General features: G+C 42.8%; 4 protein-coding genes across 4 annotated transcripts; 3 read left to right on the top strand and 1 right to left on the bottom strand.

Annotated features, from left to right (window-relative positions):
* Window positions 1–18,056: 18,056 nt before the first annotated feature.
* Window positions 18,057–25,239, top strand: LOC120066142 (mixed lineage kinase domain-like protein). Its single transcript, XM_039017283.1, is given in 11 exon segments — window positions 18,057–18,498; window positions 18,703–18,789; window positions 19,227–19,404; window positions 19,505–19,605; window positions 22,404–22,539; window positions 23,631–23,715; window positions 23,907–24,004; window positions 24,006–24,044; window positions 24,208–24,257; window positions 24,438–24,578; window positions 24,706–25,239. Coding segments are annotated over 11 exon segments (1,407 nt in total). The 3' UTR covers window positions 24,756–25,239.
* A 4,610-nt stretch (window positions 25,240–29,849) lies between these two features.
* LOC120066141 (E3 ubiquitin-protein ligase RFWD3-like) lies at window positions 29,850–48,243 on the top strand. Its single transcript, XM_039017282.1, has 13 exons — window positions 29,850–30,015; window positions 31,571–31,874; window positions 32,010–32,254; window positions 32,343–32,401; window positions 33,610–33,819; window positions 34,212–34,303; window positions 34,434–34,548; window positions 34,789–35,014; window positions 35,191–35,341; window positions 35,567–35,743; window positions 36,071–36,285; window positions 44,002–44,219; window positions 47,525–48,243. Exons 2-13 carry the CDS (start codon window positions 31,579–31,581, stop codon window positions 47,666–47,668), a joined length of 2,148 nt encoding a protein of 715 aa, XP_038873210.1. The 5' UTR covers window positions 29,850–30,015; window positions 31,571–31,578; the 3' UTR covers window positions 47,669–48,243.
* Window positions 48,244–48,763: 520 nt separating this feature from the next.
* LOC120066139 (Golgi apparatus protein 1-like) lies at window positions 48,764–99,061 on the top strand. The gene is made up of 25 exons (XM_039017281.1): window positions 48,764–49,132; window positions 65,312–65,341; window positions 65,550–65,636; window positions 66,585–66,800; window positions 72,284–72,487; window positions 72,754–72,825; window positions 80,199–80,385; window positions 81,794–82,008; window positions 82,240–82,361; window positions 82,508–82,609; window positions 82,908–83,061; window positions 85,211–85,348; window positions 85,596–85,682; window positions 85,795–85,857; window positions 86,452–86,565; window positions 88,648–88,736; window positions 88,830–89,040; window positions 89,223–89,360; window positions 89,806–89,929; window positions 90,357–90,499; window positions 90,613–90,714; window positions 90,828–90,935; window positions 91,042–91,162; window positions 91,356–91,462; window positions 98,057–99,061. Exons 1-25 carry the CDS (start codon window positions 48,809–48,811, stop codon window positions 98,222–98,224), a joined length of 3,426 nt encoding a protein of 1,141 aa, XP_038873209.1. The 5' UTR covers window positions 48,764–48,808; the 3' UTR covers window positions 98,225–99,061.
* A 4,214-nt stretch (window positions 99,062–103,275) lies between these two features.
* LOC120066592 (fibulin-7-like) lies at window positions 103,276–107,140 on the bottom strand. The gene is made up of 6 exons (XM_039018015.1): window positions 106,960–107,140; window positions 106,575–106,745; window positions 106,102–106,320; window positions 104,537–104,674; window positions 104,111–104,246; window positions 103,276–103,636 (listed from the first exon to the last, which is right to left on the bottom strand). Exons 1-6 carry the CDS (start codon window positions 107,138–107,140, stop codon window positions 103,276–103,278), a joined length of 1,206 nt encoding a protein of 401 aa, XP_038873943.1.
* Between the last annotated feature and the right edge of the window lie 12,818 nt (window positions 107,141–119,958).

The following is a 119,958-nucleotide window of genomic DNA, read 5'->3' as shown; positions in this document are numbered from 1 at the left end:
AGCTGATCAAAAGACATAAGAACTCCCTCCTCGTAACAATGTTCCAGAAGAGTGATCCCCTTATCAGACCATGGTCTAAAGTTACTATTCTGGAAAAACATAGGAATCAATCTATTGTTCCATAAAGGGGTTTTAGGGGAAAGGAATCCCCCTCGTCCGAACAGCTCACGCAGTTTGCACCATGCCAGGACAGAATGTATGATTAAAGGGTTGTCTGTGATGGTTTTTATAGATTTTCTGTCCCATTTGTAAAACAATTCTGCCCCAGTGTCATCATTTACCTCAAGCTTTTCAATCTTCAACCATGAGGGAGAGGGACCCTTGTCAAACCTCTGAGCCAGAAACCTAGACTGTGCTGCCCAGTAGTACATTCTAAAATTGGGGAGGTTTAAGCCCCCTTGACTGTAATCCAGGGTCAGTTTATCCAGGCCCACCCTAGGGGTTTTGCCGTGCCAGATAAACCGTCTGGTCAGCATGTCGAGAGAGGAAAAGAATGCTGCGGGAACAGGGATAGGGAGAGATTGAAACAGATATAGAAATCTGGGCAGGACATTCATTTGAATTACATTGATTCTACCCAGTAGAGTGAGAGGTAAGTCCATCCATTTACAAAGGTCACCCTCCACCTTTTACAACAAACTGGCCAGATTAAGTTTATAGAGGTTGTTCAGATTACCATCCACCATTACGCCCAAATATGTGAAGCCCATAGGCGACCATCTAAAAGGAAACTTGTGCTTGATGGTATGATGGTCAAAGACAGACAACGGTAAGATTTCGCTTTTATCAAAATTGACCTTATATCCAGAGAAAGAACTATAACACTGTAGTAGGTTCTGCAAGTGAGAGAGGGAGTGTTCTGGGTTTGTTAGAAATAAGATAAGGTCGTCCGCAAAGAGTGATAATTTATGGGTATGGGGGCCCACCTCAAAGCCATGTATGTCAGGGCACGTTCTAATAGCCTCAGCCAACGGTTCGATGGCGAGGGCAAAGAGGTGGGGGCTAATTGGGCAACCTTGTCTGTTCCCCCTATAGAGAGGGAAAGAGGAGGAAGTAATCCCATTGGTAGCAATCCTAGCTTTAGGAGATTTGTAGAGTGATTTTATCAAATTTACAAACACGGTACCTAAACCAAACTTTTCCAAGACGCGAAAGAGGTATGGCCATTCAACCCTATCAAAGGCCTATTCAGCGTCGAGGGAGACTGCGACACTAGGTATTTTGTTTTTGTTAGCAAGGTGAATTATATCAAAGAACCTTCTGAGATTATTGGAGGACAATCTATTAATTATGAAGCCAGTCTGATCTGGGTTGACCAACAGGGGAAGACATGACTCCAGTCTCTTAGATAGCATCTTGGTGACCAGTTTACAATCTGTGTTAAGGAGAGAGATTGGTCTATAGGAGGCGCACTTTAGCGGGTTTTTCCCTTTCTTGTGGATTACAGTAATCACTGCTTGAGAGAAAGACTCTGGAAAGCAGTTGTCTTCCCTGGCTTTTTTAAGTACCTCCATAAGGTAGGGGACCAACAGCTCCCTAAATTCTTTATAGAACTCTGGAGGGAAGCCATCCTCCCCAGGAGATTTATTAGAAGGTAAGGATTTAATGGCCTCCAACAATTCAGGAACTGAGAAGTTTTCACTCAGGCGCTCGCTGTCTTCCCCTGACAGGGATGGGAGGTTGAGAGAGGAGAGAAAGGAGTCGATCTCTGATAGATCATCGCTTGATTGGGAAGTGTAGAGGTCTTCATAGTATTTCTTAAAAGTATTATTAATTTCAGTAGGGTCGAAAGATATCTCATTAGTAAGTGTTTCTATAGCATTAATTGTCTTCTTACTTTCCTCTGCTTTCAGTTGCCATACCAATACTTTGTGAGCTTTCTCTCCAAGCTCATAATAACGCTGTTTTGATTTAGTGATGGCCCTCTCAGCTTGATATGTGTTCAGAATATTATATTTCATTTTTTTATTTACCAAAAGCCTGTATAGGTATTTAGTCGGGCCTCTTTGGTAGGTTTTCTCTAGCTCGGAGATTTCAGATTCAAGGGCACTCAGTTCTGCACCGTGTTTTCTCTTCAGCCCTTTAGTATAGGAAATGATCTGTCCCCGCACCAGCCCTCCGGTGGCAGCCCCCCGCACCAGGCTGTCTCTCTGTCTCCTCACTACAGGTGCTCCCGTCTGTCCAGCGCCACCTGAGTCTTCCATCTGTCCAGCGCCGCCAGGGTCTCCCGTCTGTCCAGCGCCGCCTGAGCTGCCCGTCTGTCCAGCGCCGCCTGAGCTGGCCGTCTGTCCAGCGCCGCCTGAGCTGCCCGTCTGTGAGCTCTGCGAGCTCTATAAATTGAAAACAAACGTTGTGAATAGACATTTATGGCTGAATATTTACTGCCCACGGTAAGGGCTGCTTGAGTCTCTTTTCGAAAGATTAACATAAATGAGGGGGAAAGCAGTGGGCCTAAACCCACTTATTTGCTTCGCCCAGTAGATATGGACTAAACCAAAATATACTCTCCTGTAAATGTAATAGAACTCACCCCGGAAAGATACGGTTAGTTGAAAATGTACAAATCAATTATAGCGACCGGAGGATATCAGCGGTTCAGCCCGGATAAGAGAAAACAAACAAACTGCATCTTATCCCCCAGAGAGACCGTCCTGGCTCAGACGTTGTTCAGTTCTTTGAGAAAAGTGTACACTTCTCCCGGTGTGTTGAAGAGATGGCTTCGGCCTTTGTACTGAACTTTCATCCGTGCAGGGTGGATGAGGTAGCCGGTGATGTTCTTCTCCTTCAGTGCTTTGGCGGCAGGTCTGAACTGCTTGCGACGTCTGGCGAGATCCACGCTCATATCCGGGAAAAGGCTGACCCTCTTGCAATCGATGGTGATGTCCCCGTTGGCTCTTGCGAGTTGCAGTATCTTCTCTCTGTCTTGGAAACGGAGGAACCTGATCAGGACGGCCCGTGGGGGCTCATCTGGCCGGGGTTTCGGCGCTGATGTTCTGTGGGCGCGTTCGATTTCCAGTGGCTTGGTGAAGTTGATTATGCCTAGGACATCCGGGATCCATTGAGTGAAGAAACGGACCGGGTCACGGCCCTCGCTGTCCTCTTTCAATCCCACCACACGGATATTACTACGTCTGCTCTGGTTCTCCATCTGATCTACCTTGTTTTTGAGGTAGGCATTGTCCTTTTGCAGTTGTATCAAGACCTGGTCATGTCGAGCGATGGTATCTTCAACTGTGCTTATGCGCAACTCTGCCTCAGTCGTTCTCAGTCGTCAATGGAAGAATGGAGTTCAGCCGATTTCTTATCAATTTTCATAGAAAGACCTTTGTTACCATCCTGAATTTCCCGGAGGAGAGTAGCCAGCATGTCAGTCTGGAACTGTCGTCTGAGTTATGAGGGCTAATGCTAATCTTGCTAGCTGTAGCGTTATCGTTATCTTGGGAATCAACAACGTTTTGGTCGTCCTTCTTGCCTCTCGGTCGGAGGTCCATGGCTCTTTGGGAAGGTAAGTATTTGACAATTTATCAGCCGATGTTCGAATATTGTTTCAACGTTGTTATTTAGGTAATAATAGAATAACTTTGAAGAGCTCGGTTTGTCAACGTCTGCTCAGCTCCACGGCATCACGTGCTCCATTATGAGACTTGTTAAATAGATCTTTACTCCTTAACTTATTTAGACTTGCTATAAGAAAGGAGTTGAATATTTATTGACTTGACACTTCAGCTTTTCATTTTTGAAAAACGTAATTCCACTTTGACATCATGGGGTATTGTGTGTAGGCCAGTGACAACAAAAATCTCAGTCTAATCCATTTTAAATTCAGGCTGTAACACAACTAATTGTGGAAAAGGTCAAGGGGTGTGAATACTTTCTGAAGGCACTGTATTCCATTCTCCCTGAGACACACTCGGAGAGGAGTTACGGCCAGGGTATGCCATTCAATTGCAACCCTGGAGCAATTAGGGTTAAGTGCCTTGCTCAAGGGCACATCAGTAGATGTATCCCCTTGTCAGCTCAAGGATTTGAACTAATGTCCCCGTTACTTGCCCAACATTATAATTGCTAGGTTACCTGCCACCCATATCTATATCGGAGGCTTAGCCTCATTGCGAACCAGGCTTCTGTGATAACAATGTGAATTTGGAGGCGTGGCAACGCAATACTAGCTGAGTCTCCGAGCCACACACCAGATCTTAATACTCTCTTGCCCTGTGATACTCCAGGGTTACTCAAGATAGCTTGCTGGAGAGAGGAGGTGGGTTGAGACTATTGGGTTATTAGTTGTTATTAGAGGATGATGGCACTGTACTGTATGACTGGAAATCAAGAGGGGAAGGGGTATGTATCTTCATCAACAGAAAATGGAGTGCTGACTGTAGCGCAGTGGAAGTCTTGACCCATTGTTCACCCATTTTGAAATACCTGATGGTCAAATGTCGACCCTTCTACCTCCTGAGAGAGTTTTCATCTGTTATCGTGACTGCTGGCACTTAACTGTACGAGGCTATAAACAAGCAGGAAACCATGCACCCGGAGGCAGCTTTCCTTGTTGCCAGTGATTTCAATTCCACGTCATTAAGACATGTAATGCCCAATTTCCATCAACACGTCTCCTTCACCACTAGGGGCGATAAAGTCCTAAGCCCCTCTTACTCTACCCACAAGCAAGCATACAAGGCTGTCCCTCGTCCCGCTTCTGCAAATCAGATCATGTCTATATCTATACTCCTGCTTCCTGTCTAAAAGCAGAAGCTCAAACAGGAAGTAGCCGTGACGGGCTCCGTTGAGAAATGGTCCTCCGTATCGGAGGCTATGCTACAAGACTGCTTTTCTAGCACTGACTGGAATATGTTCCAGGACTCCGCCGATAGCATCGATGAGCTAACCACCTCCGTCACCGGCTTCATTAGGAAATGCATCGGCGACATTGTCCCCACAGTGCAGGTTTGCTGCTTCCCCAATCAAAAGCCCTGGATTAACACTGAGGTTGGCGCTAAGCTAAATTGCAGGGCTACCGCAAACAGGACTATCGCCGCCAACCCCGAGGATACGGCTGAGGACACAAACAAGTACAAGGAGTTCCGCTACGACCTTTGCGGAGCCATCAAGCAAGGAAAAGGACAATCTAGGAACAAAGTGGAATCTTATTACACGGGCTGCGACGCAAGTGACAGTCCATTATGGATTACAAAGGAAGATCCAGTCGTGATCTGCCCAACGATGCCCCTCTACCAGATGAACTCAATGCTTTTTATGTATGCTTTGACAAAAACAATACCGAGCCGTGCACAAGGGCAACCGTTGACCCAGGGGACTGGGTGATCTTGCCCTCCGAGGCTGACGTGAGTAAGGTTTTTAACCTTTCACGTGTGAGTTCCAAATATCTCTAACGGTCGCCCCAGCATGAGTTGTGATTGTTACTCAACAGGACAGTTTACCCGCGCTGCCCTCCAACCAAGGCATGCTGCCTGTTAGCCTATAGATAGTTATGTTTCAACTTGTTAGAATTCTTTTTGAAATTGACAAGTTTTATTTTCTAACAGTTTGAATTGAGTTGTTCCGCTTCCACTTGAATTCACATAAAAGTTGTCCATTTCACTTTTGCAGAAAAAAGGTTCTCTCTTCAGCGAGAACCCAAACACTTCCCCAGTGTTTCCCCAGATCCAGTATGCAGGCATTTGCACATCTCCAGTCAGAACAGAACTTACACAAACTTTTCCGCACTGGCACATTTTCCGGCTAGCGCCCGCATTGCCTTCATTATTGTTTTTCTTACTAATAATAACTTTGGACGTGTACATTCCTATCAAAGTAAGTGCCTTATTATGTTATCATTAGTTTCTGTATATCATGGTGTCGTTTTTACTGTAGCCACCCCTATATACAATATGTACAGAGGATAATGTATATACTGTTTTGTTTTATTTATGTTTTAAAGTACGGGGGACAAATCATACATTCAGATTTTTGCATAGTTTGTAATGGACACATATGATGTGTGTGAAATACTTTTTGAAAGGTTGTACTGATTATAATGAGCTAATGCTAAGCTAAATGCCAGCTATGTGTGGCGCCATGTTTGTTCACATCATACAATGCATTCATGTTGTCACGTAAACGTCTGTCAGACCAAAGGTGTTATAACAAAACAAGGTGAACGGATGGTTCACTTGACTGACTTAGATTGTAACTATTGTTACACCCGGGGTGCCAGTTCCAGAAAGTACATTTTTTATTGATAAATCCCACATCATAGTAATATTTCCTGCATCATATCCCCCCCCACAATACCTTTCCCCTCCTCTACCCCCCCAGGGACTTGAAATCCCCCACAAATGAAATGACCCACCCCTAAAATGGTTTCTCCAAATCTGGCAACACTGTTTAGCTTTCGCACTACGGTTAGGCTAGGCAGTAGGCTTGCATTTGGGGTGATTGGTCAACTGTAAACGACTTGTCAAGTCGTGTGCTCCGGCTCATGTATACACTGTAACAGGGAGGGTGCTAAGCTGACATATGTAATTATTTTAAGGGGGTCATACTATGGATAATTTAGCTATTTGATTTGGAATTTTAAGAACCCTTTAGGTATAAAAAAAACATATAAAAAATGATTTGATAAAATATAGATTTTGGCCTTTACTACTAAAGCTCACAAAAACGCATTAATAACACATTCATAAATAGCAAAAAACACAGTCAAAAAATAAAAATAAATAAATCACAGTCAAAAAATACAAAAAAACTCAAGAAATATATATATATATATATATACAGTTGAAGTCAGAAGTTTACATACACTTAGGTTGGAGTCTTTAACTCGTTTTTCAATCACTCCACAAATTTCTTGTTAAGAAACTATAGTTTTGGCAAGTCGGTTAGGATATTTTTTCATCAATTGTTTACAGACAGATTATTTCACTTATAATTCACTGTATCACAATTCCAGTGGGTCAGAAGTTTACATACACTAAGTTGATTGTGCCTTTAAACAGCTTGGAAATTCCAGAAAATGTCATTGCTTTAGAAGCTTCTGATAGGCTAATTGACATCATTCGAGTCAATTGGAGGTGTATCTGTGGGTGTATTTCAAGGCCTACCTTCAAACTCAGTGCCTCTTTGCTTGACATCATGGAATAATCAAAAGAAATCAGCCAAGACCTCAGAAAAAAATTGTAGACCTCCACAAGTCTGGTTGATCCTTGGGAGCAATTTCCAAACGCCTGAAGGTACCACCTTTCTATCTGTACAAACAATAGTACGCAAGTATAAACACCATGGGACCACGCAGCCGTCATACCGCTCAGGAAAGAGTTCTGTCTCCTGGAGAGTACTTTGGTGCGAAAAGTGCAAATCAGTCCCAGAACAACAGCAAAGGACCTTGTGAAGATGCTGGAGGAAACAGGTACAAAAGTATCTATATCCACGGAAAAACGAGTCCTATATCGACATAACCTGAAAGGCCGCTCAGCAAGGAAGAAGCCACTGCTCCAAAACCGCCCAAAAAAACAGACTATGGTTTGCAACTGCACATGGGGACAAAGATCATACTTTTTGGAGAAATGTCCTCTGGTCTGATAAACAAAAGTCGAACTGTTTGGTCATGATGACCATCGTTATGTTTGGAGGAAAAAGGGGGAGGCTTGCAAGCCGAAGAACACCATCCCAACTGTGAAGCACGGGGGTGGCAGCATCATGTTGTGGGGGTGCTTTGCTGCAGGAGGGACTGGTGCACTTCACAAAATAGATGGCATCATGAGGGTGGAAAATTATGTGGTTATATTGAAGCAACATCTCAAGACATCAGTCAGGAAGTTAAAGCTTGGTCGCAAATGTGTCTTCCAAATGGACAATGACCCCAAGCATACTTCCAAAGTTGTGGCAAAATGGCTTAAGGACAACAAAGTCAAGGTATTGGAGTGGCCATCACAAAGCCCTGACCTCAATCCTATAGAAAATTTGTGAGCTGAACTGAAAATGTGTGTGCGAGCGAGGAGGCCAACAAACCTGACTCAGTTACACCAGCTCTGTCAGGAGGAATGGGCCAAAATTCACCCATCTTATTGTGGGAAGCTTGTGGAAGGCTACCTGAAATGTTTGACCCAAGTTAAACAATTTCAAGGCAATGCTACCAAATACTAATTGAGTGTATGTAAACTTCTGACCCACTGAGAATGTGATGAAAGAAATAAAAGCTGAAATAAATCATTCTCTCTGTTATTATTCTGAAATTTCACATTCTTAAAATAAAGTGGTGATCCTAACTGACCTAAAATGGAATTCTTACGAGGATTAAATGTCAGGAATTGTGAATAACTGAGTTTAAATGTATTTGGCTAAGGTGTATGTAAACCTCCGACTTCAAATGTATGTGTGTATATATATATATATATATATACATAAATCAGACCTCAGGATAAGACCCCGATGCAGACAGTTTGAAATAACAAATGTTTATTTACGAAACGGGGCAGGCAAACGACAGGTCAAGGGCAGGCAGAGGTCAGTAATCCAGGGAAGAGTCCGTAAGGTACAGGACGGCAGGCAGGGTCAGGGTCATGGCAGGGGTCAGTAATCCAGGGCAGTGTCAAGAGGTACAGAATGGCAGGCCTGATCACCCATGACAATGAGACAATCTAGAGGGAGGTGGTCAGTGACCTGATTGTGGACTACAGCGCCGCTTCCCAATCAGAAGGTTCAAAAGATTTGGCATGGTTCCTCAAATCCTCAAAGTTATACAGCTGCACCACTGAGAGCATCTTATTATTCTTTTTTTGTCTTATTTATTGTTTGTTTCACAATAAAAAATATTTTGCATCTTCAAAGTGGTAGGCATATTGTGTAAATCAAATTATACAAACTTCCCAAAAATTCATTTTAATTCTAGGTTGCAATGCAACAAAATAGGAAAAATGCCAAGGGGGGTGAATACTTTCGCAAGCCACTGTAAGTACTGTCACCTTCCCACTGCACGCTCAGTGCCATTTTTGACATATTTCATAACTTTTGATTGATTGGACAAAATATATTTATTTAAACATTTGGTCATTTGGGGTCCCTTGTTTAAGCAAGTAGGTACATGGCATGCTATACCGCATTTTAGCAGGCAATCACTATTGTTAAGAAAGAAATTAGATAAGCAGACCTGAACTGAAATAAACCGAGAAAGTGCACAGCTGTAGCCTATTGTAAGTTGTAGTGGTGTTGTAGGAGGAGCTCAAGACAAACCAGTGTCAGTGAACATAAAGGGTGTGGTCTCCTTTAAGTTTCAAAGGTCATTGAAGTCTCTGCACCAACAACAACAGTCTCTCAAGGTATGTTTAATTTCAAACTTACAATAGATTTTAGGTTGAACAGAGAACAGTAACTGCTTGTGTTGCATGTGATCTTTTCTGTAGCTGAACTGTTATACTAACTGTACTTAAAAGTTCAAATGAACTGTATCCTAAAGCCTGCTTCCTGCTGTTGAGAGCAATGCATTTTGTTCAAATCAATCCTCATATATCCATGAGCAAGGCCTCCAAATTTGGGCCATCGGGCTCAGTTGGGGTGACGATGTCTCATAGTGATTTTGGGAAATGCGTTATAGCATTGCAGCAATATGGTAGTGTGGTGGAAAAAACACTTGTAAGACATTCCAGTCTCAATATGCACGGGAAAACCAATTCAACTCGCTCTTAGTTCTCACATACATTTTATATAGACCCAGGATGGGTGGGGTGTTTCACATGCCATTCGTATGAGTCAGGAACTTCTGCTTATCCCTAGTTAGCAGTCCCATAGGCAACAGACAAATCATGCCAAGGACACACGATTGAGAGCATAGCAGAGAACAGAGCAATCTTACATAAATTAAGAGGAAAAGGATGATCGGTCCCTTCTTCAGGCCATTTAAGATACCAAATTAAATGTTCCTCTTCCACAGTTGCTTTCTCTGTGTTACCACTCATCCCTCTATCCCATACATTTTTCCCCATAGGGATTTTACCCTATGACAAACGATGTCAGTATACAACAAGTTATTACTCACCCGTTAATCATAACTTTTCACACACACAGCTAGAACAGGGTTTTAGAGATATTTTTAGATATAGGACCAAAGCAGGATCCACGCATTAACCCCACAGAAGCCTTTTTCCAATATGGCTGCCGAACAACTCTGTTCTCATCTGACCATACCAGCATGAAATATTATTGTAGTATGCCCAGTAATATCTTAAAATGTACATAGTGATGTAGAATACACAACCAAATGAGTCCAGTGTACCAGATATAAAGATGTTAAATCATTCACAGAAATGTGGTAAGAATGTGTCCTGTCAGAATCAAAGCTGTCAGAATCTGTGTTTTCTGAGTATGCTTTGATCCTTTTTTGCTATATTTAATCTTCAATCATTTAAAATGTATTTATACATGTAAATAGTAATGAATGTGCGCTGATTAAAATGATATAAAATGTTATCCTATTAACTGTTTTAATTTTGAGGACTATAAACCTGCCCTGTACATTCCATTACAATGTTCTCAAATCCAATGTTGGACCTGTTATCAGGTTTTAGGTATGACCCAGATGCAGACAGTGTCAAAGAAACAAAAGTTTATTTCTAGTACAGGGGCAGGCAAACGACAGGTCAAAGACAGGCAGAGGTCAGTAATCCAGAGAGGGTGTAAAAGGTCCAGAATGGCAGGCAGTCTCAGGGTCAGTGCAGGCAAAATGGTCAAAACCGGGAAGGACTAGAAAACAGGAGCAAGAACAGACAGGAGCAGCGGAACAAACGCTGGTAAGTTTCACAAAACAAAACGAACTGGTAACAGACAAACAGAGAACACAGGTATAAATACACAGGGGATAATGGGGAAGATGGGCGACAGCTGGAGGTGGGTGGAGACAAACACAGGTGAAACAGATCAGGGTGTGACACCTGTTGAGACCACTTATATTAATCTATATTTTTGGCATTCTAGTAACAGACCAATCTGCTATGGTCCCATAGTAAGAATACATCTTCATTTAGAATAGCTATGTGTAATGGTTTGCTGCTCTCATCATCAAGATATTAGGTTAAAATGTATTGGTATTCCTATGGAATGCTGCAAGTTTTTAATCCTGTTTTATGAAATTTGAATAGGATAATGGGATAAAGTTGTATAGGTTATAAGATAACTTTGTACTGTATATAATTTTAATAATCTTATATCCACGAATACTCACATCTACATATCCATTTTACATGTTTGAAGATTAAATATAGCAATTATTGATCATGTCATCTTCAGAAGTCAGTGATTCTGACAACTTTTTGGGCACATTCTTACCAAAATTCTGTGAATTATTTAAAATATTTGTATACACGCCCCCTCCGTATTTATCTGGACAGTGAAGCTAAAACTTTTAAGCTAAAACTTTTAATTTGGCTCTATACTTCAGCATTTTGGATTAGAGATCAAATGTTTCATATCTGTTTTACCGTTTAGAAATTAAAGCACTTTGTATCTAGCCCCCCCCCACCCACCAATTTGAAGGTCTTGTAAGTATTTGCACAAGTAAAGTGTTCATGTGTATACGAGATAATAGAGTATTTCAGGTGTACTGTACTGGTTGAGTAACTCTGCACATCTCGTAATGGTGTTACAGTATGAGATACTCAACACCAATGTATTACTGAGACTGACCTCCCAAGGACCTTTATATTTGATTTTATTTCACTTTTATTTAACTAGGCAAGTCAGTTGAACAAATTATAGGCGAGTCAGTTGAACAAAGTATTATTTACAATGACGGCATTCTCTATGGACTTACCTTTCACCATTACTACATTAGTTAACAGTTTACTACAGCAGTCACCAAGTTGACACAGATTCTCAATCTCACCCATGTGAAGGTGGATGTAGCGGATAAAATACATCTCTAAAAAAGGTATCGTACCATAGAGTATGAAGGTCATCAAACTTGTTTCTGCAAGTGGTATGCAATTACCATTGATATGAGTGGGTCTATATCAGCATACATTTAAATGTGAAGATTTACAGTATCTTATATAGGGTCCCGCATTAAATGACGTACAGCTTATAAAGGCTTCATAAAGCCTTCGTAAAACGCTATATAAATGTGTTAAAAATCATCTAGAACCATATGTCATGCTTTATAAAGGTTATTTAATGTGGCATAACTCAATCAAATGTATTTATAAAGCCCTTTTTACATCAGCAGATGCCACAATGTTCTTATGCAGAAACCCAGCCTAAAACCCCAAACAGCAAGCAATGCAGATGTAGAAGCACGTGGCTAGGAAAAACTCCCTAGGAAGAAACCTAGAGAGGAACCAGGCTCTGAGGGGTAGCCAGTCCTCTTCTGGCTGTGCCGGGTGTAGATTATAAGAGTACATGGCCATTAAGGCCAGATTAATAATCCCAGCGGTTGTAGAGGGTGCAACAGGTCAGCAGCACGACCGGTGAACTGGGGACGGTCAGGAGTGATCAGGCCAGGTCGTCCTGAGGTATGGTCCTAGGGCTCAGGTCCTCCGGGAGGGGAGGGAGAGGGAATTAGAGGGAGCATAGTTAAATTCACACAGGACACCAGATAAAACAGGAGAATTATACCAGATAAAACCCTAACCCCCTGGTACATAGACTAGAGCAGCATAAATACTGGAGGCTGAGACAGGAGGGGTCGGGGGACACTGTGGCACGATCTGACGATACCACGGACATGGCCAACCAGACAGGATATAACCCCACCCACTGTGCCAAAGCACAGCCCCCACACCACTAGAGAGATATCAACAGACCACCAACTTACTACCCTGAGACAAGACTGAGTATAGCCCACGAAGATCTCCTCCACCGCATGAGCCTGGGCAAGACAGAACAGGAAGATCACATCAGTGACTCAACCAACTCAAGTTGAGTATAGCGCAAAAAAAGTCTAGCACAACATGACACACCCCTCCTAGGGACCGCATGGAAGAGCACAAGTAAGCCAGTGTGCCTCAGCCCCCGTAATAGAGTCAGAGGCAGAGAATCCCAGTGGAGAGAGGGGAGCCAGCCAGGCAGAGACAGCAAGGGCGGTTCGTCATTCCAGTGCCTTGCCGTTCACCTTCGCACCCCTGGGCCAGACTACACTCAATTATAGGACCTACTGAAAATATGAGTCTTCAGTAAAGACTTAAAAATCGAGACAGAGTCTGCATCTTTCACATGGATATGCAGACCATTCCATTAAAATGGAGCTCTATAGGAGAAAGCCCTGCCTCCCGTTGTTTGCTTCAAAATTCTATGGACGGAGGCCTGGGTCTTGTGACCGCAGTGTATGTGTAGGTATGTACAGCAGGACCAAATCGGAGAGATAGATAGGAGCAAGTCCATGTAACGCTGTAGATTTTAGGGCTGACCCCATTTAGTCGATTGGGCGACTGTTTAGTCATAGACTGTTGGACAACCGAGATTTCTTTAGTGGAGCAGTAGCTATATATGTGTTTATATATATATATATATATGTATGTGTGTGTGTGTGTGTGTGTGTGTGTGTGTATATATATATATAATTATATACATACAGTTGAAGTCAGAAGTTTACATACACCTTAGCCAAATACATTTAAACTCAGTTTTTCACAATTCCTGACATTTAATTCGAGAAACAATTTCCTGTCTTAGGTCAGTTAGGATCACCACTTTATTTTAAGAATGTGAAATGTCAGAATAATAGGAGAGAATAATTTATTTCAGATTTAACTTCCTGACTGATGTCTTGAGATGTTGCTTCAATATATCCACATAATTTCCCTCCCTCATGATGCCATCTATTTTGTGAAGTGCACCAGTCCCTCTTGCAGCAAAGCACCCCCACAACATGTTGCTGCCACCCCCGTGCTTCACGGTTGGGATGGTGTTCTTCGGCTTGCAAGCCTCCCCCTTTTCCCTCCAAACATAATGATGGTCATCATGGCCAAACAGTTCTAATTTTGTTTCATCAGACCAGAGGACATTTCTCCAAAAGTACGATCTTTGTCCCCATGTGTAGTAACAAACCGTAGTCTGGCTTTTTTATGGCGGTTTTGGGGCAGTGGCTTCTTCCTTGCTGAGCGGCCTTTCAGGTTATGTCGATGTAGGACTCATTTTACTGTGGACATAGATACTTTTGTAACTTTGCTGTTGTTCTGGGATTGATTTGCACTTCTCGCCCCAAAGTACGTTCATCTCTAGGAGACAGAACGCGTCTCCTTCCTGAGGGGAATGGCAGCTGCGTGGTCCCATGGTGTTTATACTTGCGTACTACTGTTTGTACAGATGAACGTGGTACCTTCAGGCATTTGGAAATTGCTCCCAAGGATGAACCAGACTTGTGGAGGTCTACAATTTTTTTTCTGAGGTCTTGGCTGATTCCTTTTGATTTTCCCTTGATGTCAAGCAAAGAGGCACTGAGTTTGAAGGTAGGCCTTGAAATACATCCACAGGTACACCTCCAATTGACTAAAATGATGTAAATTAGCCTAACAGATGCTTCTAAAGCCATGACATAATTTTCTGGAATTTCCAAGCTGTTTAAATGCACAGTCAACTTAGTGTATGTAAACTTCTGACCCATTGGAATTGTGATACAGTGAATTATAAGTGAAATAATCTGTCTGTTAACAATTGTTTGAAAAATTACTTGTGTCATGTACAAAGTAGATGTCCTAACTGACTTGCCAAAACGATGGTTTGTTAACAAGAAATTTGTGGAGTGGTTGAAAAACTAGTTTTAATTACTCCAACCTAAGTTAATGTAAACGTCCGACTTCAACTGTATACTTAATTCAAAATAAATGCCTCATCCTATTTTAGATTCCTCGCACAGGGCGTCATAAATGTTGTGTCTTTACTATCATTAACAGAAGTTGTGTTTAAAGCTAACATCTGGAATTGTTTTACGATGGTCATACCAAGGATCACTTAACTATTTGATTTTGATATTTAGGACCCCTTATTAAAGTATCCCCCCCAACATTCCCCAAAAATGTCAACGTCTGTAAAATACCTGTTTTCAACATCAGGAAAATAAGTATTTTCAACTTTCATTCAGAATGGGAAATGAACCTGATTTCAACATCCGTAAAATACGTATTTTTCAACGTCCGAAAAACGATGCCAATGTATTTTAACCATACATAAAATACATTTTCACCTTTCATTCAGAACCTAAAATTAACCTAACTTCATCGTCTGGAAAATACATATTTTAGACGTATTTTCAATGTCATTTTGCTTACTAGTACTATACTATTTTTGTGGTGGGCGTAATTTTTTGGTCTCGCCTATGATCGGTCCTGCCTATTGTGCCCTATTCGGACAGGATTCGTTTAACTGTGGGAGGTCGGATAATGTAATTATGTGCACTCGCACAAAACATCACATCTGTAATTTTAGTCCGGTCTGAAACTGCCATGTCAGTAATTTGTACATGTCAGGAGAGTAACAATTCCAGCCAGAATAACCTACTGTTGTATTGGCGAACTCCAATGTATTCTGATAATAGACCCATGCGAATCGACATCCCTCTGTTTTGAGAGAATTGTCTGAGTTTGACAGGTGATGCTCGCGGTTTGGGCAAGAAAACAATAACTGATTCGATACATTGAACTAAGTGATGCGCATAAGCTATATATGAATAGCCTACATTAAAAAAATATGAATAGCCTACATGTTAAATAAAGGTTAAATAAAAAATAAGCAAAAAAACATGTAGCCTATCAAGTTTCACAGTAAATGCTTTTGTTTATGTTTTGTGTGTATGAATTGAATATTGCCAAATGCATCAGTAAGCCTATTTAATGCAACTCTTGATGTTAATAGATTGAAAATCAGATGCATACAACTGACCTAAATGTTTGGAAATGATAAGTTAACTTTCTAATTTATAACTTTAAAATGCATCTTAAAAGTGCAATTGCACAGTTTAGCTCACATCTGAAGCCTGGTGGGAATTTAGGACGTACTGTGGATCGCTAAAATATCCTAATGATTATGAACAAAACACTTCTTCAATTGAAATATTATGGTGACACCATAGGAAATATGGTTTGGTATGGTTTAGAAACTTTTGATTGAACATGATTTGGAAAGACACACACCTGCCTATATAAGGTCCCACAATTGACAGTGCATGTCAGAGCAATAACCAAGCCATGAGGTCGAAGGAATTGTCCATGGAACTCAGAGATATTTTAACCTTTATTTAACTAGGCAAGTCAGTTAAGAACTAATTCTGATTTACAATGATGGCCTACCCCCGACAAAACCCTAACCCCGGACGACGCTGGCCAATTGTGCCCCGACCTATGGGACTCCCAATCACGGCCGGTTGTGATACAGCTTGGAATCGAACCAGGGTCTGTTGTGATGCCTCTAGCACTGAGATGCAGTGCCTTAGACCGCTGCACCACTCGGGAGATCTGTGTCGATTCACAGATCTGGGGAAGGGTATCAAAACATTTCTGCAACATTGAAGGTCCCCAAGAACACAGTGGCCTCCATTCTTAAATGGAAAAGGTTTGGAACCACCAAGACTCTTCCTAGAGTTAGATGGAAAAAGTTTGGAACCACCAAGACTCTTCCTAGAGCTGGCCGCCCGGCCAAACTGAGCAATCGGGGGAGAAGGGCCTTAGTCAGGGAGGTGGGGATATTTTTCAGCGGCAGGTACTGGGAGATTAGTCAGGATCGAGGCAAAGATGAATGGAGCAAAGTACAGAGAGATCCTTGAAGAAAACCTTCTCCAGAGCGCTCAGAACCTCAGACTGGGGTGAAGGTTCACCTTCCAACAGGACAACTACCTTAAGCATACAGCCAAGACAACACAGGAGTGGCTCTGGACAAGTCTCTGAATGTCCTTGAGTGGCTCAGCCAGAGCCCGGACTTGAACCCGATCGAACATCTCTGGAGAGACCTGAAAATAGCTGTGCAGCGACGCTCCCCATCCAACCTGACAGAGCTTGAGAGGATCTGCAGAGAAGAATGGGAGAAACTCCCCAAATACAGGTGTGCCAAGCTTGTAGCATCATACCCAAGAAGACTTGATGCTGTACTCGCTGCCAAAGTTACGGAGTAAAGGGTCTGAATACTTATGTAAATGTGATATGTTTTTTAACTTTAATCAAATCTACAAACATTTCTAAAAAACCTGTTTTTGCTTTGTCATTATGGGTATTGTGTATAGATTGATAAGGGGGAAAAAACGATTTAATACATTTTAGAATAAGGCTGTAACGTAACAACATGTGGAAAAAGTCACAGGGTCTGAATACTTTCTGAATGCACTGTATGGGGGATACAACAATCCCAGCTCTGCAGATTTTGCTGCGAAGAGACAGAATCGTTAGATCATTTGTTTTGGTACTGTCCATATGTAGCTTGTTTTTGGTCGCAGGTTCAGAAATGGCTGAAGATTTGTTTACCTGGCGCTAACTCTGCAAATAGCACTGCTGGATGTTTTGAAAAGTCATAGTCAATTGATCAATAAAATAATAATACTCTTAGCAAAAATGTTTATCTTTAATTTACAATATGTAGAAACTATGAGAATAGAAAGGTTCAGACATTTTGTGAAACGTCACAGCTCAGTTGAGAAATATATGGCAAATAACTGGATAGTGTTCAGAGATAGATGGGAGGGATTGATGGTAGCTGAAAGATGGGACTAAAAACAAACAAAAGATAACTAATGTCAAATGTACTGTGTCCGTAAAATGTATATAGTATGTATAAGCTGGATGTAGAAGCCTAAGTGTTGTTGTCCATTAGTTTACTCCAATTTGGGGAGGGGAGGTAGGGTTAAGGGAAATTATTCAAGGAAAATATATATTTATAAAAAGTATATATGTATATATATTGGAAATGATGCAGACAATTACATTGATAGAAGCCACAATCTTTTTGCAATATTAAAGATGATCTAACCCCTAAAAAAATCCCCAAAAATGTATACTGTAGCTAGAGACATTCTCAGACCTATGTTTGGGGGGGAAACTTGTCTAATGCATTTCTAAACCTTTGTCTCTTCTCCTCTCTCCCCAGCCATGGACATCATAAAGCCCATCTTGGGCATAGCGAAGAAGCTCTATTCCTTATGTGCTGAAGTGAAAGCCAATAAAAAGCGCTGTCAGCGTTTGGCCCAGCGCGTAAAAGCCTTGGCAGATACGGTGAGTATGGTAAAGGGGCTGGGGGAAGACCCTGCCCCTGTGGAGAACAGCCTGCATGAGCTCAAACTCACCCTGGAAAATGCCCAGGACATGGTTGAGAAATACGCTAGCGCCAAATACATGAACCGCGTCTTGAAGGCCTACAAGCAGGGAGAAGAGTTTGAGAGTTTGACCATGCGCCTGTACGATTCAGCTCAGGTGCTGTCGCTAGCCCTGCAGGTGGATCACAGAGAGCAGCTACAGCAGAGATTCAATGAGGAGACGCGATGGAGAGAGGATAAGGCGGACAGGGAGATCGATCATCTGGAGCTGCAGAAATGTAAGACGCTTCTACCATGCACTTTTTAGTGCAAGGTCTTAATCATGTAGCCACCCTATATATGTGTACTTTGGTCACTGCCAGGAGGTCTGGGCTGTTTTATGGCCAGTCACTGATCCTGCCGACTACACCATATGTAGCAGTGTGTGTGGCTTGACTGGGGGCAATTTCAAGCAGGTGACATTGTGCATATTTATCCCACAGTGCTACATGAGAAAGTGGAAGAAGTGCAAGGGAAAGTGGACTCCACCCAAGAAGATGTAAAAGACATCAAAGCCATTTTGGAATCCTGTAAGTAAGCCTCTATAGATTAATGTCCAAATGAATGAAACTAAGATTGTTTCATCTTCATTTGTTTACTAGCAGTACTACTTAATTTGGAATCTGAGCAACTATTGTTTCTCATCTCTCGTTGACCTTGACCAGCGTCTGATGATAAAGGAGACTGTGTGTCTGTTTGCGTTTTTGTTCCTTTGTGGTTTTACCCTTCCCCATTTTTGTTTGATACTACAAGCACTCAAGTTTCACTCATACAAACTCATGCAAACTACAAAACACAGCATAGTTTACATCCTACACCAGGAAAGCACTCCATGGTCTCACTGTATTTTGCATGATGGTGTGTTTTCCTGTTGGACCTTTAGTTATGTGATATTGATTTGTTATGTTCCTAAGTCCCTGTATGACTTGCTATCTCATTGACTTTGTTGTGTGTTTCCCATTGACAGTAAAGAAGCCGAGAATTTTAGATCAAGACATAAGAGAGATCAAGCCAGAGGAGCTGATCTACAACCTGCCCAAAGAGCCCTTCATTAAAAATGACAATTCAGAGATATTCAAAGGAGAGTACAACAAATTCACAGTGGCCATCAAAAGATACACCTACTCAAGTAGCACAAGCCTGAGGTATGTAGCATAGCATACAAGACATCTCAGAGAGTTCTTGTAATATCAGCTTCGGTGCTGAACATCTATTTATTTAATGGGTTATGTTTGTCCCACACAGTCAGGTGAGAAGCGTCTTTAAAAAGGAAGTGGAGACTATGAAACGCTTTGAGTCACCAAACATCCTGCGAATGTTTGGGATCTGTGTCCAGGAAGAGAGCGGTGAGTGAGCTTCTTTTTGCAGTATGTGAAATACTGTAGTTGCTGAACAAATAGGAGACTGGATACAATCAGAATCATCTTTATTCACCATGTACACCCAGAATTTGATTTTGTGAAATGGTGCTGCCACAGTAAACAGAATAAACAAGCAGAATATAGATGAAGAATTTACATGAATCCACATACAGTCTGTACACTATGAACAGCAACAAAAAAAATGAATAATTGTGCATGGTATGGATGTATAAACAAATGTACAGTCCATGATGTGCAATGGAGTGGAACTACATATGCAGTCAGTCAGTGGCAGAGGGAAAATTGGCAACCGCATATGTGCAAGAATGTGCATAGCGAAGTACAGTTACTGTATAATGAGCAAAGTAATCAGGACATGATATCAAATCAAATCAAACTTTATTTGTCACCTGTGCCGAATACAACATGTGTAGACCTTACCGTGAAATGCTTACTTACAGGCCCCTAACCAGCAGTGCAGTTCAAGAAAGAGTTAAGAAAATATTTACCAAATAAAATAAAGTAAAAAATAAAATAAATAGTAACACAATAAAATAACAATACAATGACTATATACAGGGGGTACCGGTACCGAGTCAATGCGATGGGGTACAGGTTAGTCAAGGTAATTTGTACATGTAGTTAGGGGTGAAGTGACTATGAATAGATAATAAACAGCGAGTAGCCGCAGTGTAAAAAACAAATGGAGGGGGGGGTGTCAATGTAAATAATCCGGTGGCCATTTGATTAATTGTTCAGCAGTCTTATGGCTTGGGGGTAGAAGCTGTTAAGGAGCCTTTTGGTCCTAGACTTGGTGCTCCGGTACCGCTTGCCGTGCGCTATCAGAGAAAACAGTCTATAACTTGGGTGACTGGAGTCTGACAATTTTTTGGGCTTTCCTCTGACACGGCTTAGTATATAGGTCTTAGATAGCAGGAAGCTTGGCCCCAGTGATGTATTGGGCTGTACGCAGTACCCTCTGAAGCGCTTTATGGTCAAATGCCAAGCAGTTAACATAGCAGGTGGTGATGCAACCGGTCAGGACACTCTCGATGGTGCAGCTGTATAACTTTTTGAGGATTTTGGGATCCATGCCAAATCTTTTTAGTCTCCTGAGGGGGAAAAGGTGTTGTCGTGCCCTCTTCAAGACTGTCTTGGTGTGTTTGGACCATGATAGTTCCTTGGTAATGTGGACACCAAGGAACATGAAACGCTCGACCCGCTCCACTACAGCCCCGTCGATGTTAAATGGGGACCTGTTCAGCCCACAATTTCCTGTAGTCCACGATCGGCCCATGACGCTTTGTTTGTTTGATGTGGTACGATTGTTCGTCTGAGGGCATAGCGGGATTTCTTATAAGCGTCCGGATTAGTGTTCCGCTCCTTGAAAGCAGCAGCTCTAGCCTTTAGCTCGACGCGGATGTTGCCTGTAATCCATGGCTTCTGGTTTGGATATGTACGTACGGTCACTGTGGGGACGACATCATCAATGCACTTATTTATGAAGCCAAGGACTGAGATTGTATACTCCTCAATGCCATGGATGAATCCCGGGAACATATTGGATGAATTCAGGAACATATTCCTATCTGTGCCAGTCTGTGCTAGCAAAACAGTCCTGTAGCGTACCATCTGCGTCATCTGACCACTTCCGTATTGAGCGAGTCACTGGTACTTCCTGCTTTAGTTTTTTCTTGTAAGCAGGAATCAGGAGGATAGAATTATGGTCAGATTTGCCAAATGGAGGGTGGGGGAGAGCTTTGTATGCATCTCTGTGTGTGGAGTAAAGGTGGTCTGAGTTTCTTTCCTCTGGTTGCACATGTGACATACTGGTAGAAATGAGGTAAAACGGATTTAAGTTTGCCAGCATTAATGTCCCTGGCCACTATGAGCGCCGTTTCTGGATAAGCATTTTGTTGTTTGATTATGGCCTACAGCTGGTTGAGTGCGGTCTTAGTGCCAGCATCTGTTTGTGGTGGTAAATAAGACGGCTACGAATAATATAGATGAGAACTCTCTTGGTAGATAGTGTTGTCTACAGCTTATCATAAGGTACTCTACCTCAGGCAAGCAATACCTCAAGACTTCTTTAATATTAGACATCGCGCACCAGCTGTTATTGACAAATAGACACACACCCCCACCCCTCTTCTTACCAAACGTAGCTTCTCTGGCCTGCCGGTGCATGGAAAATCCCAACAGCTCTATATTATCCATGTCGTCGTTCAGCCACGACTCGGTGAAACATAAGTTATTACAGTTTTTAATGTCCCGTTTGTAGTATAATCTTGATAGTAGGTCATCCATTTTATTTTCCAATGATTGCACGTTGAACAATAGAACAGATGGCAGTGGGAGTTCTCACTCGCCTACGAGTTCTCAGAAGGCAACCCGACCTCCGCCCCCTTTTTCTCCTTCTTTTCTTCAAATAAATGACGGGGATTTGGGCCTGTTCCCAAGAAGGCAGTATATCCTTCGCGTCGGACTAGTTTAAGAAAAAATATTCTTCCAGTTTGAGGTAGGTAATCGCTGTTATGATGTCCAGAAGTTATTTGAGGGTCATAAAAGATGGTGGCAGCAACATTATGTACAAAATAAGTACACAAATAAGTTACAAATAACGCAAAAAAACTAACCAAATAGCACAGTTGGTTGGGAGCATGTAAAACTTCAGCCATCCCCTCCAGCGCCATTTACCAAAGCAAAATGTGATTTCAGAATATGATGATGATGTGCCCTTGTTGCATTTAATAATCCTCTTCTCTACCGTGGTTGTATCGCAGGACCCAATCCAAACTACCTCATTGTCATGGAGTTTTGTGAGAAGGGCAGTCTGAGAGAGGTGCTGGATTCCCAAAGGAAGCTGCCCTGGGACAGAAAGGCTCGCATGAGTCTGGATGCAGCACAGGGCCTCTACAGGTAACAGGTTGATGTTTATTGTCATGAGTCTGGATGCAGCACGGGGCCTCTACAGGTAACAGGTTGATGTTTATTGTCATGAGTCTGGATGCAGCTCGGGGCCTCTACAGGTAACAGGTTGATGTTTATTGTCATGAGTCTGGATGCAGCACAGGGCCTCTACAGGTAGAAGATTGATGTTTATTGTCATGAGTCTGGATGCAGCACAGGGCCTCTACAGGTAGCAGGTTGATGTTTATTGTCATGAGTCTGGACGCAGCACGGGGCCTCTACAGGTAACAGGTTGATGTTTATTGTCATGAGTCTGGACGCAGCACGGGGCCTCTACAGGTAACAGGTTGATGTTTATTGTCATGAGTCTGGATGCAGCACAGGGCCTCTACAGGTAACAGGTTGATGTTTATTGTCATGAGTCTGGATGCAGCACGGGGCCTCTACAGGTAACAGGTTGATGTTTATTGTCATGAGTCTGGATGCAGCACAGGGCCTCTACAGGTATACCACCATAGAAATGAATGTCTTTACCCTGTGCCCTACACAAGTAGACCAGTCACAACACCTATTGCACATGACACAAAGAGCACCACCTCTATCATATTGTTGCCATAAATGTGTTAAGTCGATACAATAAAGAATCGATCTATAGTCTAATCTTTTATTTGAATAATGTCTCTGTCGGGTACCTTCCCTTTCTAATCTCTACCCTTCTACCTCTCCAAAAGTAGAAAGTCATGTGTCCTGTACACACATGAAAGGGCTTCACCAGAGCGGTGGAAAGCAACGCCAATAGCTGGCTAATAAAGTCGCACTTCTAATAGCCATGCCATGGCCAAGTGTCACAGGTAACACGGCAGGTACAATTTGGCCATATTCGAAAGAGGAACGTTAAATACCTGTTCATGTGTCTACAATCCACCTACTAAAACTTCTGTCCACCATTATTAGTATGTGCTGCTTCTTCTTCACTAAAACAATAGGTACACTGGATCTGTGCCTTGTACCTCTGTCACTAAAGTTCACAGCACTAGAAAGTGTACCCTAATCACATTGAGCTACCCTGTCAAGACTAGCTAATATCTCTATCACTATAGATTGCACCAGTCGGAGGAAAAGTTCAAAGTGCATGGATGCATCAACAGCAGCAAGTTCCTGGTAGATGCCGGGTACAGAGTGAAGGTATGAGGTTCAATGCAGTCCTCTACACATCCATGTGTGTTGGCACCACTAAGTGATAGACCCAGAAAGTAAGGCCACTGCTAAATAGAGGCAGAGGTTGTTTTGAAGATGTGTAGTTGATGTTCCGTGTTTACAGTGTTGCAGTACTCTATCGCAATGTAATTGTTTTGGGGTCTGCTGTGTGTGGACAGCTGGCAGGTTTTGAGCTGGCCCAAACAGAGACGTCGTTGAAGAGGACTAAGGACAGGAAGAGGAGCTCCTTATGCTACAGCTCCCCTCAGCAGCTTGAGTGTCAACCATCCCTACAACAAAGCTTGTGAGATGTACAGGTCTGCTTCCAATCAGACTTACAACACACTCTCCACTTTTGTAAATTAATGAATGTCAAAATCACAGAAATGATTTTGTATGTTCAAATGTTCTCTGTTGGTGTAATGCAGGCCCTAAGTATACTGCCAGTTCACTCTGTTTGAATTGTTGTGTTCGTTGCAGTTTTGGCATTGTCCTTTGGGAGATTGCAACCTGCAAGATTCCCTTCAAAGGTGTGTCAACTCCATTAATTTAAAGGCTGTGTGTAACAAACACTATCAGCAATAACAGTGATACTGTATATCTGAAAATAGCATGGTTGGGTTTTCTCTCTCTCTATAAGCATGCAGTAGTTGCTCTGTCATATTTAGAAATGTATCATTCAATGTCTGTTCTCTTGTCCTTCTGATCAGACTGCTCACACAAAGAGGTGTATCAGAGGGTGTGTACAGAAAAATATACTGAACCTTTTCTTGAAGACTGCCCTCAACAGTTGGGAGAACTGATCAACGACTGTCGCTCCTACGACAGCTTCTACAGGCCGACAGCGGGCGGTAATGCAACACAACTAAATGGCATATGATGAATGTGCAGGAACATACATTTCTTTCAGCTGTTCCATATGGATTCCTATTTGTCCTCTCAGTTATTGTTTCCTAATCAAGTTTCTCTGTTCCACAGTGTTGGTTGACAAACTGCGCAATGTGGTGGAGCAGTTAGAGGAGGACTAACAAACACAGAGGTTCATCTCCATCTCCAGAGTTCTCAGAAACATGGCCGGAGAAGAGAAAAACCATGAACCGCTATCATCCCCACTCCCCAGGTCAAAGGAAGACCAACCAACCCCTTGCCAAAACCTTTGTTTCTGGCAAACCTTTGGCCAATTTGTTGCAAATTTGCAGCAAACTCATATTTTCAAATGCAAATTAGTTTTTGGGCAAACTGTTGCTGTAAATTTTTCACGCAACGCGTGAACTTCTGGCAAAGAATCTTGGGAAACTTGTGGTGAACATTCTATTGTTTGCTGCAAATTTGCTGCAAACTTAATATGAATATGCGAAATTGGATCAGGTTTTTGGTTGCCGCATGTTGACACTGAAATGTTGTATCTACATAAAACAAGTCACATAACTTAAAATGAACTTACTTCAGAGAAAAAACAACATACTAAATGTAGTAAATATGCTAAACATGTATTCAGTGTCTTAACAGATACAAATAAATCCAACTTGAAATCATTAGCATGGTAATGACGAAAAGAGCAAAGACTGGACATTTCCCAAATAAATACCTTCAATTAATTACATATCTTTACATCTGTACCTCTGTCTCTCCCCCTTTGGGTGTGTGGGTGTGGGGTGTCTTTGAAACCACCTGTTTCACCTTTACCCCTTAGAGAGAGTTCTCAGCTATCCATATTTAATGGTAGGCTAATTTAGGGGGTCCCAGGTGGGGGGGGGGGGGGGGGGGCGGAGCTGTCCGAGTGGATGTCTCAGTCAATAATTTTTTAATCCAGAGGCCTCACACTCCTCTTTGAAAGGGTCATTGTACTCTTTAAGATGGGCTCTTAACTTATGACATAGTAAACAGTTAATTTTACCCCCTTAAAACCTTTCTGGACTACCCATCCCGGATCCGGGATCATTCTCATCCGAAACGCTGACTAGCATAGCCTAGCCTAGCGCCACAGGGAATATAATATAATATAATTTCATGAAATCACAAGTCCAATACAGCAAATGAAAGATAAACATCTTGTGAATCCAGCCAACATGTCCGATTTTTTAAATGTTTTACAGCGAAAACACAACATATATTTATGTTAGCTCACCACAATAGCCCAACACACAACGCCATTTTTTCACCGCAAAGATAGCTTTCACAAAACCCACAAATAGAGATAAAATGAATCACTAACCTTTGAACAACTTCATCAGATGACAGTCTTATGACATCATGTTATACAATACATTTATGTTTTGTTTGAAAATTTGCATATTTATAGCTACAAATCGTGGTTTTACATTGGCGACATGGTCAGAAGTGGCTCCAAAATGTTCGGAGAAATTTTAGAGAGTCACGTAATCTAACAGAAAAACTCATCATAAACTTTGCTGAAAAATACATGTTGTACATATAATTAAAGATACACTGGTTCTTAATGCAACCGCTGTGTTAGATTTAAAAAAATAACTTTAGTAAAAAGCACAGCATGCAATAATCTGAGACAGCGCTAAGCCATTCTCCGCTATGTTGGAGTCAACAGAGTCAACAAAAATACGAAATAACATCATAAATATTCCCTTACCTTTGATGAACTTTCATCAGAATGCAGTGCCAGGAATCCTAGTTCCACAATAAATCGTTGTTTTGTTTTAGAATGTCCATTTCTTCTGTCAAATTAGCAACTTTGGCTAGCATGTGTAGCTCAGGTGTCCATGAAGATTTGACGCAATGAACGAAAATTTCAAAAAGTTATAATAAAAGTCGAATAAACTGGTCAAACTCAGTTGAGAATCCATTTTTAGGATGTTTTTCTCATATATATCCAATAACGTCCCAGACGGAGCATTTCTTCGTGTCTACCTAACGCATTGCAGACAAAGATATGACATACCCAAGTGCGTAGCAAAATACTGCCAATATGGCTGACCTGTCACTCCAAAGACTCTAATCCGGTCCCACATAAGGCTAGACACTTCATTCCACGTTCTACTGCCTGTTGACATCTAGTGGAAGGCGTATGAAGTGCATACAGATCCATAAATACAAGGCAATTGAATAGGCGATGCCTTTCACAGAGACCCATTTTCACTTCCTGTTTGGAAGTTTGCCTGCCAAATTAGTTCTGTTTTACTCACAGATATAATTCAAACAGTTTTAGAAACTTCAGAGTGTTTTCTATCCAATAGTAATATAATATGCATATCATATGATCTAGGACAGAGTACGAGGCCGTTTAAATTGGGCACAATTTTATCCAAAAGTGAAAAGGGCGCCCCCTATTTCCAAGAGGTTTTAATAACCTTTTACTGCAGTGGGCTAAATCAGGGGCACACAGAATGTTTCTTGGTAGTCTTAAACAAATTTACTGTGAAACAAAAGGACACACCTCACACACAGGGTTATGGACTTAAAAAAGAAGACATCAGTAACATGTCAGATATAGTTGAAATGTATTCATTTTTGAGTGTGTATCCCAATATGACACCTTAAATACATCACAGAAGACTGAAATGTAGAAAAATGCATATTGTGTTTATTGAGCTGTACACTGATGCTCAGTTGGTCAATATTCCCCTCCAGTGATTCCCCAACAACTTGTCAACATGGGCCCCAACATGAGCAGATATCTTACACCAATCTATCTTTATAGACATTTATCCATAACAAGGCCTAAGCGGCCAATATATTGTCCAAAAATCTCTCCAAAATGTCAAGTTTTTTTCCCACCCCTTTTTTTCTCCCCAATTTCATGGTATCCAATTGGTAGTAGTTACAGTCTCGTCTCATCGCTGCAACTCCCGTACGGACTCGGGAGAGGTGAAGGTCGAGAGCCATGCGTCCTCCGAAACACAACCCAACCAAGCCGCACTGCTTCTTGACACAATGCCCATCCAAACCGGAAGCCAGCCGCACCAATGTATCGGAGGAAACACCGTACACCTGGCGACCGTGTCAGCGTGCACTGCGCCTGGCCCGCAACAGGAGTCGCTAGTGCGCGATGAGACAAGGATATCCCTGCCGGCCAAACCCTCCCTAACCCGGGCGACGCTGGGCCAATTTTGCGCCGCCCCATGGCCTCCCGGTCACGGTCGGCTGCGACAGAGCCTGGACTCGAACCCAGAATCTCAAGTGGCAGCCCGGTTCAGACATTGTCTCTTCCCTGCATGATATCCCGCTCCATCCAGATTTCATATGTTTTCTTTTCCAGGTTAGATCAACCTTCTTGCCTTTAGGCCCAGGTTCTGTCTTGAGGTTAGAATGGCCCATCGACGTAAATGTTCACGATGTTGGAAAATATTTTCCACTTGTTTCATCATGTCAAGGACTTCATGATAATCTCCCCACCTGAAGCTAAAGACAGACACAAAATAGTTGACCCCTGTGCAGGCTTTTGAAAATACATACAAACTAACTGATTTGGTTGCATTTGAACTACTGAATTCGGCACAACCTAAAATTGTCACTTTGGAATCTGGACTATATGCCACTGACGAGATTCTTATGGCTTTCAAATCAAATCACCTCTTCCAATGCGTACCCCAGCAGGGTTGTTCCACTCAGGGCCTGTTTGATCTGACATAGAGCAAGTCTTACCTTAAGCCATTCTTTCATCTGCAACGCAAGAGAAAAACTCCCCTGTTTTTGGTTGGAAAAGGGTGATGAGGCAGCTGTTTGAAAATCTTCACCGTTGAATCAAGCACACCATTAAAACAATCAGGGGCATCACAAAGAATGGCTTCGATGGTTTTGTCATTGTGTTCATGACACGAAGTACACAATACACCGACAATTGGTCAAGGAGCCATGTTTTATTTCTTTCTTCTTTAGAGTCTTCTGTGGTTTAGTTCTCTTGAGGTTTCTTGTCGCTTGTAGTGTTCACAGATCTTACTTATACTCCGGCTGACCTACCCCGGAAATTACTGTTTCATATACAATTTCCCTAAAAAGCAGAGCCATAAGTTCACTACAACATTTCCATACTCTTTCAAATGTTCAAACACATTCCACAGGTCAACAAGGTCACTATACATCAATCACCATGACAGCTTTAGTGCAAACACATGCTTTACTTCAAAGGAACAGCTGCACTATCAGATTACAGAAACACTCACTCGATAGCGTGAGAACATCCGGACAGGATGTACATATATGGGCATAACCACGTGACACATAAAAGAGGTCATCAATCACTTTCGGACACATGCCGAATACTGTCCGAATAAAGTAAGGAAAGTGATGTTAGGATATAATAAAGTTAACCTGTATGAGCTTTTGTGCTGAATACATTATGTTGTTACAGATGTCAAGCTTATGGGCATGTGGCAGCAGTGTGTAGGAGGGAGGTTCCTAGGTGTGAGAAGTGTGCAGAAGGGCATGGGACAAGGGAATGTGTAGCATTGGGGAAAGTAGTGGTATGTGGTAATTGTAAGGGTGCCCATGGGGCTGGGGATCAGAAATGTCCCGTGCGAGAGAGGCAGGTTGAGGTTTCCAGGGTTAGAGTAGTGAAGAAAGTAGAGGAAGATGGGTCAAGGGTGAGTAGTAGATCTTTAACAGTACAAAAAAAAGTGTGATTCACATCAATGCGCTGTGTAGATATCAATAATAAATGATATCCGTATCGCCGCAAGACTACACCACAGCTGGATAATCTTTGGATGCCGACAGCAGTCACACAATTGGAAGACATAGTTTAGACTGAAAGCCTACAAAAGCCTATTCCTACTCTTTTTCTGCAATCCATCAAACCCATTTGGTGTGTCATCATAGTGGTCTCTGACTTGTGGTCAGACTCGCTCAAGTGGAACAAACTTAAACTTGTGCCTTTTTTCAATGTTGATTTGAATGTCATTGAGAAAACCGAGAAGTATCAAATATTTTTTTCCCACAAACATCCTTTCTGAATTTAAAAGTAATCCTCAAAGTAATCATCTAGTTTTTTAAAAAGTATCTGTAATCTGATTACAATAATTTGGGTCGATTAAATTTGTTTCCCTATCACATATGGCCTTTCTTTTTACCTTGTTTTGGTTTTTCAACCCGTCCAGTTGGTGGCGGCAATACAATTTTTGGGGTTGTTGTCCGCCATATAACCCACAGAAGAAAAAAAAGACAATGGGGATAGCAAAGAAACTATGACTGCGATCAGATTATTACACCAAATGTTTTACTGTTCAAGTTAAAAGCAATGTAGTTGAACTATTTTCATGGTAACCCACGAAGTTTTACACTGGCAAGGATAGTTTTGGTCACACGCAATATTTCAAGGTAAGAAGTAGATGTGAGATGCTACACTGCCCATGCAACTAATTTAAACAGGGATATTGATGTTGTAGTTTCAATGAGCAAGGCAAAAGCCTGATATGGACAGTGATGGTGCAGAGATGGCAGGAGCAGTGGAATAGAGATACTAAGGGCAGACATGTATTTATTTTAGGTACAGAGAAGTCGGGGAGGACGAGAGGATGTGACAGAAGAGGCTATTTTTTTTACAAGATTACGGGTGGGACACAGTCGGTTGATTAAGACTTTACATGTGATAGGAAAGTGTGATTATTGCCAGAAAGCAGAGACCGTGGCGCATATATAGCTACAGTGTGGGCAGTATCAGAGGGAAAGAGAGAGGCTGAGGTATAATGAGAGATCAGGGGACACAGCAAATTAAATAGTATATTGTAGAACGTAATTAGATATAGTCTCATATGTTATATTTTTTTAAGAGCAACTAGGCTGGCAGGTAGGATTTAGTTTCTCCCTGTCTCTGGCCCACACTCCAGTACAGTATGTGTTGGTAATGTAATGCACTATGGATTCCAACCGCCGATAAACCCTAACGTTACATAAGAAAAAGCAATGGATGGTTTAGTTATACAAATATTTGTCAACACTGCCAGCAGCAGAGACTGATCTGCGGTGAGCTAGCTAACGTTATCATTCTAGCTAATTTAGGCTATTTCCAAAAAAGTATATAGTTATGAAAACCATGTGGTAACGTTATTTCATTGATCACGTTCGAGACTGTCACCAAATAATCAAGTTGTTAATGTACTTCAGCTAGCTGCTTCAAGTAGCTAACGTTACTGTAGCTAGCTAGCAGAGCGGCCTTTGCTTTGGCTTCTGCCAATGTAAACTTCGTTCACCATGGAGTTGACTTCAGCTAGTCTCTCAATGTAACGTTGGCTACTTGCCAGTTCCAAAACCTGCATCCGTAATCCTGTTCCGAGTCTTGTTTCGCACAGCCTGTGTAGCTAGCAGCCGGCTATGGCACGGTAACTAGCTATATAGTTCGCTACGTAGTTAGCAATGGCACGTGGCTAGCTAACTAACGTTATAATTGTTAGCTAATTAGCTACCAGTTAGCTATGTCTATTGTCACCTAACTTTTACCTTAAAACGGCCAATCTGCAGTTTAACAATAACAAAGCGAATCCCCGCCACTGTTTTGGTAAAAAGTAATCACGCTCAAATTCATAGACCGAGTTATGGATGTTTTAACCTTGTTATGAGGCTATGACGTTTCTTTACAAACATTGGAGTAAAACATCCTTATATTTTGGGTTCTGATGGGGTACGGCAGTTAAACTAAGCCATGAGGCATTTATAGCAAAAGTTAGCATTGCATGCAAGTTACATAACCTGATTTTTGTTGTCACCCTTTGTGGCTTCAGTCAGAATTGGTTCACTGTACTCACGTTTGCTTGCAATTAAAACCTTTGGCTACGCTAGTGTCTGAGAACACTGAAGTCAAGAGGGAAATCATTTGTAAACATCTCAGGTTATCCTGCCTATTGAAGGCAATTAATTTTTAGCCCCCCACCCATAGGTTGTGAGATGGAGGTGATGGAGGCGATGGAGGTGGACTTGCAGCTGGGGGGCCCCAGTAGGGAACCAGAGCCAGATGTTGTGGCAGACCAGGTAGATCTCCCTATTGTCATCCCTGACTCTGGCAGTGAAACAGAGGACGAGGCAGACGCAGCTCCCTGTGACCCACCACGGCTCCCGAACACCTGGGCGTTCAGTCAGAACAGAGCCAGAGTGGAGGGTCAAGTTGGATCCAGGATCAGAAGGGAGGGTCATATTGAGCCCAGGGTCACCACAGCAGCCACCCTGAGGCAGCGGAGATCCAGGTAGTTATGGTTGGACTGGATTCCCTGTAAACTGTGTATCCATACTGGAGACATAATTGTATGCTTCATTGAGAACCTATTTCACCCCATGTTATACCCATTGATTGTACCTGTATTGTTTCTGTGTGGTTAAAGGCCAGGCCTCAGGGAGCACTACTCCACCCAGACCGCTGCTCGTGCTAGCAGCTTCCTGGATTTCCTGCTGCGAGTCCCTGCAGCCAACCAGGCCGAGGGCGACTCTGGAAGTACGACAGAGCTGAGCGAGTCGGAGGATGAGGCAGATCCCCTGGGGCCAGCAGCAGACCCTCCCAATTCGGCCGTTCCCTCCAGCCCTCGTCCAAACCCTCCAGTTACGCCACCCGAAGGCCTTTATTCTTCAGGTAAACCAAGCTCAAGTCTGATCAATACATAGCCATTTTCCACTGTAACCAATAAAGAGTTAATCTCACCATGCCATCCTGTGTATAGATTCTAATGCAACCACAGAGGCTGCGAGGACTGTGACTGGAAATCAAGTGAATCCTGAGGTAAGACCACATTCATTGCCAGTGATAGGCCTACACTTTTTCAGGACCCTGTCTTTGAAAGATAATTTGTAAAAATCCAAATAACTTCACAGATCTTCATTGTAAAGGGTTTAAACACTGTTTCCATGCTTGTTCAATGAACCATAAACAATTAATGACCATGCACCTGTGGAACGGTCGTTAAGACACTAACAGCTTACAGACGGTAGGCAATTAAGGTCACAGTTATGAAAACTAAGGACACTAAAGAGGCCTTTCTACACCAAAAGAAAGATGCCCAGGGTCCCTGCTCATCTGTGTGAACGTGCCTTAGGCATGCTGCAAGGAGGCGTGAGGACTGCAGATGTGGCCAGGGCAATAAATTGCAATGTCTGTACTGTGAGACGCCTAAGACAGTGCAACAGGGAGACAGGATGGACAGCTGATCGTCCTCGCAGTGGCAGACCACGTGTAACAACACCTGCACAGGATCGGTACATCCGAACATCACACCTGCGGGACAGGTACAGGATGGCAACAACAACTGCCCGAGTTACACCAGGAATGCACAATCCCTCCATCAGTGCTCAGACTGTCCGCAATAGGCTGAGAGGCTGAACTGAGGGCTTGTAGGACTGTTGTAAGGCAGGTCCTCACCAGACATCGCCGGCAACAACGTCGCCTATGGGCACAAACCCACCGTCGCTGGACCACTGCTCTTCACTGACGAGTCGCGGTTTTGTCTCACCAGGGGTGATGGTCGGATTCGCGTTTATCGTCGAAGGAATGAGCATTAAACCGAGGCCTGTACTCTGGAGCAGGAGTACATGATCCTCCAGCATGACAATGCCACCAGCCATACTGCTCGTTCTGTGTGTGATTTCCTGCAAGACTGGAATGTCAGTGTTCTTCCATGACCAGCGAAGAGCCCGGATCTCAATCCTATTGAGCACGTCTGGGACCTGTTGGATCGGAGGTTGAGGGCTAGGGCCGTTCCCCCCAGAAATGTCCGGGAACTTGCAGGTGCCTTGGTGGAAGAGTGGGGTAACATCTCACCGCAAGAACTGGCTAATCTGGTACAGTCCATGAGGAGGAGATGCACTGCAGTACTAATGCAGCTGGTGATGATTAGCTCGTTAGTGCAGTTTCTCTAGTAGCATTGTGTGCCATTTTAATGTATTCCCATGCACTGTCAGAAATGTCATGCATCATCTCTCTGTCCCCTCTAGGTTGTATCAGACCCACTAGCCTCCAGTGCACCGGCCCTTCGATTGTCCCAGGGGGATGAGGGGGAAGGGGAGACCTGCTCCATCTGCTTTGAGCCCTGGACCACGTCAGGGGAGCATCAGCTGGCCACCCTGCGCTGCGGACATCTCTTTGGCTACACCTGCATCGACCGCTGGGTGAAGGGCCAGGGCCAGGGAGCCAAGTGTCCCCAGGTCAGTGTCTTCATGTCTGTCTGTCAGCCTTGGTATGTCTGGGGGGAGAGGACTGGAATTGCTCCTGGTTCCACTATGAACAGGAAAATTAAAAAGGTCTGCACTCGAAAGAAAGGAAAATCTATTCCATCCTAAGGGGGAAAAAACGAGCTCCTACTTCCACTGTAGTGACTGGCACCAGGTGGAATCTGTGCTGGAGGCGCAGCTTCCTCAAGCATTCAAAAATGAGTCAAAACTTAAGAAATCCCCTCTGAATTACTTAAATCAGAGAAAATACCGCCATAAAATATTACCCCCAAAAAACAATTGACTTAATACGCAGACAGTGACGTGAAGGCGTCACATCAGACTCCGTCTGGCTCTTGTAATGATCTTCTGCTGTATGTCTGCAGTGCAACAAGAAGGCCAAGCGCACCGATATCGTCCTCCTGTACGCGCGCAACCTGAGGGCTCTGGACAACACCGAGCAGGAGAGTATGAAGAGGTGAAGTAGCTGCTCACGTCTTTAGTTTTTTTTCCTGAACTGCTGATATTGGCATGAATCTGACCTGATTCACTACTGTAGGGAGGGAGCTGTTGAGAGTGAGTGTGTCTGAATGTGTTGTTGTGTGCAGGTCACTGGAGCAAGAGCATTCACTGCGTAGAAAGGCTGATCTGGAGTCAGCGCAGTGCCGACTACAACTGCAGGTGATGACAGACGAATGTGGGAAATTGCATAAGCAGCTACAGGTACTTTATTCCCATTGCTTTACCGGTCATCCCCCAGTCTCCCATCCATTTATCAGGTGGACTAGAATACCGAGCCCTAATCATTGAGATTAATCTACCCCTAAATCCACTATGATGATTGTATGCTGACTTTCAATGTTTTTCTGATCACATACTGTATCTGCTATTCTTGACTTGACTTCCATTTGTATTGAACAGTGCAGGTGGGTCACTTTTTTTTCTTCCTTCTACCTCTGTCAGGAGCTGAAGACGCTGATGGCCCAGCCTGGCTGTGGGCCCTCACAGAGCTCAGGGGCTTCTCTCTCTGGGCCCTTTCAGAGACAGGACAGTACCCAGGGGGGCCACTATGTCTTCTCCAAGGCCGTGCTGGTGTCCCAGGTGGGGGGATGCAGGGTGCTGTCCTACTGTGAACCCCTCAGCTGCCTGCTGGCCTCTCAGCCCTCCCCACACACTACCCTGGTGCCCGGTAAGACCTTTGATAAGCTTTGATACGCTTTCAGTACAAAATAGCTGTGAACGTTTGTTTTTTTGCACAGATTGTATAGATGTGAAAATATCAAAGGGAAGTATTTGCTACCTCTTGTAATAATTTCTCTACCTTTGCTCTCTCTTCCCCCTCCTCCCTCTGTGTCTACCTGCCAGGCTGCGGTGTGAAGAAGGTGAGCACGGTGAATCTGAAGGCCTGCCAGTACATTCCCATCCATGTTAAACAGATCAGAGGCCTAGCCTTCAACAGACAGGCCGACAGTCTCCTGCTCTCCGCTGCCCTGGACAACACCATAAAACTCACCAGGTAACCAGATAGTCTGTGTCCAAGCAGAGAGATTTATCAGGACAGTGTGTTCCAGAATGGAGTTGACTTCATAGCCCCAGGCTCTTATGGAGAAGAGCATTGAACTTTTCTGAGTTGCAAGAACCATTCAGACCTAATATTGATAACTAAACCCTTGATGGTTAATTAGGACAGTATTTTCCCTTCTAAATCTAATATCCTAACTGTATCATTATTCTCCTGCAGTCTAATGACCAACACAGTGGTGCAGACCTACAACACAGGTAAACCAGTGTGGAGCTGCTGCTGGTGCCTGGACAACAACAACTATGTGTACGCTGGTCTCAGTAACGGCTCCGTGCTGGTGTATGACACCAGGGACACCAGCACACATGTCCAGGAGCTACAGCCGCTACGTTCCAGGTCAGTCTGACAGCCAGGCCAGGGGGCAAAGGTTATCTAGTCTGTATGCGACACCACAGTTTGAACTACACCTGTCAATATAACCTAGGTAGGGCCCAGAGTTTTACCTTCTTCACAACAGGATCTGACCAGGTACATTTCTGGGCTTAGATTTTGTATTTTATTTGTTTTGTTATTCATTTTCAAAGATGGTGGAATGAATATTAATTTATATGGTGTGTGTGTGAAATGTAATTCACATAGTGTATTATAATATGTTATACAACTTTAGAATGCAGTGTGATTTTAAAACCACAGGCACCAACCATGACCTCTGGCTTCTCCCAGGTGTCCCGTGGCATCCCTGTCCTATGTGCCTCGCGCCGCCTCCAGCTCGTTCCCATGTGGTGGCCTCATCGCAGGCTCTCTGGATGGGGGCTGCTTCTGGGAGCAAGTAGACGGGACCACCTACAGACCCCACATGTTGCCCCTGGAGACAGGAGGCTGCACAGACATCCAGGTGCAGCCAGAGAGCAGACACTGTTTGGTCACCTACAGACCAGGTGAGACTATACCATCCTGGGGAGGACTATGAGGGGCAATGAAGGGCCTAAATAAGTGTGTGTGTCTATACACTACCGTTCAAAAGTTTGGGGTCACTTAGAAATGTCCTTGTTTTTGGAAGAAAAGCAAATTATACATTTTTTTGTCCATTTTAAAATAACATCAAATTGATCAGAAATACTGTGTAGACATTAATGTTGTAAATGACTATTGCAGCTGATTTTCTATGGAATATCTACATAGGAGTACAGAGGCGCATTATCAGCAACCATCACTCCTGTTTTCCAATGGCACGTTGTGTTAGCTAATCCAAGTTTATCATTTTAAAAGGCTAATTGATCATTAGAAAAACCTTTGGCAATTATGTTAGCACAGCTGAACACTGTTGTCCTGATAAAAGAAGCAAAATAACTGCCCTTCTTTAGACTAGTTGAGTATCTGGATCATCAGAATTTGTGAGTTCGATTACAGGCTCAAAATGGCCAGAAACAAAGATCTTTCTTCTGAAACTCGTCAGTCTATTCTTGTTCTGAGAAATTAAGGCTATTCCATGCGAGAAATTGCCAAGAAACTGAAGATCTCGTACAACGCTGTGTACTACTCCCTTCATAGAACAGCGCAAACTTGCTCTAACCAGAATAGAAAGAGGAGTGGGAGGCCCTTGTGCATAACTGAGCAGGAGGACAAGTACATTGTTTCTCAAACTAGACACTAGACTCCTCACAAGTCCTCAACTGGCAGGTTCATGAAATAGTACCCGCAAAATACCAGTCTCAACGTCAACAGTGAAGAGGTGACTCTGGGATGCTGGCCATCTAGGCAGAGTGCGAAGAAAAAGCCATATCTCAGACTGGCCAATAAAAATAAAAGATTAAGATGGGCAAACACACACTAGACAGAGGAACTCTGCCTAGAAGGCCAGCATCCTGGAGTCGCCTCTTCACTGTTGATGTTGAAGCTGGTGTTTTGCAGGTACTATTTAATGAAGCTGTCGGTTGAGGACTTGAGGCATCTGTTTCTCAAACTAAACACTAATGTGCTTGTCATCTTGCTCAGTTGTGCACCGGGGCCCCCCACTCTTTTTATTCTGGTTTGCGCAGTTCTGTGAAGGGAGTAGTACACAGCGTTGTATGAGATCTTCAGTTTCTTGGCAATTTCTCGCATGGAATAGCCTTCATTTCTCAGAACAAGAATAGACTGACGAGTTTCAGAAGAAAAATCTTTGTTTCTGGCCATTTTTAGCCTGTAATCAAAGCCACAAATGCTGATGCTCCAGATACTCAAGTAGTCTAAGTCCAGTTTATTGCTTCTTTTATCAGAACAACAGTTTTCAGCTGTGCCAACAAAATTGCTGAAGGGTTTTCTAATGATCAATTAGCCTTTTAAAATTATGAACTTGGATTAGCTAACACAACGTGCTATTGGAAAACAGGAGTAACGATTGCTGATAATGGGCCTCTGTACACCTATGTAGATATTCCATAAAAATACATCTGCCTTTTCCAACTACAATAGTCATTTTCAACATTAACAATGTCGACATTGTATTTCTGATCAATTTTATATTATTTTAATGGACAAAACATTTGCTTTTTTTTCAAAAACCAGGAAATTTCTAAGTGACCCCAAAATTTGAATGGTGGTGTGATATATATATATATTTATTTTTTTACCAGGAAAAGCCCATTGAGACCCAGAGTCTTTTTCTTTCAAGGGATACCTGGCCAAGAAGGCAGCAACAATTAATACATTACATAATTAAAACATACAACATGATCCAGCCTAAAAAAAGCATTTACACTCCTCCGTAACAGTCTCCCATCAATATTTTAAATTCATTCAGTGGCACTAACATATCTAGATGAAGCATGGATTGTAGACTATTCCATGCCTCTGGTGCACAAGAAGAGAAGGCAGTCTTGCCTAATACTGTGAATGTCCTGGGGATTTAAGTAGTAACCACCTAGCAGACCGGGTATTGTAACTGCTGGTGGTGTAGGAGACCAGACTACAGAGGTAAAGAGGGAGTTTAACCAAACGGGCTTTGTAGATGAACACATACAAATGTGTCTTTCTGTGCATATAAACTGATGTCCGACCTACCATTTGGTGAAAGGTGCAATGGTGGGTGAGTGACTTGGCATTTGTAATAAAGTGCAAAGATGCATGATAAAAAGTGTCCAGTCTCTGTAAGACAGTGGAGGCTGCATGCATATACAACAAGTCACCATAATCAATTACAGAGAGAAAAGTGGCCTGATCAAGATTATTTCTATCCATAAGCGGGAAGCAAACCTTATTACAAAAATAAAAACTCAATTTAAGCTTTGTCACAAGATTATCCACATGAACTTTAAAGGACAACTTGTCATCAACCAAATACCTAAGTGTTTGTAGATGACACTTTTCCAGTGGTTAAGGCACCAGATGTGACAATGCTAACCTTCTCTGGCAGAGTTCTAGCTCTGGTAAAGGTCATGATTTTAGTTTTTTGTACATTCAAGATCAGTTTGAGAACATTGAGAGGCCTGCAGTGACTAAAAAGCAGTCTGGAGTTCTTCAACAGCCTGAACCAGAGAAGGAGCACATTAATATATGACTGTATCATCTGCATATTTGCTGCCCCTTCACTGAGACCAATGTTTCTGAGTCTAGCTAGCAACAATTCATGGTCAACTGAATCAAAGGCCTTTGATAAATCCACAAACAGAGTTATAGAAAGATTATTTCACTTATAATTCACTATCACAATTCCAGTGGGTCAGAAGTTTACATGCACTAAGTTGACTGTGCCTTTTAAACAGCTTGGAAAATTCCAGAAAATTATGTCATGGCTTTAGAAGCTTCTGACAGGCTAATTGACTTTTTTTTTTTACCCCCTTTTCTCCCCAATTTTCGTGGTATCCAATCGCTAGTAATTACTATCTTGTCTCGTCGCTACAACTCCCGTACGGGCTCGGGAGAGACGAAGGTCGAAAGCCATGCGTCCTCCGAAGCACAACCCAACCAAGCCGCACTGCTTCTTAACACAGCGCGCCTCCAACCCGGAAGCCAGCCGCACCAATGTGTCGGAGGAAACACCGTGCACCTGGCCCCCTCGGTTAGCGCGCACTGCGCCCGGCCCGCCACAGGAGTCGCTGGAGCGCGATGAGAAAAGGATATCCCTACCGGCCTAACCCGGACGACGCCAGGCCAATTGTGCGTCGCCCCACGGACCTCCCGGACGCGGCCGGCTGCGACAGAGCCTGGGCGCGAACCCAGAGACTCTGGTGGCACAGCTAGCGCTGCGATGCAGTGCCCTAGACCACTGCGCCACCCGGGAGGCCCTAATTGACATAATTTGAGTCAATTGGTGGTGTACCTGTGGATGTATTTCAAGGCCTACCTTCAAACTCAGTGCCTCTTTGCTTGACATCATAGGAAAATCAAAAGAAATCAGCGAAGACCTCAGAAAACAAATTGTAGACCTCCACAAGTCTGGTTCATCCTTGGGAGCAATTTACAAATGCCTGAAGGTACCACGTTCATCTGTACAAACAGTAGTACGCAAGTATAAACACCATGGGACCACACAGCCATCATACTGCTCAGGAAGGAGATGCGTTCTGTCTCCTAGAGATGAATGTACTTTGGTGTGAAAAGTGCAAATCAATCCCAGAACAACAGCAAAGGACCTTGTGAAGATGCTGGAGGAAACAGGTACAAAAGTATCTATATCCACAGTAAAACGAGTCCAATATCGACATAACCTGAAAGGCCGCTCATTAAGGAAGAAGCCACTGCTCCAATCACGCCATAAAAAAGCCAGACTACGGTTTTCAACTGCACATGGGGACAAAGATTGTACTTTTTGGAGAAATGTCCTCAGGTCTGATGAAAGAAAAATAGAACTGTTTGGCCATAATGACCATTATGTTTGGAGGAAAAAGGGGGAAGCTTGCAAGCTGAAGAACACCATCCCAACCGTGAAGCACGGGAGTGGCAGCATCATGTTGTGGGGGTGCTTTTTCTGCAGGAGGGACTGGTGAACTTCACAAAATAGATGGCATCATGAGGAAGGGAATTTATGTGGATATATTGGATATATTGAAGCAACACCTCAAGACACCAGTTAGGAAGTTAAAACTTGGTCGCAAATGGGTCTTCCAAATGGACAATAATCCCCAAGCATACTTCCAAAGTTGTGGCAAAATGGCTTAAGGACAATAGTCAAGGTATTGGAGTGGCCATCACAAAGCCCTGACCTCAATCCTATAGAACATTTGTGGCCAGAACTGAAAGTGTGTGCGTGCAAGGTGGCCTACTAACCTGACTCAGTTACACCAGCATTGTCAGGAGGAATGGGACAAAATTCACAGAACTTATTGTGGGGAGCTTGTGGAAGGCTACCTGAAATGTTTGACCCAAGTTAAGCAATGCTACCAAATACTAATTGAGTGTATGAAAACTTCTGTATGAAATGTAATGAAAGAAATATAAGCTGAAAAAAGACATTTTCTCTTATTCTGACATTTCACATTCTTAAAATAAAGTGGTGATACTAACTGACCTAAGACAGGGCATTTTTGCTTGGATTAAATGTCAGGAATTGTGAAACTGAGTTTAAACGTATTTGGCTAAGGTGTATGTAAACTTCCGACTTCAACTGTATATATTTCTCTTTCTAATTAATTCTGCCAAGTTATCTGAAAACCAGGTATTGTACCTTCCACTGATTCTAAATTTCTTCACAGGGGCATGCTTATCACAAATGGACACAAATTTCATATAAAAATAGTCCCAGGCATTGTCAACATCAGGAATCAGACATACTCTGTCAATATGATGGTACAGATCATGTAAGAATGCTTGCTCATCAAACTGTCTGAAATGTCTTTGAAAAATATAACGGGGTTTGGCTTTGGTAATTTTTTTCGTATTTCTAACACAAGCAATTGCACAGTGATCACTGACATCATTTCAGAATATCCCAGTCGATGTGTATTTGTGAGGGGTATTCGTTAGAATAATGTCCAATGATTTGTTAGGTGCTCTGGGATTTGGTCTTTTTGGCACATTAATTAATTGAGCGAGATTCAGGGAGTCACACAGTTCTTTAAAAGAGTCCAATACATATGTAAGCATGTCCCAGTTCAAATCTCTTAAAATAATAAATTCAGTGTCATTTAGCTTGTGCAGAACATCAGAAAGAGAGTTAAGCTGCTTCTCCCGAAGCCGAGGGCGGTCTGTAGCAGCAGACTACAGTGATGTGGGAGTCCTTATATACTTTAACCGCAAGCAATTCAAAAGGTTTGTCTTTGGAAATCGAGAGAATTTCAGAGGTGTTAAAATGAGATTTAACATAAATTGAAACCCCTCTTCTTTTACTCATCCGATCAGCTCTAAAAACGTGTACCCATCAGTAGAAATCAAGTTATTTTACACAGGGGGGGGGGGGGGGGTCAAAATCAAAAGGAACAGTCCTTATCTGGTGTGGCCACCAGCTGCATTAAGTACAGCAGTGCATCTCCTCCTCATGGACTGCACCAGACTTTCCAGTTCTTGTTGTGATGTGTTACCCCACTTTTCCACCAAGGCACCTGCAAGTTCCCGGACATTTCTGGGGGGAATGGCCCTAGCCCTCACCCTCTGATCCAACAGGTACCAGATGTGCTCAATGGGATTGAGATCCGGGCTCTTCGCTGGCCATGGCAGAACACTGACATTCCTGTCTTGCAGGAAATCATGCACAGAACGAGCAGTATGGCTGGTGGCATTGTCATGCTGGAGGGTCATGTCAGGATGAGCCTGCAGGAAGGGTACCACATGAGGGAGGAGGATGTCTTCCCTGTAATGCACAGCGTTGATTGCCTGCAATGACATCAAGCTAGGTACTATGATGCTGTGACACACCGCTCCAGACCATGATGAACCCTCCACCTCCAAATCAACCCTGCTCCAGAATACAGGCCTCGGTGTAACGCTCAATCCTTCGATGATAAACGCGAATCTGACCATCACCTCTGGTGAGACAAAACCGCTGCCTTACAACAGGCCTACAAGCCCTCAGTCCAGCCTCGCTCAGCCTATCGCACACAGTCTGAGCACTGATGGAGGGATTGTGTGTTCCTTGTGTAACTCGGGCAGTTGTTGTTTCCATCCTGTACCTGTCCCGCAGGTGTGATGTTCGGATGTACCGATCCTGTGCAGGTGTTGTTACACGTGGTCTGCCATTGCGAGGACGATCAGCTGTCCGTCCTGTCTCCCTGTAGTGCTGTCTTAGGCGTCTCACAGTACGGACATTGCAATTTATTGCCCTGGCCACATCTGCAGTCCTCATGCCTCATTGTAGCATGCCTAAGGCACGTTCACGCAGATGAGCAGGGACCCTGGGCATCTTTCTTTTGGTGTTTTTCAGAGTCAGAAGAAAGTCCTCTTTAGTGTCCTTAGTTTTTATAACTGTGACCTTAATGTAATGACCGTTCCACAGGTGCATGTTCATTAATTGTTTATGGTTCATTGAACAAGCATGGAAAACCGTGTTTAAACCCCTTACAATGAAGATCTGTGAAGTATATGGAGTATATGGATTTGTTTTACTAATTGTCTTTGAAAGACAGGGTCCTGAAAAAGGGACGTTTCTTTTTTTGCTTCGTTTGTCTCACTCACTACCGGTCAAAAGTTTTAGAACACTTACTCATTCAAGGGTTTTTCTTTATTTTTCTACAAAGCATAAAAAAGTAAAAATATCAAGACTATGAAATAACACATGGAATTATCTGGTAACCAAAAAAGTGTGTGAGATTTTCATATAGCCACCCTTTGCCTTGATGACAGCTTTGCACACTCTTGGCATTCTCTCAATCAGCTTCACCTGGAATGCTTTTCCAACAATCTTGAAGGAAGATGAGTTCATTAGAGTTACAAGCCTCAGAAATTGTAGCCCAAATAAATGCTTCAGAGTTCAGTTAAGACACATCTCAACATCAACTGTTCAGTGGAGGCTGTGTGTATCAGTAAGGACACCAATAAGAAGGAGAGACTTGCTTGGGCCAAGAAACACGAGTAATGGACATTAGACCGGTGGAAATCTTTCCACCGGTCTAATGTCCATTTTTGTCCAAATTTGAGATTTTGGGTTCCAACCACCGCGTCTTTGAGACGCAGAGTAGCGATCATCATAGATGATCGCATAGTGAAGGAAAAGCAGCCAACAAGTGCTCAGCATATGTGGGAACTCCTTCAAGACTGTTGGAAAAGCATTCCAGGTGAAGCTGGTTGAGTGAATGCCAAGAGTGTGCAAAGCTGTCATCAAGGCAAGGGGTGGCTACTTTGAAGAATCTCAAATATAAAATTCCTATATTTTTTGGGGGTTACTACATGATTCCGTATGTTACTTCATAGTTTTAATGTCTTTCACTATTATTCTACAATGAAGAAAATAGTAAAAATAAAAACCCTTGAATGAGTAGGTGTTCAAACTTTAGACTGGTACTGTATATGTAATAAGATGTATAGGCATATTTGTCTGCTTAGTACTTAGTACTGGGTCTTTGTTGTCCTGGCATCTCTCTGTTTGCTGGATTAATTCTAATATCCCAAAGCAGGTGTTTTGTTTTAGCTTGTGCTGGGCTGTAACAAAAGCCTGTACTCCCCATTAGCTCTCCAGGACCAGGGTAGGTGACCACTAGCGCTCGTATTTAGACTGACAGTCTCTGTGTTTTGATCCCGTCCAGGGCGCTCCAAGCCATCGCTGCGCTGTGTTCTGATGGAGCTGAACAGGACTCCCCAGCAGGACGCGGCTCAGGAACCCTCGTGTTCCTGCTACCCAGTCCAGACATTCAGTGCTGGCTCCTCCTGCAAGCTGCTCACCAAGAATGCCGTGTTCAGAAGCCCGGCCGGGGAGGGCTCCACTCTGGTGTGTGCCGGGGACGAGGCCACCAACTCCACCATGGTGAGCCACTGGCATGGTTGCAATTTTGTGTGTGTATTTTTACTTTATTCAGTTAATATGGTTGAGATTCATCATTATCCCAAAAAATTTAAACTTTGACTGCATTTACACATGACCCCTCAGTCCCAATATCTCTGCCCCAGTCTGATCCTCACAAGATGATGTGCTTATTGTTCAGAAGTGTCTCTCTGAGAAGATTGGGAGTAGTTAGTGGGAATCTATACTGTCTGAGAATTATTTTGGTTTGCTAATGCCCAAGTTTGACCAATATGATGGGACATGCTGTATGCTTTATCTGTTTATATGCATGGCTTTGAGGATAATAATTATACCAAAAGCAACTATACATATGTTTATTCCATAGTCTAAGTATGATTTAAGTTTGTATTGACTTGCTCAGTAAATTTGGATAGAATCTGCAACCATCCATCCTTTTTGTCTGCTTGTACTTTTTACCACTTAAAAATGCCATTACAGTTTCAATTTCTCTGGCCCAGAAAGTCTGAATCTTACGAGGTAATATTCTCCTGGGTCAATGGGGTCTCCTGCAGTTTTCTGAGAGGGTCTACATCATCTGAGATTGGTCTTAAGTGGCGCTACAGACCACAACTGTAACTGAACACATCTGAATGTTCAATTACAGGAAACTAATATAAATGCAACATGCAACAATTTCTACGATTTTTATTTTTTAGGTCATTTATTTTTATTTTTAACTCTGTCAATTTAAATAAATGCATTAGGCCTTAATCTATGGATTTCACATGACTGGGAGTACAGATATGCATCTGTTGGTCACATATACTTAAAAAAAACTAAAGGGTAGGGTCGTGGATCAGAACCAGTTAGTATCTGGTTTGACCACCATTTGGTTCATGCAGTGTGACACATGTCCTTCGCATAGAGTTGATCAGGCTTTTGATTGTGGCCTTTAATGTTGTCCCACTCCTCTTCAATGGCTGTGTGAAGTTGCTGGATTTGGTTTGAACTGGAACACGCTATTGATCCAGAGCATCTCCAAACATGCTCAATGGGTGTCATGTCTGGTGAGTATGCAGGCCATTGAAGAACTGGGACATTTTCAGCTTCCAGGAATTATGTATAGATCCTGGGGCCATGCTGAAACATGAGTTGATGGCTGCGGATGAATGGCACAACAATGGGCCTCAGGATCTCGTCACAGTATCTCTGTCTGTTGTCCGTAGCTTGTGCCTGCCCATACCATAACCCCACCGCCACCATGGTGCACTCTGTTCACAATGTTGACATCAAACTGCTCGCCTGCACGACGCCATACACCTGGTCCGCGGTTGTGAGAAAGGTTGGACGTACTGCCAAATTCTCTAAAACGACGTTGGAAGTGGCTTATGATAGAGAAATTATCTTAAAATTATTTGGCAACAGCTCTGATGGACATTCCTGCAGTCACCATGAAAATTGCACTCTACCTCAACTTGAAACATCTGTGGTATTGTTTTAGTTCCAAAACTACATTTTAGTGGCATGTTATTGTCCCCAGTACAAGGTGCGTGCACCTGTGTAATGAACATGCTGTTTAATTAGCTTCCTGATATGCCACACCTGTCAGGTGGATTGATTATCTTGGTAAAGGAGAAATGCTCACTAACAGACGTAAACAAATTTGTGCACAACATTGGAGAGATGTTTGTTGTGTGTTTGTAAAATGTTGGCTATTTGTTATTTCATGGCCAAAAGTATGTGGACGCTTGCTCGCGGAACATCTCAATCCGAAATCATTGGCATTAATATGGAGTTGGTCCCCCCTTTGCTGCTATAATTGCCTCCACTCTTCTGGGAAGGCTTTCCACTAGATGTTGGAACATTGCTGCAGGACTTAATTCCATTCAGCCACGAGTATTAGTTAGGTCAGGGCAGGCACTGATGTTGGGCGATTAGGCCTGGCTCACAGTTGGCATTCCAATTCATCCCAAAGGTGTTTGATAAGGTTGAGGTCAGACCTCTGCAGGCCAGTCAAGTTCTTCCATACTGAGCTCGACAAACCCTTTCTGTATGGACCTTGCTTTGTGCACGTGGGCATTATCATGTTGAAACAGGAAAGGGCCTTCCCCAAACTGTTGCCACAAAGTTGGAAGCACAGAATCATCTAGATTGTCATAGTCTTAAACTCTACATCATACAAAGGGGCCTAGCCCGAACCATGAAAATCAGCCCCAGACCATTATTTCTCCACCACCAAACTCCACATGCATTCAAACCCAGATTTGTCCTTTGGACTGCCAGATGGTGAAGTGCGATTCATCACTCCAGAGAATGTGTTTCTACTGCCCCAGATTCCAATGGCGGTGAGCTTTACACCACTCCAGCCGACGCTTGGAATTGCGCATGGTGATCTTAGGCTTGAGTGCGGCTGCACGGCCATGGAAACCCATTACAAGAAGCGCCCGACGAACAGTTATTTTGCTGACGTTGCTTCCAGAGGCAGTTTGGAACACAGTAGTGAGTGTTGCATCTCAGGGCAGACTATTTTTACGCTTCAGCACTTGGTGGTCCCATTCTGTGAGCTTGTGTGGCCTACCACTTAGCGTTTGAGCAGTTGTTGCTTCTAGACTCTTCCACTTCACAGTAACAGCACTTATAGTTCACCGGGGCAGCTCTAGCAGGGCAGAAGTTTGATGAACTGAGTTGTTGGAAAGGTGACATCCTATGATGGTATCACGTTGAAAGTCACTGAGCTCATCAGTAAGGCTATTCTACTGCAAATGTTTGTCTATGGAGATTGCATGGCTATGTGCTCTTTTTTTTTATATATACCTGTCTGCAACGGGTGTGGCTGAAATATCCGAATCCACTAATTTGAAGGCGTCTCCACATGCTTTTGTGTATTAATGCATTGAGTCTGTTTGATCATCTACTCCGTTTTAGTTAATTTCAGGATATTTTCCCTAAATCTATTACCATTTCCATTATGACCATTTTAACCATATTTGACCTTTGACCACTTAAATCAATTTTACGTGATATCTGGCCTTTGTATTACCCCATTGTTTGATCTAGGATGGATGACAGCCTGCAACAACAAAAACAAGCACTTTTTCCAGGTTGGCTGGTTTATTATTAGAAGTTAGGCTCAGTTGAACTTTACTCCACTGTTGATATTGATTCTTCCCAAATGGTTCAACTGTTTTGTGGTTGAAAGAAATCCATAATAGTGAGAGGCTTGACTCTCTGGTTTGAGGCATTTGGGGGATAAGTTTTATTTCATTCAAACGTCTCGAGCTTCACATTGAGCCATTGTTTCTAATCATGGTATCTTTTTTCCCCAGGTGTGGGATGCAGGGAGTGGAACCCTGATTCAGAAGTTGTCTGCTGACCTCCCAGTGTTGGACATCTGCCCGTTTGAGGTGAACCAGGGCAGTTACCTGGCCTCTCTCACTGAGAAGATGCTCAAAATTTACAAGTGGGAATGAGGAGGAATTATGGAGGACACCACCAGCATAGAACATGTATGAGTAGCACGGCTGCTGCACTGTATAAATGGAATCCATTTAGTACAGCCTTTTCTTACCCAAAGTCACTACAGATAAACTTTTATTGGGTTTGCATTGCAGTAGCGGGACTGGAGAGCCATCACACTGCTGCAGTGTTATGAAGGAACTGATAACTGGAGTGCCTGTACAGATACACTACTGCCCTAAATGTTTACATTAAGAATCACAGAAAAACATATCAAAAAATTATTTTGCTTTCTTGTTTTTTGATGCATGTGACGATCAGTTAGTGTTGTCAGTTAACCATGCTGCCGACAAATTTTTCAATGTTGTGTTCCATCTCTGGTTTTAGAGACGGATCCATGAATAAAAATCAGGACATCAATGGCTTGTTACATTTCCTGGATTCTGATTGGCACAACTGATCAGCAAGCTGCATTAAAAATATTATTTAAAAAAATCTTTCTGGATGTTTCATTTTTTATTAACTTATTTTATTTCCAGAGGAAATTGTGTATATTTTATAACAAATGTTTGTGTATGATTTGTAATGTAATAAAATATAAATCATTGGTTATTTTTCATCTTGACTTGTGATTGTGAATCTTCAGTTTCAATGTTTAACGTTATTTTCATAAACCATTTTTTTTCACTAAATAAGATGTTTTCAACCATGTCTGTATTCTGTATAGAACTATATTTTAGAGGTCAGTAATCAATCAGTTTATATTTTCATAGGTAAAATATCCGTAACAGTACAGGGGTTTGTCAAAAACAAAAGAGCTGACAGGAGTGGGATAATAGAAACAAAAGTACTAGATTATCCCATAGTTGGCTAATGAAAATGTATTAGTGGTTTAGATTCCGAACTATATTCAACTGTGTTTATTCATTGCAAGTAAAATGCTGATTGATGGTGATCCATTGTCTTTGAAGGCATTACAGAGAAACAGTAACGAAGCGGACCGTATCTGTTTCCGCAATTCGAGATTCACTCTAGAAAATGTAGATCTATGACTGAGATTGCCAACAACGCACACGCAGACGTATGCAAGAAAACGTCCCATCACTGTAGTCGTAATTTGCAGCTAGCAATCCTAGCTAGCTAGTTATCCGAAGATGGCGGCTTGTAGACGTGTTCCTCGTCTCCTGCTTTTGATGTCTATCCTTTTGTATGTGCATCCCATTCGAGAGGATAAATATCAGATCAATGGAGTCGCCAAGCCTCCAGTTAGTGTTGTTATCCCGGCTCAAAATCCAGGCGGAGTACCGGCTGCTGTAAACGGAGCTCCAGTACTCGCGGCCCTGCCACTTCGTAGACGCATTAGCGGCTGGAAGCTGGCGGAAGAGGGGGCTTGTCGGGAGGACTTGACAAGGCTTTGTCCGAAACATTCCTGGAACAATAACCTGGCTGTGCTTGAGTGCCTCCAGGATAGGAAAGAGGTATGTTGGATTGTGGGCGATATTGTGGCCCGACCAAAACTTGGGTGTGCCTTGGCTTGGCTTTACTCAAGGTAGCATATAACGTTATCCAGTTAACGTTAGCTAGCTAACTACTAGCTGACGCTAGCTATTAGTTGGCTACTTAGCGAGCATTTACTATCTCGCTGGTTGTGTTGCAAAAAGATGATATAGAAGTGATTGCAATGGATTATTCAATATGCTTTAAGAGCTTCATCATTCGACAAGTATAGCCACTGAAATAGTGCCACTTTTTTTTACCAGCCATTTAGGACCATGGTAACGTTATTAAAGTCATAAGTTTAGCAAACTAGCTAGGCAGCTACTGTAACGTTAATACCTACAGATGTGCCACGCTAACTATGTTGACCTTTGTTAAACTAGCAATGGCTAGCTTGATCTTCTAATGATCTGTTGTGAGTCATGTCCATTCCTGGTCTAACACATTTGTCATCCTATATGTACATTTCGCCAGCAATGTCCTGTTCAGAGTAAGGATAGGAGATTGTTAGATCTTAAGTGTAGATCCAGTGACCTTTTTTAAGCTTCCAGCCAATGGTTATGGTTAGGCTTGGGACAGGGAAAGTCAATCACTACAGTAATATGTGGTGAGGGGCCAGTCTATCCTAATCAGGTGTTTGCAGCCTGAGTCTCAAGGCAATGGTCCTGTTAGCTCAAGGGGCTAGTACCAGCAGTGGTCTGAGAGTAATCAGCTTTTTGGTTTGTTTTCCTTGATTGTTAGACTAGACTAGAGTATATCTACAGAATTAGTATCTATTGTTTACTTTGTCAATTCACAGAGTAGGGAGGAGGCCATGGCAGTGTGACTTTACTTTCAGGACTCATGGCTTGGTTCGTTTAATTCTGAGTTTTGAAGGTCCTCTTGAGTTCTGTGTTGTTGAAAAAGCTTTTCTGGTGGAATTTGAAGCATTTTGGCAATGTTTCTCAGGTTGAAGAGTTTCATGGCTATTTATAGTCTCAATATAGCTAAACATGCATTGTAAGCTTATAGTTTTGTTTTAAAGAAAAATCCCCAAATGATATTATTGGTCCTTTAATGAAATAGCTTTTCATTCATTCTGACAACTGCTGTTTTGTTTACAGCAAATAGGCCTAAACGTTGACGTCTAGCCTTAATCACTGTAGGAAATGTGTTGATGACATTTCATTTCACACTATAGTTTTGTGCAGAGCGAGGTTAATTCTAGTTCTGCTACCTTGGCTCTCAGCCCATGGCTCTTCTTTGAGTGTGAATTAAGTGGACAGATATTTTCCTCTCAGCTTGATAAAACCTAAAAAAACTGGTCCATTCTCAAATTCACAGAAGCTCAAAATAGGCACCTGTGCAGGCGTGCACTGCTTTCATGGTTTCTGAGGTCAAAACAAAATTGGCTAGATAATTGTTGAAATGGTTACTTCACTCTACCACGGCCCCTGAGTGCCATGGAGAATACACTGAGCGCAGATTCATGATCGTCATACTTGCACCATTACTACCAAAAAAGGATTTTTACCCAAAATATTTTACTTGTGCTCCTACATTTTTCAACTTCCACTACATGACCAAATGTATGTGGACATCTGCTCGTCGAACAACTCAATCCAAAATCATAGGCATTAATATAGAGTTGCCCCCCCCCCCCCCCCCTGCTGCTATAACAGCCTCCTCTCTTCTGTGAATGCTTTCCACTAGATGTTGGAATATTTCTGCCGGGACTTGGTTCCATTCAGCGAACACAGCATTGAGGTCGGGCACTGATTTTGAGTGATTAGGCCTGGATCGCAATGGGCGTTCCAATTCATCCCAAAGATGTTCGATGGGGTTGAGGTCAGGGCTCCATGCAGGCCAATCAAGTTCTTCCACACCGATCTCGACAAACATTTTTGTTTGGACCTCGCTTTGTGCACGGGGGCATTGTCATGCTGAAACAGGAAAGGGCCTTCCCCAAACTGGTGCCACAAAGTTGGAAGCACAGAATCAATCATCTAGAATGTCATTGTATGCTGTAGCATTAATATTTCCCTTCACTTGAACGAAGGGGGCTAGCCCAAACTATGAAAAACAGCTCCAGACCATTATTCCTCCTCCACCAAACTTTACAGTTGGCACTAAGCATTCAAGCAGGTAGCGTTTTCTTGGCATCTGCCAAACCCAGATTTGTCCGTTGGACTGCAAGATGAAGTGTGATTGATCACTCCAGAGAATGCGTTTCCACTGTTCCAGAGTCCAATGACCGCAAGCTTTACACCATTACAGCCGACGCTTGGCATTGCGCATGGTGATCTTAGGCTTGTGTGCAGCTGCTCGGCCATGGAAACCCATTTCAGTAAGCTCCCGACGAACAGTTCTTGTGCTGACGTTGCTTCGAGGCAGTTTTGAACTCAGTAGTGCGTGTTGAAACCAAGGACAGACAATTTTTACATGCTTCAGCACTCGGCGGTTCCGTTCTGTGAGCTTGTGTGGCCTACCACTTCGCGGCTGAGCCATTGTTGCTCCTAGACGCTTCCACTTCACAATAACAGCACTTAGTTTGACCGGGGCAGCGCTAGCAGGGCAGAAATTTGACTTGTTGGAAAGGTGGCATCCTATGATGGTGCCACGTTGAAAGTCACTGAGCTCTTCAGTAAGGCCATTCTACTGCCAATGTTTGTCTATGGAGATTGCATGGCTGTGTGCTCAATTTTATATACCTGTCAGCAACGGCTGTGGCTGAAATAGCAGAATCCACAAATTTGAAGGGTTGTCCACATGCTTTTGTTTATATATATTAGAGGTCGACCGATTTAGATTTTAACGTAGATACCGATTATGCGAGGACCAAAAAAAGCCGATACCGATTAATCGGCCAATTTTTTTTCTATTTTTTCCCCCTTCAATTTAATTTAACGACCAAACAATCAACCAGTCGACTAATTGGGGTCAGCCCTAATCTGGGGACAAGCCCTTATATACTAATCGGACAGCATCAAATGTTCTAAAACACCAGCCAGAGAGGCTTGTAGGAAGTCAAAACAAAAAGGTTGTGACTTTATGGAAAGCTGTTTTAACATATAAAAATTATATTAATATATCAATAATTATCTATATCAATAATTCCCACAAAATTATATAGATAATTGACGTTTCCATATGTAGTAGGAAGCTAAGTGTGACTGAAAAAGTGCCTCAGGCATTGAAAAATATATTGTTTAAAAAACACTAATTGAAAGTAAGGGGATATCGGTGAACAAATGCCATGGTCAAGGGCAAGGCCACGACGGCGCCAGTGCAATGAGTGGAGTTACCTCAGATGTTCAAAAGCGCATATCAGACCGAGAGCCTAATGCTTCTTAAGTAGTTCATTATAAGTTTTAGTTTAGAAAACAATCTCTCACCGCAGAAGCGACAGTTACAGGGATGGTAAAAACAGCTTGATTGCCGTAGCAACATCAGGGAAACTGGACAGAAGGAAGGGGTGCTTCAAATACAGCAGTTCTGCAATGTCTTTAATTGAGCCTCTCATTCTCCTTAATTGCCAGCCTCAACATGTTACAGAAGGAGATTAACTGTATAGGAAGCTCTGGGTACAGATCGTCTTGATAGTAGATAGACAATAAATTGGCAGACGCAAACAGACTCATCTTTAGCCGAAAACAGACCTTGAACAAAAAAAGTGGTTAGTGATTTAGTTCATACTGTTGAAACGTTGTTTGAGTTGTGTGTTCGCAGTCCCTTCTCTCTGGTATACTGGCATGCATCATTCAAGACTACGTTTAAATTGTGTGCAGCACAATGGACATATAATGCACAATGTCTCAGGAAAGGCTCTCCGGATTGGCAAATCAGCATAGAAAACAAAAATCGGGCCTATAACCTGGACTGACAGTGCGTGGTGAAAACATTTTCACACAAAAATACAGGGCAACAAAGTCGCATACACTAGCTACTATAGGCCTCTACTTAGAAAAAAAGAGAAGCACAGACACACAGAAAGAAAGAGAAAAGAGAGAGAGAAGCAGCAATGAGGACTTCAGGAGACCAGGCGAGTCTCAAGTTTGAATTTATCCTCAAGCAGACTTATTCCCCCTCATTGTTAGGTTATATGAAAACGTTTATAAATGGCAGCTAAATACAGTATATAGCTTACACACTGAGTGTACAAAATATTAAGAACACTTGCTCTTTCCATGACAGACTGACCAGGTGACTCCAAGTGACTGCCATGATCCCTTTATCCTGTCCCTAGTTAAATCCACTTCAATCAATGTAGATGAAGGGGAGGAGACAGGATAAAGGATTGTTAAGCCTTGAGACAATTGAGACATGGATTGTGTGAGTGCCCTTCAGAGGGTGAATGGGCAAGATAAGAGACAAGTGAACAGGGTATGGCAGTCCATCAAATCTTACTGAAATGCATCAATTCGTTCCCCTAATCCAGCTGAATCGCACCCAATAGTTTCAAAATATAACGTATCGTTAATGTATCGTATCGGAGCACAAGTATCTAGATGCGTATCGAATCCTTCATGAAAGGAGAGATGCACAAATATGAGAAATATATATAACTAGTGACCATCAACCCGCACGACCTTGAATGTCACAATTAGAACACTGGAAATCATGTGTATTACAGAAAGGGGAAGTATATAAGTACGCTAAACATTGTGACTCATTCAAAACTGAATACGAACTTCAAATGTATTGATCTTAGTTCTCTATTACATGGGCAGGGCTAAGCTGACCTTTGTTACAAGGAGCACGTACACCGAGTATACATAACATTAAGAACCTGCTCTTTCCATGACATAGATGGACCAGGTGAATCCAGGTGAAAGCTATGATCCCTTACTGATGTCACTTGTTAAATCCACTTCAATCAGTGTAGATGAAGGGGAGGAGAAAGGTTAAATATAGACTTTTAAGCCTTAAGACATTGATTGTGTGTGTGCCATTCGGATTGTGAATGGTCAAGACAAAAGATTTAGGTGCCTTTGAACGGGGTATGGTAGTAGGTGCCAGGTGCACCGGTTTGTGTCATGAACTACAGCGCTGCTGGGTTTCTCACGCTCAAGTTTCCCGTGTGTATCAAGAATGGTCCACCACCCAAAGGACATCCAGCCAACTTGACAACTGTGGGAAGCATGGGAGTCAACGTGGACCAGCAACCCTGTGGAACGCTTTCGACTAGGGATGCAGGATATAAATCGTTGAACATATCGGATTGGCCAATATTAGATAAAAATGCCAACATCGGTATCGGCCCGATGTCTAGTTTAACGCCCATTTTAAATACCGATGTCAAAGCTACTGTGCATACCTATATAACATAGGTACATGACGTAATGACGGCACGTGTAATTTTGCGCTACACGTGCAACACAGCATTCCTAACCTAGCCCACAATGTCTGCTGTGTGGATCGAGCAGTCAACAAGTCGAGCAGTCATTTGAAAGAGTAAGAACATTTCAGCGAGACAACTCAAAGGTGAAATCCATTAAAGCCAAGATAAGGGAATTCCTTGCCCTTGACAATCAACCATTCTCTGTCATGGGTCATGTTGGCTTTCGCCGACTGGTCGAGCACCGGTACACACTACCAAATGTACTATTTTTCAGATGTTTCCCTACAGGAGTTACACAGTAATAGCGTCACTGATATTAGATTCACAACATACACACTATGGATGCCGTTTGTGTCTTTGCGTGTCAAAAAAGATACAGTAGCACTCTCAAAGCTGTACAAATAAGTCTGCAAATAAGCAAACACCGGCTACGAACGACGTGTTTACAATACCGCGTTGGTAATAAAGCATAATTTGTTTGACCGCAACTTCTGGGGTAGCTAGCTTTAGCTTGGTACCTAGCTAGCACTAATGCAACCAGCCTGAAAACAACGACCAGTAGAAACTGCAGTCATTTTCTTTATTCTTAGAAAATAATTTAGGAATCCTTAAGTGTTAGCTGGGTTGCCACTTGTTGTCCACCTATTGAAATTGAACTTCAGTTTATGAAAACAATAGCTAGCCAGCTACTTAACCCTGTTACCCAAAGCTAACGTTATAAGCAGCCAGCTAGCTTCATCTGGCTAGTGAGGCTCAATGGGACCGGGTTATGTGCTGTGAAGCTAGCCACAATAAGGATTAGGCACAATAGTGGAATTTGCCTTCAAAAAAAAAAAAATGTAATTGACAGTGATACAAATGAATACAAATAGTAGAATAATGCCATACTTTTTTTTTTGAAGGCTATCCTCAAAGTCCACTATTGTGGCCAATCCTTATTGTGGCTAGCTTCACATAGATGGGTCCGACCACCATTAATCAAATAAGAACTGTCTTATAAAATCAGGGTTATTTTAGATGATGACACCTAGCTATATAGTTAGCTAGCTAACTATAGCTACAGAAACAGATGTTTTGCTATGTTTATGGGGAAGAACATTGTTCGCATCCATGAGCTAGCTAGCTTTTTTTATGACCAGCACTGTAGGTGCAAGAGACAACTTTACCAGCATCATAGTATACGTGTCGAAGAATTGTTGTGATATATGAAATACGAGTGATAGTGTAATCAATGTGTAATAGCTACGCAAAATAAATATGAACGCGTTAAATTATGACGTGCCGTCATATTCAGGTCCTGATTGGTCAAACAGTGTTATTTGACACGACAAACAGTGTTATTTGACACGCAAAGACCCAAACGGCGTTCCATAGAAATCCTGGTTGAGAATGAAACAACTGAAAAATGAACAACGAAACAGCACAGCAAGTAAGTGAAAGAAATAGGTTTTGATTATGTTTTACTGGTAATGGGGACATACGTAAATGCCAACAAAATAAATCTTTGGTCAGTATGGTGTGTGTAACCTATATTTAACTAGGCAAGTCAGTTAAGAACTAATTGTTATTTACAATGACAGCCCGGATGACGCTGGGCCAATTGTGCTCCACCCTATGGACTCCCAATCACGGCCGGATGTGACACAGCCTGGATTCGAACCAGGGACTGTAGTGAAGCCTCTTGCACTGAGATGCAGTGCCTTAGACCGCTGCGTCCATGTTTGTGTGTGTGTGTGTGAACTATTTAACTGTACTAGAATGGCGCTCATTTTTAAAAATTACATCGGTATGTTTTTTAGCAAGGAAAACATCGGTATCAGCCAAAAATGTCATATCGGTGCATCACTACTTTCGACACCTTGTAGAGTCCACGGCCAGAAATTTTTTATATATATATATGAGGTTGACTGATTTAATCGGAATGGACGATTAATTAGGGCCGATTTCAAGTTTTCATAATCGGTAATCTGCATTTTTGGACACCGATCATGGCCGATTACATTGCACTCCACGAGGAGACTGCGTGGCAGGCTGACTACCTGTTATGCGAATGCAGCAAGGAGCCAAGGTTAGGTGCTAGCTAGCATTAAACATATCTTATAAAAAACAATCAATCTTAACATAATCACTTGTTAAACTAGTAATATCATCAACCATGTGTAGTTATCTAGCTTGTCCTGCGTTGCATATAATCGATGCGGTGCCTGTTAATTTATCATTGAATCATAGCCTACTTCGCCAAACTGGTGATTTAACAAGCGCATTCGCGAAAAAAGCACTGTCGTTGCACCAATGTGTACCTAACCATAAACATCAACGCCTTTCTTAAAATCAATACACAAGTATATATTTTTAAACCTGCATATTTAGTTAATATTGCCTGCTAACATGAATTTCTTTTAACTAGGGAAATTGTGTCACTTCTCTTGCGTTCTGTGCAAGCAGAGTCAGGGTATATGCAGCAGTTTGGGCCGCCTGGCTCATTGCGAACTGTGTAAAGACCATTTCTTCCTAACAAAGACCGTAATTAATTTTCCAGATTTGTACATGATTATGACATAACATTGAAGGTTGTGCAATATTTATACTTATGGATGCCACCCGTTAGATAAAATACGTAACGGTTCCATATTTCACTGAAAGAATAAATGTTTTGCTTTGGAAATGATAGTTTCCGGATTTGACCATATTAATGACCTAAGGCTCGTATTTCTGTGTATTATTATATTATAATTAAGTCTGACTGAGTGGTGGTAGGCAGCAGCAGGCTCGTAAGCATTAATTCAAACAGCACTTTCCTGTGTTTGCCAGCAGCTCTTCGCTGTGCTTTAAGCATTGCGCTGTTTGACTTCAAACCTATCAACTCCCGAGATTTGGCTGGCAATACTATAGTGCTTATAAGAACGTCCAATAGTCGAAGGTATATGAAATACAAATGGTATAGAGAGAAATAGTCCTATAATAACTACAACCTAAAACTTCTTCATATGTTCTGTTCTGAGCAAGGAACTTAAACGTTAGCTTTTTTACATGGCACATATTGCACTTTTCCTTTCTTCTCCAACACTGTGCTTTTGTGTTATTTAAACCAAATTGAACATGTTTCATTATTTATTTGAGACTAAATAGATTTTTATTGATGTATTATATTAAGTTGAAATAAAAGTGTTTATTCAGTATTGTTGTAATTGTCATTATTACAAATATATATAAATATAGGCCGATTTAAGCAGGATCTGCTTTTTTTTGGTCCTCCAATAATCGGTATCGGTGTTGAAAAATCATAATCTGTCGACCTCTAGTTTCTTTGCAGCAATTCAACTATGAAGGCCTGATTCACAGTCTCTTCTGAACAGCTGATGTGTCTGTTACTTGAGCTCTGAAGCATTTATTTTGGCTGGTTACTCTAATGAACTTGTTCTCTGCAGCAGAGTTAACTCTGGGTCTTCCATTCCTGTGGCTGTCCTCATGAGAGCCAGTTTCATCATAGTGCTTGATGGTTTTGCGATTGCACTTGAAGAAACTTTCAAAGGTCTTGAAATGTTCCGTATTGACTGACCTTCATGTCTTAAAGTAATGATGGGCTGTCGTTTCTCTTTGCTTATTTGAGCTGTTCTTGCCATATGGACTTGGTCTTTTACCAACTAGGGTTATCTTCTGTATATCCCCCCCAACCTAGTCACAACACAACTGATTGACTCAAATGCATTAAGAAGGAAAGAAATTCTACAAATTTAACTTTTAACAAGGCACACCTAGTTGAAATGCATTCCAGGTGACTACCTCATGAAGCTGGTTGAGAGAATGCCAAGAGTGTGCAAAGCTGTCATGAAGTTAAAGGGTGGCTATTTTAAGAATCTCAAATATAAAATATATTTTGATTTGTTTGACACTTATTTTGGTTACTACATGATTCCATATGTGTCATTTCATAGTTTTAATGTCTTCACTATTATTCTACAACACTCTGACATCTAGGCTTCTTGCCGATCCCGGTATCCGATATTTTCCAGGTCAAAAAAAACGATACAGATAAAAAAATTATGGCCTCTTTTAAGCATTCTAGTACAGTTAAATTGTTGAAAAACACACACACACACTGACCAAAAAGTTATTTTGTTGCCACTTGCTGACTTGCTATGCTGTTTCGTTGTTCATTTGTTCAGTCTCAACCAGAATTTCATCATACATGTCAAGCAGTGAAGTTTCATCTCTGTCTGTCCCTGGCGCCTCTTCCTCGGTAGGCATTGTCACTGTGTCCGTTTCCGTCTTGTCCAGCTGTGTCTGTAACATTTCACGTTTCACGTTCATGCATCGAAGTAGCGGTCCTTGTACCTAGCATCGAGCATGTCTGAATCGCCGTGTCCCCAGCCAGCCCAACCACTCACTGGACCCATATGATCACTTGGCTACGCATGCTTCTCTTTAATATCAATATGCCTCGTCCATTACTGTCCTGGTTAGTGAGTACTGTCTTATTTCACTGTACAGCCTCTAGCCCTGCTCAATATGCGTTAACCAACCATGTTGTTCCACCTCCTACATATGCGATGACATCACCTGGTTTAAACGTCTCTAGAGAATATATCTCTCTCATCATTACTCAATGCCTAGGTTTATCGCCAATGTACTTACATCCTACCTTACCTTTGTCTGTACACTATGCCTATCGAGCCCAGAAACCTGCTCCTTTTACTCTCTGTTCCGAACGTGCTAGACGGCCAGTTCGTATAGCCTTTAGCCGTACCCTTATCCTACTTCTCCTCTGTTCCTCTGGTGATGTAGAGGTTAATCCAGGTCCTGCAGTGCCTAGCTCCACTCTCACTCCCCAGGTGCTCTCATTTGTTGACTTCTGTAACTGTAAAAGCCTTGGTTTCATGCATGTTAACATTAGAAGCTTACTCCCTAAGTTTGTTTTACTCACTGCTTTAGTGCACACTCTGCCAACCCGGATGTCTTAGCCGTGTCTGAATCCTGGCTTAGGAAAACCACCAAAAACCCTGAAATCTCCATCCCTAACTATAACATTTTCCACCAAGATAGAACTGCCAAAGGGGGCGGTGTTGCAATCTACTGCAGAGATAGCCTGCAGAGTTCTGTCTTACTATCCAGGTCTGTACCCAAACAATTCGAGCTTCTACTTCTAAAAATTCAGCTTTCCAGAATCAAGTCTCTCACTGTTGCCACTTGCAATAGACCACCCTCTGCCCCCAGCTGTGCCCTCGACACCATATGTGAATTGATTGTCCCCCATCTATCTTCTGAGCTCGTGCTACTAGGTGACCTAAACTGGGACATGTTTAACACCCCAGCCATCCTACAATCTAAGCTTGATACCCTCATTCTCACACAAATTATCAATGAACCTACCAGGTCAACCCCAAATCCGTAAACACGGGCACCCTCATAGATATCATCCTAACTAACTCGCCCTCCAAATAGACCTCTGCTGTTTTCAATCAAGATCTCAACGATCACTGCCTCATTGCCTGCATCCGTAATGGGTCTGTGATCAAATGACCACCTCATCACTGTCAAACGCTCCCTAAACCACTTCTGTGAGCAGGCCTTTCTAATCGACCTGGCCGGGGTATCCTGGAATGACATTGACCTCATCCCGTCAGATGATGCCTGGTTATTCTTTAAAAGTGCCTTCCTCACCATCTTAAATAATCATGCCCCGTTAAAAAAATGTTGAACTAGGAATAGATATAGTCCTTGGTTCACTCCAGACCTGTCTGCCCTTGACCAGCACAAACATCCTATGGTGTTCTGCATTAGCATCGAATAGCCCCCGTGATATGCAACTTTTCAGGGAAGTTAAGAAGAAATATACACAGGCAGTTAGGAAAGCTAAGGCTAGCTTTTTCAAACAGAAATTTGCATCCTGTAGTACAAACTCAAAAAAGTTCTGGGACACTGTAAAGTCCATGGAGAATAAGAGCACCTCCTCCCAGCTGCCTACTGCTCTGAGGCTAGGAAACGCTGTTACCACCGATAAATCCACTATAATTGAGAATTTCAATAAGCATTTCTCTACGGCTGGCCATGCTTTCCACCTGGCTACCCCTACCCCGGTCAACTGCCCGGCACCCCCCACAGCAACTCACCCAAGCCCCAACCATTTCTCCCTCACCCAAATCCAGATAGCTGATGTTCTGAAAGAGCGTCAAAATCTGGACCCCTACAAATCAGCCAGGCTAGACAATCTGGACCCTTTCTTTCTAAAATTATCTGCCGAAATTGTTGCAACCCCTATTACTAGCCTGTTCAACCTCTCTTTCGTATCGTCTGAGATTCCCAAAGATTGGAAAGCTGCTGCGGTCATCCCCCTCTTCAAAGGGGGTGACACTCTAGACCCAAACTGCTACAGACCTATATCTGTCCTACCCTGTCTTTCTAAGGTCTTCGAAAGCCATGTTATCAAAGATTTTACCAACCATTTAGAATCCCACAGTCCCAGTGCACCTCAGCCACGCTCAAGGTCCGAAACGATATCATAACTGCCATCGATAAGAGGCATTACTGTGCAGCCGTATTCATCGACCTGGCCAAGGCTTTCGACTCTGTCAATCACCACATTCTTATTGGCAGACTCGACAGCCTTGGTTTCTCAAATGATTGCCTCGCCTGGTTTACCAACTACTTTTCTGATGGAGTTCAGTGTGTCAAATCGGAGGGCCTGTTGTCCGGACCTCTGGCAGTCTCTATGGGGGTGCCACAGGGTTCAATTCTCTGGCCGACTCTCTTCTCTGTATACATCAATGATGTCGCTCTTGCTGCTGGTGATTCTCTGATCCACCTCTACGCAGACGACACCATTCTGTATACTTCTGGCCCCTCTTTGGACACTGTGTTAACTAACCTCCAGACGAGCTTCAATGCCATACAACTCTCCTTCCATGGCCTCCAACTGCTCTTAAATGCAAGTAAAACTAAATGCATGCTATTCAATCAATCACTGCCCGCACCTGCCCGCCCGTCCGCTACTCTGGACGGCTTTGACTTAGAATACGTGGACAACTACAAATACCTAGGTGTCTGGTTAGACTGTAAACTCTCCTTCCAGACTCACATTAAGCATTTCCAATCCAAAATTAAATCTACAATCAGCTTCCTATTTCGCAACAAAGCATCCTTCACTCATGCTGCCAAACATACCCTCGTAAAACTGACCATCCTACCGATCCTTGACTTCGGCGATGTCATCTATAAAATAGCCTCCAACACTCTACTCAACAAATTGGATTCAGTCTATCAGTTCCATCCGTTTTGTCACCAAAGCCCCATATACTACTCACCACTGCGACCTGTACACTCTCGTTGGTTGGCCCTCGCTTCATACTCGTCGCCAAACCCACTGGCTACAGGTTATCTACAAGTCTCTGCAAGGTAAAGCCCCGCCTTATATCAGCTCACTGATCACCATAGCAGCACCCACTCATAGCACGCGCTCCAGCAGGTATATCTCACTGGTCACCCCCAAAGCCAATTCCTCCTTTGGTCGCCTTTCCTTCCAGTTTTCTGCCAATGACTGGAACGAACTGCAAAAATCACTGAAGCTGGAGACTCATATCTCCCTCACTAGCTTTATGCACCAGCTGTCAGAGCAGCTCACAGATCACTGCACCTGTACATAGCCCATCTGTAAACAGCCCATCTATCTACCTCATCCCCATGCTGTATTTATTTATTTATCTTGCTCCTTTGCACCCCAGTATCTCTACTTGCACATTCATCTTCTGCACATCTACCATTCCAGTGTTAAATTGCCATATTGTAATTACTTCGCCACCATGGCCTATTTATTGCCTTAACTCCCTTATCTTACCTCATTTGCACTCACTGTATATAGACTTTTTTTTTTTCTACTTTATTATTGACTGTATGTTTTGTTTATTCCATGTGTAACTCTGTGTTGTTGTATGTGTCGATTTGCTATGCTTTATCTTGGCCAGGTCGCATTTGCAAATTTGGAGTTAGGTGTGTGTTCATGTTCTCAAATGCCATTGAAATGGCCGCAGCGGTATGAGAACCAGCACATTCTTGAGCATGCAATAAGGCTTTCATCAGTACGAAATCTTCGTCGACCCACTGTGCTGTCAGATTCAGCATGCTCATGGGGCTGACATCGCTGGTCCAAATGTCAGTTGTGAAGCTAATAGCAGTGACCCCCATAGCAAGTAGCTCATGGATGTGCGTTTCAACAATACTATGTAACTCCGTTAGGGCAACATCTGAAAAATAGCACCTACTTGGTGGTGTGTACCTGGGCTCGAGGTGCTCGACCAGTCGGCGATAGCCAACATCATCCACGGCAGAGAACGGTTGATTGTCAAGGGCAATGAATTCCACTATCTTGGCGTTGTTGGATTTCGCCTTTGAGTTGTCTCGTTGAAATTTTCCTACTCTTTCAAATGACTGCTCGACTTGAATTTGTTTAGTTGTTGGAAGTGTGCGCTTATTTTCTGCTTTTGCTCTGTGTAGTGTTCTATTTTTCATGGCGTCATTACGTCATCTACCTACGTTATATATAGGTATGCACGTCAGCTTTAACATCGGTTTTACATATCAACATTAAACTACACATCGGGCCAATGCAGATGTTGGTATTTTTAGCTAATATCGGCCGATACCGATATATCGTGCATCCCTAGTCTCAGCCACTGCCTGTCACCAAGGCAGTACCCCAAGGCTCGATTCTAGGCCCCATGCCCCAAAACAAAATATGTGACTCACCACCTGGATTTGGTCTTAGGGAGCAAAAATGTAAATTGTGTTTTTTTTATTTTTTACATTGGATAAAAGTAGAGACTCAGAGCTACAAAATGGAATATCATACACTACAGTTGAGGAACAATGGGAATGTAATTATGCTTTGAAAGTTGATACTTGTACAACTCACTTTTGAGAAAATGGCCTTTGAATGTTTTGGTGTCTAGTGAAGAGCTCTTCTTTGTCTACACCCATTCAGCATCGTTCACACACTCTTAAGCTTTAGCCCCACCCATCTCGTTTCGCTCTCGGAGCGTTCAGAGCGCACACTTGGTCGCTCTGGCCGATGATTTGTTTACCTATGGATAACATGAAAACAGCCTAACCAGCTCTGCTGGCAACAATTTCATTATGCTTTCTTGCAGACGTTTACTGACACCGGCCATATTCAATGGGTGTTGTACACTTTAGCTTAAGACATGTAGCTGGCTAGGTATACAATTAACCTAGCTTGGTAAACAATGTGTAAGATCACACACGTAATGTTAGCTAACGAGCCAGCCAAACAACAACGAACACAGTGCCAAATCATGTCGTAACTAACCTGCTTGAATATGCTGGGAGCTAACCAACCAGGTTCAATGTTAGGAGCCTAATGTTAGCTAGGTAACTAGAAAAGCGAACGCCTCTGGGATATGAATAATAGCGCCAGCCAGCTAATGTTAGCTAGTTCAAGTTCTTGGCTCTTTCCAGAACAGCTACCTTGAGCTTGCTACCAGTAACTTGACCACTATTGGCCTGGGCCTGTCACCTGGGCCAGTGGTGGATTTTCCAGTCCTGTGGGTGCGCTCCACCACAATCTTCCTGTGCCCCATCTTCAGTGTCTCTCTAAGTATTTCCCTCACTTTGTCTTCAGACTCTGTACCGGTCTCGTGGAGATTCTGCAATTCTGTAATTGCATTTCAAAACAATAAACCAAGCTCTCTCTAAATGCACACGCTTCAATGGGGCAGAAGGCAGTGTGTTGTGATTTCTGGATGGCCAGATGGCTAGAAACAATGACAAGAAGCTGCCATGTTGGTGAAACGTATGTGGCTTGTTTCAGCTAGTTTTAGGCGATCATGTTCTTCTTGTTTGAGGTGCTTTGACTGATGTCGTGTCTATGCTAATATGGCTAAAAGTTGATAGCTAGCTGACCAACAACAGTAACAATGTATTTGAGATGTGCAAATTGATTTATGTATCCAATAAACAAAATATAGTTTACATGCGTTCAACAATCTAAGCCAACATCGTCTGTTTTGCCCTATTTGTAGCTAAACAACCAACCCGTCTGTGACGTAGTATGCAATTCTCAGAGACCACTTTTGGCTCGTGAGCTTTACTTTTTAAACTACTGGCTGAAATTATACAAAGGTTCAGCAGTGCATCTTTAATTGAGATGTTTGCCTGTTGGTCCCACACGACACTGACCATAGCTTTGCTTAGTGACTTTCCCCCAAGATTTATGTCCTTAGTCCTAATGTGACAGACCTTTTTGTAGATTGGAATTAAGCGGCACAGAATCTCTGGGTGCATTGGTAAAGGGGGTAATATGGTCTTTTTATGATGTAGCCTAGGTGTCAGTATGGATACACAGAGTGCCCTGGCTGCTCATCGATCCTATCCATAAAACAGTGTGGGTTAGTGGAGCTGGGCGATATAGACACAAATCCATATCATGATAAATTGACTGAATTCTAACGATGAAATTAAACGATACGTTTATAACAGGGTTATTCAACCGGGGGTCTGCCGGAACTCTACTGCAGGTGGTCTGTGAAAATATAAATAAAATAAGTGTAAAGAGAAGGAAGAATGCTGGGCAGTGATCAATTAAGACACTAAAATAAATACATCCTTTCAATGTTATGAATAGCAACAACATTGAAAATAGGAGAATATCTTCTTTCTAATGATGTCCACTGTATGTCTCAACCCCTAATATTGAGCAAATTACACTCTGTAGAGCCAATTACACAGTATCTGACATAGGCTTTGAAAAAGCAGCAGCGAAAAGGCTGCAAATTATATTCTTTATGGTTACGATGATCGTTTGACTGTCTTCTCTCTTATTTCTCTCCAGGAAACAGAGATTGCTGCTGACTGCAACCATGTAAGTGTTCTGAACTCTCTCACATCATTAAACCATCCTTTCAGTATGTGTAACTGAATGTGAGTCATAATTTTAATACAGCGTTGTTAGCAGGTCTGACCACAAGAGGGTGCTATCACGCCCCTGCTTGAAATTCCCCACACACGGTTGCTTTTAACTCCTAGGCTTTTCTTTGAGCTATCAATAGACATGTTTAATCTCTCCCCAGCTCCTTTGGAACTACAAACTGAACCTGACGACCGACCCCAAGTTTGAGTCTGTGGCTGTGGAGGTGTGCAAGACCACCATCACCGATGTAAGTTGGCTGGCTAGCTTGCTTTATGGCTCTGACTATAGGTCCCTCATGCTACTAGTGTCACTGTTCCTGGCTCCGAGCAACACACAGCATTTTTAATTGGTAGAGCACCTAGTAGCAACACACACCACTTTGAATACCCTTAAGTAGGCCTAAAGCACCCATGCCCTTAGCTGGAAATTGGGGGGCCGCCTCTAATCATTTTTTCCTTACATTTCGTTAATTATGAATTCGTTTTGACTTAATCCCTATGTTCACAGGACTTTGATGTCCAAACTAATATCCCTTTCAAACCAAGACGAAAACCTGCCAACTTTTTGTCGACTGAAAGGTATTGCCGGCAAACAAATCCTGTACTTTTATTTCTGCCAACCAACCTAGTCATGATTGCGGTAATGTATTTAAAGTTCTCGCCAACCCCGCAGTATAAATGTCCCCTTTCATCTTACCGGCTTTGGCAGGCATTAAATCATGAACATTCTATTGTTGTTGTTCGACTTGTCGTTGTTATTATGAAAAAGTAACACACAAACGGCAGTCTGCATGCCCCAGACTGGTCCAAATAGCAACGTTACCCGCTCTATTTTTTTGCATCCAAAGAACTCATCCGTTTAAAAATCTATTTAGGATATGTCAATCTAGCAAGCCAGGCAACTTTCTAGAGAATGTTTTGGTTTGTTGCTACTTTTTTAGATAGCCAGCTATCTATCTAGGAACCAAAGTGTTGGTCAGAGTTTCCCAGGGGACCCTTATTACATTAGAAAAATCGAAGCCACTTGCAATATGGATATTGCACATGTCAATATTGTAATTTCGATAAAAATTGGAGTAATTGTGGAGCCCTACAACATACCGTGAGTCCTATGTGAATTAGGTATAATATAAGTAATACAAATATTGTGACCATGAGAAACACAATCTGTAATTTTCTTTTCCTCCTTCCTTCAGATAAAAGAATGTGCAGCGGAGGAGAGAGGGAAGGGCTACCTGGTGTCCTGCCTGGTGGATCACCGCGGTAACATCACAGAGTACCAGTGCAACCAGTACATCATCAAGATGACCAGCATTGTGTTCAGTGACTACCGCCTCATCTGTGGCTTCATGGACAAATGTCGCGAGGATATCAACACCCTGCACTGTGGCAGCATCTCCACCGGCGAGAAGGTAATAGGCTGGCTCTAGCCTTCATACACACCAGTGTCTTTGCACATTTTCAAGACCAGTACAATTTGCAGTAACCTGTAAAATCTAAGAAGATCTATAAAAACAACAAGCCAGTCTTTTTTTATTTATTTTTTATTATTTTTTATATATCAGGAATTGGTCAAGATGCTTTTTTGGAATAGCTGCTCAAGCTTTGGATTTGTATGAATCTGTCTCTGTGCTATATGTAGAGGTAACACAAAAACAGACAGGTGCAGGATATGCCCATTTTGTTTGTGCTGGTTTCTAATTTGTTGGTTTGGTTTTCAGTTTTTTTTTTGACACGTGTTTAAACATGACATGACTACATGAGGTTTGGGCATAGGGTGGTCAGGTTTGAATTACTGCCTTCACTGTGCTACTTTGAGCTCCAGTGTTAGGCTCTGGCCAGGAGACTAGCCTATTTGCTCTTCCTACAGTTGCATACTTACCTACAGTGGGTATTATAAGTATTCACCCCCCTTGGATTTCTTCACATTTTGTTATAAAGTGGGATTACGATGCATTTAATTGATATTATATGTCAAGTATTTACACAAAATAAACTGCAGTCAGATTGGGGGGAAAAATCTAAAATTTCTCAAAGTAATAAAAAAAAAAATATATACTATACCTTGATTATAGTTGAAGTCAGAAGTTTACATACACTAAGGTTGGAGTCATTAAAACTAGTTTGTCAACCACTCCACAAATGACTTGTTAGAAAACTATAGTTTGGGAAAGTCGGTTAGGACATCTACTTTGTGCATGACACAAGTACTTTTTCCAACAATTGCTTACAGACAGATTATTTCACTTATAACTCACTGTATCACAATTCCAGTGGGTCAGAAGTTTACATACACTAAATTGACTGTGCCTTTAAACCGCTTGGAAAATTCCAGAAAATTATGTCATGGCTTTAGAAGCTTCTGATAGGCCAATTGACATCATTTGAATCAATTGGAGGTGTACCTGTGGATGTATTTCAAGGCCTACCTTCAAACTCAGTGTCTCTTTGCTTGACATCATGGGAAAATCAAAAGAAATCAGCCAAGACCTCAGAAAAAAATTGTAGACCTCCACAAGTCTGGTTGGTCGTTGGGAGCAATTTCCAAACGCCTGAAGGTACCACGTTCATCTGTACAAACAATAGTACGCAAGTATAAACACCATGGGATAACGCAGCCGTCATACCGCTCAGGAAGGCGACGCGTTCTGTCTCCTAGAGATGAACGTACTTTGGTGTGAAAATTGCAAATCAATCACAGAACAACAGCAAAGGACCTTGTGAAGATGCTGGAGGAAACGTGTACAAAAGTATTTATATCCACAGTAAAACAAGTCCTATATCGATGTAACCTGAAAGGCCGCTCAGCAAGGAAGAAGCCACTGCTCCAAAACCACCATTAAAAAGCCAGACTACGGGTTTGCAATTGCACATGGTGACAAAGATTGTACTTTTTGGAGAAAGGTCCTCTGGTCTGATGAAACAAAAATAGAACTGTTTGGCCATAATGACCATTGTTATGTTTGGAGGAAAAATGAGGAGGCTTGCAAACCGAAGAACACCATCCCAACTGTGAAGCACGGGGGTGGCAGCATCATGTTGTGGGGGTGCTGTGCTGCAGGAGGGACTGGTGCACTTCACAAAATAGATGGCATCATGAGAATGACAATTATGTGGATATATTGAAGCGACATCTCAAGACATCAGTCAGGAAGTTGAAGCTTGGTCGCAAATAGGTCTTCCAAATGGACAATGACACCAAGCATACTTCCAAAGTTGTGGCAAAATGGCTTAAGGACAACAAAGTCAAGCTATTGGAATGGCCATCACAAAGCCCTAACCTCAATCACGTAGAAAATTTGTGGGCAGAACTGAAAAGGAGTGTGCGAGCAAGGAGGTCTGTCGTTGCACCAATGTACCATACCATAAACATCAATGCCTTTCTTAAAATCAATACACAAGTATATTTTTTAAACATACATATTTAGTTAAAGAAATTCATGTTAGCAGGCAATATTAACTAGGGAAATTGTCACTTATCTTGCTTTCTGTGCAAGCAGAGTCAGGGTATATGCAACAGTTTGGGCCGCCTGGCTCGTTGCGAACTGTGTGAAGAGCATTTCTTCCTAACGAAGACCGTAATTAATTTTCCATAATTATGACATAACATTGAAAGTTGTGCAATGTAACAGCAGTATTTATACTTATGGATGCCACCCGTTAGATAAAATACGGAACGGTTCCGTATTTCACTGAAAGAATAAAAGTTTGGTTTTCGCAGTTATAGTTTCTGGATTTGACCATATTAATGACCTAAGGCTCGTATTTCTATGTATTATTATATTATAATTAAGTCTACTATTTGATAGAGCAGTCTGACTGAGCAGTAGTAGGCAGCAGCAGGGTCGTAAGGATTCATTCAAACTGCACTTTCCTGCGTTTGCCAGCAGCTCTTCACAATGCTTCAAGCACAGCGCTGTCTATGACTTCAAGCCTATCAACTCCCGAGATTAGGCTGGCAATACTATAGTGCCTATAAGAACGTCCAATAGTCAAAGGTATATGAAATACAAATGGTATAGAGAGAAATGGTCCTATAATTCCTATAATAACTACAACCTAAAACTTCTTAACTGGGAATATTGAAGACTCATGTTAAAAGGAACCACCAGCTTTCATATGTTCTGAGCAAGGAACTTAAACGTTAGCTTTTTACATGGCACATATTGCACTTTTCCTTTCTTCTCCAACACTGTTTTTGTGTTATTTAAACCAAATTGAACATGTTTCATTATTTATTTGAAACTAAATAGATTTTTATTGATGTATTATATTAAGTTGAAATAAGTGTTTATTCAGTATTGTTGTAATTGTCATTATTACAAATATATATATATATATATATATAAAAAATCGGCCGATTTAACCTTTCTAGGACACAGGTTCCGCTAGCGGAACCCCTGACAACATTCCGCTGAAAAGGCAGCGCGGGAAATTCAAAAATATTTTTTTGAAATATGTAACTTTCACACATTAACAAGTCCAATACAGCAAATTAAAGATAAACATCTTGTTAATCTACCCATCGTGTCCGATTTAAAAAATAATAAAAAAAATAAAAAAATAAAAATGCTTTACAGCGAAAACACAACATATGATTATGTTAGATCACCGCCAAGTCCAAAAAACACACGGCCATTTTCCCAGCCAAAGATAGGAGTCACAAAAAGCAGAAATAGAGATAAAATTAATCACTAACCTTTGATGATCTTCATCAGATGACACTCATAGGACATCATGTTACACAATACATGTATGTTTTGTTCGATAATGTACATATTTATATCCAAAAATCTCAGTTTACATTGGCGCCATGTTCAGAAATGCCTCCAAAATATCCGGAGAAATTGCAGAGAGCCACATCAAATAACAGAAATCCTCATCATAAACTTTGATGAAAGATACATGTTTTACATAGAATTAAAGATACACTTGTTCTTAATGCAACCGCTGTGTCAGATTTCAAAAAAACTTTACGGAAAAAGCAAACCATGCAATAATCTGAGACGGCGCTCAGATAGAAATAACATTTCTCCGCCATGTTGGAGTCAACAGAAATACAAAATTACATGATAAATATTCCCTTTGATGGTCTTCATCAGAATGCACTCCCAGGAATCCTAGTTCCACAATAAATTGTTGTTTTGTTTGATAATGTCCATTATTTATGTCCAAGTAGCTACTTTTGTTAGCACTTTTAGTACGCATATCCAAAACGCTTGTGCAGGTCCAGGCGAACTTTGGACGAAAACTTCAAAAAGTTATATTACAGGTCGAATAAACTTGTCAAACTAAGTATAGAATCAATCTTTAGGATGTTGTTATCATAAATATTCAATAACGTTCCAACCGGAGAATTCCTTTGTGTCTATAGAAGTAATGGAACGCAAGGCGATATCATGTGTAATGCGCGTGACCAGGACCTGGCACTCTGCCAGACCACTGACTCAAACAGCTCCCATCCGGCTCAACATCACAGTAGAAGCTTTATTCAACGTTCTACAGACTGTTGACATCTAGTGGAAGGTGTAGGAAGTGCAAACAGATCCATATCCCACTGGGATTTCAATAGGCGATGAGTTGAAAATCGTCCAGCCTCAGAATTCTCACTTCCTGTTTGGATTTTTTCTCAGGTTTTTGCCTGCCATATGAGTTCTGTTATACACACAGACATCATTCAAACAGTTTTAGAAACTTCAGAGTGTTTTATATCCAATAGTAACAATAATATGCATATATTAGCATCTGGGACAGAGTAGGAGGCAGGTCACTCTGGGCACGCTATTCATCCAAAGTGAAAATGCTGTCCCCTATCCCTAAAAAGTTAATAGTTTTTTTTTGTTTTTTTTTTGGGTCCTCCAGTTATTGGTATTGCATGGCTAACCTTTAACGAGCTAAACCGCTGTTCTAAGCGAGAAGGGTGGTCATTCAAAAATCATGTATTATAGTCCATGTAATTTGTGATTTGTTAAGCAAAATTTGACTCCTGAACTAATTTAGGCTTGCCTAAACAAAGGGGGTAAATACTTATGCAACAAATATTTGTTATTTAATTTTTTATTCAAATGAAAACATTTCTATAATTCTGTTTTCACTTTGGCATTATGTAGTATTTTGTGTAGAAAATCACAAATATTTATCAATCCCACTTTGTAAAAATCCAAGGGGTGGTGATTACTTATGATATCCACTGTACCTCCTATCCACGCGTCCTACACTCCATGTTAACAAATATACAGTACCAGTCAAAAGTTTGGACACACCTACTCATTCCAAGGTTTTTATTTTTTTAACTATTTTCTACATTGTAGAATAATAGTGAAGACAAACTATGGAATGAGTAGGTATGGAATCATGTAGTAAGCAAAAAAGTGTTGAACAAATCTAAATATATTTTAGACTTTAGATTCTTTAAAGTAGCCACCCTTTGCCTTGATGACAGCTTTGCACACTCTTGCCAAACCTCTTGACTGGTACTGTATTTTTAATCCTGGCTTCCTCTAATGAATTATTAATTTGTACAAGATGATTAATGACCATGCCCTTGGAAATCAAATCCCGGTCTTCAGGGCAACACAACAGCAATAACTCCTCACACTGAATTACATTTTTATTTTTATTTTTTTTGAATATTTAGCTTCTCTATATTTACTAGCATCTGTCCTCCCCTCCCCTCTGGCTCTTTGTATGTTTTTGTGGTTGTGTGTTATATTAAATCGCACACACAAATCATTTGAAAGGAATCATTTTATAACTGATTCAAGCGCTGCTCTGAGAGCTAACAGTTCTTCAGGCCTCACACAGAGATGCATCATCAGCACACAAAGGCCCATCAGTGTTTTAGCCAACTTGAACCTATCCACTCGCTCTCTCCCCATGTACCCATGTTCCTAAGGACGTGCACTCCCAAGGCGAGGTGATAGCGTGCCTGGAGAAGGGTCTGGTCAAGGAGGCAGAGGAGCAGCCCGGGGCCCACGCCATCGGGGCCAACTGTAAGAAGGCCATCATGCGCGTGGCCGAACTTTCCTCAGACGACTTCCACCTGGACCGATACCTATACTTCTCCTGTCGGGAGGACCGTGAGCGCTTCTGTGAAAACGTGAGTACCTTGTCTCCCTCCTTCCCTCCCTCCCTCTCTCTCTCTCCCTCCTTCCCTCCTTCCTCCTTCCCTCTCTCTCGTTCCTTCTCTTATTCCCTCAAGTCTTTCATTTAATAAGAGGCATAATATTAAGATTCAGAAGAGTCAGATGCGTTCATACTTTTATCAGAGTTGAACCCTCAACTCACTGAAAAGGTGTTTTTGTCACTTTGTGAATGTGAAAAATAATTGCTAATTGAATCAATTCCATTGTCTTTGATTTCTAGACTCCAGCTGGAGAGGGCAGAGTTTACAAGTGTCTCTTCAACCACAAATTTGAGGAGGCCATGTCTGAAAAGGTACTACTTCTGCTGTTTAGCCTGATTGAAATTTCCCAATGGAGAGTCATTACCAAAATATTAATATCAATCGTCTGCTACTTGTCATTTGTCCATATGAATAATGCTCTGATTGCAAGGCATTTTGTCAGCATGGTTGGCTAAAGTATAATCGAGAGAAAATAGTTAAATGGTGATGCTGTCCTTCCCCTATGTTCATTTAGCTGCTAAATCAGGACCACCACTCCCCAAAATATATTTGACAATATAATTTTTGGGATGGTAAAACTTTTCAGTGTAAACTTAAACCTGCAATATGTAACTTTTTGGGCTACTCGGAACAAATTCACATAGAAATGTGAGTTATAGATCTGTCATTCTCATTTGAAAGAAAGTCTAAGAAGTGGTAGATCTGTTCTATGTGCTCTCTTTCTATGCTTCTCATTCTTGAGTTTACTTTTTGCGTCTTTTACTTTCGGTAGAAAACAGTAGAAAATACAATATTTTTAGTTATTGAAAAAATACACTATATTCAAAAGTATATGCACACCTCTTTAAATTAGTGGATTCTGCTATTTCAGCCACACCCGTTACTGACAGATGTATAAAATCGAGCACACAGCCAAGCAATCTCCATAGACAAACATTGGCAGTAGAGTGGCCTTACTGAAGAGCTCCGTTACTTTCAATGTGGCACCGTCATAGGATGCCACCTTTCCAACATCAGTTCGTAACATTTCTGCCCTGCTGGAGCTGCCCCGGTCAACTGTAAGGGCTGTTATTGTGAAGTCGAAACATCTAGGATCAACAACGGCTCAGCCGCGAAGTGGTAGGCCACACAAGCTCACAGAACGGGACCACTGAGTGCTGAAACGCATAGCGCGTAAAAATCGTCTGTCCTTGGTTGCAACTGCCTCTGGAAGCAACTTCAGCCCAAGAACTGTTAGTCGGGAGCTTCAGGAAATGGGTTTCCATGGTCGAACAGCTGCACGCAAGCCTAAGATCACCATGCGCAATGCCAAGTGTCGGCTGGAGTGGTGTAAAGCTCACCGCCATTGGCCTCTGGGGAGCAGTGGAAACGCGTTCTCTGGAGTGATGAATTACACTTCACCATCTGGTAGTCCGACGGACGAATCTGGGTTTGGCGGATGCCAGGAGAGCGCTACCTGCCCCAATTCATTGTGCCAACTGTAAAGTCTGGTGGAGGTGGAATAATGGTTTGGGGCTGTTTTTCATCATTCAGGCTAGGAGCCCTTAGTTCCAGTAAAGGGAAATCTTAATGCTATAGCATACAGTGACGTTCTAGATGATTCTGTGCTTCGAACTTTGTTACAGCAGTTTGGGGAAGGCCCTTTCCTGTTTCAACATGACAATGCCCCCATGCACAAAGCAAGGTCCATACAACAATGGTTTGTCAAGATCGGTGTGGAAGAACTTGACTGGCCTGCACGGAGCACTGACCTCAAGCCCATCGAACACCTTTGGGATGAATTGGAACGCTGACTGAGAGCCAGGCATAATCGCCCAACATCAGTGCCCAACCTCGCTAATGCTCTTGTGGCTGAATGAACTAACAACCACCAGAATAAAAAGTAGACGGAGAGTCTAAAGCCCACAAAATGTCATCCATTGATTTTGTTATGTTTGAATCACTCTGATTGATTGTGTAAAAACACGATATGAGCCATAGCAAAACAGGGCTTGACATTAACTTTTTTTGTCACTTGTCCTTTGGACAAGTAGGACAAAATGTTAAATGTAAAATGTTTTCTTCTCCAAAAGTTCAAGTCACTTGTCCCCAAATACTGGTCTGTTTAACACCCTTTTTACATTGTTGTACGAACTATTTTACAAAATACAATGCATTACTAACTTTTTTACCATAGTGAATCAGACATTAATGGAGGCTACACTCTACCTATTGGCTTCTTTGCATATTCAAGCCTGTCTCAAAATACAACACTGCCCCTTTAATCCTCTCCTGGAGGATAGTTGGTCACCCTTGGTAGCCTTTAAAATGTTGCAACATGACAATTATTACCAAATACTTTTTGTCTTAATAAAATAATTCCCTTCGGGGCTCAAAATTAAGGGCGTCCCGTCATCTTTGGGACAATAAATATTTCTAGGACAGTTTAAAACAGACGCTCGGAAAGTTCTGGGACGACAGATCCAAAATTCATACAACCACTGCACATAATACATTTTTTTTTTTTTAAGCAATGAGGCTGATGCAGCAGATCAGACCGTTTTTAGTTGTATTTCTTCATATTATAAGGTCAACAATGTGCATGGCTGTAGGCTACGCAGGAATGTTCCAAAATACAATTAGTGAGAACACTGATCTCAAAAGTGCATTGCACGCGCCTGTGGTTTCATATGACAGAGATGAAAATATATACACTGCTCAAAAAAATAAAGGGAACACTAAAATAACACATCCTAGATCTGAATGAATGAAATATTCTTATTAAATACTTTTTTCTTTACATAGTTGAATGTGCTGACAACAAAATCACACAAAAATGATCAATGGAAATCAAATTTATCAACCCATGGAGGTCTGGATTTGGAGTCAGACTCAAAATTAAAGTGGAAAACCACACTACATGCTGATCCAACTTTGATGTAATCTCCTTAAAACAAGTCAAAATGAGGCTCAGTAGTGTGTGTGGCCTCCACGTGCCTGTATGACCTCCCTACAACGCCTGGGCATGCTCCTGATGAGGTGGCGGATGGTCTCCTGAGGGATCTCCTCCCAGACCTGGACTAAAGCATCCGCCAACTCCTGGACAGTCTGCGGTGCAACGTGGCGTTGGTGGATGGAGCGAGACATGATGTCCCAGATGTGCTCAATTGGATTCAGGTCTGGGGAACGGGCGGGCCAGTCCATAGCATCAATGCCTTCCTCTTGCAGGAACTGCTGACACACTCCAGCCACATGAGGTCTAGCACTGTCTTGCATTAGGAGGAACCCAGGGCCAACCGCACCAGCATATGGTCTCACAAGGGGTCTGAGGATCTCATCTCGGTACCTAATGGCAGTCAGGCTACCTCTGGCGAGCACATGGAGGGCTGTGCGGCCCCCCAAAGAAATGCCACCCCACACCATGACTGACCCACCGCCAAACCAGTCATGCTGGAGGATGTTGCAGGCAGCAGAACGTTCTCCACGGCGTCTCCAGAATCTGTCACGTCTGTCACGTGCTCAGTGTGAACCTGCTTTCATCTGTGAAGAGCACAGGGCGCCAGTGGCGAATTTGCCAATCTTGGTGTTCTCTGGCAAATGCCAAACGTCCTGCACGGTGTTGGGCTGTAAGCACAACCCCCACCTGTGGACGTCGGGCCCTCATACCACCCTCATGGCGTCTGTTTCTGACCGTTTGAGCAGACACATGCACATTTGTGGCCTGCTGGAGGTCATTTTGCAGGGCTCTGGCAGTGCTCCACCTGCTCCTCCTTGCACAAAGGCGGAGGTAGCGGTCCTGCTGCTGGGTTGTTGCCCTCCTACGGCCTCCTCCACGTCTCCTGATGTACTGGCCTGTCTCCTGGTAGCGCCTCCATGCTCTGGACACTACGCTGACAGACACAGCAAACCTTCTTGCCACAGCTCGCATTGATGTGCCATCCTGGATGAGCTGCACTACCTGAGCCACTTGTGTGGGTTGTAGACTCCGTCTCATGCTACCACTAGAGTGAAAGCACCGCCAGCATTCAAAAGTGACCAAAACATCAGCCAGGAAGCATAGGAACTGAGAAGTGGTCTGTGGTCACCACCTGCAGAACCACTCCTTTATTGGGGGTGTCTTGCTAATTGCCTATAATTTCCACCTTTTGTCTATTCCATTTGCACAACAGCATGTGAAATTTATTGTCAATCAGTGTTGCTTCCCAAGTGGACAGTTTGATGTCACAGAAGTGTGATTGACTTGGAGTTACATTGTGTTGTTTAAGTGTTCCCTTTATTTTTTTGAGCAGTGTATTTGTTTAGCACTTTTGAAATGTACAACGTCAGAAATCAGAACATGGGCCGTTCTTAGTGTTCTCCCGATATACCAAGTCAGAACAGTAGGATAAATAAAGGGGGCATATAAGCAGACAATGAAATCTCTTACAATATTCAATGATGACATTTCTCTAAAACAGATTATAGGCTACATGTGCACCACCAAGTGCAAGTGAAATTAATAGACCAAATTATTAGGGTGAGGCACATGGGCGACTAACATCTTACTACACAACATAGTATTTATTTTTTAGCTACAGTATACATATCTCGCTGGCATATCATTTATACAGCAGCATACAATACCTTTTTTGTACTCACTTGAACAGTAAGGTGGCGCCGCGGTCCTTTGTGGGCAAATATTGTCATCAAAGTCTGGCATTCTCTGGACTTATGGTGCTGTCAACACAACTGGGAACTCAGGGAAAAAAAACAAGGTCGAATCATAATGACGTCATAGATTTTTCAGGTTGTACCTCCCATTCGTTCTATTCTGGTTAGATCCAGTTTGCGCTGTTCTGTGAAGGGAGTAGTACACAGCGTTGTACTGGATCTTCAGTTTCTTGGCAATTTTCTCGCATGGAATAGCCTTTATTTCTCAGAACAAGAATAGACTGACGAGTTTCAGAAGAAAGTTATTTGTTTCTGGCCATTTTGAGCCTGTAATCGAACCCACAAATGCTGATACTCAACTAGTCGAAAGAAGGACAGTTTTATTGCTTCTTTAATTAGCACAACAGTTTTCAGCTGTGCTAACTTAATTGCAAAAGGGTTTTCTGATGATCAATTATCCTTTTAAAATTATAAACTTGGATTAGCTAACACAACGTGCTGTTGGAACACAGGAGTGATGGTTGCTGATAATGGGCCTCTGTACGCCTATGTAGATATTCCATAAAAAATCAGCCGTTTCCAGCTACATCATTTACAACATTAACAATGTCTACACTGTATTTCTGATCAATTCAATGTTATTTTAATGGACCAAAAATGTGCATTTCTTTCAAAAACAAGGACATTTCTAAGTGACCCCAAACTTTTGAACGGTAGTGTATATATTTTTACATTGCTTGCAAACGGATATGTGACATGTATTAATGCCAAAATTACATGTATAACAGGCAAGCACCAATTTTTTTTATTTAAATTTTTTATTTTTTATTGCAAAAAAGGTGGCGCTCAAAACAGGTGGGGCTCTGAATGACGGGTCGCCACTGGCCTGTGTGGTGCGCAACAGGCACTGTCCTTCACGCTCCGGTCTTGTGACGATTTGATCTGAATGAACCGTGCGAGTATGTCGAAAGAATCAAGCCTTTAGACCCCTTCAAACTCAACTCTGGACCATGAAGCCAGTTCCACTGCTTGCTTCATTGTTCCCCTCTAATCAGGGACTGATTCAGACCTGGGGCACCAGCTGTATGCAATTAATTATCAGGTAGAACCGGACATCGTAGGGCAATAGTTGAATACCCCTGCTTTAGACGTTAAATGTTAATTATTCTTTATTATATTTGTCAAAATGACTTGTTAAGCCTATATTTATGTAGGTAAATAAAAAGTGTCATTAAAGTTTGGCTACATTTTCTGCCACTTCCCTCGTCAGCATCGATTTGGACACAAAGCTATAGCCAATAGCATATGCATATCACCTACACTTTGACATGTAGGCTTTTTTATTTATATACATGAAAAATGTATTTGAATATTATTCCAATGTTGGCCTTGATCCATCTGAGTAATTGTTTGAAATGTATTCTGAACAAAAATATATAAACGCAACATGTAAAGTGTTGGTCCCAGGTTTCATGAGCTGAAATGAAAGATCCCAGAAATGTTCCATATGCACAAAAATATAATTTCTCAAATTTTGTGCACAAATTTGTTTACATCCATGTTAATGAGCATTTCTCCTTATCCAAGATAATCCATCCACCTGACAGGTGTGGCATATCAAGAAGCTGATTAAAACTCATTATCATTACACTGGTGCAGCTTGTGCTGGTGAAAATAAGTGTGCAATTTTGACACACAACACAATGCCACAGATGTTTTGAGGGAGCGTGCAATGCTGACTGCAGGAACGTCCACAAGAGATGTTGCCAGAGAATAGAATTAGCATTTCTCTACCATAAGCCAGCTTAGAGAATTTTTGAGAATTTAGCAGTATGTCCATCCAGCCTCACAACCACAGACCAAGTGTCACCACGCCAGCCCAGGACCTCCACATCCGGCTTATTCATCTGCGGGAGCATCTGAGACCAGCCACCAAGACAGCTGATGAAACTGAGGAACATTTCTGTCTGTAATAAAGCCTTTTCATGGGGGAAAACTCATTCCGATTTGGCTGGGCCTGGCTCACCAGTGGGTGGGCATGGCTGCTCCTCGGCCCAGTCATGTAAAATCCATAGATTAGGTCCTAATAAATGTATTTCAATTGACTGATTTCCTTATATGAACTGTAACTCAGTAAAATTGTTGCATGTTGCGTTTATATTTTTTGTTTAGTGTATATATTCTTGTCCACTTAATTTATTTTATTTACTCGTCCCAGACAAGGACAAACGTTAATGTTGAGCCCTGCAAAATGTGTAGAATTGCAGGAAACTAGCTTTAAAGTAACTGACCAGTGAAAAAGTAACTGCCCAGTTAACGCATACTCAAATAATGTTGTTGACTCGTCCTATAAAGTATAAATTGGAGAAAAAAAACTTCAAAAACCAGCCCACACCATTCTGTTGTTGAGGTACGCCCACACCATTCTGTTGAGGTACGCCCACACCATTCTGTTGTTGAGGTACGCCCACACCATTCTGTTGTTGAGGTACGCCCACACCATTCTGTTGTTGAGGTACGCCCACACCATTCTGTTGTTGAGGTACGCCCACACCATTCTGTTGTTGAGGTACGCCCACACCATTCTGTTGTTGAGGAACGCCCACACCATTCTGTTGTTGAGGTACGCCCACACCATTCTGTTGTTGAGGTACGCCCACACCATTCTGTTGTTGAGGAACGCCCACACCATTCTGTTGTTGAGGTACGCCCACACCATTCTGTTGTTGAGGTACGCCCACACCATTCCAACAAAGAAAAGCTGCTTTTTAACATTTTTGGGAAATAACTGTTTCACTGCTATTGTAAGTAATTATAGAAATCTGAAACACTGGGCAGTTACTTTAAAACAGCAAAATGTTGTCTCTGTGGCCAAGAGGAGGGCCTCTAAAATTTTGGGTGGAGGCAGCGCCATTGGCAATGACCACTACCACGCCCACAAATCCTAGGGGAAAAACTGGAATGTCTGTTCTGGTCAATCTATTTTCGTTCTTCTGGCCATTAGTCAATAAGTCAGAGTGATTGTGACCAGAGTTGTTGTGGCTGTCCTCCACAGTGCAGAGATGCTCTGACCACTCGTCAGAAGCTGATTGCCCAGGACTACAAGGTGAGCTACTCCCTGGCCAAGGCCTGCAAGACGGACCTGAGGAAGTACCGCTGCAGCGCGGACACAAACATGCCCCGCGCCCGAGAGGCCCGCCTCTCCTACCTGCTACTCTGTCTGGAGTCTGCCGTACACAGAGGTTGGGCTGGCTCTTGTCTTCCTAACCTATATCTGTGTGTCCACCTGTTCTATCTCTTATGTTTTGTAAATGTACAGTACCAGTCAAAAGTTTGGACACACCTACTCATTCCACTTTAAAAAATAAAAAAAAATGTATAAACTATTTTCTACATTGTAGTAGAATAGTGGAGACACCAAAACTATTAAGTAACAAAAAAAGTGTTAAACAAATCTAAATATGTTTTATATTTTAGATTCTTCAAAGTAGCCAACCTTTGCCTTGATGACAGCTTTGCATACTCTTGCCATTTTCTCAACCAGCTTCATTAGGTAGTCACCTGGAATGCTTTTCCAATGGTCTTGAAGGAGTTCCCACATATACTGAGCACTAGTTGGCTGCTTTTCCTTCACTCTGCGGTCCAACTCATCCCAAACCATCTCAATTGGGTTGCGGTCGGGTGATTGTGGAGGCCAGGTCATCTGATGCAGCACTCCATCACTCTCCTTGTTTTGGGTCATTGTCCTGTTGGAAAAACAAATTATAGTCCCACTAAGAGCAAACCAGATGGGATGGCGTATCGCTGCAGAATGCTGTGGTAGCCATGCTGGTTAAGTGTGCCTTGAATTCTAAATAAATGACTGACCGTGTCACCAGCAAAGCACCATCACACCACCTCTTCCATGTTTCACGGTGGGAACCACACACGCGGAGATCATCCGTTCAGAGCCAGTTTCATCATAGCGCTTGATGGTTTTTGCAACTGCACTTGAGGAAACAGTTCAAAGTTCTTGTAATGTTTCACATTGACTGACCTTCATGTCTTAAAGTAATGATGGACTGTCATTTCTCTTTGCTTATTTGAGCTGTTCTTGCCATAATATGGACTTGGTCTTTTACCAAATAGGGCTATCTTCTGTATTCCACCTCTACCTTGTCACAACACAACTGATTCGCTCAAACACATTAAGAAGGAAAGAAATTCCACAACTTGACTTTTAACAAGGCACACCTGTTCATTGAAATGCATTCCAGGTGACTACCTGGTTGAGAGAATGCCAAGAGTGTGCAAAGCTGTCATGAAGGCAGAGGGTGGCTAATTTGAAGAATCTCAAATCTATATATATATTTTTAACACTTGGTTGGTTACTACATGATTCCATGTGTTATTTCATAGTTTTGACGTCTTCACTAATATTCTACATTGTAGAAAATAGAAATAAAGAAAAACCCTGGAATGAGTAGGTGTGTCCAAACTTTTGACTGGTACTGTATATCTGCCTTTGGAGTACAAAACTCTCAGATGGTGTCACTCTGGTGTTACTTTTAGTGTTTTTCTCTTCAGTTAATGAAATTAAATGTCTTTCAAGTGCCCTACTTGCAGTTCCTGCATGACATTTTCTGACGTCTTTGTGTGTGTGTGTTCTAGGTCGTACGGTGAGCGGTGAATGTCAGGGGGAGATGTTGGACTACAGGAGGATGTTGATGGAGGACTTCTCTCTGAGCCCAGAGATTGTGCTGCATTGCCGTGGGGAGATCGAGGCCCACTGCTCCGGACTCCACCGCAAGGGACGCACCCTGCACTGTTTGATGAGGGTAGGCCGAGGAGACCTGGGCGCCATCGACAACCTCTGCCAGAAAGCTGTGAGTTCAGTTCACCTACAAAATCTCACCATAGATATTAGGAGATGAGTTATCAAGACTGAGATTAAGGGCACAATCATTAAGTTTGGAGCTTTAAAGAGCAGCCATGGACCAGAACGAAAATAGACATACTGTACTGTATCCTCTTCAAATAATGTTTTTTTCCCCCAACTTTTATTGCTATCGATTGATTGGATGTTATTGACCCCCCCCCCCCCCCCCCCCCCACAGCTCCAGACTTTGATCCAGGAGGCAGACCCTGGGGCAGACTACCGTATCGACCGGGCCCTGAACGAAGCCTGTGAGTCTGTTATCCAGACTGCCTGCAAACACATCCGCAGCGGGGACCCCATGTGAGTCACCAAAATCTTCCACTCCCCTGCTCACTTTACATAGATAATAGGAAAGAGAAGTACCAGAACAGTGATTTAAAAAAATATATCATCATTTGTCTGTCATACTTCAGCTCTGGTAATGTGTGTTTGTTGTGATTGTGTAGGATCCTGTCGTGTCTGATGGAGCACCTGTACACAGACAAGATGGTAGAGGACTGTGAACACAGGCTGCTGGAGCTGCAGTACTTCATAGCACGGGACTGGAAGTAAGTGGCAATGCTAGTTTATGGGGATCCTCCACACATATGGGGATCCTCCACACATTCAAAGCCTTTTTAACCACTGTATCGTTAATATAGGAGCCTGACCAGGCTCCATATAAGGGTTTTTATTATGCCTGGTCATTGCATTTTCCTGGTATGTCTTCTTCCTCCATCGTGCTCTTGCTTGCTCGTTGGGGTCAAGGCCGGAGGACTGTAAAACACTGTGACAACTGTTGATGTTAAAAGGGCATTTTAAATGCATTTGATTGACCGTTCCTTACACAAACGTTCTGCCTCCCAGACTGGACCCCATCTTGTATAAGAAGTGCCAGGGCGACGCCTCCCGCCTGTGTCACACCCACGGCTGGAACGAGACCAGCGAGATGATGCCACCCGGCGCCATCTTCTCCTGTCTGTACCGCCACGCGTACCGGACAGAGGAGCAGGGACGGCGGGTAGGATTGCACCCATAGACATACATGCATTCATATTTACATACTGTACTAGTCAAAGGTTTGGACACACCTACTCATTCAAGGGTTTTTATTTATTTTGATGTTTTCTACATTGTAGAATAATAGTGAAGACATCAAAACTATGAAACAACACATGGAATCATGTAGTAACCAAAAAAGTGTGAAACAAATCAAAATATATTTTAGATTATTCAAAGTACCCACTCATTGCCTTGATGACAGCTTTGCACACTTTTGGCATTCTCTCAATCAGCTTCATGAGGAATGCTTTTCCAACAGTCTTGAAGGAGTTCCCACATGTACTGAGCACTTGTTGGCTGCTTTTCCTTCACTCTGCGGTCCAACTCATCCCAAACCATCTCAATTGGTTTGAGGTCGGGGGATTGTGGAGGCCAGGTCATCTGATGCATCACTCCATCACTCTCCTTATTGGACAAATAGCCCTTACACAGCCTGGAGGTGTGTTGGGTCATTGTTCTGTAGAAAAACAAATGATAGTCCCACTAAGCGCAAACCAGATGGGATGGCGTATCGCTGCAGAATGCTGTGGTAGCCATGCTGGTTAAGTGTGCCTTGAATTCTAAATCAATCACTGTCAGTGTCACCATGAAAGCACCATCACACCACCACCTCCATGCTTCACGGTGGGAACCACACACGTGGAGATCATCCGTTCACCTACTCTGCTTCTCACAAAGACACGGCAGTTGGAACCAAAAATTGCAAATGTGTCTGTTACTTGAAGTCTGTGAAGCATTTATTTGGGCTACAATCTGAGGTGCAGTTAACTCTAGTGAACATATTCCCTGCAGCATAGGTAACTCTTGGTCTTCCTTTCCTGTGGCGGTCCTCATGAGAGCCAGTTTCATCATAGCACTTGAGGGTTTTTGCAACTGCACTTGAAGAAACTTTGAAAGTTCTTTGCAGATTGACTGACCTTCATGTTTTAAAGTAATGATGGACTGTTGTTTCTCTTTGCTTATTTGAGCTGTTCTTGCCATAACAATCTGTTAATTGAAATCCATTCCAGGTGACTACCTCATGAAGGTGGTTGAGAGAATGCCAAGAGTGCAAAGCTGTCAAGGCAAAGGGTGGCTACTTTGGAGAAACTCAAATATAATATATATTTTGATTTGTTTAACACTTTATTGGTTACTACATGATTCCATATGTGTTATTCCATAGTTTTGAGGTATTCACTATTCTACAATGTAGAAAATAGTAAAAATAGAGATACCCTAGAATGAGTAGGTGTGTCCAAATCGTATGTCTTTATATACTCATGATTGACTGCTGCGTACTGCACACAGGAAACGCATCAGTGCCTAATGTAGAGGAATAGTGATATAGATTTACTTACAATAATCACATAAAGAACTATTGTCTGAAGTGATCTTAGACCTTTAGAAATACCGTAAATCTGTCCTCAGTACATCCTGAAAGTGTTGTCCTTTTTAAAAGGGGAATGCAGTGGAACAAACAGGAAAACAAGGTTACATTGTAAGTAAGTTCAGTGATGATGATGATTATCGTGATGTGATTGGGTTCTGATTCCTGAAGATGATTCTGGTCAAAATGAGGGAAAATGTGGGATTTTTTTTGTTGCTGTCGAATGTCAATTTGAACACATTGCTGAAAATGTAATTATATAGCTTATCACTTGATGTATCCATGTGCACCTTTACATGTTGAATGTGGCATTGGTGTCAGAAGTGGAATTAGGTAATGTACTGGTCTCTGTACTCGGGAATGATCTTCAGCCTTGCAATGAAAATAACAATAATCTTTGAATATTTGACTGGAATGGTTGCTTGGTGACATTGACAATGTTGGGATAATGTCTTAATGTGATCACCCAATCAATATACTGAAGGTACACTACAAGCAAAAGTATCATTCATTTTGATTGGACATTCCATTAGCATTGATGCTTGCTTGTCTCGTCTTGGGCTCCAATGTCCCCCATTGCCTGGTTGTCGCTTGTCCTGCATCCTCAACAGGGTTGGCCTCAATTCCATTTGAATTCAGGAAGTAACCTGACTTGTAATTGACTGAATTGTAAGGGAATTGACCCCAACCCTGATCCTGAGTACTATAATGTTGGGTTCTATTCTTTGATATTTCCTAGCTGTCTCGGGACTGTAAAGTGGAGGTGCAGCGTATCCTCCACCAGAGGGCGCTGGATGTGAAGCTGGACCCGGAGCTGCAGAGGCGCTGTATGACCGACCTGGGGAAGTGGTGCAGTGAGAAGGCAGAGTCTGGACAGGTACTGGATGAGACCACCTGCTGTCTGTCTCACACAATTCTTATCACTTGCATATTAAACCATATCATCTATTTATTGTAGCCTGTAACTGCTGGCGTGATCATTTTTCTTTAGAATGCTTTGTACTCGTTAACTATAACATGTGGTCAACCATGTTGGGCTTAGATCAGGGGTACAGTAATAATTGCATAACCAAGGTGTATGTTTTCTGTATTGAAGTCTGACATGGTATTTTTGGGTGTTCCAGGAGCTGGACTGTCTACAGGACCACCTAGAAGACCTGGTGTCAGAGTGCAAAGATGTGGTGGGCAACCTGACTGAACTGGAGTCTGAGGTAAGAAAGGAGTACCAGGGACACATTGACTGGTTGCTCTGTGTGAGGAACTGGCTGTGGTAAACTATGGTTGGTCACATGGTAAAAGGATGTTCTTCTCTCCTCCCACCAGGACATTCAGATTGAGACACTGCTGATGCGAGCCTGTGAGCCAGTCATCCAGTCCTACTGTCACGTGAGTCCTACCTCTACCCCAGCGATGAGCTCTCTCTCAGGGCTATTCATACCACCAACCCCCCCCTTCAATTTCACTACCAATGACAGGGATATCTATCCTGCCAAGAGTCTAGAATTTCAAATGATCCATAATTAAAAAAGAAATGTGAGTTATAGATCTGTTGTTCTCGTTGAAAGCAAGTCAAAGAAGCGGTAGATCTGTTCTATGTGCGTTATTTCCATTCTTCCCGTTTTAAGTGTAGTTTGTGTTCTTTCTGTTTTGTAGCCCAGCTTCAAACAGCTGACAATGCTATATTTCTGGTTATGGAAAATATATTTCACAGCAGTTTAGATGGTACAATGATTCTCTACACTATACTTGCATGTTTTGTCACAAACTGAAACTAGGCGAACTATTTGAATTTTAGTAACCAGGAAATGGCGGAACGATTTCTACATACTGCATCTTCAACTGATTTCACTGATTCTTATAAGGACAAGAGACATACTGTATTTCAATGGCTTTGTATTCTGACTCTAACAGTACTCAAACTTTTTTCCTTATGGTCTTTGGCTCCTGACCACTTTCTATTTCTCTCACTCTCTCTCCCAGGAGATGGCAGATAACCAGATCGACACGGGGGATCTGATGGAGTGTCTGGTGCAGAACAAACACCAGAAGGAGATGAACGACAAGTGTGCCGTGGGCGTCACACACTTCCAGCTGGTGAGTCTCTGTGGCCCAACTCCAAATATACTCCCAGCACTGTTGTATTTTATTTGTCTTTATTTTATTTCACCTTTTATTTAACTAGGCAAGTCAGTTAAGAACAAATTCTTATTTACAATGACGGCCTACCAAAAGGCCTCCTGCGGGGACGGGGGCTGGGATTAAAAATATAGGATAAAACACACATCACGACAAGAAACCTAAGACGACAACAACAGCATGGCAGCAACACATAGCAGCATGGTAGCAATATAGCATGGCAGCAGCACAACATGGTATCAGCACAAAACATGGTACAAATCTTATTTGGCACAGACAACAGCATAAAGGGCAAGAAGGTAGAGACAACAATGCATCACACGAAACAGCGAAAACTGTCAGTAAGAGTGTTCATAATTGAGTCTGAATGAGGAGAGACAGACAAAAACTCTCCAGTTTGAGTGTTTGTTGCAGCTCGTTCCAGTCGCTAGCTGCAGCGAACTGAAAAGCAGAGTGACCCTGGGATGTATGTGCTTTGGGGACCTTTAGCAGGAAGGGTGTTGTATGTGGAGGATGAGGGTTGCAGTAGATATCTCAGATAGGGGGGAGTGAGGCTTAAGAGGGTTTTATAAATAAGCATCAACCAGTGTGTCTTGTGACTGGTATACAGAGATGACAGTTTACAGAGGAGTATAGAGTGCAGTGATGTGTCCTATAAGGAGCGTTGGCGGCAAATCTGATGGCCGAATGGTAAAAAACATCTAGCCGCTCGAAAGCACCTACCGCTCTATAAATTAAGGACCCGTAATCTAGCATGGGTAGGATGGTCATCTGAATCAGGATTAGTTTGGCAGCTGGGGTGAAAGAGGAGCGATTACGATAGAGGAAAACAAGTCTAGATTTAACTTTAGCCTGCAGCTTTGATATGTGCTGAGAGAAGGACAGTGCACCGTCTAGCCATACTCTCAAGTACATGTATGAGGTGACTACCTCAAGCTCCAAACCCTCAGAGGTAGTAATAACACCTGTGGGAAGAGGGGCATCTTCTTACCAAACCAAGGTTAAGGGTAGAGAACAAGGTTAAGGTTAAGGGTAGAGCAAGGTTAAGGGTAGAGAACTTGTTGGACACTAAGAAAGCTTTGTTGTAGAGCGTTTAACACAAAATCCGGGGAGGGGCCAGCTGAGCATAAGACTGTGTCATCTGCATATAAATGGATAAGAGAGCTTCCTACTGCCCGAGCTATGTTGTTGATGTAAATTGAGAAGAGCGTGGGCCACTCACTAGGTGACAGGCTGTGGCTGAGACAGCAGATACACTGCACTCTTTGAGAGGGACACCAATACTCCTTAGCTGACCCACAAGAATGGAATGGTCTACCATATCAAAAGCTTTGGCCAAGTCAATAAAAATAGCAGCACAACATTGCTTTGAATCAATGGTGACATCAATTAGCACCTTTTTAAGGTTGCAGTGACACATCCATAACCTGAGCGTAAACCAGATTGCATATCAGAGAGAATACTATAGACATCAAGAAAGCCAGTCAGTTGATTATTGACAAGTTTTTCCAACACTTTTGATGAACAGGGTAAAATAGAAATTGGCCTATAACAGTTAGGATCCGCTTGATTTCCCCCTTTAAATAAAGAATGCTCTGTGGCTGCCTTCCAAGGAATGGGAACTTCCCCAGAGAGGAGAGACAGGTTTAAAAGGTCAGAGATAGGCTTGGCGATTTATAGCAACCTTTAAAGAAGAAAGGGTCTAAACCATCTGACCCAGATGTTTTTTTTTGGGTCAAGTTTAAGGAGCTCCTTCAACAACTCGGACTCAGTGACCGCCTGCAGGGAGAAACTTTGTAGCGTGGCAGGGGAAAAAGAGGGAGGAGCATCGGGGCTAGTCGCGTTTAGAAGGGGTGGTAGATGAGGAGTTGTTGGACGGGCAAGGAGGCGTGGCCGAGTCAAATAGGACTCCTGATCTGAAACATAATAAGTATGTGTGTGATCCCTGTGAGAATTGAACCCATGCCCTTGACCGTCGATTCACTCCCATTTCTCTGCTCTTTTGTTCTCCTTTTGCTCGTCCCTTCTCTTCCCTCCCAGGTCCAGATTAAAGACTTTCGTTTTTCCTACAAGTTTAAGATGGCCTGCAAAGAGGACGTGCTCAAGCTCTGCCCCAACATCAAGAAGAAGTGAGTGCTGCCTGAGTGAGAACCCGGAACTAGTTGAACAAACTGTCAAGCAAACGTTCTCTCTTTCGCTCCCCTCTCTCTCATTCCCTCCAGGGTGGATGTAGTGCTCTGTCTGAGCACCACGGTGAGGAACGACACTCTGCAGGACATGAAGGAGCAGCGTGTGTCTGTCAAGTGTCGTAAGCAGCTGAGGGTGGAGGAGCTGGAGATGTCTGAGGATATCCGTCTGGAGCCTGAGCTCTACGACTCCTGTAAGCAGGACATCGGGCGGCTGTGCCAGAACGTGGCCTTTGGAAACGCACAGGTCAGTATTATTAATGCATGTTCTAAACACATTCCTCTCCATCTGATTCCCATCAGCCTGACGACAGCCTCGCTTCTCAGTCATGCCCTAGACAAAAGCGTTTAGCAACGGTAATATTTCTACATGAGAATGATTGACGAGGATGACTATGACGATGAAGACGAGTGCCCTCTCTGTAATAGGTGATCGAGTGTCTGAAGGAGAACAAGAAGCAGCTGACCCAACGCTGTCACCACAAGGTGTTTAAGCTGCAGGAGGTAGAGATGATGGACTCAGAGCTCGACTACCAACTCATGAGGGTCTGCAAGCCGATGATCCGGGTATGTACTTTTTCACTGCGTCGTTTTAGCACACAAGAACACAGGTCCAAAGACAAGGCAAATGCAAGGAATGTAAGGAAGTCTTCAACAATATAGTTATGCTCGAAGGCGCCTCAATCAAACCATGATTGCTGATTGCATTGGGTCTGAAATTAAATTTGAGTGTATTTTGTATAATTATAATTTTCTGAAAAAGAGGTTCCTGGCAGTTAGTAAAACTGTCAGACAGACAGGATGACTGTGGCTTGTGGTGCCTGTTGGTCTCTCCCATGCGTATTCTCTTCCAGTGTTTTTATAGTCCGGGATTCTTACAAGAGAAAAGCTGCATGGTCTATGGCTCCCATGCAGTGAATGTCATTTATAATAACAACCAGCGTTTCGACAGCTACGCTGCCTTCATCAGGGTTCTATCTGAGTTTCATAGTGTTGTCTCTGTCTCTACCAGCGGTTCTGCACTGAGGCTGATGCCAAGAACATGCTGCAGTGTCTGAAACAGAACAAGAACTCTGAACTGATGGATCCCAAGTGTAAACAGATGATCACCAAGAGACAGATCACACAGAACACGGGTAGATACTGAACACACACACACACACACACACACACACACACACACACACACACACACACACACACACACACACACACACACACACACACACACTATAGCTCACAATCAGAGGAGGCTGGTGGGACAAGCTATAGGAGGGCGGGCTCATTCTAATGGCTGGAATGGAATTAATGGAACGGTATCAAACATATGGAAACCACATATTTGACTCCGTTCCATTTCTGCCATTCTAGCAATTACAATTAGCCTGTCCTCCTCTAGCTCCTCCCACTAGCCTCCACTGCTCACAATCTAAGCAGAGATTATGGCTTCCAGCATGCAAACACAGCACCTCTGTAGCATTACTTCCTATGTCCCATCTGTTCTCACCCGATATCTAACCCCGGGGTTCTCACCCTGTCTCCTCTCCCGTGTGTCCTTTCCAGACTACAGGTTGAACCCGGTGCTGAGGAAGTCGTGTAAGGCTGACATCCCGAAGTTCTGCCAGAGCATCCTGAACAAGGCTACAGAGGACAGCGAGCTAGAGGGACAGGTCATCTCCTGTCTCAAACTCAAATACGCCGACCAGGTCAGAATGCACTGGATTAATGGTTGTTTTTTACTACCGTGTTGAGGCGTTTTTCTATTTTTTTTAATATGTCTCTATGGATGTGTGTACTAAACGCGTAATGTTGTCCACAGCGTCTGTCGCCTGACTGTGAGGATCAGATTAGGGTTATCCTGCAGGAGTCAGCTCTGGACTACAGACTGGACCCTCAGCTGCAGCTGCACTGCACTGATGAGGTGAGTAGGCTGCCCGGTCCTGCACAATACTATTTCTGCTGTTTACGCACGTTATTAAGGTTTTTTTTCACATTGGGGAAGTCACTGAGTTAACACACGCGTCTGTGTGTCAGATCTCTCGGCTGTGTCCAGAGGAGGCTGCGGCCCAGGAACAGACGGGTCAAGTAGAGGAGTGTCTCAAAGTCAACCTGCTCAAGATCAAAGTGGAGGGCTGCAAGAAGGTGGGTGGTTCTCATCTCCTCGAATGTAACAGTGTTCCGCTTTCTGGGAGTCAAGCGTCTGACAAAATGCCTCCCTTCTTCACGCCTTTCTCTGTTTTCTCTGCAGGAGGTGTTGAACATACTGAAGGAGAGTAAGGCAGACATCTTTGTGGACCCTGTCCTCCACACAGCCTGTGCTCTGGACATCAAACATCACTGTGCTGCCATCCCACCAGGACGAGGACGCCGTGAGTAACGCACACGGTCAATTTGTATACACACCTCTGTCCATCGTACACACATCTCTTACCGCTTTGGCCCTTTTTCCTGTTGGAGCTAGAAACAGGAGCATTTCGCTGCACCTGCGATAACATCAGCAAAATATGTGTACACAACCAATAAAGTTTGATTACCTGACAGTGTGCGTTGGTTCCTCCTCAGAGATGTCCTGTCTGATGGAGGCTCTGCAGGACAAGAGGGTGCGTCTGCAGCCAGAATGTAAGAAGAGACTGCAGGACCGTATCGACATGTGGAGCTACGCTGCCAAGGTGAACAAGACACACACACACACACACACACACACACACACACACACACACACACACACACACACACACACACACACACACACACACACACACACACACACACACACACACACACACACACACACACACACACACACACACACACACACACACACACACACACCCACCAGCAACACGTCACTAGCTTGACTAAGCACTCACACCCGAGTCCCTTCAAAACAAGTGAGAACCTGTCAGACATTGCCATCATACTTTTTAAGGCACTTACATCTGTTCGCCCCGTCCCCCCGGACGCTTGTTCATGTTTTCTAAACATTCTTCAAAAAACCTGTCACTGAAATTCACACTCCTACTCAATGAATGTAACTTCACACTGTTCAGTGCATAGTGGAAGACTGCATATATAATGGCAGATTTCCTCATATTTGCGAAGGCCTACCTGAGATTTGGCTGGAGGAATGGCAGGAACGAATATACATAATAATATATATACAGTGGGGAGAACAAGTATTTGATACACGATTTTGCAGGTTTTCCTACTTACAAAGCATGTAGAGGTCTGTAATTTTTATCATAGGTACACTTCAACTGTGAGAGACAGAATCTAAAACAAAAATCCAGAAAATCACATTGTATGATTTTTTAAGTAATTAATTTGCATTTTATTGCATGACATAAGTATTTGATCACCTACCAACCAGTAAGAATTCCGGCTCTCACAGACCTGTTAGTTTTTCTTTAAGAAGCCCTCCTGTTCGCCACTCATTACCTGTATTAACTTCTTATGGCTGCAAGCCCGATGTCGGTACACTTATGACAACAGCCAGTCCAAGTGCAGGGCGCGAAATTCAAAAGATATTTTTTAGAAATATTTAACTTTCACACATTAACAAGTCCAATACAGCAAATGAAAGATAAACATCTTGTGAATCCAGCCAACATGTCCGATTTTTAAAATGTTTTACAGCGAAAACACCACGTATATTTATGTTAGCTCACCACCAAATACAAAAAAGCACAGACATTTTTCACAGCACAGGTAGCTTGCACAAAACCAACCAAACTAACCAAGAACCAACCAAACTAACCAAGAAACAACTTCATCAGATGACAGTCTTATAACATATTATACAATAAATCTATGTTTTGTTCGAAAAATTTGCATATTTCAGGTATAAATCATAGTTTTACATTGCAGCTACCGTCACAAATAGCACCGAAGCAGCCAGAGTAATTGCAGACACCAACGTGAAATACCTAAATACTCATCATAAAACATTTCTGAAAAATACATGGTGTACAGCAAATGAAAGATAAACATCTTGTGAATCCAGCCAATATTTCCGATTTTTTAAGTGTTTTACAGCGAAAACACAATATAGCATTATATTAGCTTACTACAATAGCCAACCACACAACAGCATTGATTCAATGCAATGGTAGCGATAGCGACAAAACCAGAAAAAGATATTAATTATTTCACTAACCTTCATAAACTTCATCAGATGACAGTCCTATAACATCATATTACACAATACATATATGGTTTGTTCGAAAATGTGCATATTTAGCGGCACAAATCGTGGTTTTACAATGTGAATAGTAGCCAAACTGCAAACAAAATGTCGGGAGAAATCTTGGAGAGGCACCTAATCTAATCAAATAACTCATACATAAACTTTACTAAAAAATACATGTTGGACAGCAATTGAAAGATACACTAGTTAATGCAATCGCCGTGTTAGAATTCTAAAAATAACTTTAGTACGACATACAGTTTACGTTATAGCGAGACAGCGGCTGCAAAGATGGCGGATACTAGTACTAAACATTTTCCACAGAAATACGAAATAACATCATAAATTGTTCTTACTTTTTGCTGAGCTTCCATCAGAATCTTGTACAAGGGGTCCTTTGTCCAGAACAATCGTTGTTTGGTTGTAGAATGTCCTCTTCTCCAGTCGAATTAGCAAGGAAAGCTAGCCAAGTGGCGCGAAACGGTCCAAAATCACAAAACGCAGAGAACGGAAATCTCCAAAACTCCCGAAAAACTTTCAATAATCTGATAAAACTATATTGAAAAAACATACTTTACGATGATATTGTCACATTTATCAAATAAAATCAAAGCCGGAGATAGTAGCCGTCTATAACGACAGCTTTTCAGAAGGCAATCCAGAGTCCCTTCTCGCGCCTTCCTGAACACAGGAAATTGGGGTCATGTCATTCCAAGGGCTCTCTTTTGACCTCAGATCAAGCTATACACTCCATTTCTTCTCTCACTGCCTATTGACATCTAGTGGAAGGCGTATGAAGTGCATGTATACTAATACATTTCAAGCAAATTTATAGGGAGGCCCTGGAACAGAGCATCGATTTCAGATTTTCCACTTCCTGTCAGGAAGTTTGCTGCAAAATGAGTTCTGTTTTACTCACAGATATAATTCAAACGGTTTTAGAAACTTGAGAGTGTTTTCTATCCAATAGTAATACTAATATGCATATTGTACGAGCAAGAATTGAGTACGAGGCCGTTTGAAATGGGCACCTTTCATCCAAGCTACTCAATACTGCCCCTGCAGCCATAAAAAGTTAACTGCACCTGTTTGAACTCGTTACCTGTATAAAAGACACCTGTCCACACACTCAGTGGAGAACAGGAGGGCTTCTTAAAGAAACATTAACAGGTCTGTCTGGTTCATCCTTTGGAGCAATTTCCAAACGCCTGACGGTACCACCTTTCTTTCCTTTGATGCTCTCTTTCTATCTGTACAAACGATAGTACGCAAATATAAACACCATGGGACCATGCAGCCGTCATACCACTCAGGAAGGAGACGCGTTTTGTCTCCTAGAGATGAACGTACTTTGTTGCGAAAAGTGCAAATCAATCCCAGAACAACAGCAAAGGACCTTGTGAAGATGCTGGAGGAAACAGGTACAAAAGTATCTATATCCACAGTAAAACGAGTCCTATATTGACATAACCTGAAAGGCTGCTCAGCAAGGAAGAAGCCACTGCTCCAAAACCGCCGTTTAAAAAAAGCCAGGCTATGGTTTACAATTGCACATGGGGACAAAGATTGTACTTTTTGGAGAAATGTCCTCTCGTCTGATGAAACAAAAATAGAACTGTTTGGCCATAATGACCATCGTTATGTTTGGAGGAAAAGGGGGGACGTTTGCAAGCCGAAGATCACCATCCCAACCGTGAAGCACGGGAGTGACAGCATCATGTTGTGGGGGTGCTTTGCTGCAAGAGGGACTGTTGCACTTCAAAAAATAGATGGCATCATGAGGGAGGAAAATTGTGGATATTATTTTTTATTTTATTTAACCTTTATTTAACCAGGTATGTTAGTTGAGAACAAGTATATACAGTGTGTGCAAATGAGGTAGGATAAGGGAGGTCAATTATATTGAAGCAACATCTCAAGACATCAGTCAGGAAGTTAAAGCTTGTTCACAAATGGGTCTTCCAAATGGACAACAACCACGAGCATACTTCCAAAGTTGTGGCAAAATGGCTTAAGGACAACAAAGTATTGGAGTGGCCATCACAAAGCCCTGACCTCAATCCTATAGAAAATTTGTGGGCAGAACTGAAAAAGCGTGTGAGAGAAAGGAGGCCTACAAACCTGACTCAGTTACACCAGCTCTGTCAGGAGGAATGGGCCAAACTTCACCCAACTTATTGTGGGAAGCTTGTGGAAGGCTACCTGAAACATTTGACCCAAGTTAAATCATTTAAAGGCAATGCTACCAAATACTAATTGAGTGTATGTAAACTTCTGACCCACTGGGAATGTGATGAAAGAAATATAAGCTGAAATAAATAATTCTCTCTACTATTATTCTGACATCTCGCATTCTTAAAATGAAGTGGTGATCCTAACTGACCTAAGACGGGGAAATTTTACTTGGATTAAATGTCAGGAATTGTGAAAAACTGAGTTTAAATGTATTTGGCTAAGGTGTATGTAAACTCCCAACTTCAACTGTACATCAGTGGAGGCTGCTGAATGGAGGACGGATCATAATGATGGCTAGAATGGCGCAAATGGCATCAAACACATAGAAACCATGTCTTTGATAGCATTCCGCTCCAGCCATGACCACGAGCCCGTCCTCCCCAGTTAAGGTGCCACCAACCTGTGATAAACATGCATAATGATCTGAATGTCATTGTGTCAGTAAGGGGAAAACGCTGCATGAAACCTTTACTCTTCAGTTAACGGAGACACACACACTCCCTTCCTCACACACTCTCTCTGTCTCCCTGACTCTCATAAACACACACACAAACTGAATTTAAGTAGCACCAGAAATAGATTTTTACATTAGGCCTATAGGAATCCTACCTTTTTCAAGCACATCTCACGAGTAGCAGACCATTTTCCTTTCTTCAAATGTGCCTAAACCTACTGTCAATTTACCAGGTTGTTAGCCATCTAGGTAACAACACCAATAATTAGCGACCCGGGATTAGTTTAAAAACGGCGCCGCGACATGGTTTGTGAAATTTATATAAAATGCGCCCGAATCCAGATAGAAAGGAAAAAGGCACCTCTAGTAATAGGGCTCATATTTTTTTCACCGTTTCGACTAGAGACGAGACGTTTCCTCTGCTGTAAAGCTGCAGACTAGAGCATGTGAGCGGAGTTGAGCGGTTGGAAATCTAACTAACACCCATCTATTTTTGTGACTACCTGGACCTACCATTTGGTTTTGAAGTATTGAAACCAAACCATATGGACTTGAATTAAAAGTATTTGAATAAACATGAAAAGGTGAATGTAAGAAGCAAACATAATTTCAGATTAAACAGCATATAAACACTCTAAATAGGTCAGGAGCCAGACAGGGAGCCTAAGAAGGAACACAAATGTATTATTTAGGCTGTATTACTTCAAGGCTATAGCCTACAAAGAAATGCATTTGTGAGTGTGACCCAATAGGCTGGTAGGGACATAAAGCGCTCAGCATTTAAACAACATTTCGTTGGCTTCAGTCTCATGCGATGGTGCCTGGAGAGCCGGCCAGCAGCGGAGAATATCCTCTCCTTACTTGCAGAGCCACTGGGGATGCAAAACACCCTTTTGGCCACTCTTGCCAGGCTGGGCAGAGATGCAGAGTTGTTTTATTTTTTTTCTGTAGGTAGGCCCAAAGGATTTTAGGCAATGACACACTTAGTTATCTACCCACCTCATTCCTTTCTTTTAGCATGTGCACGTAGTAAGTACACCATCATGCTTTCGGGATAGGTGTCTTTTCAGATTCCACAATGATTCTTTAGTTGTGGACACTACATCACTACACTCCCTCTCTTGCTCTTGGTCCTGATCTTTGTAAGTCACCTTGATTTAGCACCTGTGTGGTCTATCAGTTTCTTTATGAAAATATTTAGTGAACTCCATGACGGTAGCGAAAGCAAGGGGCTATAGCAGCACACAAGTAGACTACAAATGCATACTGGGCCGGGCATGCCCTGAGCTCCTGAAGTGAGTTCTACTGGAGCGAAATTGGAAAAGGCCGACACTCCATCCTTTTGGGAATCTCGCTGCGTGCGCCGGTGAAATTGGGCGTGTTCCGCTCTAACTTCGCTCTGCTCACAGACTAGTCTGTGGTCTTGGTTATAACAGGCGATGAAATAACCATGTATCCACATTGCTCGCTTTGCACGCTGCTCCAATGTAACACATGTACAAATCTAACAGAAGAGTCATCAGGGTCTGGGTCTGCATCCCCGCTCACCATCGTGGCTAAATGATGTTTAACAAAACTGATGGAGGAATAGATGAGCATGAAGAGCAGGCTGAGAGAAGCAGGTGAGTGAGGGCCGGTAGGGGATGCTGAGAGAAGCACGTGAGTGAGTGAGGGCTGGTAGGGGATGCTGAGAGAAGCACGTGAGGGCTGGTAGGGGATGCTGAGAGAAGCACGCAAGTGAGGGCTGGAAGGGGATGCTGAGAGAAGCAGGTGAGTGAGGGCTGGTAGGGGATGCTGAGAGAAGCAGGTGAGTGAGGGCTGGTAGGGGATGCTGAGAGAAGCAGGTGAGTGAGGGCTGGTAGGGGATGCTGAGAGAAGCAGGTGAGTGAGGGCTGGTAGGGGATGCTGAGAGAAGCAGGTGAGTGAGGGCTGGTAGGGGATGCTGAGAGAAGCAGGTGAGTGAGGGCTGGTAGGGGATGCAGCTGGCTGATTTACAGCTGCCACACGTGATATGCGCATGAAAGTAAAGGGGATGTTATTAGAGCTGTGCATACCGGAGGCTAGTGGCTGTTGCTGAAATTCAACAGAATTTTTAAACAAAACTGACTTTATACACATTTTATAACAGGTGCCAGCAGGTTCTTTAGATCGGTAGGGCTGAAAAAGTATTTAGTACCATATGAAACAGTACTATGGTATTCAAAAATGTTGGTATCATGAGGTTTTGGTACGGGGATATTACTTCGGTACTGGTATACCGTGCAACACTACAGTGGATGCTTACCCTCCTATGGTCTAGCATTGAACTCACACAATTTCACATTGAAACCTCTCTAATTTTCCATAATTTGATTGACACCCACACCTGCTCCCCTCTGTCCCTCCCAGGTGGCCCCGGCCGAAGGATTCTCAGACCTGGCCATGCAGGTGATGACCTCACCCTCCAAGAACTACATCCTGGCTATGATTGGCCTGGGCGTGTGCGTTCTCTTCCTGTTCGGCCTGCTGTGCGGCCGCATCACCAAGCGAGTAATGCAGGAGCAGAAGAACAGGTAGAGAGGGGGGCCTCAGAGGGCCCCAACAGCAAAAAAAAAAACCTGGACAGGGCCCTCCCTCAGCATAGCCCCAACTGCCCCCACCTCAGCCTGACTCCATGTACAAACCATCTTCCCCTACTTTCTCTCCCCCTCTTTTACCCCCCAAGCCTCCTCTACGTCACTCCCTGAGACTGGGCTCTATGGGGAAGCCATTCAAGCTTCCCTGTCATCATCGCTATGTCGTCGGAGGGCCACTTTGGGGCCTGGCCTACATTACCCACACTCCCCTATGGTGGTTGGTCTCCCAGTTTTACTGGTGTGAGAGCCCACATGCCCCAACTGTGAGACCGACACATAACCCCTCCAACTCCACTCCAGTGTCTGACTGATGAAAGCCAAGTCTTCACGTTATGTTCTACAGGAGACGTCTAGAAGGACGATGCCGCCACCTCTTAGTCCTCTATCGCTCCACTGCTAACCAGCTAACGCTAACAGACCTGTACCGCCGGGCTAGGCCAGCCTGCTAGGCCATAAGCATTATTTATTGATTTGGATTCTGCTTTTGGTTTCTTTTGCAGTGTTTTTTTTTCTTTTTTCGCCTCATTTAGATGCAATATTTATTTTTCTTTTAAGAAATGTTGCATTTGTGGGGGGTTGGTGGGTCAGAAGGGGAGGTGGGTTCTCAGTAAGCATGAAGAGTTATTATGTGAGAAAGAACCTCTCCTTACTTATGGCCTGCCTGAGAGGCTTTCAATGATTTCAGTACTGATACTATTTGTGTGTGTGTGTGTGTGTGTGTGTGTGTGTGTGTGTGTGTGTGTGTGTGTGTGTGTGTGTGTGTGTGTGTGTGTGTGTGTGTGTGTGTGTGTGTGTGTGTGTGTGTGTGTGTGTGTGTGTGTGTGTGTGTGTGTGTGTGTGTGTGTGTGTCAGTTGTGAAAGAGGAGTATTAATGCTGTTTTTCTATTATATTTTTGTTCTTCTGAGAGGACGAGGTGGTTGACAGACTTCAGGTTGCCGATGGGTATTAGATTCACTGATTTGCCATGGGACTGCCAGGTGTGGCGTTGAACTGTCCTCCACTGACTGAGCCTCATGGGAGAGGAGTCCTGTAGCCTACAGTATATTATATCAGTCTTACACTCCTTAAAGCTGATGATAATTATATTGATTAATCTATTCGTGATTATGCTGATAGACCTGGCAGTGTATCATAGATGGCTCCAGTGGCAAGGATGCCTGCTTAGATAGTACAGTCTGAAACGGTACTCCAGTCACTCCATGCTTGGCCTGTGGTAGGGTTAGCATGATGCTAACTTAATCGGTGGTATGGTAGAGAAACGGTTTGCATCAAACAGACTGGCATTCACACACATTTCTCTCACGGTACTCCGTTAACAGTGAGCATTTGACAGAGAGCTGGGTCTAATTTGTCTTGAGTGGACACAACACTGACGGATTGTGCAGAAAGATAAGTCTCCTTTGGAAAACGGTCTTCGAACAAGTGTCTCATTTAGTTTTCAAGGAGTGAAACCTGTAGGGTAGCAGGTTTAAACCATGGGTATTGGTATTGAAGAATGGTTGGTGGTACAAAGGGCCAAGAATAATGAAAAACAAATGAAAAACAAATAAAGATATACAATACAGATTAACGCTTATAGAGATGTGAAGATTTTGTTTGAAAGGATACTGGAACCGTTGCACATTTTTCTGTTATTCTATATATATATATATATATATATATATATATATATATATATATATATATATATATATATATATACCCATATATATATATATATATATATATATATATATATATATATATATATATATATATATATATATATAGAGAGAGAGATATTGATATTGTTTGGTCATAGCCTTATTTATTTGTTTACTAATGGTCAAAGTTGGTGAGCCCTTTTTTGATTTGATTGTTCTCTTGTTGCCTTTTTCTTCATTGCCTGTGAAGTACCCTGTTGTTAGACCAGGTTAAGAGTAGCCACAGCCTTTCACCTTACCTTTGAGCGAAGCCTGGTAGCTGAGGCTAGGTTAAGGGAAGCGGGTGGTGGTGGTGGGGATGAGTTTGGGGAGGGGCTGGATGTTGTCACTTCAGGAGCATCTTGGCTCGGTTTTAGTTACTGAACTCTAAAGTACTTGTTCAGGTGGGATCTAAACTTTAACCAATCCAAACCGAACAGAGGAAAGCCTTCTCAAGGAGGAGGAGTTCAAATGCGTTCTCACGATGATTCAACAATCTCTTTCTCAAAACAAACTGTCATGCCATGTAAATGAGTCTTTAGAGTTTTCCCCTCATTGCTACTATGTCATTGCCTTGTTCTTGAATTGGTGTGAGCTGTGAGCGCTTCCCTCCTTGCTTGTAAAAACAATTGATAAATGTAATTTAAATGGCCTCCGCTGTAACCATGCAAAAGGTAGATTTGTCAATGTGTGCCTACTCTGAAAATCCCAGATGGGGATCCCCCACATACATTATATATATATATATATATATATATATATATATATATATATATATATATATATATATATATATATATATATATATATATATATATATATATATATATATATATATATACACTAGAAGCCCCTAGCCTACTCCTAACTCCCCTTCAAACTGAGCAGAGGTGTGTGTGTGTGTACATACGCCCCTCAAAGCTGTCACACCCCAGACTTGGGAAAGGGAAACACTCCATCAAAGGCACCTAGTTTGGGAGAACACGTTGCAATTGTTCCGTTTTTTTTTTTTACCAGCGCTCCTGTCTTGTGCTACCAAGACGGCATTGAATTCTGTTGAGTAGTTCAATCTATCAATACTTACTGTTATTTTTGTCTGTCAAAAGCTTTCATCCAGTCAAAATTTAATTACTATAACAAACACTATAACATATGATTAAGATTATGATGAAAAATATGTTTTGTAATTATGTTCTTGTGTATAAATGTATGGAGGTCCTTTGCTTTCATCTCTGATTATGCCATGTAACAGAATAACAGTGCATTTCCCTGGTTTTGAGTTCTGTCCTATACCGATGAAGTTGGACAATTTGTTAATAAAGTCTGCCGGTTTTTATAATGTTGTCCACTGTTTTGTAGGCACAGGACTGACAGGAGTCAGGACAGGAGGGAGGTTATAGGGCTGGGACCAGTCTCCTAGAAGAATCCATACACTAACCTACATTACCACTCAGATTAGGTTCCAAACAAGGAAGGATCTGTGTTCATTCCAGCCCTTAGCACACAAATCCTCTAGTCTATGGCTACGAGTAGCCAGGTTTGATAAACAATTCTGAAGCACACCCAGTGATCACCGCTTCAGTAGACTAATTGAGAATGCCTGAGTGAAACAGCTTCTTTTTTTTTCTCCCATCTGCATGCCAGCTTACTCTGGGCCTAGCTATACTAGACTTGGCCATTCAAAGTAGCTAACTACATTCAGGATGAATACTCAGACATACCATATGCCAGAGGTGGTCTCAGGCCATGAGGTGGCTAGGTAGACTAGTGGTTAGGATTATTGGGCCAATAACCAAAACATTGCTGCTTCCTATACGAGTGTCTGCTGAATTACTAAAATGTTTAAATATGATTAGTGAACTACATGTCTGGAGGGAACATGCTTCTTTGTTTTGTGCTCTACTAGTCTGCTTGCATGTGGTTAACCCTTCATGTGTCCAACCTCAACCTGCCCCAGTAGTCAGAGTTGGATAATACAGCTCCTGATAAAATCATTTCTACAAAGAAGGGTCTTATGCAGAGTACACAGACATAAATGATGTCCTATTCCCCATGTAGACTAGCCTCGTGACCATCTGAAGTACTGACCTGTGACATTCTGGATGTGTGTGTGTGTGTGTGTGTGTGTGTGTGTGTGTGTGTGTGTGTGTGTGTGCGCATATACACGCATGTTGGAGTTATTTCCAGCTGCATCCAGTCATGGTCAGATGGATGGATAGATGACAGTGTGGAGGCCAGAGACTGGGACCGATCCTGTGTCTGCTGTCTGACACTGGAGTGTTACATTTTTTCCAGCCTAGTTCAAAACCACCCCACTCTGCCTTCCTCTGCATACATGAGTGGATGGATAGGTAGTTTACACTCTGTAAGGATCAGGTGCACTGTATAGGACTTTTTAGATATTGTACTTTGAGTGTTCTTTGGATGGTAGATGGAGACATTTGCCAGTTGCTGGGAGTTAAGAAACCAGGACCAGCCCCTATCATCTGCAATGTGATGGGATGGTGGAACGATTTAATTGAACGCTCATCGATCAGCTGGCCAAGACAGCCCCAATAGCCTTGTGAGTGGGACAAGTGTGTCATCCATGTTGCCCTGGCATACAATATGATGCTTGATTACATGCACAGTGAAGCATTACATGCTCTATTGGTAATGGATCCATTTTTGTTCTATGAACTATTCAGAGAATATCCAATAAACCAAAATGGTAACAACTGAGAAATTAAGAAAAAAGGTACAGTACATATAGTTTGAAGAGGATCTGCAATCACAAATACCTTACACAAAACCGAACATGTACAAAACTATAAATATAGACGTATACCACTAAAATACTGAAATTCTTAATACATTTCTCATGTATGTGCATTATAGCTGATGTGGTGGTCTACCTTTGATATTAGAGCTACAGATTCCATAGCCCAAAGAAACACATTGTATTCCCCACTGAAATTAAACACAACGAACCATTCTGGTTTATTCATACAAATACCTCAAATTCGCCAAGGTGATAACAAGAGAGCAGCCTAAAGCCCGAGGAGTGTTTATAAACCACTATTTACTATGATCCCTCTACCGACAGACAAAGGGAGAAAAACGCATCCACATTAACAGTATGGCTGGTTCAGGACTTTCTGTAAAGGACAGAAAAAACCCACACCCATCTACACAGAGGCCTCCCCTTCACCATTATCCACAATGCTCTCCCAGTGGTTCGATTCGCTCCTCCAGTTCCACACCTGACAGTGCTCTCTCATCACCCCCTCCTCCCTTCTTCCTCCTCCTCCGTTCTCCCTTTCCATCACTCTAGAAACCGTAGGGGGAGACGAAAAGGGTGACCTTGGTGAGGTAGCGTCCCAGCAGGGCTTGTCGCTCCAGCTCGCTCATCTCTACCTCTGCCTCCAGTGTAGCTGGGCCCTGCACAGGGCTCACCAGGAGCAGGGTGCCCGTCTGCCTGCCAGAGCGCTGCATGCTAAAGTGGCTGCGGCCGCGACTCCCCAGCAGGCCGAAGCGCAGTGTGTCACCCAGCACACGGGCCGCAGACACCCGGAAGAGCACCCTTGGTGCGGACATGTTGGAGACCACGGGCATGAAGTGGAAGGAGACGGAGTTGGGAGCCTGGGTGCAGGCCTTGTCCCCCACCACACACGGGTTCCTCTCACACCGCCTGGGACAGGGACAGAGGAAGAGGAGGGTCAGGAATAGGGTGAGAGGATGGTTCTTCTTGTTTCATCCAGTAAATATAACTGAGAAATAAATCCAAACTCACCTCCTCAAACCACTGTAATAATGTTGTTTTCTATTGTATATCTGTCTTAATTGTAGTAGTTATTTGTATGAGCAATAAAAAAATAATTGTCTAGTGCAAGGGGTAATTTGGGTGAATGAGGTTATGTGAGCCAAATGATGGGTGGAGCTGCACTGTGGTGACAATGAAATGAAAGCGTTTTTCTCTCTCCACAGAAACAGCTAAATTGTATGTTTGTTTTAAAATGATTGAGAGTGTAGGGAATCTCCTCCTTCATTGAATCAGTGTAGCTTTGTCTCTTAGTGCAAAACCATAACATGATTTGGTTTAAACAGGAAGCGTAGTGACACCAGATCGGATATAAGTGGTGTTTTTGTTACAGCAGTTACTCACATAGGAGAGGTCTTGATGTACGTGGCGTTTGTGATGCGAGGACACTCCACTTGCACACACTGGAACCCCCCGTACGTATTCACACACACCTGGTCCAGGGTGCAGTTGTGAAGTCTGCTCTCACACTCGTCAATATCTATCCAGAGGTGGAGGGGGGGAGAAAAGAAACACAAGTAACCAAGTCTGGTCCCCACTGAGCCCACGGCACATCTCCAAAGCTTCAGTTTTACTGGAAAGACTTTATCATATAATACAGAGTTACCATTAGTTCCCATTGCAATTACAAAGCAACAAAAGCCATGGACACTAGTAGAGCTAAATATCAGAGTTGGTATCAAAATACAATCTCCCTGTAACAACCACTGGCTAAGGCCAAGGTACTGTGGTAGCTCTTATTGGTGGAATGGTCTGGTCTGTGGTCCTGACCTTTGCAGCTGCGGTGGTCTCTGGCCAGGTTGTAGCCGCGAGGGCACACACAGTGGTAGCTGCCGGGGGTGTTGATACAGGTGTGCATACACAGGCGCCCAGGCTGTGCCAGCGGAAACAGCTGACACTCATCCATGTCTGAAACACAGTTCCTCAATATATCACTGATATACAGTGAACAAAAATATAAATACAGCATGTAAAGTGTTGGTTTCATAAGCTGAAATTAAAGATCTCCGAAATGTTCCATGCGCACATTTTTTTTTATTTCTCTCAAATGTTGTGCACAAAGTAGTTTACATCACTGTTAGAAAGCATTTATTCTTTGCCAAGATAATCCATCCACCTGACAGGTGTGGCATATCAAGAAGCTGATTAAACAGCATGATCATTACACAGGTGCACCTTGTGCTGGGGACAATAAAAGGCCACTCTAATTTGTGCAGTTTTGTTGTCACACAACACAATGCCACAGATGTTTCAAGTTTCGAGGGAGCGTGCAATTGGCATGCTGACTGCAGGAATGTCCACCAGAGCTGTTGCCAGAGAATGTAATGTTAATTTCTCTACCAAAAGCCACCTTCAACGTTGTTTTAGAGATTTGGCATGATGTCCAACCGGCCCCACAGACCACGTGTATGGCGTTGTGTGGGTGAGCGGTTTGCTGATGTCAACGTTGTGAACAGAGTGCCCCATGGTGGCGGTGGGGTTATGGTATCGGCAGGCATAAGCTATGGACAACAAACACAATTGTATTTTATTGATGGCAATTTGAATGCACAGTGATACCGTGACAAGATCCTGAGGCCCATTGTCGTGCCATTCATCCGACGCCATCACCTCATGTTTCAGCATGATAATGCACGGCCCCATGTTGCAAGGATCTGTACACAATTCCTGGAAGCTGAAAATGTCCTAGTTCTTCCATGGCCTGCATACTCACCAGACATGTCACCCATTGGGCATGGTTGGGATGCTCTGGATTGTCGTGTATGTAAGCGTGTTCCAGTTCCCGCCAATATCTAGCAACTTCGCACAGCCATTAAAGAGGAGTGGGACAACGTTGCACAGGCCACAATCAACAGCCTGGTCAACTCTATGTGAAGGAGATGTGTCGCGCTGCATGAGGCAAATGGTGGTCACACCAGATACTGACTGTTTTTTGGATCCAAGCCCCTACCTTTTAATTAAGGTATCTGTAATCAACAGTATTCCCAGTCATGTGAAATCTATAGATTAGGGCCTAATGAATGTATTTCAATTGACTGATTTCTTTATATGAACTGTAACTCAGTAAACTCTTTGAAATTGTTGCATGTTGTGTTTATATTTTTGTTCAGTATATATAGAAAAAACTCCATGCTACATATTTTGTAAGCTCTGATGTATTGGGTCCACTTCCAAAATCACAACTGTACACTGACCGCACTCCTATATAAAATCCCATGACATACAGATCTAGGATAATCTGGTTCTAAGAACCGATTGATTCTTAAAAGGGAAACACATGAATTAAAGGAGCCCATGGTAAGGTTTGGCCGTAGGTAAGGTTCGGCCGTACTGACCTGTGCAGATGTCGCTGTCGCGGCCGCTTATGGTGAAGCCTGCATCACAGATGCAGTGGGAGGAGCCCTGGAACTGGGTGCAGCGGGATGGACGAACGAAGGACGAGAGGGGGGCAGAGGACGGGGAGGACGTGGAGATGGATGAGGATAAAGTGGAGGGGGAGGAGAAGTAGGACGGCGTGGGTAGGGCGGTGGGGATGTTGCTCACAGTGTTTAAGACTGGGGAACATTAAGGGACCAGAAATATTACACCACTAAGCAGAGCAAGTAAGAGCAATGAGACAGAGTCTACACATGTTACAGTACAGTATAAAACAAGGGGCTCCCCACTCATACACAGAGATAGTACTCCAGTAGTGTTGAATATTACCTACAGTAATAAATGACGCACCATATCATAGTAGAATAATGCAATGGTATCATTCTAGGCACGGAGGGAGCAGAGACACAGACATAAGTGGGCTTTGACTCACCCCTGCATGTGGGCTGCTGGCCGCTCCACTTCAGAGACGCCAGACACACTCTGGTCTGGGGCCCCAGCAGCTCATAACCTGCCTTACACACAAAGTGCACCTCGTGGCCCACACCAAACACCCTCCCCAGTCTCCTGCCGTAAGCCAGGCTCTCAGGCTTAGGACAGGTGGCTGGACAGGGAGAGGGAGAGACACACAGTACAAACAGTAATACAACCATGACACTTTCAGACGGACAAGCATGAGACAAGACATTGGCAATGGTAAGTCCAGTAACTATCAAAGTGCTAGTGCAATACTATACAGTATATACAGTATATATTATAAAAGAGAAAAAACATCCATGTGCAAATGACAAACTAAGCAGTCACTGTATCTCTCTCACCGTTGTGCGCCTTGGTGGTGTGTTTGACGGTACTGCTGTTCTTTAGGGTACTCAGTCTCTTCCTCAGGGAGCGAAGGCTCTGCTGGTAGGAGGCCTCCTGGGCTGACAGCAACTTCTCCACCTGGCGCAGAGAGCTCTGCAGCTCCTGCCTTGACGGGCAGTCCTGTGGGGTGCATAGCATGGTCCAGATCATTCAGTAGACAGCCACAATTTTAAGATTTCAGTTGTGGGTGGAATTGACTCTAAATGCTTTGGGTGAGTGAATGAAAAATGAAATGAGTTTACTGTGGAGTAACACTGTAGTGGGATCCAATGATTCAAATCAACATGACAAGAGATACCTACCTACCCAGGTTAGTAAATTATTAATTACAGATCAGTGGTAGGAGACATATTATTAAAAACCCGTAGGACTATGTCAATAGCTTTCCTTGCACATTCTCGGGGAAAATGGATACTGTATGTCAAATGTGCTTTATTTCAAGTGCAAACTATAGACAGTCATGTTTGGCTCCATTCAATGGGAAACACCCACTGAGGTATCACCAGTGTGTGGCTGCTCACTTCACACAAACAACATTTTAAAAAGTATACGTAGTATTTACTGAAACCGGAGTAAAAGGTGTTAAGTCCACAGGTGAGGTTTTCAGTGTCAGAGCTCCTTGTGAAATGTTTTGCTCCAATTACTGAAGTCCCACCTGTGTGAAAATTTAGTGTGTCAGGAATTAGTGACCAAACACAAACAGTCTCCAAGTCCTCCAAATGTGTAAGGAACACTTTCTAGTGGCTCTGCCTCAACTTAGATAGCTTTTTCAAACACAATCACACTGTTAGACTATAATGACAGCACTGTGCACTGATATAAGAGAAAAGGAAAGAGCAAGGGTGATCCCGGAGGTCAGTCTTTTTTTATTGGCACAATTTGCAGCTCCTAGGTGTCAGAATGCCATGGATATCTTCTTGTTTATGCAGCTGGATAAATGCTCAACTAAATAGAATCCATTCACTTCACCACAGATGCCTTTTGGTAATACGACATCACTTATTAAAAAATGCACAATATGGATTTAGTATCAGTAATAGTTGTGCATGTCTTTGCATTACAATTAATCGTTTTTTTTTTTTAAAGCAGCAAGCATTTTTAAAAAAGTGGTCATTTTAAAAATCGAGGCAATATTCCATTAAAAAGTCATCAGTGAAGAGAAACAAAACCAGAGCAGTAGTTGTTGGCTAGAACACGTGTTGTACTCACCTGGCCACGTGCAATGTAGAGATGATGCAAACCCATAATCACCATAACAACACTAAACTGATTCATCATCATGGGGAAACAATCCTCTTCACACTTTCACCTGGATTCTTGGTCAATAACAAAATAAACCAATTAAAATACGTTTATATAGCCTACAGATTTTAGTTGTTTAAATATAACAGCCTACAAATATAAATAAATGCTCTTTCAGTTACAAGAGTAAGACTCATTCAAACATGACAGCGATCTGAACAGTAAAGACAGCAAACATTTCTCCCCTACTGTTGTAGAGAGCAGATGCCACATTTCTCCCCGCCCAGTTGGGTATTTTAAAGCCAAGACGAGGAGCTGAATCCACCACTAGCAGAGTAGTGGGTCGCACATCTGCATAGAAGTTAAACCGTGGCTTTGATTTCGGATACTATTGTACCAAAATAGAAGGCTAAATTATAAGGCAATGTTTCTCAATTGGTAGGTTTCAATGGGCTAATATATCTTTTGATCATCTTGTGGACAAAAAATATTTTGTTTTAATGTGTACAGTATAGTAGACCTAGGCCGGACTGCTGCTCGTGACACGCAGAATGACGATGCGCTCACTCTTTCCAGCGAGATCACACCTTTCATGCGCAAAGTCTCCCCTGTGTTTTTAGTTGCGGTGTGCTAGATGTCCACAAGGTGACGCCTTATTGTTTGGTGCCGTGTCCAGTGGGTCCAGGGCTCTGAATTCTCCTGTCTTTAGGAAGATTTGAAGTAGTCACAGAGAACTCGTCTGGTATTTTGTAATTAGAGGACAGTGTCATGATATGATTCAGAGACTTATTGCGAATAGTTGCTATGATATTTGGATTTTACAGTGAGACAACAGCTCCAGATCTAAATCCATATTACATTTGTCATTCCTTAGGCCACTGCTCTAGAGCCCCAGAAAAGGGGAGTTAAATGAGTGATGTGGAGAATTAATCTGTGTAGTGTAGTCTGCAGGGCCAGCGCGTGTGTGTCTGTTTGTGTGTGTGTGTGTGTGTGTATCTGTGTGTGTGTGCGTGCGTGTACTTGTATGTGTGTGTGTGTGTGTGTGTGTGTGTGTGTGTGTGTCTGTGTGTGTGTGTGTGTGTGTGTGTGTGTGTGTGTGTGTGTGTGTGTGTGTGTGTGTGTGTGTGTGTGTGTGTGTGTGTGTGCATTTGCTCCTCTCCAGGGCATGGAGAACCTGTAAGCTTGCATAAAATGGGGGATTTAGAAAGGACATGATAGGAAACAGCCTAACAGGGACAATGACATTGGGATTAACTGTCAGGCTAACGCAAGCAATATTTTCCTGCGGAATTGAACTCAGTTGCTGCATTGTATGGCAAACTAGAATGCAATTACTCAGCCGGTGGCGATTGGAGGAAGGGATGACAATTACAATCCTCTTATGAAAACCGCTGTCTCTTAATGACTTTCAGTTCAGGCGAGCGGAGGAAGCCACCACCAATTACACACAGAATACCTTTATCAGGCCTTCATACGCACACTCGCACGCACGCACACACACGCACACACACACACATACACACTGCATAGGCACAAGACTGAGAGAATATTTAGATAGCTAGATACATTAAGAGCAGCTCAGGTATATTAGCTAACTGTTCCCTCCAGGACCATAGAGCTGAATAAGCTCTCTCTCTCCATCCCAGTGGACTATCATCACCCACCGTGGGGCTGCTGGTGTTAACTGGCTCCCTGGCCTGCTGCCTCTGACAAGCCATTAGTGGTGAGCCGCTCAGCTCTGTCTGGAGGCTGTATTAATTAGGGAAGGGGTAGACAGAACCCTCCTGGAGTTCACTGATCCTCAACACCGCTGCCTGCCTGCCTGCAGCCATAAACCGTTGTTTGCCGGTTCTCTTCATTCAAGAGCCATGATGAGGATGTACTGTATGTTGTTTTCTATACAGTGCGGTGGTGGATTTGTGGGTGTGTTACTGTAAAATGAAGTAGGTTTGTGTTGTTTCTCATAGGTGCTGATTGGTGGAAGACTGTCTTTCCTTCTGAAACTGTGAATCATCAGAGTGATACAACATGGTTGTACAGGTTGCAGACAATGTTTTAACCATCAAACACACAAAAAGCAAGAACAAGGTGATCTCCACTATATTGAACTCACTTGTTTGCCTTCAATGGAACTGTCTTTCAACCCTGTTTTAGTCCAGAGATGCTATATGCTTTTGAGTTGATACTATAGCAGCATATCCTCATTGGAATTCATTGTAAGTGTAGTAATGATAAGGGGTTGCTGACGGGGGTAAACTTCGTAGATAAATAAATTAACCTAAGAGAGCACAATCCACTCAAGATCATCATATCCTTATTAGATAGGACGAGTTTAATTAAAATGTAATCATTTAATGGATTTTCTAATTAAAATGGAGTTCGCTGATGGTCTCTCTCATTAGCTCGACAGAGTGCAGTCGTGCGATGGCTGCTTTTATAGAACTTCAGAACTCTCTGTGTGTGTGTGTGTGTGTGTGTGTGTGTAATGTGTAGGTGTCTATTTCTTAAAACGTTGAGATGTACAGTGTGTACTGTATGTAACCGAACTGTTCTCTAAGGATAAACATATGAGAATGAAGCAGTTACTGATAAATGTCCTCATATCATTGTACAGTCTTCAAGTAAGCTCTCTATAATTAAATCAATACAATTTCTAATACATTTACATTCAACAGTAGAGTAATCACACGTTCCTTACTGCTCTTATGCTATTAGATGCACTTACATTAAGAGACTGTCATGCTTTAAAGGCCCGGGGCAGAATAAAATGGGGTTTCCCTGTGTTTTATTCAGTACCAGTCAAAAGTTTGGACACCTACTCATTCCAGGGTTTTTCTTTATTTTTCCTATTTTCTACATTGTAGAATAATAGTGAAGACTGCAAAACTATGAAATAACACATATGGAATCACGGAGTAACCAAAAAAGTGTCAAACAAATATATTTTATATTTGAGATTCTTCAAAGTAGCCACCTTTTGCCTTGATGACAGCTTTGCACATGCTTGGCATTCTCTCAACCAACTTCACCTGGAATGCTTTTCCAACAGTCTTGAAGGAGTTCCCACATATGCTGAGCACTTGGCTGCTTTTCCTTCTCTCTGCGGTCCAACTCATCCCAAACCATCTCAATTGGGTTGAGGTTGGGTGACTGTGGAGGCCAGGTCATCTGATGCAGCACTCCATCACTCTCCTTATTGGTCAAATAGCCCTTACACCGCCTGGAGGTGTCTTGAAAAAAAATATCTACTCCCACTAAGTGCAAACCAGATGGGATGGAGTATCACTGCAGAATGCTGTGGTAGCCATGCTGGTTAAGTGTGCCTTGAAATCTAACTTAACCACTGACAGTGTCACCAGCAAGCACCCCCACACCATCACACCTCCTCCTCCATGCTTCATGGTGGGAACCATACATGGGGAGATCAACCGTTCACCTACTCTGCGTCTCACAAAGACACGTCGGTTGGAACCAAAAATCTCAAATTTGGACTCATCAGACCAAAGTACAGATTTCCACCGGTCTAATGTCCATATCTCGTGTTTCTTGGCCCAAGCAAGTCTTTTCTTCTTATTGGTGTCCTTTAGTAGTGGTTTCTTTGCAGCAATTTGACCATGAAGGCCTGATTCACGCAGTCTCCTCTGAAGAGTTGATGTTGAGATGTGTCTGTTACTTGAACTCTGTGAAGCATTTATTTGGGCTGCAATTTGAGGTGCAGTTAACTCTAATGAACGCATTCTCTGCAGCAGAGGTAACTCTGGGTCTTCCTTTCCTGTGGCGGTCCTCATAAGAGCCAGTTTCATCATAGCGCCTGATTGTTTTTGCGACTGCACTTGAAGAAACTTTCAAAATTCTTGAAATGTTTCTTATTGACTGACCTTCATGTCTTAAAGTAATGATGGACTGCCATTTCTCTTCGCTTATTTGAGCTGTTCATGCCATAATATGGAGTTCTGTATACCACCCCTACCTTGTCACAACACAACTGATTGGCTCAAACGCATTAAGAAGGAAAGAAATTCCACAAATTAACTTTTAACAAGGCACACATGTTAATTTAAATGCATTCCAGGTGACTACCTCATGAAGCTGTTGAGAGAATGCCAAGAGTGTGCAAAGCCTTCATCCAGGCAAAGGTGTGTGTGTGTGTCAGGCCTGGCTCCAGGATGAAATGCCTGAGGGGGCATTTAAAATGTTAAACCAGTATTGCTTTAGAGCCCTAATAACACAAGGTAGATTGGTCCTACTACTGTTAAAATATACAAAAATGTATCTGAAATGTAGCCATACACATCTACAACCATTGCTTGATATAATAACACAAGAAAGATATGTGCCCCACTATCACATTTGTATCCAAAATGCAGCTGTAGCTGCAGTAGGCCTAAACATCATTTGGGCACCAACATGCATATATCAGCTTGAGAGGATGACCACCACTAGCTTATCAAAGATTCTTACAGACTTCATCGCTTAAACTTCAATCATTACAACTACTGGCTACAATTCGGACAAATTTTTGACAATACGCAATGAGCGTAACCAAGCCGCCAGGTGCTCAATATTTTAAGTATGGGAGAGTTTCAGAAAAGCAAACTAAGTCAAACTAAGTGCATATTCTACAGTCGTAGCTGATGTGTAATGTCCTACATGGCAGTTGCTAACTTGAATCTGCCGTGAATAAGATGAAATGCCCATTTCCGAGAACAACACACACTTGTTTTGAGCCCCACATTTTTAGCATGTTGTAATATATGTTTTTCATGTTATTTTGGCATCAGTACGTGTCAGTTTACAAACATTGTAAAAAATAATATATCATTGAGTTAATAAAGCCGCATACAAACATGGCCTCTTTTTTGTTTTCTTGAGTAAAGCAGCTCCAAAATGCAGGTGTTCCAGCCTAGCTCAGTGCTTTCTGTGGTGGTTGGGCAAGCCAGCAGAAAATACGGAGCGTTGCACCGTGATTGGCTCAGTGTTCTGTCACTCATGGGGACTACGTCACTGCCAAGTGTAAGAGGAGAGACCTTGAAAATTTTAGCCGTTCGGCTGCTGCCATAGAAGTGCCCTTCCAAGAAGGCTCATAGTCATTGGCCACAAATAAAATGATGTCAAATCACGTTATATCTACAGTAGCTTTGATTGGACTGATCATGTCAACAACATACTTTCACAATCTTATTTAGCAGTCATCATCATGAATCAAGTCGCCAATCTACTGGCAAATCCTTTTTAATCCTTGTCATATGAAGAGACATAATGAAGAAAAATTACAGATGAAATGTATCTGTGCTCATCGGCCATTGGACATAAACATTACACAACAACTTGGAAATCACAAATTCAACGACTACGTGTGGTCTGTGTGGCTGTGTGGTCCCAAATCTGGGATTAAGGGGCTCTTTTCCAAGTTTAAAATGATAAACATTCAACATTGGCCAGGCTGTCAATGATGCACTCAAAACAACTGTTAACTTGGAGGACCGCCGCGCCACCTTCCTGTTCAAGTGAGCATAGCATGAACAATGTGAGTCCAAAAATGTATTGTATTCTGCTTCATAAGTGATGTAATATGCCAGGGAGATATGTATACTGTAGCTAAGAAAGTAATGCTAAATGTATGTTGTGTAGAAAGATGTTAGTAGCCCATGTGCCTCACCCTAATAATTTGGTCTATTTACCCCTCTAAATTTCGCCTACTGTTCTGACTGTTCTACTGTAGCCTACAACCTGTTTTAGAGAAATGTAATCATTGAATATTGTAAGAGCTTTCATTGTCTGCTTACAGTATATGCTCCCTTTATTTATCCTACGGTTCTGACTTGGTGTACAGGGAGAACACTGTAAGAACGGCCCATGTTCTGAATTCTGTCGCTGTACATTTCAAAAGCGCTAAACAAATAGTTATATTGACTAACGTTACGTCCGTCCTAGTCCTAGCTCATTAATGTCTTAACCAAAATTACAGATTGCCTCTTATCCGCTTGTCGTCCCCTTATGCCATAGCTTGTACATCTCAATTGTCATTAGAAACCACATTTGTTTAAGCAAGTCAGCCATACCAGCTATGTTTTTTTAAAGGCAATAAATGAGGCTGAATGAACTGTTCCGCTGCCAGACAAGGCTCCGCTGATAGCTAGGTGTAGCGGTGGTAAGATGTTGGGACTGCTTTTGGGACAGCTTTATGTAGGCCCTAACAGTTTGTGGGCACCGTTTGTCACTGTTATAGTGCAATTAATGTATTGTTTATTGTTGTGTTGTGTAGTGGCTTTGCTGGCATGCATTCCACTTATTAATTTTTTTGCCCCACCAAGATTTACATGCTAAAATCGCCACTGGATGTTATCCTAGTGCTGTTGTTGGTGCTAGGCCCTGGCTTTTCTCGATCTTGTTGGTCAGCAGGCAGCGTGGGGATGGGCGGGTATTACATTTGCTGCTAGGCTCCTCAACCTCGGTGGTCGGGCCAGCAGGCCGCTCGGTGAGCTCGACATTGCACTCGACTTTGTGGTCCTCCATTTTTTTGCTCTTGGCTGTGCCCAACCATTTTCAGATATCCATGCTGATTAGCTAGCTATAATTATTCAGCTCGTGGTGACCAAAACTTAATGAAGCTAGTAGCTACTATCTAGCCTATTATTAGCTGTCTGGAAAAGTGAACAGCTTTTCCCTTTCTGTGAGAAAAAAAGTACATTTGAACCCGCCCTGGCTGGGATCCGATGAGCTTCCTGAACAAGGTAATGAAGGCAGTGCCTTATGACATTCTGCCCAATTAAAAGGCATTTAGGGATTTGAACTACTAAATAGTACATTATTACATCCCCCCTCCCTCCCCCCTCTTCAGATCATGAGCGCACACCCGGCATAGCCTCTGTCCTGGTCTGCACCACTGGCAGGCCCAAAACGCTACATTGGCAAAACCGGTATTGTAATTCATATCCCATTTGTTATGTTTCTGGGGAAACAAAACTGGCGGGGCACAAATTTTATGCCCGACTTTGCCAGCCCTAGAGCTGGCTTTGGTGTGTGTGTGTGTGTGTGTGTTTGTGTGTATGTGTACAGATGTAGGATCTTATTTTGAGCCGGTTTGCAACAGCAGGAAAATAATCCTGCAGCAACAGGAAATGTGAATTATTATGTGGTTTATAATCAACCCATTTTTTTGTTGTAGTGGTTGATAAATGTTTTCGTTGGGGCAAATCAAGTCTGACGTTTTAAAGTGGAAATTACGAACTTTAGAAGCCTTTTTAAACCTTGAATACACTACAAGTTTGTATTTCCTGCAACAAGAGGGATCAAATTAAAATCCTACATCAGTGTGTGTGTGTGTGTGTGTGTGTGTGTGTGTGTGTGTGTGTGTGTGTGTGTGTGTGTGTGTGTGTGTGTGTGTGTGTGTGTGTGTGTGTGTGTGTGTGTGTGTGTGTGTGTGACTGACAGTGGTGAGGGGAGGGAGGGCGTGAGGATCTCTGACGTGATGGAGCTTTTATGTCGTTCATGCGTGACTCCCTCTGTACCCCCGCTGCGTGAAAGATGAAACAACGGCTGTTTTAGTAGCGAGTGAGTATTGCTGACACCGCTTAGAGAGATGGAGATAAAGAGAGAGAGAAGTGGGGGGTAGCAGTCGGTGAGAGAGAGAAATAGAGAGAGAAAGAGAGAAAGAGCGAAAGATAGAAAGAAAAAGGAACTGTCTGGGACAATCTGCGAGTGAAGAGTTGAGCCTGTGCTGTTCCTATCCAACCAAATACAATCTCCTGTCTGTCCTGCACTTGTCTTTCACAGGTTGATGATGAGGCACCTTTTTAGGCCCAATCTAGCTAGCAGCTGCTGTTTAGTTCTGCCCTCTCAGTAGATGATTGTCAGGGATGAATCTGAAGAAAGCTACATGGAGAGCTCTCACTTTGCTTTATCAGGAGATGAAGACGGCAATACAGATTAGAATCAGTTGCTTTCTTAAATGCTGCCCCAGCCACTATTTCTTATACAGCACAGTAGCCAACATGTCTTCTCTTGTTTCATATTACAGTACATGTAATGCAGTGAGTGAGGTGGTGCTTGAACTCTAGTACTTTCGGCTTTGTGTCTGCCTCTGAACCAGGAAATTAGGTTTTTCCCACAGCCTCCCTCTGTGATGCTTGTCTCTGCTCAGGGATCTGTCCTCTCTCTCTCTCTCTCTCTCTCTCTCTCTCTCTCTCTCTCTCTCTCTCTCTCTCTCTCTCTCTCTCTCTCTCTCTCTCTCTCTCTCTCTCTCTCTCTGCCTCTGACTGTCTCCACTTCTACCTCAGTACAGTCTGCATTCCTCCAGTCCTTCTGTACCTTTGCTACTTCAATAAACAGTGACAATTTCTGAGAGCTCTGTGTGGCGCTATGACATACAGTAGGAGCATCCACACAGCTGTAGCATTCACTCCAGTCCACACAGCACCCCCATGCCTGTTACAGAGTGGGTCAGCCCACCAACCCGAGCTCACCGCTGTGGAGTGACATGGTACATCCCGCTGGTACAGTTCTTAGAGCGCGGTCATTGATTCCAGAGTGAGCAGTCTCCTCTCCTTTCCGCTCTGTTAGGGTTGCAGAGAGACACTGGGAAGGAGAGATTAGAATAGGAGAGTCTCCGCTGATTCTGTTTGTTTGAAGGCATCCCCCCCCCCTCTCTCTCTCTCTCTCTCTCTCCCTCTCTCTCTCTCTCTCTTTCTCTCTCTCTCTTTCTTTGTTGTCTCTCTCTCTCTCTTTTCTCTTTTCTCTTTTCTCTCTCTCTCTCTCTCTCTCTCTCTCTCTCTCTCTCTCTCTCTCTCTCTCTCTCTCTCTCTCTCTCTCTCTCTCTCTCTCTCTCTCTCTCTCTCTCTCTCTCTCTCTCTCTCTCTCTCTCTCTCTCTCTCTCTCTCTCTCCCTCTGTCTCCCTCAGTCTGGTACCCTGTTCAAGAGTGAATACCACAGCCTAAGACGTGAGTATAGGGCAGCCTGCCTTTTTTGTCTCTCTCTGTAAATTTTTTATACAGGAACCCTCTCTCACTCACTCTCTTTCCTTCCTTCCTTCCTTCCTTCCTTCCTTCCTTCCTTCCTTCCTTCCTTCCTTCCTTCCTTCCTTCCCTCTCTCTCTCTCTCTCTCTCTCTCTCTCTCTCTCTCTCTCTCTCTCTCTCTCTCTCTCTCTCTCTCTCTCTCTGTGTGTGCGTGCGTGAGCGCGCGCTTGTGTGTGTTGTAGTAAGAAAGCACATTGATGATGTTTATTGTGCCTGAACTTAAGGTGAGAAGTATTATCCTTTTGATGAGCACGACCGGAACATATTCCGTGCGCAGATACCTGACAAAATTTGTTCAAGGATGCTCGATTATCTGTGCAATAGAAGGGATGCCTCGTAGTACACAGGCAGTAGCAACAGAGCATGTGAGGATGTTGATGATATGGGTTGATGTGATCTAGAGGTAGTTTGCGTGTGTGTGGTGAGCTGAGGTGATTTAAGAGGCTATGTAGATCAGTATCTGCCAGGAAGGCAGGAATCAATCAGATTTTGCAGCTTGGGCCAGAGCAACTAAAGCCTATGTCACTCACACACTGGGAAAGACAGAAAGTGGTGTGTGTGTGTGTGTGTGTGTGTGTGTGTGTGTGTGTGTGTGTGTGTGTGTGTGTGTGTGTGTGTGTGTGTGTGTGTGTGTGTGTGTGTGTGTGTGTGTGTGTGTGTGTGTGTGTGTGTGTGTGTGTGTATGTGTGTGTGTGTCATAGACTGTATGGTTGGTGTGTGACCCTTGTGTAGTGGATGTGAAACCGCAGCATGTTAGATGTTGTGCAGAAGGTTGCTAGTTGGATCCCATCTCCCTGCTTGGGGCAGAAGATAATGTACTCTGTTACACTTGCAACATACAATTGATTTCCAATGGTTCCACAGATTTCCACATTATCACATGATGCAGTCCACTATTATAGTTTAATTACATTATAATAAACAAACAGGCTACTATTTATCCGTTTGCCTCGCTAGGGTCATACACCTGATGTTATTTCCTTCCAACTGCTGAAAATGAATGTCCCCATACAAACCACAGTGCATAAAATATATTCTCTCACCACACTCACTCTTTCACTTTCTCTTTCACTGCGCTGTATGTGTTTCTCTAACAATACAAAGTAATAAAAAAATGAATAGCCCTGATCATTCAAGTCATTGACGCAAAATTACCCATAAGCAAGCTGTGAGTGTTTCCGTGACCTGACAGCGATATGGATCTCCACTGTTGGCCGATTAAAAGCTGCCAACCAGGCAGCTAACAGACGGCAGGTGACGGTGCTCATAAACCCAGCACTAAAAGGGTAATGCACTACAAACAGCAGTGTGCCTTTCTTTCATAAACAATGCTGCCATGGGGTGTCACTTCTGTCAGGGTGGGCTGTTGCTGCTGCCGGAGTCTGATGTACGACGGCTGTTCAACATTGTGTCGTGTGCTGCTGGCTGGCTGGCGCTTTGACAGAAACATACAGTATTGCCACCGATGCGACTTCGTTGGTGTCAAACATGAAGATGATGATAATGACAATGGATTGTGTTTGTGCAGTGCTTTTCTCTGGTTCTCAAAGTGTGTAGGCCTATATTGTGTAGTGTAACTCACCTGTTATTCAGAGATGAGATCACCAAGTCACCAAGTCATGCTTACTTGAGTTTTGGGTAAGTTTTAAGTCATAAGGTCCAAGTGTCAAGTTGAGTCCTAAGTAGAAAGGGTTGAGAGGAGTCAAATCCAAGTTCTGTATTGTCAAACTATCAAATTATAGCAATAAACTGCAATGTGTGTTTGATTGAATTGCACCCTTTGTGTGAACTAAGACAAGTGATGCTGGATGGACAGGTACAGTAACAGGGAGGAGGTAGAGAGAGGGCCTGTCAGTCAGGCCCCTGGGTGAAGTTGAGGGAGTATGCAGCGCTATAGTGTTGATAGACCTTTTAAATAGATGCAAGATAGGCGTGTATGACAGTTAACCTTCTAAGATAAACATAGCATCATTGAAATAAGCGGACATCTGCCAGGGCATCTGTCAGGGCAGTTAGTAAGACCAGCAGTAGAGAGGAGCAGCTCAGCCTGCAACACCATAGTACCCTCCAAGCTCATCATCAAGCTCGGGGCCCTGGGTTTGAACCCCGCCTTGTGCAACTGGGTCCTGGACTTCCTGACGGGCCGCCCCCAGGTGGTGAACGTAGGAAACAACATCTCCACTTCACTGATCCTCAACACAGGGGCCCCACAAGGTGCGTACTCAGCCCCCTGCTGTACTCCCTGTTCACCCATTACTGCGTGGCCACACACACCTCCAAATCAATCATCAAGTTTGCAGACGACACAACAGTAGTAGCCCTGATTACCAACAATGACGAGACAGCCTACAGGGAGGAGGTGAGAGACCTGGCGGAGTGGTGCCAGGAAAATAACCTCTCACTCAACGTCAACAAAACAAAGGAGCTGATCGTGGACTTCAGGAAACAGCAGAAGGAGCACCCTCCTATCCACATTGACAGGACCGCAGTGGAGAAGGTGGAAAGCTTCAAGCTCCTCGGCGTTCACATCACTGACGATCTGAAATGGTCCACCCACACAAACCATCTGGTGAAGAAGGCGCAACAGCGCCTCTTCAACCTCAGGAGGCTGAAGAAATACGGCTTGGCCCCTAAGACCCTCAGAAACTTTTACAGATGCACAATTGAGAGCATCCTGTCAGGCTGTATCACCGTCTGGT

Source organism: Salvelinus namaycush, chromosome 21 (assembly GCF_016432855.1).
Source record: "Salvelinus namaycush isolate Seneca chromosome 21, SaNama_1.0, whole genome shotgun sequence".
NCBI classification, from domain to species: Eukaryota; Metazoa; Chordata; class Actinopteri; order Salmoniformes; family Salmonidae; genus Salvelinus; species Salvelinus namaycush.
Note: the sequence above shows the minus strand (reverse complement) of the source record. Positions and strands in the feature narration are given on the sequence as shown.

What these genes read in the sequence shown, in the direction of transcription:
- LOC120066592 (XM_039018015.1), bottom strand. Translation starts at nt 107,140, where the DNA reads ATGCTATGCACCCCACAGGACTGCCCGTCAAGGCAGGAGCTGCAGAGC. An exon ending in CCAGCAGCCCACATGCAGGG is followed by an intron (nt 106,321 to 106,574) that starts GTGAGTCAAAGC and finishes AATGTTCCCCAG; the next exon opens with TCTTAAACACTGTGAGCAAC. An exon ending in TACATCAAGACCTCTCCTAT is followed by an intron (nt 103,637 to 104,110) that starts GTGAGTAACTGC and finishes TCCCTGTCCCAG; the next exon opens with GCGGTGTGAGAGGAACCCGT.
- LOC120066141 (XM_039017282.1), top strand. Translation starts at nt 31,579, where the DNA reads ATGGAGGTGATGGAGGCGATGGAGGTGGACTTGCAGCTGGGGGGCCCC. An exon ending in AGGGAGCCAAGTGTCCCCAG is followed by an intron (nt 33,820 to 34,211) that starts GTCAGTGTCTTC and finishes GTATGTCTGCAG; the next exon opens with TGCAACAAGAAGGCCAAGCG. An exon ending in AACACCATAAAACTCACCAG is followed by an intron (nt 35,342 to 35,566) that starts GTAACCAGATAG and finishes ATTCTCCTGCAG; the next exon opens with TCTAATGACCAACACAGTGG.
- LOC120066139 (XM_039017281.1), top strand. Translation starts at nt 48,809, where the DNA reads ATGGCGGCTTGTAGACGTGTTCCTCGTCTCCTGCTTTTGATGTCTATC. An exon ending in AGCTGCACTGCACTGATGAG is followed by an intron (nt 90,715 to 90,827) that starts GTGAGTAGGCTG and finishes TCTGTGTGTCAG; the next exon opens with ATCTCTCGGCTGTGTCCAGA. An exon ending in TGTGGAGCTACGCTGCCAAG is followed by an intron (nt 91,463 to 98,056) that starts GTGAACAAGACA and finishes TGTCCCTCCCAG; the next exon opens with GTGGCCCCGGCCGAAGGATT.